We start from the raw sequence: 144,179 nt of genomic DNA, 5'->3' as shown, positions 1-144,179 counted from the left end.
TGAGACTACCACTTCACCTATTTATAGGCGTCTCTAATGTCGAAACAATGTAAATGTTTCGTTTTTAGCTTCTTCGATGTCGACTTTCTTTGGTTCTCTTCAGACGGACATCACTCCAGATTTCAGGAGTCAAGTCTGAGACAGCGTCAGATACCAGACGCTGCAATAAAAGTAAGGTGAACTAGAGCTAAACTCAAAACTTAATTGAATCAGCCCTTCCTTATATAGCTACGTTATTTTAGAGATAAGTGTGACAATAAATTTCGCACTTATCTCTAGTGTGAAATAATTGTTTAAATTAAGAGAAATATTTTCTCACAATATCCATCAGGAGGATTCACGTCTGGCCGGTGTACGCCTTCCAGTTGAACTTACACTGGGTACAGCAAAAAATTATCACCTACATGTGGGCAAACTTAAGGATACCCATCACTAACTACATATGTTGCTTTGTTAGAGTAAAAGTGTTGAACGATAGGTCTAGTATATTGCGAACTATAATTGGAGTGTGTGAAGCTCCCCTTTTGTTAAAAGCTGTTGCAAGCCTAAACGTGAAACGTGAGACAGTGTTGTCCCACTGGGTTTGACTCGAAGAGACTGGAGTAGAACTGGCTTCTCTCCTTTTTTCAAGGTGACCTGCTGAAATATGTTGTCCGCTATCCCTTCTCTTTGGATCTCAACTGGAGGCAGCCCTTATCCCTAACCTTACCTATCTTGAATGTCCGGAAGCAAGCGCAAAAGTCATTTTAGGGCTAAATTCAATGATAGGTTTCCTCAGCTTCTTGTTCTAAGTACAAAAAAGCATTCATAATCTTAATCATAGCAAGTGCTCTGAAACGCAATTAAAACTGACGATAGCTTTTAACACATGTTCTCTAATAGCTTAATTGGATAGAAAAAATGTAAAGGAAGTATTTAAATGTTAACTTAGGTACTGGAGTTATTTTTCGTTTATTTGTAATAAAAGGCTGCTCCCTTTGTTGGAGCCGGATCCTGCACAAAGGTGTGTCCCAATGTCAACCCGTTGGCAGGAACATTTTCGTAATCGACACGTGCCGAAAATTTATGGCGATAAGTTAATTTAATAATGTTGTGTCAAAGTTTTAGGTGATAAGATAATGACCGCGAGGGGCCGGCACAAATGTCACGGACACCTCTGATAACGGTTGGCGGGGCGGCGGCCACTGACGGCCGAGGGAAGTTGTTTGTTTGCCCCGGGACCGGTCTGTCTGCGGACGGCTCATGAATATGCAGCGGCGAGTGACTGTTCTATATTGACGGGACAATGATGACTGAGGTCTGTCGGGCTCTGTGACGGGACCACTTGAGACCCGTTACTGCACAGTTCCGCCTAATCAACTACATAAACGCGTCGGCCGCTACAATCAAAATAACTACCCCTACTTACAATACTTTAAATGTTCTCTCTTTCTGATATAGACAAGATGGAAGTACGCCACGCCACGTGTCGCGTAACAGGCTTCGCTGAGGTTGCATGCTAATTTTCAGATCTCCAGCTCATTTTATTCTCGAGATATTCTGTGGTCAGATAGACAGACATACAGAATATAAATTTACACAAACGTTATGCTCAGCCGCATTCAATGGTTAAACATGCACCATTATAGAATAAATTCTCATCTGTCTAGAAAGGAAGTTTCGTTACAAAATTAAATTATACGGATGTAATTTTCTCGGAGTATCTTGCCACATGATATATTTCATATTTCTGTTCATTAAGTTAATTTCCATAGCAGTGTTAAAACAACAAAGGTGTCTGTAGCTAGGGAGAACACTACAACGCAGAAATGAACTGAACTAAAACTTTCGATTTCTTGTTAAAAATTTTTGTCATCATTTTTCAATATCGCTACCACCTTTATTTCATATAGAACACCATACATTTTGTTCAAATTTTACACAAACACACAATACAGTTTTTAAACGTTTGCATTCGGTTAAATACCATCGTTTAGGCCATTAAAAGAGTAAAAAGTGATTGGCGTTATTGTAAAGTGAATTTGTTATTGTAATAAATCGCCTACATTAGAATAATAATGTGGGTTATCTACATGTACATGAGTACTAAGGAAATAATGTACACCATAGCAGACAAACAAGTCAGGTCATTATATCCTTTGTTTATCCATGTTTATACTGACTAGCCTTATCATGTAGGCGATTTATTAGTTACACTAAGGTTTTATTACTGATATTGAACATTATAATAATAGTTCATTTAATAACAACGTCATTCGCTCTTTTATTACGTTTGAAATTAATTACACAATGGTGCAAAATGTCAAAACGTGTAATTAAAAAAAATATTTCAATAGCCTGTAGTTTATGAACGAATAAGTTAAAAAGGAAATTGCTAAAACTGAATCGTTCTCAAATACTATTTCATATTCGAAATTGTAAGTGAAAATATAGGAAAGTACCATAAGAAATTTGGTAAATAAAAAAGTTGACCGCCATATTTTGTAGACAAATATTTTGTGTTATTCGAAAGAATGGATTTTATATTTTGGTTCGTATTGTTCTGAAATTATTTACATTTAAAGAAATTACATAGTGTTTATATTTTTAATACTGTTCCTTAATGGAAAAACCTTAATATAGTACTAACTGATGGTAATAAATGTTTTAATGTATTGTTTATCTAGATATGTAAGACTAATAGGTAAGAGATAATGTAGATATATAACCATGTAAGAAATTATTCGATTGTACTGTATAATCACTCGCAGTCTGAGTGTTTGGATTTCATAATAATCTCTTGTCCCTTATGACCATAACTGCATATACTTAAATTGAGAAAATATTATGCAACAATTTTAAACGTTCTATTTAATACCAGAAATAAACTTCAAAAATAGCATTTATTGTTTTATCGTGAAGGTAGGTTTACTCCGTATTACTAAGTACCGTTGTTATGTATTTAGTATTACATATTTACGATTGTCTCAATAGTCCAATAGTTTTTTGTTATTAGAAAGGTTATTGCTTGTTAGATTAAGCATATTACTGTAAGTTAAAGTAAGTATAGTTAAATCACACAGTTATCAATTCGTTTAGTGGATGCAACCAAAAACCACAAATAGATTGTGAAGAATCAAAATGAAAGCGTTTATTCTTCCGTTTTACACACCTGTCTATGCCAAGTCAGAAACATCTAAGGAGACATTCCGTTGATAAAATAATGCAAAACCCAGTGTAGAAATATGAGTTATGTATGAGTTAATTATACTTTTCTGTGATCAGATAGCTCAGGAACGTGACGTGGAGGACTGGGCACAGTCGGATAGTCACTGATCCTTGAAAATGTCACATTGTCGAGGAAGACATTCGTTGTCATCGATGTTGACATTTATGGCATCGGATGATAGTTTATATTCAAGGAGGCTTGGCAGAAGCCATCGTGCACCAGGCCGTATTACCTTCTCCTCACGAGCATGACATGTCCCAACAGCCGTATCGATGTCTCTCAGGATGTTTGTTTATGTAAGATACGTCGTTGACCTCTCCATTGAAGGTGAGCTCACGAGATTTGTTTAGTATTTACTTGTCGTGATTCGTCTGTTCTTCTATTTACATGAAATTATGAATTACATTCCACTGGATTTCTCGATTTGATACAAGAGGAGTAGGGGGAGATATCGGCTATTATTTTTTTATTGTGTGTACGACAAGGAGAAAACTGCACTCAGGTTTTTGCAAACCATGGTTACGGAGAGGTATACGTTTTAAGAGGTTCTTTCTACACTAGTCGAATTTTAATTAGTACACCAAACTTACGTCTATTCCATTAAATATGTGTTACTAAGTTGAACCGCTTTTTGAGAAATGGGTTACTATTGTATAGACAGATGTGCCACCACACTAATGAGTTATATTGTATGTAGATGGTCTAATTTAAGAAACTTGTACTGTACTTTATTTACTTTGACTATAAAATTAAACAGTAACACTTGTAATTGTGTAACATGACGGCGTTTAACCTTTGTTCTTATCAGGGTCTAAGATATTGTAAAATATTTGTATACTGTATAATGAATATTTTATCATTCCTTCGTCTAATTACTTGTAGTTAATTATTTATCATGTTAATGTTGCACTATATTTGATTAAAAATCTTAAGAAATTATGTCATACGTTTTTTTAAATAAATGTGAAGATAGAAATGCTACATAAAAATATGAATAAGTCCATACATGAAAAGATCAGTCTATATTTAATATAGAAATACTTATATTTTTAACAACTCATTAAAAGGGAAGAGGAAGCTCCACCACAAGTCCGTGAAAAGTTTAATCACAAGAACAGGTTTATATTAATTGAAAGAACAACAATGATGTGTAAATTAAAGAACAATTGCAACCATATATTTTAAGTTTAATACATTTTAACGGTTAAGACTAAATTTAAATACGTAAGTTTCAAATTTAATACAGAGACAGATTATCTTATCAATTACGGAAATCTTGAAAACATGAGATAATTTGTGTTAAAACTGTAAAAAATATAATTCAGACATACTGATACTGTAGTTTAATCACTTTAATCAAAGAGACGCACGAGAAAAATGTAACCATTAACGATAGTATGTATAGAAATTTATGTTTATTAAGTTATTAACAAGTATAGTTATAATTTTTTACAGTTTACGCCATTTAACGTCTTTGAATGGAAGTCAGACCTCACCAACTCAGTCTGCTGTATTTTAATTGTATTCACTATCCAAGCATCTTAAGAGGTAAAGTTCTATTTGTGGTGAATTACATTTTAATTACAAAATTAAATTCATAAATTTGTCTGAGGACGACCGTATCCTAATTGTTATGTAAAAATTAATATTATAAGGATAGAATATCAGTTTTTTACGGTAAGAATGATAGGATCTTTACCTTTATATAACTGCTCGTAGTACATTCTAAACGCTTAGGTCAAATTTTACCTTTAACCTTCAGTTAATTTTGAGATACTATAATAAAAATATCCAGTAATTATGGATCTTCCTTTAAGCCAACACCTCTTGTATAAAATCAGCACTAGCAATAATGGCTGAATATTAGCCAAGCCTATCACGCGAGGGCTTGGAAAAATTGTATATGTTTCTCGCAATATATTCCCTGTCCCTGACTGTTGCATAAAAATTTAATTTTTAATAGGCAAGTCAGTTCGAAGCTGATGCAAGTTTTCTTATGCGATTTGACTGAGATCATTGAAATCTATCACTGAGAAGCTGGTATAGGTTCTCTTCTGCCCCTTTTGTTAAAACACTTTTTCTGTTAAAACATTGTATGTCCGCATCTCGAGAATGATAGACGGTAGAAGTGAATTTTTGCATGCAACTTCATGCAACTTTGAGCAATATTTTGTGTGACATTATTATCTTATTCATTCGTATAAAATATTAATAGTCCAAAAATAGTCTTTGTCGTCAGGGGATTTAATTGTTGCTCAGCACTAATTGTTTATCCAACTTCCCACTTTTCTACAAATTATGTTCTACCCAAACATAAGACTGCAAGATAGATAAAACCACCTTTTAAGAGACTGAATATGATCAATAAACCCGACAAGAAAGTATGTCACTAATTATTGTGCAACATGAAACACATAAATCATAACTTTTATCATAGATATCATAAATATGTCGGTATCCACACCTACCACTGAAGTAAAATTAAACTAGTTCGAAATTCCGATAACGAAGCTTGGTTGCGAGGCATGAAAAGGATGAATATACTTTTTATTAAAGATAAAGACATTTCATAAAACATTTGACTAACTCTATAAAGTGAATTTTATTAGTTATAATTTAAATGTATTACTATATCGAAGGACTCTAAAAGTGTACTAGATGCTAACCTTGATAACACCGAGTTCTATAAGAGTAGTTTCCCTTTACCTTGCTCAGAAATGTGAGCCACTCCCATAATGAGACGAGTGATCGAAACAGGCGTAAAAATAATTGTTCCATATCGGGAGTGTAGTGTCCGACCTGAAATCGATTTATAAGTCTCACAAGGCTACTTAAATGACGAGAGTGGCCTGCGGGTCTGATGGTCTGGGTGGTTCCTACCGCGCACTTCTGAGGACTCGCCACACCCATCTACAACTGCTGGCAGATACGTGCTTCTCGGTTACCGCTCTTGTTGTGTAATTGTTTCCTAATCAGCCTCCAGTTGACCTTTGACTTACTCTTAATGAAAATGATTTAATTGAATGTGTCACTTTTGTTTTTTAAGAACCTATAATTACATTGTTTGTCCCGCTCTGTAATTATAAAACAACCTAGTTTAAAATGTTGAAGTTGCATTAGTGTATCGGAGATTTATATTATCTAACCGAGCTCGCTGTATGAAAAATTATTTAATTCTTCAAGGGAGTTCAGGTAAGGAAAATCCAATACCCAACACAAAACATTTGGGGAGCACGAGGGCAAAAACTGAAAAAAAAATATTTTTAAAAATAATTCTACAACTTATAACGATTAATTTGATATATAACACATTATATAACGTTTTAAAGTGTACATAGTTAATTTTTGAAATCATTTGTGCAGTGCTTAAATACGCAAAATTTGCTATGTGTGATTTGATACAGTATGCAGTTTATTTCTAAGCTGCTTTGGTTTTAGTTTTTGTAGTCCTGATCATAAAATATCTAAACTGGAATGTCTGGGACATGTCCAGAAAAGAATGGGCTCAAGATTGAGAAGACTAAAATCAGAAAACAAACGTATTATTTTGTCTGACGGTAAAGGCTTAGGTGGCAAGAATAGGCTATCTCAAGCTATCATTGATCAACTCCAGACCTACTGTGGTTTAGGAATAAGAAGGAACACAGACAGTCTCGACAACATGGTGAAAGACATTTGGGCTTTGTACTTCCACAAGATTTCAAGTGACAATAACCCACACCACGGTTTGTGTCCGAAAGGCGAGACAAGTTGGTGCGGATACCAAAAGGCAAATGGTAATGGTGAGACTTACAGCCACAAAAATAGTATTCCTGTGGCTGTAATGGAATTTATAAAACCAGTTTTTAAAAGTCTATCTGACAAAGAACTGTTGCGGAAATGTTTATACGGCAAGACACAAAATCCAAACGAAAGTGTGAACGCAGTTATTTGGTCTAGGCTACCCAAAACCGGCTTTGTTGGACTGAAAACACTACATTTCGGAGTGTATGAAGCTGGCTGTGTCAGTGCTCAATAGTGGTAATGTAACTAAATACAAGTTGTTCCAAAAACTAGAGATGAACATTGGAAAGTTTACTGTTCGTAGCATGAAACAAATGGACCAACACCGCATCGGAGCGTAACTCTTCAGATTTCAAAAAGCAAGTGAAGCAAAAGAAAAGACAAGTGAAGAGAAAGCTGGAAGATAAGGAAGAAGACCCTGATGACCCAAGCTATGGAGCTGGCCAGTTTTAGGTACTTTAAACTAATGTTTTATCTTACAATTTTATGTATTCATCATTTTTTGCTGTTTCCCGTAAAACAGGTTTTTTAAGATTCCTCAGGAACTACTGCATTTATTTCAACCAAATTTTTACCACAATTCATCAACATACTAATGCACACTTTAACACAGGAAAATATAGATATCTCTATTAATTAAAAAAAGTATATATAGTTTTGTAATATTAAACAAATTAATAAAAAAATATTAATACATATTCTTTTAAATCCATGTGTTAAAGTGTACTTTAACATGTCTAGAATACCTGGTAAAAATTTGGTACAATTATCTTTATTGTGTCTGAGAAAGCTGTGCTCAAAATATGCAAAATTAACATGGGAAAGATACAACACGCGTGCTCCCCCCTTAACGTACAACCTGAGTTTTATGAAACCCATTACAGATTGTTCCCTTAGAAAGAAATCGATTGACAGCAGCGTTTTTTAATTTAACTTTTTTTACGAAGGATCAATTAGGACGGTGTCACATTGTAGATGGAGTGTAGGGAGTAAACAGCTTCAAATGTCTCACATTGGTCTGATAATTCAAGCTCACATATTGAAAGTTGGTTACTTAAATCCAAAATTTCCCCATGAGATGGTCCGTTGAAGACGAAATAAATTGGTTCTCTGTAAATAACTTAGCTGAGAAAAGCACAAAGAAGTGAGCCAAAGCCGAAACAGGTAACAAAAATGTATGTCAAAAGTGCAAGCTGAAGAATAAGTTAGCAAAAATGCGTTATTTAACAAATTCACGAATAACGGATCCCTGATGAGTAATAATTGTTATTGTTTTGTAAATGGCACGAAAATACATTATTTGAACTAACCACACTTCCAGTTTTGGATTTCATCTTAGCTTTTGTGTTTAGAGAATGTCGTTGTAAGTCTTCTAAGTCTTTTAAGTTCCATGCCACTTCATCTCACTTTGATTTCCGAAAAGAACTAAAAAGAAACACTGTTCTACGACGAGAAAATCATTTTTTTAAGACGGCATTTCAAGTAAATTTGTTCTTTTAGCGTTATTGATATTGGTTTGTTACTTGTTTCGACTTCGGGTCACCTATTCAAATACGTTGTTGTGTAGAATAACATATATCAGCTTGAAGTATTTTTATTATCTTTATTAAAATGTTTAAAAACAATATAATGTGTTTAACTTATAATGTTACATATACCTGTACTACAGTAGAAAAATAATAAGCATAAAACATCTGTCAACTATTTCTTTCAGTAATGTATACAACATTAGTAGATTTAAGTTTTGTTTCAATTGATAGCTACGGCTTTTCAACGATCCATCAGCGAAAACTATTAAGTATTGACTCTGTACATCGCTGGGTAACCACTTAGCGTACACGATCTCCCCTCGTCACTCGTTATCAGCGTCTCATCTTTATTCGAATCTAAAAGCAATAATAACAGTATTTACAGTTATCAAGGACGATCAGATCTCTCCACATTCCGCGTAGCTTTTACTGCAAACACCCGGTTATTTACGCTCGGCCGGAAAACAAATGGGGTAGTAATCACCAAAATTAAATCCCAATTTCGTGCGGATCGTGTAAAGGTTGTGTCCAGCAAGATTTACTGTACCTAGGATCACGGTAATTTTGGTAAACAAACACCTTGAAAGCGAAAAGTGTAAGCGCAGCCGCGGGAATAATAGCGTTACCTCAAGCCGGGGCGTGGATCCCTCTGGGCTTCGAATCTGTGACTGAGGTCAATAAGGTAATCGGATCCGGGATGTCTTTGAATTGAGTGGTTAAAATAGACTTAATAATACCTTACATATGTCTATCCTTTTAATATTTTAAAGAATGGATTTTATTTAATATTTAACTTTTTTTAATCGTATCGTTGTCTATCTGTCCGTTAGTCAAACTGTCTGTAAGATAACTCTTGATAGAAGGTGCTTGGAATTTAAAACTGAGTAACTATATACTCTCTGTCCCATGAAGAATAATTGATTTTGGGTTGAAAGCTATTCTAACATTTTTACGTAAGTCATAGGGATAGGCTAACCATGACCGCAATGGGAAAACGAAGAATAAACATTAGTAACCAAACAAAATATTCTTTTATTCTGTAATCATATTGATTTTTCGAAAACTTTTTATGCCATGTTATGAATCTCCTTTTTACACATAATGGCGAAAAAATGCAAAGTTTGATTTGAACTTCTCTGTAACCTACTTGTTTGTAATCTCTTCAGACTGACATGACTCTACTAACATTTGCATTGAATCTAATTTGTTTGGAATGTTTGTTTTTATATAGATTGAATGTTATGACTTAAAATACAATGTCATTATGTCCTGTTGGGACTTCGATACTCCAATGTATCGGTTTATTTATTGTTGTATAGTTATTTTTGTTTGATAAAAAATAATTGGATTAAAACATGTTCTGGATAAATAATTTAAGTAGATTTTACAACTAGCGGTCAAAAATGATTTAAACCCATATATATTTTTTATCAGCATTCCATTTTGGGTGATATTAAAGAAATCCTTTCAAAAAAAAATACAAAGTTAATCCGACTCACAGGTAAAATTACAGAATACTTCTTACTTATACAATACAAGATTTACTGCAAGGTAAGATACATGGTTTTATAATTGGAATAAAGAAAAGTAACAAGATACTATAAAATAAAATATTTGGAAGTATTTCAACGTACCACACATTTCCGTCACTTTCAAACAAAAATACACGCAATGTTCTGCTACTTCATCTATTATTCTAGTGACTTCTTCTTCAACTAAAACATGGTAGGAGATTGCTTATTAACTGTATCTAGTCTCTAAACATACACAAGAAATGAATATTTGAATAGTACATTTCACTAACAGTTGTTATGAAAATATGCAGTGAATTAAAACATAGGTTATTTAATCCTTTATCAAACAAATTTACATTAATATCTCTGTATCTGTTCGACCCCAAGTCATTCCTTGATTTGTAATTCAGCGGGATAATAAGTGATATCAAAGCTAAACAGAGGGCGTAAGCTCGATATTCGATTGTAGATCAATTGGCCCATTAAATTACCATTACCAAATATCATGTCTGCGCCATGATTCAATCAATGCCGCGATTATCTGACCGTTGCCGCTAGCAGAGGGCGTGCCTGTGTCCTGTCAAATCCCCGCCAAGGTCTCCGGCGTTCAAGGTCCACTGGACATCGGTGTAGCATCGCCTTCCTTATGCGTGGTCGTATACTGCATTGGTGCTTTATTGCTAATTTCAGACGAGATATTTACAGACACATTTACATTAATTGCACTTGTGTAATTTATAGCATTCACGTTCTATAAATGTTTGTCATTAAAACCGATACTTTTAATTGGTATTATAGCCATAAGTTATTCAAACAGGACTAGTTTATTTTTTTGGTAATATATTACGATGTCAGTGTAGTACTTTTTTACATGGTGCATTTGTGAAGTTTCAGAGCTATTACTCTTAATGGTTTGTCCATGCATTCATTATTCACATGGGTTCCTTTCGAGATAGTCATTTGAATCAGTAAATAAACTCCGTTGTAGTAAAAATTGCTTTGTTGTATTTTTCTCTCAACACGTGCTTCAGATAAATTTTAACAATGTTTGGTTCTTACAAAAGTGTATTAGTAATAATTATAGATAAATGTTAATAATTTGTTAATTTTCATTTTTTAATCGTAAAGAGTCTTCCAGTGGATATTTTTAACCAGATAAAGACACCAATTATGATTTTTAAGTTTGAGTATTTATGGTATTTTATAAGGGAAATTTGGAAATGTTATTTTTACTCTGTAATAGATTGTGGTGTTTTGTGTTGTAAAAATCTGCTCACGTGCTTAATAAGCTTTTGGCTGGCCCTGAATGTGTACACTTGCTTTGTAGAGAGCTTGCCGTAACACTGTTGATCGTGACTGACGTAGAGCACGCGGATCCCCAAGTTGCATCAGTGTCACCTGCCAACCAGCATCTTGAGTGACACTGGTGACTTCCTACATCTCAGGCTCCCGCACTATGTCAAGACAGAAGTGAATAAAACAGATGTAAGGAACAGTTGCGGATTCATTATGCATTCCAATTTTGAATTTGTAAAACCATTTTTATATTAGTGAATTATAAACCGGCATGATAGGTTCCTTATGAAGCCAATGCACTATAAATACAGGTAGAGAAATGGAAAAAGTCAATCAAAAATTAAACTGTTACAGAGATAGCCAATAGATCTTTGCTGACATTTTGTGTTAGTGCGTAGATTTCACACATATGTCAAAGTATATATATATATATATATATATATATATATGTATGTATCTTCACGCTTATGCTCTTGATTCTTAACACATCTATACGAAATTCGTTGTTAAGACCAATCGGTCAGAAGGGGCGGAGTTCCAGGGTCAAAACAGTTTGCTGGACAATTGCTGCAGACACCTTATCGGTTTTAGTACAGTTCAGGAGCTCCTTGAGCAACATCATACCTTACAGGGGTCGATGGCATCAGGAAGCCACGAGCTGCCAAAGTAAATGAGCTCCTAAACGACGTAGATTCCCAATGGTCAAAATCTCTCCAAGGCTAAAATTCCTAGAGAATTCAGCTGTCTGGAATGGTCTAGCTGCATGTATCTTCCAAACAGCAGAATCCTTACAGAGTCGACGAAAATGGAAGCTAACACAGTTGTTTAAGTCCAAGAGGCCGGAAGTTTAAGAGATCAAGATTCTAGATTCTCAAAACTCCCTGTCACCGAACGAAATCTGTAGAGCGAAGACTTCAAGTGGTACAGAGGAGGTTCTAGGCAAGATTCCAAGAGGCTGCGCCTAGATATATGATATGTTAATCAATAATTACCAAATCCACATACTGAAATTCTCCTCTAAACTTAGAAATTACTGGGTAATCTTAATAACCAATATATAGATTTTTATAAATTAGATTTTTTAGAACCACAGTTTAAGATTTTTTTAGAGGTGATCTCATGTACATTCTAGAAGCTTTCAGGAGCATCATACGCTAGTATTCGTAAGTTTAAAACTGCCATTCCATTATTTATTCCATGCATTCCAACAATAACGCCCAATAAAGCGAAATAATTTATCAAGAGGTTGACCTTGTGTGAATTGTTAGGCTACAAAAAGGCCTTGGCAAATCCATTTCAATTAAATTTAAATGTGTACTGATCAACCGGTTCAAAAGAATATTAGAATATTCAAAGTACTATACTCTTGTTTCATACTTAATATTTTCTGAGCCGTTTTATCGTAAGCCACATTGGCATGTTTATCAAGCATTACACAAATGCAAACTGTAGCACAATAACAATCAAAAAATACCCAAAGAAAAGAGTAAGCAAGGGAATATATTCAATTACTATGTGTTTGGTCCCTGTAAAGTTGCAAGGTTATAAATTCATCATTGCTGACAAACAACCATCCCACCTCGCACAGCCGCGAGCTCTGTTGTTCCCCAAGAACTGTAAGTGACTAAACGCCACGTCGTCCACTCCCAACAGAATCTTGGTGTTATTTACGGGTGCCACATATCACTTTCTGACGACAGGGTTGATGACGGTAATGGAGAAAGGGCAAGTGATTTGCTACGCATGTATGAAAACATAACTCTTGGAGATTGAAAAGAGCAGCGCTAGAAGTACAAATGGGACATACTTTCCCACTCGGTCGTTGCTTAGCTTAAACTAGTAAACCTAGAGCGGTTTCTTACACTAAAGCACGAGTTACAAATCCATTGCTACTATCTTTATATTGTCAAATTTATTAAAAATGTCTAATATCGTTAAGTTATCATAAAACAAAACTGACACATTCGTTATTTATTCCTGTGTACTGTGCTGAGATTACGTGTATACTCTTAAAATAAATAACAGAAGGTTCGTGCAATGCCTGTAAACATCTCTCTTGTATTATACTAAGCTGAGTTATAAGTTTGCGAGATATACCATCATAAAACCATTAAAAATATTTTATTACAATAGAAGCTTCAATAACCAATCCACGCAGTCATTCGAATAACAAAATGTAAAAGTATGAGTATAAATAACATAATATGACTTCTGATATATATGATTCTAAAGTTGTACAATCTAATCACTTATTAATTTAGGGAACCCATGTACATACAACTCACTCATATGCACTGTATTTTCATCATGTTTTAAATTAAACTAGTAAAAGTTTTTTTTTTATTTGTAGACCAAGAAAAGAGTAACGCGTTATATATTTTTAACATATAAGTAACTATACCCTAGCATAATTCGGTACTAGACTTGTCAAATTTGGGGAACGACCTATTTTGATTTAGGCATGGAAGCAAATTCAAAAAGGTTCTAGTGAATTAAGAAAGCTAGAGCCACGTATTAAAAGACATAAGACTAGTCTAAACTATAAGTAAGGGTGCTTCAACCGAAGGCTCTGCAACCAATGGACTTGGCAACGGTATTACCGTACCGGATAGACCTTTATAAGTGTGGCGCTGCAATAGGAACCTCCTTTCTTTCCACATCCTATTTTCTTCCATCATTGAATATAAATTAAGAATAATACAATATAAAATCCTAATTTATTTTAAACATAAAACCATTTTAACGTTATTTTGTATCCTTGAACCATTTGCACGTTTATATATTTCTAACAATTGATGGACTTACAGTGGAAGGTGGTAGAACCAAGGGAATAAGAATTCCCCAGGATTCCCCAGGAGGGTACACTTCTAGAGATTAATACTCATCAGTTTATCCCACACAGGGTACAGCAAAAACTTACGTGACCTTTATACTTGGATGTGGTACATAACTAACTACCAAAGTCGAGATATTAGGATTAAAGGGTTGAGTGATAGATCTGTCTACTGCGGGGAATTACCGTTGGAGTGGATTAAACTCCCTCATTGGTAAAGGTAGATGTTAACCAGGACATGAGGGAGTGACACTTGTACGCTTGCTGGAGGAACTATGAGGAGGCGGGCGCTACCCTCAACCTTACCCATCCTGAAAATCCTGTCACCTCAGAAGGAAGCGCAAAGATCCTTTTAGGACAGAGTGTAATAACAGGTTTCCTAGCTTTATACAGGATATGAGAGCACTGTGTCTGTGCTGGTTCCAGTTGCTCTAAATTTAAAATGCCTTTGAAAAAGTGATGTACTAATTTATTTAAAAAGTTGTAAAAGTTATTACAATGGGCTACAAGTCATTATGTAGCTCATTGTAAACACTGTCTAGAAATACTGTTCATCGTTAATTATTTATATTTTGGGCTTTGAAGTAAGCTTTTACTCCCTTCATTTGTTTCTACAAATTTAAATAGGCAGCTGGTAAAGTTTTACTACTAATTAGTTTTAATAGTTTTATTATTTATTTATAAGGCAATACACCATTTCATGTACGCTTCTTATATTAATCCAACTAAGAAGAAGGCAATTAGGAAAACTATAAATGACGACAAAATAACAATAAAAATTTGTTGAAAGTGAAATGATTATTTAGTCTATTTTGGCACTGAACATTACTTGTTGATCTCGATGTGGAGCTTAAGTTATTTGCGTACAGTTTAGGTATAATCCTTACATTCCGTGATGAATAAATTAGCATATTGTAGACTTACCTTACTGGTTCACTTCTGCGAAGGTCTTGCTGTTATTGAACCATTTGCATATGAAACGAAAAACTGGTCCAATAATATACATCAACAGATGAAGTCACCATGGAAGGAACCCATCCAGAGCTCTTTACAAAGGTTAAACAGTTATTTGAATTCTGTTCGTAAAAGTGGTATATGTAGCATTATACGTACTTTATTTTTATTAGAAATTACGCAATCATAGTAATAATTTTTATTAGTGCAATAGTAAAACAAGGTTGTACCGTTTCACTTTATAGTTTATGTTATGTTATATGAGTAAGAAACACAACAACTTTGTTATAATCAAGGAATTGTCTGAGACTGAATTAAACTAAAACTATTGATTTTTGTAAAGTATCAATCGTTATAATTATTGCTTTTTATAGTCAATTTAAATTTAAACCATTAACAGCAATTGCATCGTCACTTCTAATTAATAAATACACATCAGTGTTTTAACATTTTTTTTCAATGGTAGTAAACCGCCACAGAGAAATAAGCTGATATAAAATAGGTCAGTTGATATAACAAATCAGCTAAAATTACCATCGTTAGTAGATTGAGAATAACTGTCTTGCTAACAAATGATTTTGTTTTAGTATTCAAATGTTTTAAAACCAAAACATTACTCTCCTAAGAGTACCATTAGATTGAAGCCTATTAGTTTGAGACCTATAGCCGTATCTACTTAATTAAAATACACAAAAGACGCATCTAAAAGTAAGAGCTTTCGATTAATATCATATCTAAATTTAAAATAATGGTTTATATACATAATATCACCTTTAAAATATGAATAACTTCTAATTGGATGATCATTAGTGAAGCCTATCACTCGTCCGATGGGCTAAAAATTTAAATTTATGTATGTCTGCACAATATCTCGAAAACGAAGTGGCATATAGAGATAGAATTTTGCTTGAAGCTTCAATTTTATAAGAGGAAAATCGAGTTAGACAATGACGCATGTCACGCCATGGACTTTGGCTGAGCATTAGAAAATTTTTGCATTGATTTTATGGGTAAACTTGATGGTAACGAGAAAATCAATAGTCATCCGCAAATGTTTGAAAGATAACTTTACAGTCTTATGACACTTGTTATAATGGCGGGTAAGTCTTTCGTTAAATTCTATCGGATTCTTTGATACTTCGTTTATTTAGATAGAATTCGATTATGGTGCATTTCTCTCCGTGGGATATACCTGAAAATTGGTGAAGCCTGTAACCCAGTTTGAAGTCTCGACAGTTAACTGAGTTATAAACCATGACTGTTCTTTTTTTTACTATCACTAAGAGTTCTGACAAAATTCCTCTTTTTAACTATTTATTTGCCTGTGAGTCTGTTTTCCACTAAATATCTCAATAACGAATTAATCTATAGACGAAACTTTCCATCTATACTCATTAATACTCAGGCAGTATTGAACGATGGGCAAGTTCCTCTATAGAATTTGGTTGAGCATAAAGAATACATAGCATAAAGAATCCGCAGGAAGTTCCAAATACATATATTATTGTAGACTCTATAAATTTTACATGTAACTTCATTTTTGCATAGACAAGAATGAGTTCAAAATGTAAAGGTTAATATTTCCAAAATTCCTCGACATAATGTTAAGGCAAATGTAATGACAATTATAATGGCTGGAAGAGTATTGTATACATTTAAATCTTATATATAAAAAATGTAAAACGCGTTTTACTCAACATTAATAAACAGCAGTTGTGAAGGTGATACCACTCAGCAGTGGAAGGTTGTGAATGGGTTAACAGGTGTTGGAGGTAACAAAACGTATCTTTAGTACTGGAAGATAGTACAGTCATCGACGACCTGCAGATGATTTCAAATGGAATGAATTCTTATATGGTTGATGTTTATAGTGTTACTGATAACATTATCAGCAACAACCTTAAATTGAATGTAAGCCTTACCACCCAAATACTTTTTCCAACCAAACATTTTTCATTTCTCCATTTGACAAAGCAGAATTAGACAATATTAATAAACTAAAAAACAAAAAATCCACAGGATAGGACTACTAAGTTTTTTCAAATATAACAGAAAAATGTATGAAGTCAAGATTGATAATTTGTGTAATTACAAATTTTTAATTTAAACACTAGTTTGGTTTTACTGCAGAAATAGGGACGGAAGATGCTTTGGTGCAATTCGCTGACTCAATTTATAGTAACATAAATAGAAACGAAAAAACATCTGGAGTGTTTGTAGATTTTTAAAAGGCATACGACCTACAGGCAAAAAATGGAAGCAGCTGGAATCAGAGGCGTAGTTCTCCAGTGGTTTAAAAGCTTTTTAATCGCCCGAGTCCAGCAGTGAGAGTGGACAATCACTTGAGTGCGTCCCTAGTAGAGGTCGGAGTCCCGCAAGGCTCAGTTATCTCAGCTAACTTATTTATTATTTTGATTAATGATTTCGTAAAACAAAATTTTATTGGCACAATCAGTGCCATTGCTTATGAAGTTGCTTATCTATATTCAGATAAGTGTAGGTATAACTTATTGGAAAAATAAATAATGACCTGAGACTATTAAGATTCTGGTCTATGAAGAATAAAATGTTAATAAATATAAATTAGAATAAGCTTATCAATTTTGATTTTAAGAGTTTTATTTTTAATGTACCTGTGAAGTATCACAAAGAAACTTGTACAGACTTTATTACATGTAACTGTATTGAACTAGAAAAGGTTAATTGAAAAAAATATTTAGTAGTATATTTTGGTCAAAAAATCAATTGGTAAAACATATCCTTCGCCCAAAATCAAATTAGAAGTAAAGGCAGAAAATTTATTTTAAGAAATTTTTATGAGCTGTTAAGTACTGTTAAGTGTATTATGCACTAATATTTTAAAGATTGTAGTATGGTATTACATGCTGAGCAGCAGCAGCTCCAAAAACAAAAGTAAACGATATTACAGAAACGCAGAATACTTTTATACATTTAATTTTAAGGGAAAAAAGCACACTCTCTCGTCTTACCCTCTTTATCAACAATAAAAAATTTTCCCCGTACAATATATTTCTATTTATAAATTATTAACATTATTCTTTATAATAAGTAGAAATGGAAATAATATTGGACAATAAAAACAGTACATCACAAGAAGTTTGTAAAGAGGTCTTATCCAAAACCCCAAAGTTAATAAACTAGCTTTCAGGGCTACTGTTTCCTACACAGCCCACATGTATTTAAACAAATTGCAAGGAAAATTTACAAAATTTAAAACCTTAAACTCTTTTTGCAAGTATATAACTAATTGGCTACTTAGTCAAACTGAACAAATATATCATACACAAAAAATTAGTTTAATATATTCTTAATTGGATTCTTTCTTTTTCTTATTAAATTTGTAAACTTAAATTCGTCCCCATTATAAAAAATTATTTTCTATTAATATACTTCTCCTTTAAATAGCAGACAAGCACACCATTAAATTTTATAGAATCTTAAATACTATTTGATTGGTCTAAAATGTCTAGATATATTGTCATTATAAAAATTGTACTTGTAAAATAAATTATTCAAATCTTCAATGTATTAGAGTTTCATATATTGTATGTTTAACATTAACTAGTAAGAAAATTTTAGATTAACAACAGTTTAAGTTGTTTGAGTTATACTCTTACCATAGAGTAATGATTTTTCTCCAAAATACAATTTTAGTTAAATGTAGTAAGAAACGATTAATATTACCGCAGTGATCTTATCAGGGAAGACAGGACGGTATCAGACCTTTGTTTTTCTACTTTTTAGTTTGTCTAACACGGACATTATTAATGTGGTTACATTATATTCCATAATAAACTTGTTTGTAAATTTTGTATATTTTCGGAATAAATTTCATTGTTTCAGTTCGATGAAGGTGCATTTCTATCTATGGGATTTGACTGAGCGTCTATCACACAATAGGTTGGTAAATTTGCTCTTTTGTCTGCCTCGGGGTTGTAAAAATGTCTTTTCTGTCGATCGCCTGCCTGCCTTCAGGCCTTCTCGAGAATAAACTGAGCTGTATACTTGACATATTGCATGTAACCTCAGCAAAAACCTGTTGCGTGACTTTTGGTGTAGCATATTCTTACCTCGTAAATAATATAGAAAAGTGTAAACCATCATAAAGAAGTAAGCTTAGGTTAACCTGGTTAGTGGATTGATAATAAGTGCCTGAGTAACACAGCTTTAGTAATCAGGTATATTAAACTAAATAAAAATACTCACATTTAATTAACATTGGGACTTTGGATGCGCGTGGGACAGAGCCCAATAGTAGAATTTATTTCAAAAGCAAAAAAAGACACATCTTAAATGTAGAAGCTTTCGACAGCTTATATGGAGCTTTATGGTATTAATAACATATATGTTTATATAATCATAGTTTTAGATACTTAAACTAACCGTTCAAATATGAAAATTTTTTTATAGTTTAACCTAGTTTTATAATTTAGTCATCACCTTTTAACCTATTTTATTTTAATCACAACTTTCAAATGAAAGCTGTGTTGTATTGACTGTCTTTAGTGACTGACTGATGTCTTTTGTACTATCATTTAAAAAGAGTTATAAAGCAATCACAAAGCCATATTCCTCCTTTATTTTGGTCATGGATATTTGGCGATAGTGGTCACGCCACTTTGCTCTGGGAGGATAATACTGATTGAATCGACTATCAAGTCTGGATTTATGATGACTACAGTCATTCTGACATTGACTCCACCCATCAACCATTAACCTTTAGAATGTTCACATCAATGTGTCATTCTTTGCCCTATCACTTACAGTGTATGGAGTAAATCGTTTTCACTTCTAACCAGATCGTATCACTTATCCGATCATAGAAAACCCAGAGTCAGGTATAGCTCTTATCTAATGTTCCTATATTCATTCAACCTCATTTTTTGTTTTATCAAGCATTTGATTCGAACTTCCAATAGAATCTCCATCACTGTATTGTGTTACAGTATTCTATAATACCTTCCCACATCGCATCATCGAATTTGTAGAACTTTAGCTGCTTGTATAAGCTATTAAAGATATACATTTAACCTCGATGTTTCATGTTATATAACAAACTTCTCCATGTCATTTAGAATGATCTGGAAAGTAATGATTTGTGTTGCATACATTATAATTTGTAATTCGTTTGATTCAAAGTCTAACGCCTATACCACTTTAAATAGGTGTATTCTTGAATTAAGTCACCATACAATTGTGTATTTAATAAAACTCAATAGTATGTTTAATTGTATTTATCAAAGAGTAAGATACCGGTCTGTATTTTATCAGTGATCATCCTAAAAACATATCATCAGTAAATTTGGTAAAAAATGAACTAAGATATTCAAAATAAGATAAACATACGAAACTAATATGTTGTACTGGATTTGTCGTAGGTACCAATTATAAGTAGTAAAAATAGACTATGGCAACAGTAAGCGCTTTGAATAATGGCAGTTACCACATCCTACAGTCTATTAGCAGTTTGTACTAGCTATTATGACAGGTAACACCACCATAGAAGAATTTAACACCACCTATACCTAAAATGGCAGTTAACACCACTTATAGTATCACCTATAGGAACAGTTAACATCACCTAGAGTAACAGTTAACACCACATATAATAGCAGTTAACACTATAGGAACAGATTAACATCACCTAGAGTAACAGTTAACACCACCTTTATTAGAAGTTAACACCATCTAGTGTCAGTATTATGATATAAATTAACACAGAATTTTATATTTGTTTGTCTAAGTACAACTTTCAGTTCATTTTCGCTGAATCTTTGGTTGTTTTTTTGCTTTAATTTTTGAAAAAAAATGTTACAAATATTTCTTGAACTTAAAGCTCAAACTTTTTTACTGATTATACGCTCTGCAATACTTTGATAAAGGTGTGCAGTGCTATTTCAATGTATATATATATATATATTCAAATTTTTCTGAATTTTTTATCATTTACACTATCACCATTCAATTTTCATTCAAATTATTTTCCTTTAAATTTCACTGTATGTAAAGAAGTTTTGAAAAGGGTAATGCCATGCATAACTTGGAAGTATCACAATTTTATAACAATATTTTAATATCGAAAATGTAATAAAAGAGGAATTGGCTACATAGACCTTTTTAGTTTACAATGCTTAGATATATTGTGTGAGAGTTTTTTTAACTCTGATGATAACTTAAATTATGTGTTTTCACGTACGTCATATTTGGAAAATGTACGTTATGTACAGTGAATATAATAACTTTAGAACATTTTATGATTATACTTATTATGAATGAGGCTTTAATAAATATTGATGCTCTATTTTAAATAATAGTACAAAAAAATTTAATTTATGCGTTATAACTTTAATCTAACACAAAAGGTTTGGTGATTTTAAAAGACGTCTAGTGATAAAGTAATATTTGTGACATGTTTAGAAAGGACGTAAGCATGCGTGAATATGTGTACCACCGCGGCTATATTGTGTACGACGGTTCAAAACAAGATTATCTATAAGTGGACTGGAAAGCGAGTGGTGTCGGATATACTGAGGTAGACACCAGAGCTGACGTGTCTGGTTTGTTGTCTTGTTAACTCTTCTCACACGTGCTAGCTGTCCTCTTGCATTCCTGCAGGAAAGTGACTAGTGATAGATATAATCAGGTGAATACCAGAACGGACGTGTCTAGTTTGTTGTCTTGTTAACTCTTATTACACGTGCTGTATTCTTGCATTTCTGCAGGAAAGTGATCAGTGTTGGATACACTGAGGTGAACACCAGAGCTAACGTGTCTGGTTTGTTGTCTTGTTAACTATTCTCACACGTGCTGTCCTCTTGCATTTCTGCAGGAAAGTGATCAGTGTTGGATACACTGAGGTGAACACCAGAGCTGACGTGTCTGGTTTGTTGTCTTGTTAACTATTCTCACACGTGCTGTCCTCTTGCATTTCTGCAGGAAAGTAATCAGTGTTGGATATACTGAGGTGAACACCAAAGCTGACGTGTCTGGTTTGTTGTCTTGTTAACTATCCTCACACGTGCTGTCCTCTTGCATTTCTGCAGGAAAGTGATCAGTGTTGGATTTACTGAGGTGAACACCAGAGCTGACGTGTCTGGTTTGTTGTCTTGTTAACTATTCTCACACTTGCTGTCCTCTTGCATTTCTGCAGGAAAGCGATCAGTGTTGGATATACTGAGGTGAACACCAGAGCTGACGTGTCTGGTTTGTTGTCTTGTTAACTATTCTCACACTTGCTGTCCTCTTGCATTTCTGCAGGAAAGCGATCAGTGTTGGATTTACTGAGGTGAACACCAGAGCTGACGTGTCTGGTTTGTTGTCTTGTTAACTATTCTCACACTTGCTGTCCTCTTGCATTTCTGCAGGAAAGCGATCAGTGTTGGATATACTGAGGTGAACACCAGAGCTGACGTGTCTGGTTTGTTGTCTTGTTAACTATTCTCACACTTGCTGTCCTCTTGCATTTCTGCAGGAAAGTGATCAGTGTTGGATTTACTGAGGTGAACACCAGAGCTGACGTGTCTGGTTTGTTGTCTTGTTAACTATTCTCACACGTGCTGTCCTCTTGCATTTCTGCAGGAAAGTGATCAGTGTTGGATATACTGAGGTGAACACCAGAGCTGACGTGTCTGGTTTGTTGTCTTGTTAACTATTCTCACACTTGCTGTCCTCTTGCATTTCTGCAGGAAAGAGAGCAGTGTTAGATATAATGAGGTGAACACCAGAACGGACGTATCTGGTTTGCTGTCTTGTTAACTCTTCTCTCACGTGGTGTATCTTTGCATTCCTGCATGTACTTGAGCTAAACATCACGCTCTCATATACACTGACGATGATTTTGGCCGTAATATGTCCTTTTTTCGATCAAGTTTAACTCACTAAACAGGCACTTTTATCTCTGATAGTTCATTAAAATTCTTTAATGCTAGATACGTAATGGTCTGATGTTTTATCATTACTATCATTACTCCCAAGTGGGAGAGTATTTGTATATCAAAAATATTAAATACTACTTAAAAACTTTTATTTTTTCTTCTAGCATTTCCTTTAATGTGTAAATTAAAATTTATTTCAACCACGTTTTGATGTACAATCATATTTTACGTGATGAATTGGTGGAGAGCATATTTTATGAGATACAATTTTTTTATCTCCAAGCCAGAATGATTGGAACGAAACTTTCAAAAGACATGATTAGTCTCTGGTGTTTAAACAATTAAATAATACTAACCAGGTAATTTTATTATGTACTGCGTAATGTAATTAGGAAGAACGCAATCAATTTATAGTTGACTCGTCAGTAAAAAATGTAATATACGATTTAAATAGTACGATGTTTATATGTTACGTTTAGTAACAATAATAAATAGCAGTATTTTTTTTTTTTTTTTAAGGAGAGACATCTGTCTCATACTTTTTAAGCCTTATTTTGTCCATCCTCTTAGGTCACTGGCCTGTGTGAGGTTCAGAGAAGAATAAGGTGAAAAGTCGATAGAGATGAAGGTGGATGGTTCTAATAAAAAGTTCTACGGTCACAGACAGGACTTGAACTTGCTCTATCTCTATTTCGGGTTCAAAATCTTAAACCATTCGATCATCAGCTCTACCTATGACAGTTGTATCAAATTGTAACAAAGTAATTGAAATGTGACATTTTCAGTACTTGTATGGAACGTATCAAATATCTTATATATGACTAAAATGCAACACTGTTGTCCAACCATGCATAACGGCACTGAACACTCAGAAGCCAACCAATGCAATAGAAAGGTTGGATGTCAACATCTCAATCATGTAAAATAATAAACCATCAAAGTCAGTACTTGTAAATAATTTTCACCCTTTCTTGGGTCAATTATACATTTTGGTACAGAATAATGAAAGTGAAGAAGATTATACAACTAAAACTATTTTAATGAACGGAGGACATGATTTGTCATTAATTTATTGTTCTCATATCTTTACCCCGTTATATTAGGATTTAGGACTGTGCCAGTAAATCGAGTACTTTAAATATTGATCATGTCCACACCAGAATGGGAAATAATAAAAACACGTTGGAAACTGTACATTTTTACACACTTTTTATTATGAAAATGGGCGAGATGACAATGAAGATATGGCAATGTGGTGGAAAGATGAGATGACATGATGAGGACGAGGTGGGTGTGAGGTTCAGTATTTATGGCTGCCGAACTTCCTCGGCGTGAGTCCTTGGCCCACCACCTTCTTGGGGTAGACTGACTTTTTGCTCCAATCTTCCTTTGTGAGGCCGTAGTATTCGCTCCTGGAGCCACCCTTGCCCGTCACGTCGTAGCTACCTTTGCCGCTGGAGTAGTCCACCTTGGAGTAGGTCTGAGTGGGGTTCTGGGTCTGGGCTTGAGGCGTGGAGCTCAGGGCTTGAGGGGTAGAGCTCAGGGCTTGAGGAAGCACCGAGCTGGCCGGCGCTGCCTGAGTGCTAAACACCTGCATCGACAGACAGAGTGTATGCACGGAGTGGAATATGGCCTAATAGTCACTTCTCCCAAGACAAAAACAATATACATAGGCAAATAAATATATTTACATAAATTAACCTAAATGTTAGAGTAGATTAAATAAATAAATAAATGTTTAGTATACAAATTCATCTTTAAATGCGTTAATACAAATATTGATTTAAAATTAATTTTAGATCAATTACACGGCTAAGCAATTTACACCATATATTTAGACTTGTACATTTAGACAATATATCTTGTTATTATTTCAGTGAGTAATATAGTATTGTTTACTTAACATGAATGAGACATATTGACGTGAATTCCAAATTCTTAAGCACTGGACTAGTATATTAAAAACGTGTTTAAAAAATTAAACACGGTATAATTAAAAATTATTGTATTTAATAATGTCTGCAAAAGTATTTATATTTTTCTTATATTATTTTGTACTATTAAAAACGGTTTAAACTAAATGTCTATCTAAGGTTGTTAATTTATACAGAAAGAAAATAGGTATCTTATTACTTGAAATATCTTGACTGGCATTCATACTCTTGACTAAACGTAATCAAATCTAACAACAGTTACTTTATTGGTATCTATTACCTGTTGTCATATAAACAAAATATACCTCATGTTGCTGTTGTTGCGTTGGTTGTACGTTGTATTGGTTGTTATTTTGGTTGTTGTACTCATTGGTACTCCGGCTGTATTGGTTATTGTTGCTGACCTGGTTGTTGGCTTGGTTGTTGTACTGATTATACTGGCCGTTGTTCTGGTTGTACTGATCCTTGACTTGATTATCTTGGTTGTTGACATAGTTGTTTTGTTGATTCCAATCCGATTGGCGGGCGGGGAAGTACAGCTGCTGCTTGAAGGGCTTGTAGCCGATATTTTTGCCCAGAGTCTGTCCGTAGAATTTCTGTCGTGGTTCGTAATCAATGTGATTCGACACACCGTTAAAGTTGGGGAACCTCAAGGGTACCTAGAAAAACAAGAATAACCGCTTATTTAAGTTTTATTCCATATAATATTTTCGATGGTGTAAGTGACATAACCGAAAGCAATTCTATGAGACGTGAGACGTCTGAAAGACAAAACTAACTGTCGTGCTAATAAAAACGTGAAGCTTAACGTGAAGGTAAAAATGCAGAAAAATGGACATCCAATTGGATTCATTGAGTACCTAGTAACTAGCTCTAGGCCCCCCCTGGAGCTAGTTACTAGGTACCCCCCCCCCACGGGTATTGTTAAAGGAGACAATATATTTCATGAATAAAATACAATAATAAACCGGGTGCTATTCACAGAAATAAATTACAAACAAGTTTGTATCCTAAAATGGTAGGAAGAGAAGACTGAAATCAGTTGTGCATAATTAATCTGAATAGTGGAAATAAAAATTTATTTTGAAAAATGTTCTTTTAAAGACGTTATTAAAAAGAATAAGGGATAGCATTTTAATCTGTGGCTAAAAGAAAATTATATTCGTAATGTCAGTTACTTCAAGTAATTTAATAAAACGTCTGAATTAAAGTATTAGCATAACTAATAATTCACTTTTTAATGCGCCTTATAAACATTGCTGTCCTGAACAATCATTGCATTATGTACCATGTATAACTGTACATAAAACTCACATAGTAGACATGGTGCTTGGCGAGAGTGTCAAAGTAGTCATATCTGACTGGGACGTAGCTGGGGTCAAGAGGTGGAGGCTCGGGATGGTCCTGGGAGTACTCGACCACCGCGGCGGGCTGGGCCGGGGCGTGGGGGTTTACATAGCGTGGGGTCGGCTTGGCGGGGGTGATGGGGGTCAGCTTGCCTGACGGCACCGAAATGCTAGAGACCAGGGGCACCAGCCATACTAACTGTAACAAATAACAGGGAAATATTATTAAAAGTTCTATTAGTGTATTAAACTAAATTAAACTAAATTAGACTATACAAATGTATAGTTAGAGATTTATCTAGTAAAAGATTCCATTCAGTAAACGTGCATGTTACAAAGATTCAGGTGAGAACGAGGATAATTTGATGGCAACATAAGAATAAGTAATAGTGCTAAAGGTTTTAAGTTAGAATAGAGTTTTTAATTTTTAAAGAAAATTTAGTCACAGCCCTATAAGATACCATTTCCGAAGACGGACAAATAAAAATATGTTTTTATTACCCTACGAGTAGTGGTAGAATTGATACTGAATTACTGGATATCTTACTATCAGTCGCTAATAAATACAGTTTAGTATAAGGTTGCGAATTGTTTACACAATGTACACACGAAATATGTCTGGAGGAAATGACATTTATTTTTATTTATAAAATGTCTAATTCCCTAAGAATATTTTTTAAACTGGTAATTATCTGAAATAACTGTTTTTAATTAAAAATATAATTTCGTTATATCATAAATGTATAAAAACATGCCAATGTCTGAAGCTTGTATAACTGATATACATAATATAGTAAAAATAACTCACAATTTTAACACAAGCCGTTATTTGTTTCCTGGTTACAAACTTGTCATACGTTAAATGATTGTAACTCGTGGAGTGAACTTTTTAATAGTGTCTATGGCTTCAGAAAATTAAGTTTGTCCATGAATTTAATTTCACAACCAAAATTCAATTGCGCTATCTTAATCTAAGCCAAAATATTAACACCGATGTTAAACTCTTTCAATTATTCACCAATACATAATATTCAAATGTTAAAAATTAAATACTTTACGGTCTGACATCAGTGAATAATGTAAGTTTCCTTTTATACAGAAATGGTCGGCAAACCCTGATTATTTTTTCCAACCTGCAACGTTTGTTTTCTCTAAACAATTTTTCTTAATAGCTGTCAAATTATATAATGAAATCTTGGAGAATTAAAGTATTTTCGTCATATTTTTTTCTTTTTTCTATTATTTTGTTGATTCACTCACGTTTATTAAAATGGCTGTTCTGCAAGAGGCAGTAGACTCAGTTAGTTTCACGTTTATCTGATAGAGCGCAGCACGCGCCGCCGCTTTACCGGCGACGTTGTGAAACAGAAGATGCACGGCTCTCGGACCCGTATCGTACCAGCTGTGGCACATACAGGTGAAAGGTGTGTTCGCGTACCTATTTGATCGTATCACTATTGAATCTGATTCTAATTTTAACCATATTCCTTGAAAGGAATGTTGTTGTCAGATTCTATCAAATAGTAAGTGAATTCTCCGTTTTATTTCAAAAGAATTGAGTACATTACGTGTTCAATTTTACTAGAAAATAGTTCCATATCACTATTAAAAATACATTTATTAGTTATATAATAGTATAAAACTGTAATTTTCACGATATGCAACCCTTCACGTTTATTTAATAAGCAGCTACAAAATGTTTTCTTGTTTTGTACCAATAGAATTTCGCACTTCAAAGTTGTGGTAGGGGATAGAAGTGTATGAAGTGTGAAGAGAGTGTATCTATGTAGACTTCTGACTAGAATCCATTACGAGATTATGAGTAGCTGTAACAGATCGTTTATTTAAAAGGAACCATAGTGACAATAGCACTTAGGCGGTACCAGAACGTACTGGTATTTGTTTAACTCAGATTACGCTCAACTCCTGATACTTATTAAGTATGAGGCTGGCTGTTTCTAATTTCAGTTTTTTTACATTTTACAGCACATATGTAAACATTAATTTTAAAATTTAAGGTAATATAATTTGTTTTTACTTTTTCATTGACACAGTGTTTTTCAGAATGAGAAGTTATTATTTATCGGTAGTTTTTTAGCATAATGAACTGTTCACACATACACAACACACTAATTTACATATAATTTTATGCATCGTTTTATAAAAATTGGGGTATTAAAATAATTACTAAAACAAAAGGATCATGTGCGTTGCAACATGATGAATTATATTTTTATAGTGCATCCTCTTTTGATATTTTCTAACCTGTTTATTTCAATTTTATCCTATTCTTTCTAGCTGATATTCAATTACGTTAGTACTTATAAAGCTTAAAATGAAACTACTTTTACTACTTAATTTTAATATTGTTTCCTACACAAACAATATTAAAATATGGAAATAGATATGGATAAATATATGGAAATGAAGTAATGTTTAAATAGACCTACACGAGAAGCCATTATTGTTTTTAATAATTTTTGGAATAAAAACTAATTCACTTATTTAAAAAAAATAATAAATTTTTAGCTAATTCAACATAACATTCAGACTACGTATTATTTTTTGTGAGTTCTGTAGCTTCACGTTATACATTTCCATCAGAAAATTTGTTAAAGTTGTTTATAATAATTATAAGTTTAGAAACGTTTACAATAGGTCAATAAAGTTATGACAACTGCCTTTTCGTTAAACTACAAAAACTGGCTGCCAAAACTGATTAAAGTGTATTTGTTTTGTTTTTTTTTTTACAGTTAAACCGTTAAGTGTAAGTTTTAAATAATTATGGAGTTTCCAACAGTTTTTCATTTCAATTCTCAGAGAACTTTGGTACAACATATCACATTCCCACAAATATATCTTGTACCGGAGAAACATAGAGTAACCAAATTTTGAAAAAAAGTTGCAGTTTCATCTACCGCAGTAATTAAAGGCGAATATAATAGTTTGATGCAATTGAAAGCACATATGGTAATGCCTTGGCTATTAAACGTAAGGAATGCTTCAACGATTTCATAAACATCTAGTAATCGACAGGAAACAAACGACAAACTGGAATAACTTACGAGTCGATCGCAATCACTACGATGCTAATGAGTGAACTAGTTGACAACATCCCAGGTAATGTAACGTATTATGACAATGAGATGTTTATTAATAACAAATGATGCTACAAGAGTGGAGCAGCACTGTGCTGAGGCCTGCTGAATTATACATTGGTATGTTTAATGGATGCGCGTGACCTTGGTCAGCAGTCTCAAGGTGGGCAGCTGTGAACTGTTCCATCCAATCAGACCCATCACAAGGACGTTACATATTTGGGATGATGTATTTATGGACCAAAATAGGGCACACCTTTCACATTTCATTGTGCCTATTACACTTCAAGTGGTCAAGCAAAGCTGAATATGTACTTAAATTGAAGATTATACACATTTTAGATTTAACTTTATAATGTTTACACTGGTTTTTAAGTTTTGTGTGTACTAAGACAAAAACTGTAATAAGTAAGACTAAAACTTCTAAGATATATAGCTAGTACATTATGCACAATTTATTGAATAATTAAATAACATTATTATTAAGGTTTCGAAAAATGGTGGCAAATGTCAGAAATCCTATTATCACTCCAAACGAGTTATAATGCCATAACAAATTTGTCAATGACTAGGAAACCCCGTATATATTCTTCCGGCAAAGGAAAATTGAAAATTATTCCCCAATAACAGCTCTTAATGTTATAAGATATATTGCTAGTAAATTTTGCACAATTTATTGAATAATTAAATAACATTATTATTAAGATTTCGAAAAATGGTAAACTTAATTTTATTTGTAGTTAATGAAAAACATTTCTTTTTCAAAGATTTTCCCCTTTAATTAAAGCCATTGAAAAAAAGTTTGATAGTTTTTTTTAATTTTTATTTAACACTGGAGATGTTCCTATATTCTCCGTATTGATAAATGGATTGGGTAAAATTTACACTTTATTAACGTTCACTGAAGTTTTAGCGCCACAACTTTAATTTTTGTTCATGCTTAATGTATTTGCAACACCTAAAGTAGAGTATGGATTCCAATCCTCGAAACGTAATGTACTATTCTTGTACCATATAACGATGGCAAATGTCAGAAATCCTATTATCTCTACAAACGAGTTATATAATACAATAGAAAATTTGTCAATGACTAGGAAAACCCGTATATATTCTTCCGGCAAAAGAAAATTGAAAATTATTGCCCAATAACAGCTCTCAATACCCTAATATATCAGTAGCCGCGGAAACCACTAATCTAGACGAGATTTATTGCCCAAAGTCTGTCTATTCTATGTAAATCCGTGGAGTCCACAGCCTCGAACCGAGAATTTATAAATCAACGGGAACGAGGCGATACAAATCGAGCCTTGTTGTGGACCAATCAGTTGATCATTTCTGCTCGGCAATCTAACATCTGGCCTGCGGTCAGCTGACTGTGGACAAACTGCCGACCTTGCTGCCGCGTCATCAGCTGCTGACCGAGGACGACGCCTAATCTCCGACACGATGGTGCTGAATGCCAATCTCTAATCAGCAACTCAACTTTGATATTCTTCATAAACCTTCACATGTTGCAATACGCGGTTGAGCAAGAATCCCCTGTTTAAGTTAATGGTTTCAGTTGGGCAATTCCAAGCTCTAGGGAGATTTTGTGTAATTTCTCGGAACACCAAATGGCAATTCGGAAAGCCTACCTAGTAAAACACATTAAATTTATCGTTAAAAGCTTCACTGAATCATTCTCGTGAAATTGGTCAAATTTTTATGAGAAAAAGATAAGATTAGTTTAAATCTGACAGAGTTAAAAGGTTTTAAAACATTAGAATTGTTCAATGCTATTTAAAATTGTATATTGGCTAATATATTGAGACTGTTACAAATATTGATCGAACCTTTTGAAAAAGTCCTATCAAGTTCTATCTAACAATTAAGTAGTAACATTTCTAAGAATCTGACTGCTTATTTTACACGAAGTGTAGTTTAATTGTAAGCTTTCCTATTTAATAAATACTAATATTAATTAAAGTATGTTTAAATTGTCTCACTTATGCCATCGTAGCGCACCTATCAATAATTTAAATAAAAAAATATTTAAAGACTTTATCATGAATAACCCCCTCTTCTCCGCTTTTTCAAGTTCATCCCTAAAAGTTAAATGCATTACTAACATAGTAGAGTTTTCGTACAATTAGCACAACATTCCAACACTGAAAGCTTTAATATATTTTATTTAAAATTGTATTTGAAATCACAAAAAGAAAATCGTTCTTCTGGTTCCTCACGTCCAATTATTCCATTGCTGTATTCTCAGTAGATCATTAGTAATATCGCTTGCATCAGCCTTCGCAGATTTGTTATTGTGTTATCCTGCAGCTACTGGCACCGAACACAGGGTCCCAGCTGGCCTTGGCCGTGCCGGTCGCGGCTATCGACCCAACCAACGACCGCAGGCGCCCAACGACCGGCGACCACAGCACCACACGGAATTGGCTCGGTAATGGCTAGGCGCTACGACCTTCCTGGCCAAGTGGGCACTTCCTCCGGCTATTGTCGGGACTGCATAGTTACCATGCTCGTGGACAAAGGGAAGATTCAGTGTTACTTGCCTCTTAATTTTCCAAGGCTCGAAATCTAAAACGTTAACTGAATAATATTCCTTCTGAAGCACACTTCCACTCCATAGTTATAATATGAGGAAAATTGATTACGATGAGTGTTCAAAATTTTCAACAAGCAATTTTTTAACCAAATTGACCGTTATTATACATACACCGAATATTCATATAACACTTTGGAACGTAATGTACAAGCAAAATGCAATGAAATTACAACAAAATTACTGCACCGCAAATGTTACTATGCCACATGTTTGTGCTCAGTTTGTTTACAATGTTATTTATTTAGCGATTTTATCATCGAAATCATGGTTACTCATACCTCTACGTAACAATTTTAAAATTGTTTTACCTTTAATTTTGACCTTTTGAACCCAAAATCAATAGAGTTCTTTCTGAAATCAATAGAAACCTATGTGCCAGGTTTAAAGTATCTAGGACCTTTATATCAAAAGTTATTGTAGGACAGACAGACAACGGCAAAATTTTGCAATGTCTGGTCCTTTTTATTTATTTATTTTTGTATTTTTACTAGTATCCAAACATTGAAATATACTTAGAAAAAACTTACATTATATAAAGGTAGTATATTGAATTTTAAAAAACGCATTAAATGTTTGTATTCAATGTGTGAAGGATTCAAAAAATCATTTATAAACACTTATGGAAACCTATACGAAACACTGCTGAAACTATATCAAGTACAACTGACCTGAGGCTGAGGGAAGCGAGGAGGCGACAAGCTCCCCCTGCCTGACCTTGTACTACTTGTAAATGCGATTGTTCCCGAGCGTAAACAGCTTAATTACCCGGACCATTACAGCTACTACCGCAGATCAACAAGGTTTCCTCCGCGTTTGTAGAACTCGGGGGAATTTTGTGGTTTTCAGCAGTTCGACGAGTTGAATAATGTTTGAATAACTTAAACAATAAATCATTACACACCGGTCAATGTTATAGATTGTCAGATTTCACAAATTTAAACATAAATCAACCGTCATTGGGTCATACAATTTTAGAACTTAGTGAATAAAACAATTAATTTGAATCAAAATTATTGTGTGATTCATATATATAAAGGGCAAGTTTTCTCTCATTTGAATAATTGAGCATAGGAGAAATTTGCACTGCATCCTTTATTGCTAGAATTGACAGTAGGAGATTCTCCTGAGTAGACGCCAATGTATAATAAAAATGTAAAAACTAAACAAAAACATTTGTTTAAATTTACTGTTTTTTTGTTCAATTGAACAAACATTTTTGTTTTAAATGAGTATATATACATTCTTGAAGCTCTTGTCTTATTGGAAATTATATATTAATTTAAACAAACTCTTCAATAATATAAGTTTTTATTTTTGTGAGTCCGAAGATGTACTCATTGAGTACGAAAGGTCTCACAAAAATAAAAACTATATTATTGTAGAATTTGTTTAAATTAATGAGTATATATAATTTAAAAGAATTCTAGGAGTTGTGGAACAATAGTTCCGTTGTAGTATTCCAAATATTCTAATCGGTTTAAAAGTAGAGTGCTCTATAATAAAGTATTAATGTAATAATCTCCCCCAGGAGGCTTCACTTCTGGCTGGTTTATACTTTCCGATTAAACTTACACAGTGCACAGCAAAACCAATAGCTAGCCCTGGGCCCTGGGGTGTCCGGGAACGTGACAAACATACTGTAAATTTCAAGATATTACAAACTGTCAACCGTAAAATGACAAGAGTAAAATGGCCTAATCGATATGTCTAGTCTACTGCGGAGGATTAATCTTGGATTGTTAAAAGCTCTTGCTAGCCTAAAGGGGGAGTACCCGCTTTGACTGAGATACAGTGCTCGCTGTCCCTGCTAATGAAATAATGACAGAAGACAGTCCAATATTAACCATTCTGGATACCCTATCACTCTGTACTGAGCAAAAGAAACAAAAACTAATCCAAACGGGATAGTATGAATACTTATTACTAAATTTTACTCTAAATACATATAGTTCTACTAAAACATTTATGGAGGAATTATCTCATATATAATATAATTAATTTAATTTGAAAGTGAAACCAGCCAAAAATTGTACCTAATTATGGGTGTATATTGTGAACAGTGACAAAAAATGCAAAGGTAAATGTTATAGCAGTATTTCGTTGAAATGATGACTTAACAAGGTCTTCTTAAAACAAAGGATTTAGTTGTTTATATTCGCTTGAAATTACCTTGAAGAAAGATGTAAGTGCTAAAAGGTAATAGAGGAAACTTTGTTCTCTAGCATTCTCACTTGGCATTGGCACACATGAGTCTCCTAAAATGGTAATTCTGGCACATTCCCGCACGACGAGTGTCAGGAAGTCCATAGAGAAACGGTTAAACGAAGAGTTTTACTTTAGCCATTTGTAAACATGGATTTTGCTGTGCCTTGTCGTTTTCTGCAGTGGAATTTACTATTGACTAGACTTCATCCAATAAAAAGCTCCAAGGTTTATCTTTATTTCAAAAAATGGCACAATCCGGTAGTCTTGTCAGTTTTCCTGAGACTTTATATACATTTGTACCTCAAATAATTCATTTACTTAGTAAAACACAGCTAATTGTTCAGATATGTGATATATATATATATAAAAGCAGGTAACAAAACTATTTAAATTCATTAACTTTTAATTATCATATTGTGCAATATTGCAGGCGCACAATTTCTTATTAGATATTTGGCTTTCCAGTTAGTTAAAAACAAACAACACAATTATTTTATTTCTATTCCACAAAACATTCTAAGGGTTGTTTTATTTTCTAATTCAAGATGTCTTAGATATTGTATTTTGCTAGTAGACAAGCCCAAGAACACGAGTAGACAAATTTTAATTAAATCTAAAAGTTTGTATTTTACATAGGGTTTAAAATATAGTATTTTAAAAATAAGAAGTGTGATATATATTCCGCCTTGTATTGCTATCAAACCAAACCAAACTATAAGGAATAAGGAAACTTGGGAGAATTAGGCATTTTCCTTGTCTATTTTCTCTTTGCTATAGCTCCAAAAGAGGGAAAGTGATCTTTTTGATCGCATTAAACACACAATTAATAACAATGAGTTAGACCGCCATAAAGTATTTAAGAGGATTGAAATGTGAGGGTTTCCTTTTGTTAGGACTCTATAGGGGGTAAAGACAGACCACAGCACAAGTCGCGGGCGGTTAGGTGGGCGGAACCTTGCTGAATCATCGCCCGAAGGCGGTTTTTTGTTTATCACCTGTGCCGTCTGGCACCTTGTTCTTCTGCTCCCAAATTTGAACACCTCAAGGTCATTGAGACCGCAGAGGACAAAAGACTTGGCGTAACAATGTAAGTAAAGCGTATTAGCAGATAAAAAAAACTTTATTGCCACACATGTTTAACTTCTATACTTAGATTGAACGAAATTGTTAGATAACGAAGTTATTTTATGCCCCGTTTATTAAGATGTATTTCTATGGGATTTCATCAGAATATTGATTGCTTTTATAAGTATGCAATACAATAGTGTTAAGTTGTATTTAAATATAATTAGATCCTTTAATTGTAAAATGAAATTTAAAAATAATCTCATCCCTTTCTAAATAACGATCAACGTAAGTTATTAAACTTGATTTACTGAAATCTATAAAGGTTACAAAGATATTATAAGCTTGCTAAAGATTTTGTAATAGACTGATATGAAAATTAGACGCACAAATTCTTAATATTTAAGATTTTGAAAAATATACAAGATTGCATGTAATGTTTAAATTATGTTCAATAGATTCTTTTAACTTGAGAGTACGTAATAATTTTAAAGTATAAGAGAACACCTTTCAAAGTCTACAAACACATTTATACACAGCTAAATGCTTGTATGTGCTAAAATGCTTGAAAAATGCTAAATGTCTGTCAGTTAGAAAAATGTACTAATTTTTGCTATTGATAGTGTAATTATACGAAATAGTTTCAGTAATTAATTGGATTTGTGTGACAGTACGTACAAAGAGAACGAACAGAAATTCGAAAAAAATCTGTTACAAGATGAAAAGTTAGTTACGATGTCTTTCGACGGGAAACAAGTTCACTTAATTCCAACAAACTTATTCTATTACTAACAAACATTCAACCGGTACATGATTTTATCAAGATCTGAGTCAGTTGAACAATTCAGTCACGTAGGTGTAGAGTGAACATAAAAAAGCAACAAAGACCACCTGAGGCAGAGTTACTCAGCCGTCTTAGGAAAGGCATCTGAAAGCGAACTCCACTGTTGTGGGTGTGTGTCACTTCCCGAATGGGACTGGAATGTTAGCGTGGTAAATACGCTTAAACGCTGCCCGGTCTGTGAGATTATGTCCAGTAAACAGCGATGTTAAACCCGGGTCGGCCCCAGGCCAGTCGTAACATCCAGTTAATGTAGTGAGCGGCTGGGGGCCTAGAGAGTGAGGCTGTGAGGTAATGTAGAGCTGATTTTGAAACTTTGTGACCGCCCCCGCCGCGCGGTCACAGGCTCACTTCCACTGCACCCGTCATTATATACTAACATGAACGAAACAGTAAAAGAAACACTGTGTTCTTGCTTTCCGTGACTCTAATGTGCCATTATACCCAGGGTTTATGTGATTACTTGGCAGGTCAACTTTCTCTACCCAACTTGTTCATTCGAATAGACATTATTCAAGTATACTAAAATGTGGTGCACCGCACTTCCGTTCAACATTTAACTCTTAATATGTTTTAGAAACATCTAACTTGCAACTAATTGTTCTCAGTTAATTTTATTATGAAAATATAGAAATAGCGAATAAACAAAAATTTAAATTTTGCTTTTCAAATAAAAACTATTCAATACAGATCGGTAGTTTACTGTCATTTTAGTTTGAAAGAAGAAAAATAACTTTAGATGTAATGGTAACCGGAATATCCAGGAATCAGGATAGCTTGGTAAAGACGTTAGAGGACAAAATCCCTTGCTGAGATATCGGTTAAAATAATTAAAAAAACGCAGGTAAGAAGCACATATACCGAAACTTCCTGAAACTATCAATTATTCATTAAGGACGATTTCTGAATAGCCTCATTTGGAATGTTTTTTTGCAAGATATTAACTAGCAGCTTGGTTACTAACGGCTACAAAAGGTGTGTATGTTTCCATGTAGCATTCAAAATATGAGGATTTTGATCTTTTTATTGTTATTTGCTAAAATCTCAAATCCCAAACTTCGTTTCATCATTAGCTAAAGGTAACAGGGATATTCTTTCAAGATTTAATATGGCTAGAGGTTAGTACGAACTTCTAATAAAAAGTAACAGTATCGGGTACTTAAGGATTTGATTCATCTGTTTCAATTCACCATGGCCTCAAATCATTATAAAAACTTGCTTCATTATCATAGGACTCAGAAGCGAAATATGGCAGGTTCTGGTGGACTGTACTCACAAATTAGGCGCTGATATTCTTATAAAATTATCTTACTCGCCGCTGTAAAAGTGACCATATTTACTTATTATGGTTGTTATCAGTCCTAAAACAATATACTAATCACTCACACCCACTCCTTGGATCGTAAAACAAAAAGAATATTTCCATCGAATCATTGATTTTATTCAATTTAATGCTAAAACGCGGTTTTAAATCAATTTAATGAACAAGAAAGAACTTACTTCTATATAATTAGAAGGAAGGTTTGTATTTACTAACTATTTGGTGTGCTTTTTATAAACTATAATGTTTACAAAAAGTGGTCATTTTATGATTAAACGTTAAATCATATGAAATGTTTCCATTTTGCATCTATTTTCACATTAAAAATATACTCAATACTGCATCGTAAACTAGTCGTAATAAAATATACTGCTACTGATGTAAAAGCGATAGTTAAGTAAATCACGATTAGATACATTCACTCCCTGCGCCACCTCCGTGGAATCCACGATATATTAGGAATCCGAAACGCTTTCCAAGCCACCGACGTGCAACAAGGAATATTAAGTGATTATAAACATTGTCGATGGCCCATAATTTCCCGAAACAAGCCGTACAAATCGTTGAGTCGTCGCCTAACTCAGCAAACAGGTCCAGGCGCCTAGTCGTAAAATCATGCAAATGGTCGATTTTGGGGAACAATTGACTGTTAAAGGCTGTTGCCAAACGAAAGTTGGGCAAGCGCGCGTGGCACTAAACCAGGGACATTAGCACAATCTCGGTGTAGAACTTGTCGGTCGTAAACTGACTTGTCGTAGCGGCTTGTACAGATAAGGCGACACCATCAGCTCCAGCTTCATACATTTCACTTGCCTTTCAGCACTCGTTGCGATTAAATTTACTTATAACAAGATGGACTTGCTCCAAAGCCTTTGGTATTCCAACTTGCTGTTGAATATAACCAGTTGAAATGCCAGAAGTTAGAATGGTAGTAAAGCTAACTACTAGCTCTAAAAGGCGAGTATGGGCTTCAAAGCACAATAACTTTGGAATTACTTAGTTAACAACCTTGCAAGAAACTTATAGTAATTTTGTCTATAAATATGATGAGAGGTCTAACAGAAAAACCGGATAAAGCAGTATACACACCATGTCTGTCAATAACCTACTGTCCCAATAATATAATTTATTAGGTACTGTAAACTTGACCCAAACGCATAAGAAAATTGTTTTCCTCATGCTGTAATTCAAGAACTGTTTAAACCGTAAGCCTAGTGTATCAATAACGAAACACAGTACAAATAGTAGTCGTATTAAGGACTCTACAGTACCTTATCCAGATCATGCCATTATCTGTTCGTCTGTCTATCTGTATGATAATTCTTGATTTAAAGATCTTGAAAATTTACATGGATATTATCTCTTTTGGGAGAAAATCTATTTGGGTTAAAAAGGTCAAAGAGCAGTCCGTCAGCCCGTCTGTGTAATACATTTTAATAGAAAGGTCCTACAGACTTGAAAATTTGGTTCGTATTAGTAAACAAAGCAAATCAACTATGTTATTGGGCTTGAGGTATTAAAGGTCAGTCGGTTCGTCTGTGTTTTCAGTGCGATAACTCTTTTCTTGCATCTTGCCGGCTCCTTTTGTAAGTAATCCGCTTTTCCGCTTTAATACTTTATTGTTAAATAATAAAAATAAAGCTGTTTCGTGTAGATAACTTCAATAGATATGAACACTATTATATCTTTTACGATAAATTTAAAAAAAAATATTTTCTTTTCTTAATGGCAATAGTCATCTATTACAGTATGTACAATAAAATTCTATCTATACTCAAACTATGACAGATTGTTATAGATTTTAAAATTTTGAAAACGTTTTGACAATATTTGACATCAGAAATTTGATTTTCATCTAAGAGAATAATTGCGAAGACTTGGAGCCTGATTCACTCTTGTTAACAGAAAGGGATTAGTATGGGAAGCACGAACACACCGTATCAATAGAGAGATTTCGCGGTGTCGCGCGCGGGCAGTAAGTATTAATTTAAATTTGAATACAGGCTGGGCGGGGCGGGGCCACTGCGGAGGATTATGATAATAGACGGTGTGCGGCTGTGTGGACTAAAACCAGTGTCTTACCGGCATTGAACTTGAGCGGCGCGGCGCGGGGACTTGCGCAGCGGGCGCGGCCACAAGGTCGTGGCAAGGAGGACCACCGTGCCACACCGAACTCGGCTGTGCTGTAAGAAGATGGTGAGACCTCGAGTCTCCTGAGAAAAACACACGTATGGGCGGTTGTAAGCTGTCAGGAATATACGTGTTTTCCTGTCTCTTTCACTTTCGGTTCAGATTTAAGGACGGGTTATTTGAAGGAGAATTCGTGTTGACTTGATAATACTTGTTTTTATGGTATATGTATCCCTAATAATTTTTTATACTACTATATGCAACGCCTTGGGATGATGAGGCATTACCTACTATGGCATTACATCTTGGTCCAAAAATTCCAAAATCTTCGAAAATTTAATTTATGGAAGTTAATACAAGTTTATGTGTATTAATAGATCAGTGTGTAGAACCCAGAGCTCAAAAATAAACCATAACAGGAACTATTCTCTGAATTATCCATCTGTAGGAAACCAGAAAGACGCAAATTAAAATAATTATTTTTCATAAAAGACTTATGTTTAAATGATAATAACAAAATTTTTTGAAATATTGGATACATTATATAACTCAAGGTATTGAATTTTTTTATTAGTTTATTATTTCCATTGAATATATTAATATATATATAATTTGTAATTTTTTTTTCACAGAATAAACGATTTTGATTTGATTTTTTTTTTATTTAATAAATAGTTTTTACAAAACATAAAATATTTTCATCTTGTTCTAATCTTTAATTTTTTAATAAAGGGAAAAGATTACGTAAACAATTTTCAGATACGCTCAGTTACATTTTGTGTTATTGGCTAACATCAATATGATATTTATGTAACCAAACAGAAATTTATTAAAATGTAGCTAGTATGTTTTGAAACATATACTGTACTAACATTTCGTACATTCAGAGTTGTTTTCATGTACTAGTAATTAATTAAAGTTGCAATTGATTATTGGATAAACATCTCTCTAAGTATACTTACACCTACATTATCCCTGAACTAAAATTATATAAATCTTTTATGTGAATTAAATGCTCTGGAGTATACTAATTGTTGTTCTACAATGAAAAAGGCTTTTGTGCGTAAATCCTGAATATGTTTGGGCTCTATTACCAAGAAAATGCAATCCTGTGTATGATGTGCGGCTATAATTTCACGTGTATTAATCTTTAAAACGGTCAACTAAATAACCATGTTAATTTGGGAAATGCTCAAGAATGTATAGCATTCCAACTACACTTATATTTGACTGTAATATACAAGCTATGATGGTATTTCCTGTAGTAAGACTACCGTCATGCCTCAGTATCAATCGCCTTTGTGTCGAGTTGGATACAGATTAATGATACGACTACCAGCAACCACAGAACACCCGCAGTCTCTTGACCTATAATCTGTCAGTACCCGTACAGTATGTAAATTTATCAACTAGTGAAAACTATAACCTTTCTGATGACTCAACTTGTCATTAACCTATTCTAGTTTGGACCAATTCACATAAAGGAAATTTATTTTACCTCAAACTGTGTGTAATGACGACCTTTCATACGTACAAGGTTCGTTACATTGTACCAAAATAAAGGAGGGGATACTTTAAAATAAATTAAATGAATAAAAATGTTACTAAAATGGTGAGTTCGGCATGTTAGATTTTCCGTCAGTGCATAAAAACTGTGGAATTGCGCAACGTTTTCAAATAGCTGCCATTTTGAAACGGTTTGAAATATTTCTTTCGTTTTTAGTCCCAAATCAGTTTTTCTTAGGATAAAATGTATAATGCTGTAACTCAAAACCTTAGCTCAAAGAGTTATGTATTTCAAAGTACAAGAACACACAAGAAAATACATAAAACCAAGCACACGCAAACATATTTATAGGAACGTTTTACTTATTTAGGTGTAAGAAATCGTCTTCTGAAGTTTGACATGAAAGAAATATGAAGGATCATTTGATAGTTTTATATTTCAAAGACTATGTAATTGTAGGATTTGTTAGGAGATTACCCAAGAGAACATACCTTGTGGATTTAATTTGATTTTACAACCCTTATTTCAAAACATTCTCTTGTTCAACGACAGTATAATTTCTGTACAAATATCCAGAAATGGACGACCATTACCCTTACTTGCGCCATTTACTGCTGTAGGCGAGCCGTTGTATAGAAATAAAGAAATCAACTAAGTGTAACTGTGGGTTATTACGGACGTCAGCATCATTATCAATGCTCGTGTAATGGCTGAGACAGACAGCAAGCCTCGGGCTCTACGTGTTTACATAGCCTCTCAGTGTAAACTATACACTGCAACAGTTCATGTTGTCTCCCCCGGTATGTGTTTTCTTTAAAATCAGGCTTAAGAGTAGTTTCAAATCACTGGAAATAGTCAACAGAGATTTCTAATTAGGATTACGTCCACAAAATAATGTATAAATTCTAATTGTTTGTAAATTTAAGGAACTGGACTCAGTAATATTTCAGAATGATAAATATTTTTTTGAACATTTCTATGTTGTTCTACAAAATTCAGTTCTAGTAATTTTAACAACCGCTTGAGTTTTCTATGGTGTACAATGCTTGAATTGCAAGCTTTCAAACCGCTTTAATGTCAAATTTATTATTGGTTAAACTGGCAAACAATTTTATAATAAAGAGCTAAATTATGTAATAAGATTTGCATAAACCCATATTATTACAATACTGAAGTTCCCCAGGCAACATGTCGCGTAACAGGCTTCACTGAAGTTACATGCTAAATCTTAAGTCTGTTGATGAAATCTTTCTCAAGATATCTGCTAAGGTTACACGTGCTACAGTCACATTTTAAAACGTCACATAATCATACTAAGTTTGCTTACAAATCTATTTTTTCTGTAATTTGCTCGTTGCTTTCATGGTTACCCATAACAACAATGTAAAATGTTTGCAAACGCTAAGCCAAAACCCATGGGGTAACGTGCATCAATATTGAACTTGATTTTGCTTGTATAGCAGTGAGGATATAAGCAAATGTCGAGTCTATAGATTAGTTCATTCTCGAGAGATCATTCAAACAGACAGACAGAAACGAAGTTTTCATTTTTTGTTTCCTTCGTTAGCGCTCAGCCATTACTAACTAAAAAGGAAATACTACTGGAGTAGTGAGTGGCATTGTGCTATTATTCTGTTTATATAATATAGCGTACTATTTTATTAAAGGTAATTTTTTCAAGTTTTATATATTCGATAAACGACTTACACGACATTATTTTTAATATTAGTACAGTTATTAGTTAAATTAATAATAACTTTCAACATACCGTACATTTTTAGTTTTTTTAAGAAATAAATGGTGATTATATTTTAATTTAAACTATGTTTTCATTGTTTATGCTAGTTTATTTTCTCTTTTTTACTTGCTCTTAAATAACGAATAAAGATTTTTTAAATTAGAATAATTTAAAAACATTTATTTGTTAATTTTAGACTATATTAGTCTAATAATATTGAAATTAATATTCTTAAATTTAATCTATCTATAATAAATTGTTCCAATGTGATACAAACAAATTTCACCGCACCAACCAAGCAAACGGATAATTTGGAGACTTAAACGCGAGCTTGGACTGTATGCGCCATCGGCTCCATCTCTCCTCAGGCTAGTACTGATGCTTGCTCGCAGTAATCATACCCAGCGCATTTACGAGTTTTATATGACGGGCTGAGTCGTTTTTAACTACCATGGTACTACTCTCATAAGTCCTGAATAATTGTCTGAGTTCATACTTCTGAGGTGCAATTATTTTTATCGTCGAGTTCTCAGAAAAACGAAACATAGCTAAGGTGGTTTGTCTACCAAACGTACACATTGGCAAACAAAAATATTTATGTACATTATTATTTATATATACTAAACAATACATTCGTATGTTACCATATAAGTTTTATTTTATTTTAATTTTTATTAGAACTTATACATTACAATTATAATTTACAATTACATTATATTCATCCATCGGCCCATAGACCATCGGAAATGTCCCTTTATATTTTGAAGTGTTGTATGGTCCAGCGTTAATGACTACTTCACGAATTCCACACAAAATATTGAATACACTGAGTAATCCACCTAAAGCCTTCTTTTCAACAAGCCGTCACGACCGTCATGCACTTTATGTCTGGCGGTGTGCGGTCTCAGTAGTGTCCGGGCGTGATCTTCCCCACCTTTGTGTCGTCTTCCTATTGACAAATCTCCATTAGGACACGACTGGGGAACACGATATGAAGTCGTGAGCGAGGACTTCCTCCTATTCCACATAAACTGTGGGTCCGGAGACACCGCTCGGTTCCGGCCCGTCGCTTCCAGTCGATACTATCGCTACGCGGTGATATCCAAAACCCGAACCGTGCTCGTTAACTTATCTCTATACTTCCTTATGCGTGAGATGCTATATCTTGCAGAACACGAGCCTCCCTTGACTGCCAACCGGTGTTGGGTTACGCTTTTATCTTAATTACCCAGACAAATGAGTATCACTTCCTCATTGAAACAACCCAACCTCCGTGCCAGCGCTGCCCTACAAAGATAATAAAAGAGTGTAAGAGTCTACACGGGTCTGTTGCTAATCTACCCCATGATCCAATTATAATCTCATAACGAGCTAGCAGCGATCTTCATATCGCAGAAATAGCTAAGTAACAGACTGCATCACCGTTGGTAGATTGTAATTGGATAGAATGTTTGCTGAGTTTTAGCTCCAGTTCAACGTCTGGAATCTGACGCTGTTACTGTCTTGACTTCTGGAATTCAATTAGAATACCTCTTCACCTAGATTACACTATACGTTGTAGTCTAGGTGTCTCTGATGTCGAAACTACGTAAAGAGTTCATTTTGAGCTTTTTCGTCGCCGACTTTTTTTAATCTCTTCAGACGAACCTAACAGCCATTCCGAGAGGTAAGTCTGTGACAGCATCAGATTCCAGACGCTGCACTGAGAGGAAGATGAACTAAACTCAACATTCAAACTGAATCAACCCTTCCTATCATAGCTATGTTTTGTGAATGCCTTTTCTGTTCTGTGTTCTGATGTAACGTTAAATATATTCCTCATATACATTTTAACTATATATTTTAAAACATTTTCTACAATAATCACCCATTAGTGAGATTTTAGCTCTTTTCAACGAACTAATTGACTTCTCTTTTACCGTTGTTATTTCTTGTAAAGTCTACATAAAGTATAAACATATGACTATTAAGGTCCAACGTATTGTATTGATGACTCATTTATTTCAAGACAGTATAAAAGTCAAGTTCTGTATAAATGCTATCATACAAACGAATCTGGCCATGAGAGCGACAAAAAGAAATATCTAGTTGTCTGCCCCATCCAAGTGGACGGTCCAAACGTTATCGGACAGCCGAATGTCATCGCTGTCAGGACGACCGGGTCATGTCGCAACTCGCCCTACCCAAGCAGGCACAGGCCCAGGCCGGGCGGGTCGGGTGTGTCGTCGTCGTCCTGGTTTCGCACATCAAGGGCGCTCTCTTTTTGTGTGTCCAAATGTCGCCCGACTTCTTCATTCCGCCTGTGACGTCAATATTAAAGGTTACTGAATTTGGGTCGAGACAGGTTCTCTAGATGACCACCGGTTGTCGATGGTGCTGTGACCACTTTGTAATTTAGATTCTCCCCCCGATACGGGTTTGTTTTAAAATATATTGGCTTCACGATATTAATGGTTTCCGTAATGTGGTTGCCAACCTGCATCTGTACCTGTCATCCATTTTCATACGCGTTTAGATATCTTTTGATTATACTTTCATGAACTCTGATATTACGTTACCACATGTTAAAAGAGCAAAGTAACCCTGCAAAGGTATATTTCCTGATACTTTCCAAATTGTTTCATCTTCGTTATCACATTTTATGTGGTTTCGGATCTAGTGGTATAGTGTTGTAAGTCAGTAGCTAGCAGGCAATGTCAGACCAAGGATTAGCGGCATTACTTAATTTAACACAAGTTCTAACACGTAACTAGTAATCACAGACTGATTGCAGAGATTTTACTCTGGGATCGGGAATCGCAACACAACCGAATTTAACGTCTATCAATTAATCAATAAAATTAGGAACCAATGTAACTCAGAGCCCAAGTTAACTGGTTAAACCTTCAGTTTCTTTGCTTAATAGGCTACTTTTCAACCTTTCTACATTGATTTGAAATAGTAAAAGCCAAATTAAGCACAAAACTCTTTCCATACATAATTCTATTCGTGTACAACACAAAAAAACAACAAAATACCCTCCCCCCCTTGAGAACAATAAAATATTAATGGTGGTAAAGTATAAGAAGCTTGATGTTTATACATTGATCATTAATTTTAAAAGTAAGGCAAATGGGCGACAGAGTTACAAATAAATTACAAGGTCAAATTTCTTTGTTGTGGACAATTAAACCGCAGGGGATGAAATTGAGAGACAAACTCGTTTCCAACTCAACTCTTGCACGTTCTTGCATATTAATTTTCTTATCTGGATAAACACTGTGCTCAGTAGTGGTTGCAGAGAAGATTGAAATAAGAAATAAGAAGGGTACTATCAAGCTTACTCTGTGCTATAACGAATACAATTTTTTTTTAATGTTAAGTGGTAGTGTAATTAATAAACATATGGTTGTGACAATAATCCTACCATCCATTTCTTATTAGACTCTTCCAATTAATTAATAATGCTCGCATATGTTTACAGCAATGCATTTTTCGTGTAAATTTTCGCAACTTAAAAATGGGCCAGTGGGGCGGAGTCCTGATCTCAGAGAGAAAACTCCTTCCTTAGTGGCCCTCTAGAACACAATATAAACCTATGTACCAATTTATATCTCTCTATCTTTCATAGTTTTTTGCAATGACTGACTACATATATATATATATATATATATATATATATATATAGGGTGAGTGGCTCTTGGTGTGACAAAATTTTTTGGGTTTATAACGCAATGTAAATGTGATACAATGGCGGTTATAAAAAAGTCTAACTCCAAAAATTAGGTCTGAAATGAATTATTTTCAGTTTTTCTAAAAAACACCCGTGTTTTTGTACGTAAATCTGATATTTCTCAGCAACGTAATAGACATATGTGAGCAAACTACATAATTTTTAGGTTCTCCGTTAAATTTTCAATTTGAAAAAGTTATCGGTTAAAACGGTAAGAAAAGAAAATTAAGCTTCAGGTCGATTCAAATGTCAAAGTTGCTAAGTTTTCAGAAAAACTGAAACATCATTGAGCCCCATCTTTTTACCACACCCTGTACACAAGAATGAGTCAAGTGATATTAAAAACTTTTTCCATTTAATAGGCTTTTAAAATGATATGCCATATGACCATAGTTAAGTATTCGGTTTACCAACTTTTATTGGTTTGAATATTAAAAAACATGCAAGCTAAAAAAAGATTTTAACAATTTAATAACAACTGCACTTAATTTTTATGTTTTATAAAACTGCCTCATAAAACAAGGTATGCCATAACAACTATTTAGGTGTTTTTCCATTTCAAAAAATCAGTATAGGTTAAAGGTTAACACTGAGTAGTCGTAAGAAGGTATAACAAACATAATTTTTGAGCATTAGTAAAGATATTTAATAATGGAACTTTAATCAATTATCAATAAGGTAAATGAAAATTAGAATACATCATGAACACAAAACATTAAAAGTAAAATCATTGCAGTTCATTCTCAAAATGGCGACCTTCTTTTCTCACACAAGCTCTTGCTCGCTTTCTCATTGCTCCTACGGTCATTTTAAAAGACAGTTTTTCCTGAAGCCTTTGAGCAGCCAGACCAATTCTGCCTCGTAATTCTTCTTCTGAGTTTACTGGAGTGGAATAAACTTCCTGCTTAAAAACCCTCACACAAAAAAGTTCATAGGTGTAAGGTCGGGAGATCGGGCAGGCCATGCGACAGTTCCCCCACGTCCAATCCACTCGGGATAGTTTTCGGTCAGCCATTGACGTACTGATGCATTAAAAATGTGGAGGGGCTCCATCCTGCTGGTAATATAAGCTCGTCTCTTTGAACATTTTTCAAACCATCTAGAAGGTTAGGTAAGTCCGTATTGCAAAAAATCTAAGTAGTTTGTTCCATTTACAGTTCCATCAAATATGTGAGGGCCAATCAATTGGGTCGCCTAAGACTCTACACCAAACATTAATACTAAAAACGCGTTTGAAAGGATTGTTCCCTTGCCCGGTGGTGGGTGATTTGTACTCTAGGAGCATAATCAGTTGCTTTCAGACCTTGAACAGGCGTACAATGTTATGGATGGAACTTATTCTTATGCAAAATGTCCAAAACCTTACATTGTGATACACCTACGTCTCTAGCAAGTTGACTACTACTACTATCATTCCGAACTGAATTTAGAACTACTTCATCTAATCCTACAATCATGAACAATGTGTCCTTCTTCGTTAGGTCTTTTGTGAACTGTACCTCCCTCCACAAGACGTTGATGGTGTCTTGAGAACACAGAATGACTGGGAAGTCGGCGATCAGGGTAGCGAGCTTGATACTCTCTTTAGGCAGCACGCGCATTTTCCATCACAAAACCCGTAAATAAAGTGCATTTCAGCGTATTCTCGAGTAGTGAACTCCATGGCAGCCTACACTTGACTAAATTGAACAGAAAAATAGTTTTATTGGAGGTAGAAGTAATTCATTTGGACACTGGTCTTATAAAACAAGATAAGGAATGAATGTACAATAATACTCGTGAAAGTGATAAGATAAGAAATTAAAACATTGATAAAGGATGTGACCATTAATCCGTAACTAGCATCCACAAATTATTTTAAACTGCTTTACTTTTTTAAAATCTTTAATTCCTTGTTTTATGAGGCATTTTCATAAAAGATAAAAATTAAGTACAGTTGTTATTAAATTGTTTTAATCTTTTTTGTAGCTTGCATGTTTTTTAATATTCAAACCGATAAAAGTATGTAACAGAATACTTAACTATGGTCATATGGCAGATTTACGTACAAAAACACGGGTTTTTTTTAGAAAAACTGAAAATAATTCATTTCAGACCTAATTTTTTGGAGTTAGACTTTTTTTATAACCGCCATTGTATCACATTTACATTGCGTTATAACCCAAAAAATTTTGTCACACCAAGAGCCACTCACCCCTGTATATATATATATATATATATATATATATATATATATATATATATAATTATTATAACCCCCCCCCACAATCAATCACCTTGAGTTTGCCCCCTCACAAGAACAATGTTATTCTTCACACGCTTTGACACTTTTGTTTTTGGTCATAAATTTACTGCAGTGGTACCATATGATTAATACGGATCCAAAGTTTTAGTTTTTATTTTAAATGGTATAATTTTTTAATATTTTAATGGAGATGTACAAAACTGTTTGAGATTTTTCTGAGAAGAAAAGAAAAGAAAAATCACTCATAAGCCGCGCTTGGCCAATAAAGGAATTTCTTATAGAAAATTTAATTCTAAGATAACGTCAAAACGCTTGCTGTCCCACTGTACCCACCATAAATTTTTCAAAGTTGTTCAATTAAGTAAGAAGCAATATACGTATCGATAATCGTAGGCAGTTTATTACTTTGATAAATTGCCTGTTGTGCCGTGTAGTTTTTTATTGTAAAATATATATCTGAAATACTTCATGATCCAGGTCATGATCTAATAACTGTAATATCTGCTTAATGTAACCTTTTATTGTGGAATTTGATAATTATTGTAGAGCATTTCAATATATGGAAAGTTGTTGTATATTCCCGTATGTGTACCTATTATAGAACAATAATGCCATATTTGGAAAACTGTTGGGAACAATGATGCCATAAATATAATAAGTATGAATTACCTGTCAGTATAATTGTTCAAAACAACCTTCGATAACTCGAAATTATATTAAGCTGATTCCAGTAATTTATGATACAAGAGAGTTTTTATTGCTACGTAGCATAGTAGGTATAATTATTATAATGCCCATAAATTACATTCTCGAGAGGGGAGTGAATATAGAACAAATGGATAAAATGATCGGTCTCTCCACATGTCTTCAGTAACTAGTGCAGTCAAACTGTAGAGATTGTTTACAAGAATTCAACAATAAATTATCGTAATTCATTAGCCTGGATGTGATTTTCAATATCAAATTTTGAGTAAACATAAAAAAACAAGTAACTTGTCTATTTTTTCACAACCCTTACGTTCAGTTTCCTTACAAAAAACTTACAAAATACTACTGAAGATTCGAGTGAAAGTAGACATGAAGTCGTCTCATCATTTTAATCGACTTCTTATTAATTTCTTAGTTCCTGATCTTTAAAAATAAAAAGAGTATGTTAAAAGGACTCATTCCTAAAAATAAAACTTGACGATAATTAATATGATTTGGAAATAAAGCACTCGCTTGAATAAATCATTCTAACATTACTTATAAATAATTTCATGTTCTTAACAAAGACAACTTAAGTGCACTGAAATTATAAAGTACTTCTCGTACTAGTATTAGTTTTATGATAGAGTAAAAAAAACTTGCGTCCAGGAATAGTTTTATGAACATAATTAATTAAGTACAGCATCCTTAGTACCAGATATTTCTCTTTTAAGGGGCTCCAATAATTGAATTATAATAATTGTGATATTACTTAACATTTTAAAATGTTAAGTGATATCCGAGAATCGAATCCATGAGCTCTCGTGTGCAAAGCGGCATTTTATCCCTGCTCTACCGTAAAAGTAGTAGGGCTTAAACTTTATTTGGGAGTTAAATTTATTTGACAAGTTGTTATTCTATTTACCAGTTCATACTGGATAAACAGATTTAGTTGACGTGTTGTTACTGAATGTTTAGAGTGCTAGCAGGTACGTTTATAGGTACATGTTTCCGTAATTATTTAATAGTAGTGCAAATTTGCATTAGCAACAAGTTAACAGTCATTCTTTGACACGAGTAAAAGCCTTTTAACGTTACACTTAATTATCTTTGAACCACTTTGATTCAAATGAGATTTCTTACATCTATATTCGTGTAAAAATTGATCAAAATCAATTATTTGCTCTCAACATGCTGGACGTTGTTTTATGTCTCTATTCACTGTATACGATGACTGTGAATTAAATTTTTCACTCCTAATGAAGTAATTGTGGGTCGTCAACAAGCCCGACTCATTCTCTTCTGCAACAGATCATCGGTTAATCGGATTAAACGTAATGAAAGAAACCGGTTTGGGGTGTCGATGCGGGTGAAGTGGGACACGCCAGCTGAAGAGGAGCCCCGGCCCACAAGCCTATTGCGCCAGGGTGAGAGGACCTTAGCCGGGAGTCGCACTACACTAAGGTGAACGGGTTCCGGCCAGGATTAACTCCGATGCTTCTCTGCTCTGAATGTCAACTTGTTACAGTAATGTGTGTTTTAATTGCGGACCACTCAGTCACCGAAGTATTGCTTCAGCCTTCCTACAAACTCTTGATTGCTACGACTAAGAGCATAGATGTAATGTTTCGCAACACTACTCTTAGATCTTTTTTATCAATTTTGATGCAAATGGGATTTTTTATCTCTAGAGATTTATTAATTAGGATGTGCAAAATCATGGGAATGAACATAAAAAAATCTACTAAGAAGGTGATTTTCACCCTGGCATGGTTTGATCACTTGCGTGTTTGTTTTATAGTTCCTTGACAGTCAAGATTACAGAAAAGATAGCCTCGCTAGAACAATTTCACAACTCGATCTGACTGCCAGACCTAGAAACTACATGGTGCATCGCGAACGAGTTATGTTAACTGATCCTCGTTAGTGAGCCTAGGGTTTGATTGCGTATGGTCAAATAAATAGCTCATGTTACATATAAATCAGTGTAATTATTCCATAAATTATTGCATAAAACTCCATCTGATTATTTTCTCAGGTCGACTGATGAATTAATAAATGTTATATAAAGTAATTCACTTAGTTTGCCATCTGAGTGTTAGTTCTAATAATACAATCTTTAAATCTGTATAAAATTAATGTAACAAGTTTTTCAAAATTCTTTCTCAAATAAAATCTTCTAAAGAAGAACTTTTGAACAGTTACAAAAGGACTTGTTATAAAAATTAATAACAATAATAAAACCTGACTTATGTTTTTAGATGAACACTTTAAGACTAAATTTATCGCTAAGAACTAGTAACGGAGTATTAGATTAATGTTTTGGTGAGCAATATTAATCATGCGCATAAACACACCAATGATGTTATTAACGGTGTTCACTTGCTTATTTGTAAAAAGCTAGTTATTAATTTAAACAGCTGAAATTACAAAATTAGTGTTTGGAAAATCAGTTGGTGAAGTTTTATAAAGAAAAAATAATTGCAAAGGTAAAAGTTAGTACCCTTGTAATTGTTAGTTGTTTTAATAAAGGGGTAGTCAAAATAAGCTAATGAATCAACTTTTCCAAGAAACCTGGCATCGTTATAACCAACTAGGATTCTTTTATACCTTTTACAATATACTAGTGATTGTATATATTTGGCAATGAGTTGTTTAGTTTCGTGTCTAAAAGAAAATATCTACCTTGATGCATAACAAGATAAGTGCATAAAAATGCAAAGCCTCTGCACAGTGAAATGTTGAGGTAGGTGCCGGACTTACACTACCAATGTAACGCGTTTACATAACTCAACATACAAAAAAAATCTTTCAATCTGTATATTTACTTAAATTTTTTGTTTATATCATAACAGAGCTGCGTTTATCACATAGACTCCCTATCTATACACTACATTAAATTTTGTTTCCATTATACAAAATGTTGAGGCATAATATTGTAGTAGTCTTCACTTCGCTACCACGTTTCTAAGGCAGCGCCTTCAACAGCAAATGAGCAATGTAGATACAGAACGTTACGTATTGTATACACACTATTGTGACAGTAATTTAAACGATATTTATTGTACATTAACAGCATTAGTTAAAAATTTGACATCCTATTCTGAACTATACTGATTAAATTTCCAAAATTATGGAAACAAATATAACGTTATAACAAATGTTCTGACTTATAAACTATGTAACGTGAGATATATATGTTACAGTGATGTGGTAGTACCTTCACGAAGGCATGAACAATATCAGTGGGAAACATTTTAATTCTCTATAATTGGAATACTTGTAGACTGTTCAACAGATTAAAAAACTTAAATTAACATGTTCTTCAAATAATACCGTGCAATATACACCATTTTTGTCTTACACCGAGTGTTCCAAATTTTATGCACCTTGAAGGGATCTTGGTAATTATAAGGGATATAGCAAAAATGAAATGGATAAAATTGTTCGTAATAGAAAGACAAATGAGATTTAATTATTGGTTGCATCCAATACTTCCAAAACAGGTTTCGGTCAGAATTGTCAAACCTCCACAGCTCTTTTATAATTGAACGTTTTTTAAATCAAATCTGCATTGAATTTCTTCTAGGTTTTAATTATTATTATATCAAACTTTCAAGGCCAGCATCCATTAGTTGTAGGGTTCGAGTCAATATTTTAACGGGACGACTCAGTTTTTACTTAATCAAAGGAAAACAGATGTGTTAATAATTTAAAAAATATAGTATACTTGTTTACATTTTCGTGGGTTTCTTCCAAAAATTCATAAAGCCGGTTTTTGGAATTGTTGTTTCAAGAAAAATTCGGATGGCTGGTAAGCTAACTGGTATTTCACTGCACATATTGTTGTAATCAGATGTTTAGTGAAACATGCATTATCTGAAAAGTTCAGTCTAAAAACTACTCGTACTGATATTTTTGTGACTGATTAGCACAATAGCAAGTTGGTTTGAAATGTATTATAGTTTATAATAATATGCAGATTTTACATTAAAAAACGTTCCATTATAGGTACTAGGAAGAGTGCTGTTTCAGTTTGAATATTTCGATCAAAAACAGTTTTAGAACACAGCAAGTGAACGACGCAACTAATAATTAACTTAATCACAATAATTTGCTTGCCTTGTTATTAAACACAACTTTGTCCATTTAATGTTTGCTGTATCTTAGCAGCTTACAAGATAACTTCAGTATGTATCTCAGAATATAAACTTTACTTATTTTTTTGCGTACTTATCAACGTAAAAAGAACATTCAGTATAGAAACAAGAATCCTTTGTTTTCAAATTACGCATAAAAAGTTTCAGTTATCATTCATTATCTCGGCCGTGTTATATCGCAGTGATCTAGACGACCTCAACACGAGCCAACACTAATCTGCCTGATGACACCAGCGACCTTGGACTGGTGTGGCAGCGGCAAGGCTCCTGTATTATGTCGGATTGCTCTATCTCTCACTTTGCACTGATTCTGACAGCACATTCACTCTCACTAATGTTCAGAGCTCAGCTGTCCGTCCTAGCATCCTGTTGCGTTCCATCGACATCCTGTTAGCAAAGTGTTTACTTCCCTTGTAAACAATGTTCTCAAGCAGTGGCAATAATCAAATCTTCGTAGAATCAATTGTAAGGTCTCATTTCTTCAAAACCATGATTATAAAGTTACAAGAGCTTAATTATGCACGTTGAAAATGGTTAGTTTACTTCTCAAAATGGTTGGCTTTAGTATTACTATAATATGTATTAGTAAAAGGTTTTTTTCTTTTACATAATTTTTCTATAGTATAATCCAGTCTCTACCTTAATTTTTTACAAAAAAATCCAATTATTTCATTTTATATAAATACAAATTGGTTTAACACAAGAATCCACGTTTAGTAGATAAAAACATTTTATAAGCCACATGGAACATTTTTATCATTTTACTAGTTTGTGTTAGAGTACAGTGTATTATATAATAAACAAGGTTTGCAGAAAAACTATTGTCCAGCATAAAAAAATTAGGATAAAACTTAATTTGAGGAGACATTATAATTGATTTAAATTTTCCAGAGCTCTCAACTAGCGAATGAGTTAACAATGGATTTTATGAGGGGATGCCTTCTCTTATGTTATTGCTTGACACTTGAGCAATGTTTAAATAGCCCATGAAGATCGATTTTGTCATCTTATACAGTTTTCAACATATTTACCCACTTAGTACAAAGGATTTGTTCTCATCCTGATATCAACGCTTCTTGCTAAACCGTGCGAACCAACTATGGTATTGAACTTGCTTGAAGTTAGTACTCTCTGCAGGTCTTGTTACCTTTATTAAGGAAACGACAGGTCATTTTTAAAATCGTTTCACTGTCTATCCATCTGTGCACAATTCTTGATAGAAAAGACCCTGAGACGTAAGACTTGAGTGTTCCTCTTGATCCAAGGAAGACCTCTATGATTTTTTGTCAAATGATCAAAGGGCACATTCTGTGGGATCCTTGGATACTCCTTTGTATCGGTTAATGTTCCTTAATAAACTCTCCTTCTTATTCCAATGGCCTTTTTCAGCCTTCTAATGTTTGTACTTGTTCACCTTCTCATTCTTCTCTTACGTATTTTTATTAGCAACCTCTAATCACCTTCTCCAACTGCGGCTTGCAATATCACTAAATGACATTTTACTCATGACCAAAATGTTACTAAACATATTATACTGGAATGTGAGTAATAAAATTATAGGACCCAACAGTAAACAAAATAAGGTTTATGTTTTGTTAGACGAAAGGCCTCTGAGTAGGAACCGGTTTTTTATTACCACCAACACTCAAGAGAGAGTGCACTCCGACCTATCTTTAGTCAAAACCTGTCCGTGAGGGCTGTCTTTCCTCAAATTGTTCCCGCAAAATATTACATACCGCGCTTACGTAAAACATATGTAATGATAAAAGTCAGGTGCAATATCAATAAACAAAATATTCGTGACTCTTTCGAATCAATTCGCTTTAAACTTATTATAAAATGCTAATTCATTAATTAAGCCAGCTTGCATTGGACCGTCAATTTCAGTGTCACAAAATCAGTGGGTAGCATTGGCAGTGGGCCAGCCGAAAGATTGAAAGTTGATTGCTTAAATTTCTTCCTGCGAGTATTGTTTAGCTGTGACATAAACAATAAACACCTTTTTGTAATAGAAATCAATTAACAGATTGTGACATCAGCCGAGTGTTGAGTATTGCCAAAACACATTATTGTATTGTTTCAAAGCAATCTCCGGTCTATATCTTGCTCGCGTTATAACTCTACTGAGAGATTTTCGTCGAACGTAAAACTTCGCCCAATGCGGTGCAGTAGTTACAACTTATACATTTATGCTAAAGGAACGTAAAGCTTAAATTATAAATAAACCAAACTCTGTTATATGGATCCTTACACAAAGTATTGTAAATCCAGATAGTAATGTAAAATTACTATTTTATTTCAAATGTACCACTAGCGGTATCTCAAAAATGACTACATTTACAGGAATGTTTAAATGGTTACTAAACCTTTACTTCATGTTCTAGTTCATTTGAATTAAAAGTATCAATTTCCAAATTTAACCACCATTTTACAACAAATTTGGAACACGAATTTGAATTTTCGATAAAAACAACATAATAAACTAATTAAAACGATTTCATTAAAAAAGCTAATGGCGTTATTCTTAAGCGAACTATTACTCTGGTATCTAGGTTCAGTAACAAAACCTTACTGTAATTAATAAATTGCCAACATGAGTATAAAAAGTTATGAGTACAAAAGACTATGAAAGTAATGGCCACAGTTAATAGCTGACAAAGTCAGCTCTAATGGGCTCGGATTTATATTATTCTAAACAGCATTACAACTTTACACACCAATAATTTACATAAACATAATTTTCCTGTACGATCCTTGCAGTACCTATATCCAATTTATATTTTCGGGGTTCTAATAATTTATAAATTTAAAGGAATGACAACAAATTCACGTGTGAAAATTTAAACCTTTGCAATTTTGTGTAGATCGAATCGTTTGAGAATTTAGGAGTTATTAAATTCTGAATTAATATTTTTAACTCCTTCAAAAAGTTAATGACGTCTCCCATTTAAGCTTTCCTATAAAATTAGCCGTTTTGAGATACCGATGGTGGCATAGTTAAATTGACACCCTGTACTCACATACATATATTTATGAATCAGTGCTAGCTGAATCTTGCCTAGCTTGATAAAGGAAATATTGCGGAAGCTTGAGAAAAGTAAATAGACTAATGCACTGTTATATACGTGCAAGTCCAATACCTATAAACCATTAACATTACTACAAGGCTTTCCTTGGCAATTAATTTAGTTTTAAGAGCTTTAAACTTGTAATGGCTTGTAGGTTAGTTCCCACAGTAAGCTAGGCAGACTCATTGCGTCACAAGTCTTGTAATCAACACGTACTTAAAGCAATTAATGGGCTAAACTGAGCTGCTAGAAGTTTTATTGGTTTACTTTATAAAAGCAATTTAGCATAATAGTACCTTTATTTACAGTTCATTTCTAATGCTGGAACGTTATTAATATTACTATTTTTTTGTCTTATGACAGTTATATATTGGACGTGTAATAACCGCATCGTAATGAACGTTATGTTTTCAGTTTGTAAAAGTTTTTATTTTTTTATGTGTCATTTTGTTTTGTGCTGTGTGTTATCCATTTTAACTTATAATGAAATGGTAATTCGTGAATATCTGAAGTGTTGACTGAACGCGATGTACGTCTCCTTAGCCACACTAAATGAATGCCAGAAGATGAATTTAAAATTTAGTAATACTACTTTTTACTACAGCAAAGTATTGAATCTAGGTGTTTAAAATACTAATTAGAATATAAAAAAAACATTAGACAATATTGTGAAGAATACGTTTGCCAGCCGCTTAATTCAGTTCTGTATTTGGATATAAATTTTGTGGAAATTATACCAAGAGACAATCTAAACCAGAAAGGAAGTTGGTTCAAAAATATAATATCAGCGGATCTAACTGAAAAAGTGAAAGATTCTTATTAGGATAGAAAGTCAATCAATTCTGGAAACGGAATCAAAGATGCTACACCATATTATATTTTTAGCGTATTTGATAAATATTCACAGCGACATCAAAAAGAGACATCAAATACTTTATATACCTTAAAGTTACAGTTAAATATTATGCAACTATATTTATTCACGTAATAGCTGAGATAGGATGGGGAAACCCCATAAAATGTACTACAAAATAATTGTGAGTAGAGATTGATGATATCCAATCTTACCATTGTGAAACAGGGTTTTTCGTAAAGCAAGATAAACTTTCAAATGTTAATGACTCACAGCATTATTAAGTAAAATTTCCGCAAAAAGTATATATATATATATATATATATATATATATATATATATATATATATATATATATATATAATATAATGTAATATATATATAATTATTATACATATTATACATACATATATATATATATAATCATAGTTTTAAAACGTACAAACCGCAACTAAAAGAAATATGTTGTGTATATGTTATATATATAAAAGACATATATGTATTTCCAAACATAGCATCACTAAAAAGTTGAAGTGGACATTTAATACCAATTTCAATATAAATTTGTACTTTTATTACTTTGATTTCAACCAAAAGAAATTCAGTTTTACTCATTATTCACGGTACCGGTATTGTATTACTTAAAAATGCAAGATGTTTAAAAATAATAATTTAAACAAGTGTTCCCATAGGACAATTTTGAAAATTATTAATTTAAAATACTTAAAACGTTTTGGAAATAAATAGAAAATTATCCATTTTCAGAATTATAGAAAATATGTAATATCCTTATTGATTACTAACGACGCAAGATCACTGTAGCTTTTAACTGTTAACTTTATTTCATCGCAACATTGAAAACAATATCCAATGGTGTAAATTGTATAAAAATTATTCCTAATTTATTTTTTAATAATAATTTAACACGTCAACACCGAATATGGATATGAAAATAATTGCTTACCTAATGAATAGGCAAGGACGCAATAGCCTACTGGATCCCATGATTTATGGTCATGCGTTAAAATTCCTTTGTGAGTAATTTAAGAATTGTATTCTCGAAAATATTTTAAACGCACGAAAACAGTCGGATGACACTTGAGGCGATGTAGCCACATCGCTGACAACAACAATCTGTTCCCGCTAGGACCTGGCTGTATTCTCGAACTATCTACTTCATTTCCATGTTTGCTTTCGAAACAAATTAGTGAAACCAACTTATACATATATGTTTAACGTAACAAACTGATGACTTTTTTTATTATTACAGCAAAGTGTTTGGTGCGATCAGTAATTTTCCATATTATACAACTGGCCACAGTATTGGATACGGTTTTTAGAGGGGGGGAGGGGATTCAGAGTCACCAGCCACCATCGGCTATTTTCGTGCTGCCTGCTATAGTATAATCTATCAGCTGTCTCCACGAGCTAATACCGCACTGTGGCTAGAGGGAGGCGTCAGGAACAAGGTCCTCTGTGGTATTCTACAAGTACAGTGTGACATCGAGACATGAAATCTAAACTTTTGGTTTTAGATTTCATTGTATAATGAGTAAAACAACATTTGTAATATATCAATACAACCTATGAGTAGTCAATAGAATGAAAGAGTGACGCAAGCAATTTGTACTCACTTTGAAATGATAATTTACTGCCTCTTATTGACTGATGCCAACTTTAAATACATAAATAATTTTAAATAGGCTTTTCATGGTTATCCAGAACGAGTTTCATAACCATAACTCTTAGATTTAAGTGGCAGGTGCCATGTTTGTGTTGTAGGTTACCTAACATTGAAGTTTAAAGATAAATATGTGTTAGGAGATGGCTCGACATAGCGAGGTCGAAATATCTTAAAATTCGAATTATTTTGACGCAAAATTTAGACGTGGTGTCAACTGGAAACAAAAGATAGTATTTTGAATTTCTGAAATATATGTTTAAAATACGTAGAATAAATGAAATTCTACTATTTAAATTGGAGTAGTAGCATAATCTCGTTTTGGGAATACACAGATTAATATGATCCATCCATACTATATAGATGAGGTTTAATATTTTAGAGATTTTTCAATGATAGTATCTATTAATAATGATTTATAAGGTTTATAATGAAACAACAATGGGAATATCGGTTGAAAATTAATATACATATCAATTACTATGTAATACATATAATACAAAAAAGTATCATATAAAAATCAATTATCATAAAATAAAACGCAATGTCAAATGATAATTTATACCGAGACTAAAAAAGTAGGAAGAGAGGATGGTTTGTTCCTTAATGCAAATCCTCAGAATTCCTGCCAGCGGTATTACAACCAGAAATGAAATTGTGTTACCGCGTCCCAAAAACCACACAATATCAACCTGGTAAAGTGGATATTACTGCAAAAAATCCTAATTTGCATTATTAAAATTCCCCTTGTGACGCTGTCTTGAGTTTTAATTATTTTAGAAGAGCAGACAGTTTATACCCGCACACTCGGGTAGGCGCCTCTTCTACAGATTGTAGGGCTGCTAGATTACCTCGACTGATGGACCAGGAACCCTCAGTCCGGGCGAACGCGACGTGACGTGCCGCACCGGTTTCCTTATAAGTGCAGGCCTCGAAAAGCCCAATTAAAAAGCATTATTTACAGAGCTGACCAGGAATGAAGGATATTCTACAAGAGGAGTTAAAGACAATCACTCGCTGATTACCTGCTACTGCAGTAATCACAGCTCTGTAACTGGCGGCAAGAAACGTGATGGTAACAAGGTCGTTTGCCCCATCATTGTCTTTGGTCTTTGTTCACATATTGATTGAACCAATCAATCACCAAAATCTACATATCAACTTTCAAATCCGGTTCAATCCAAGAGCGAGCAAAATCAAAACTTCTATGTAAAGGTAAACAAGATCCCTCATAAACATTAATTTAAAAGAAACTTTTAAAATTTTCTAATTCTAATGAACCTACAAAATGTTTGTCCACAATATAAAGAGTGTTCTATAATATAATATATATATGATAATATTTTGGGATTTTGTTAAATAGGTGAAAATAAACAACGAATTTGCTCTAGCGATATGGTCTATTTTTCGTTCAGCGATTGACCGTCTGTCTGTATATGTCTGTCTGTATCTCATACCTTAGAAATGGTTTAAGTTGCGGTGTTATAATTGTGCAACTTTATATGTCTCTGAATAGGATGTAACTTTTATTTATAAGTTAAAATAAAGGTTTGGACGTTAAATTTGTATATTAAAAATTTGTTGTAGCCAAGTGTTCTTAAAAATAAAAATCTAACCTTTCAGGATTCATACAAATTTACGATTCCACTAAATCGAAAGTACTTCATTTGGATATACATTAAATAAATAAGTTTTGTATGACTGCAATATAATATTTTAAATTGAGAATACCTTCGTATCGTTTTAAAAGTTCTGAATAGACAATTTCGTTTGTATATTAAAACATGTAAAACACAAGTAATCATAATCACAATCTTGCAAGTAGAATATATGCAATCTTAAAAACAAATTTTAGGTAATAAGTAACTACGACGTTTATTAATGCATAGCGTTGTGCTAGCTTTTTCCTAAAAACGTCTTAAAAATTACTTAATCGATCCATGTTTTTGCCTTTATACAAATAATTAAACTTGTTAAAAAAATAAGATTTGAGCTTGGTTTTATTTCTTAAGTAAAGGAGGAAATAATAAAACTATAAAACAGCCTTAAAAATTAAAAAGAAAAGAGTCTATCATTAAAAAAGACATAGTATATAGTCCTACTCGTATGTTGACTGTTTCAGGGAGTTGGAAATGCTGACTAGCTATAAGTACGATAAGCAGTCCTGGTTTTTATATTGATTAGTAAACTCATTTATATATTATATTCGTGTGACGATATCGACTTACCTGAAACACTAAACAAAAGTCGTACGTTTAAAATTACAATATTTAATAAGTACAGTGATAATTTCTTGAATAATACAGGAACCAAAATGACCAGAAAAACCGTTATAACAGGAAGTAAGTAAGAATAATCTCAAAAGTTGTAAAGAGTATAATGAACCATTGGAACAATAAATAGGAAAAAACTCGTAAATAATAAAAAACCTTATATCTGTAACTATGTTTGTTCCTGGCTTTACGTGCTATAATACAATAGTAATGAGGGTGTCACATCTCATTTAGTTTCACAATACACATCAGTTATGCATACATCAACTCAATTATGACTCTTTGGTATTGTTTCATTTAAACCTAATATCCGGTTCCCTCTATCAACCTCAATTTGTGATACTTTCGTTTTTGTGCATTACACTCGTCTATTTCCAACATCACTCAAAGACTTCCAAGCTTTTCTTCCCTGTTACATTTTTCAAGAATCCATATAAAACAAGCCTCACACAAACATGTCCTGTGCAAATCTGAACTGTACTAAAAAAATTCATAGTTCGTGTGGTTTCTGAAAAACATACATGAGTCACAATATTTCGTAGTCCACAATTGGAACCTTCGAAGAAAGTGTTCTTGGGTAGGTTTTAACTAAAATTATATTCACCATTACCTACCTTTATTTTTGCATCTAAACACGAACATTTTTGCTCCTCTCACAAAATTGAGTTTCCGCAAATTTTACATACTGGGGTTTTTGGCACTAGTCTAAAATCTAGAAGCAAATAAAAAATGCGTTTTATAATCTTTTAACGCATTTTTATTATGTTTTCTAAAGTTAACTATAATTTAATTACAAATAAGTCACTTATTAAACAAAACGCATATTTCTTTTTCAATCTGAAAATGTGTGAAAATATTTATTGTTCCACGAATAACCGTATCTATAGCAGACAACCCACATGAACAGCTGAGGATTAAGATATGAATTATTTACGTTTTTTAAATTAATATTTTAGTGACGTGCACATATCAAGTGTATACTACTTATCAAGTGTAGACGAGTGAAATAAAAGTATAATAACACTTACTATCAATCAGTTATATCGTCACCGTTATTTACATATAAAATATCAGTAAAACATTATATGGCGTATATAAAAGGAGCTATATAACCTTAATCGAAGATAAAAATGCAATTTTTAAAAGAAATACTTAATTTAAAACATGTAATTTCCACAAATTATATTTAATTAAAGAGTGAAACTATAATTTGTCATATCATAAATCGTTAAAACACGTTATTGCCTGAAGTAATAATTTTTAAACGTACTGACAACAAATTCACATCCTTATTTTTTGTAAATCGTTTTTTCATGGTTTACAAATTGTCCGAAATTCTTACTTTAAATTCCTCGTCTAGTATAGAATTTTTTTCTATTTTTTCCTGATCTTTGAAACAAATTATAAAATGGCTGTAACTCCGAAATTATAAAATTACCAAACCAACTAATTAGTAAATATTCCACAATATTTACTCATCAGATTCCAGTACACCTAACTAACATTTAAGCTATTACAAAATTAATTTGAAAATGGTTTTCAGATTCAGAAATTGTAGATGACAACGTGATATTGCTAGTTTATATGCATCGTTTGTGTTTGACATTAATTTTGAAGACTTCACATTTGTGGGAAAATATGGATTATGGTAAAAATATATATGGCTAAATGGAGAAAGAAACAAACCATCATTCTTATAGTAATCTGCAGGGCGTTACCCTATCGCTTCTCCTTGTTTACGCAACCAATCTTCAGTAGATATCAATATACTTTATACGCAGATTGAACACTTTCACATTAGTTGTTTATTTCCTTCTTCATAGTAAAAGAATGAACCTTTTATTAAATGCTCTAGTTTGAAAACATCAGCATCCACGTGGGCTGTTAGTTCACATTATTTTAAGTACGTAGTTTTAACTTTTAAAGTTACCGCTTTTCCCAAAATAAAACTAAATATGTGAATTACATTTCAATAGATAAATTTAAAATAAGACATTTCCCCCTTTCTCGTAAGTGTTCATTTCCCTACATTAGATGGCTTGCAAGATTATTAAAAATAATTAAGTAGAGGTAATTTATTTTATACACATCTATATACAAGGTATCATCCTTGTTTAAAAAGTATGTGGATTCCCGTAATAAAATTACACAGTAATTATTTCCACATTTATTTCCGTTTGATATAATTACAAATTGATAATGATTATACAATGTTTTTTTTATTTATTTCAGAACAAATTTTTTCTAGTGACACAATAAAACTGAAGATTAAACAATATAGAAAAACTTTTCCATTTCGAAGATTAAATAATTCTTTACGCATCAGATATTCTTACATATCACTTTACATATATGGACCAAGTAAAATAAATGTACAATGAAACTTGATTTTATCAGTAAACTTTATTGTCGGTCATGCCATGAATAGAGGTTCTTTAATTGAAACTGGCCAGAGGAAATATTTGAAACTAATATTTACAAAAGCAGGAATAAATATCTTTTAAATCACAGTAATTAAATTTTTACAAACTTCTTTCTTATAATATTTTTGTAATTAGAAATATTATAACATTTTTAATATAAAATGTTTTAAGCTTTTTTCTGAAAACCTCCGTGAGGTTATACATTGCCATTTTGGATTTGCTTATGACTTTCAATGAGAAGCGTTATTTCCAAAATCCGAACGAGATAGTAAGTCAATACTTTTTATACTTCTAAAACATAACGTATCAAAGACCATGAAGAGCAGTAACTCACCAGAGAGGCGGCGGCGGCGGCAGAGTTGCTCCTCGAGACGCGCATAGCTGTCCACTGCCTTCTGTAACAAAAACGGCAGAGCATCACTAGGTGACCTTGATATCGAGGAGGCCGCTCCGCCGCGCCAACCAGTCAGCTTTGATGCTTTATTTTGGCGCACCGAGGAGAATTTATTGTCCACGTTCCTTGCTTAATAGGATCGCCGTAGGCATTTGCGTCTTTGTGCGAGCTGAAAAAGTGTCAAAATTACATGTCATCCTTTCATGTTAGTCATCAAAGACATACCAATCAAGGAGGTATTCATTTAACTTTTAATTTATAATTCATTATTCTTACTAGGTAGATTAGGCAGGATGAAGCCGATTCAAGACCGCTACTAAAGCTTAATAACTTACCGTACTTTGTTCATCTATCAACTCGAATTGGAACATACCTTATCTAACGTTAGTTATGGAGAACGTGTCACTCCACAGCTCCAGATGACAAGCCTACACAGTAGTGTTGACACAGTTTTTACTATGGTTGTTTCCCGCACAATCCACTGCACGCTGTGCCACCCTGCTGTGATGTCGTGTAGGAAGCTTCACAGGACTGTTCGTAACGTTATAATCGCAGCTATTGCCGTCTGATTTACCGCCCCTCTCTCGCGTTCAATGCAAATATAAAACGGATGCCTACATTCTAAGCAAGTAAACAAATGTAAAGTTTTCATTTGCATCTTAAACAGGAAAACAATTAATTAGGGATAGACAAACTGTACCTTCACTCAGGAAGCTATAGACTGTACAAAGGTATTGCTGGTATCGCTAACAAAGAGTTTGTTCGTCGGCAACAAAAAGAAGGTTGCATATTTCGTGGGCCACAAAATTGATGTGAGTCATGAGGAAAGGACAAGGTTTACTGGCTTGAATCATCGACAATCATTCGGGAACGTCCGGAGTTAGACACAGTTTCGATTGTGGACTTTGGTTTTGTATCTGATTTAAGCCTTGGTAATATTGTATATTATCTAACATTACCTAAGACATAATTTGACCGCATGAAGACTTGCTTGTTTACATTTACATAACTGATGTTTGCTTCATGCTGCGTATGTGGTAAGATAGAGTTTTAGGTATTAGCTATTATTTTACATTGCCATGTAAACGGAAACATATGTGGAAAGTATAGGCTGATCGAAAAAGGAGCCTATCATTGAAGGGGCTGAAAAACTAAATTCTGTCTGTCTATCCACACAGTATCTGGAAATCAATTGAGATTCGAACATACAATTTTGCATAAAATTTTATTGCCAACGTCCATATAAAAGGACGTTTCGAAAACTGCCGAAAAATACTGACGTCCCTATATGCGGACGTTCGTGAGGAAAAAATCTATGCCGCGATAGTTCATTAACGAAATATAAATGTATTGGTATATAAACAATCAGAATGAAACAAATTACAAGAGAAGACATGTATAGCAATTTTTTAGGATTAATCAGCTGTTTAGTTTTACATTTAGTGTAAAACAACACAAAAAGGGAAAATATAGATTCGAAAACAAACTACATAACTTTTACAATTTTTAAAATATGAATCAAACATTGTTGTAATCAGTTAAGTTTCAGTTGGTATTATGTTTTATAGTGGAATATATTTTTCAAATTGTTATTTCACTCGTATCATGTGAAAACTGGCAAAACTATACACTGTAAATAAATACTTGTATTCTAGAAATACATTGCATTTCAAAGTGAGACTTGTTTATAAAATCCTTATAGAGGAAATTTATTGTTACACTCACTATTAAAAAATCAGAAAAATATCTCAAAATTTGTAATTTTAGCAATGTCTTTATTGGAACACTGCCAAACGGCTGCAATAGGCCTGTCATCCTACGGTAGCATTCTCGAAGATGAATTTTAATTTTTTAAACTGGCACTAAAAATGTAAATATAGATATCTATAAAATGAATTTAACTATAGATTTGAAACTCTGCATAACATTTTATCACTCACTGGGCTGACGACATTTTATTTTTAGTCCGTATACCTGTATATTTGTTTTCCACAGGATATATCTGTGAAATTAATTGTGTATGTAGAAAGTTATAACCTAAATTAGGAGAAAATTCATGTCTACATAGACAAGATCTTGTTCGGTGATGTTGCATTTATCTTCACGTCAACTGCCAATTAATTAGTCAGAAAGCTTAGCTACAAAACCGACTTGAAACTTTGAATTAACACCTACTTCAATTAAAGAGATCTATGCGTCTATGTTTCTCTTCGCTGGTAGTGAGGTCAAGGCAGCTGTTCGGACAACAGGATGAACCATATCACGCCAGTTGTCGCTTAGATAACCCACACAGACTGAAAACTTAGTGAAGCCTGTTACGCAACATGTGGTCTGGCGTACATGTAACAATACGAGATAAAAGTGATGATAGGAAAGACGCTGATACCCATGATGACGTTTTTTAATTCACGCAGTCATCACACTAAACCACTACCTTACCCCATACAGAACCCGCATTTTTTAATTTTCCGTATTTTTGTCATCTATCAGGACTTCTAATACATCTAAACTATGGAACTAAACTGAGGTGTCTTGGGTAGTGAAATAGGTTTTGGCTTTTTTATTCATAAACAATATTTTGGTTAGAACTTCAAAATAACTTTTTTAAGACAGGAAACATATACAATATTTTATCATTAACAGGAATAATAGGCACTATTTGAAGCAGAATGTAGAGCATTTTATAATCAGGATCAAAGAAAAACTGTTTAAGAAAAGTATTAGATAGTTTACAGTATGTACACGAAAGAAAGACACAGACGCATGTGTTTTTTTTATTCACATATGTAGTAAATGTCATTATTTATTTAACGAAATAGATGACATTTTTTCAAGAACAATTTTATTGAAAAAGGTTAATTTTCATAAACAATAATTAAAAATATAAATTCCATAAGTCATTATTATCAAGAAACATGTCATCACTTGAACCTATAACTCATGTACAAAGTGTAACAATTTCACATTTCTATATGTAGCTGTTCTTATTTGGGACTGTATTCCAATTCGGAAATGCTTTTTCTGTCTCCAGAAGTTTTTCAAAAGGGCGTTTTAGAACAAAATTTATTTCATCCAAACGTTGATTACACATCTTTTGTTTCTTTATTTTCCTATTTCCATAGGTTATGATCGAAAGAACCTAAATCCTGCAATAGGTAAGAATGTTATGGTCACAATCCAACAATATAACTTTATAATTAGCTGATTAAAGCGGCTAAAATGAAAACAGCTGATTGTCGTCACTAGCAGTACAGTCACATAATGACACTGATATTGTTGTTTAAAAGCCAACTATCCTCATTATTTAATAGCGGATTTTCTTAAACTCGTTGTATTATATTTATGATACAATTGTAAACAATAAATTATTTTATTTCGATATTTTGATAACTTGTTTAGAAAAATCCTCAAACTGTTTTGTAGTTCATCGTTTGAACAATAACAAATAAAATTTTGAAAAAAATCCTAAAAATCATTTGTATACGTATTAATCATGTCTTTTAAATTATACATATCACACAACAATACGAGAAAGAAATAAGGTTGTACAAGTGCATTAAGTTTAACATTGTTCTCATAAAGGAAGCTCAAGGTCCGTTTCACTAAAGCCGGATATTAACTGGTTACTTTTACTGTTATGAAACTACTACGATTTGTTACAGTAAACTCACTTAGTCTTAAACGATAAAATCTACATACAGGAAAAATTCCGTTCTCTGTAAACTTCCAGTTTCTACGGTGAGAGGGGGTAGAAATGTATCTATATGCATGCAAATATTTAAACCTGCTTGATGATTATTTCCAAGTTTTAACAGTTTGCATCGTTGGTGTAGTATCACGCATCCTGCTAGCAGACTGGTTGTATACTTATTCCTAACTGTTATGGAAATGGGCATTTACAGTATTCTACTTGCTCTATATATTATTCAATGGACTAATATATTTACATGATTATTTAATAATCTATACTTATGTTAATTTTAATTTCTAGATCCACAATTTAAAAAAGTATTATAAATCAACGACAATGAGCACAAGAGAGAACGGCGCGTAAAGAAGTTTTTAATACCTGCTACTTGTTTTACTTGAGCAAATGTGTTGAAAATGAACATAAAATTAGTAGAACTAATATTTTATGATAATAACCAAATAATAACGTATTGTAGATAATAATTTATAGATTTAACACGCATATTATCTCAGAATATCAGAGCCGACGAATAACGTTTATAAAACGAATTTAACTAAAAATCTGAGTCGGTTTACCGGATTGATAAGGGGAGATGAACTTTGGAGTTGCCATTATTATACCGTTTTTGAGGGTTTCTGTTCGTAATCACATATTCCACTGACACCAAGCTGCTAGTAAACGAGGGAGAATTAAGATAACACTAAACGCTCGTCTAACTGCATTGTTCATTGCCTTGCTGCGCATTAAACTATAAGGTGTACACGTGTGCCACGTGTCGCGGAACAGAGTTCGCTAAGGCTGCATGTAAAATTTTTAAGTCTAAAGCTTGTTTCATTCTCGAGATTTCATACGAAAAGGCAGGTAGACGTACAATCAAACAGAAAGTACATTTTTACATCCCCCAAGTAGACAACAAAACTATATCAGCGTACTGAGTGTTAGACTTCATCAATGACGCTCCATAGAAACGTGATGGATAGTCATGTACCATTATAAAAACTATTGTTCTCTATATGCAAATTAAATTTTATGAAAAATTTCGTTATAAATTATTTACAAATATATCTTTAGAATAGATATGCTACATGTGTTACATGTTGAAATATCGTACTATTGTACTCGAATAATCCAAAAATTTATTTTGAAATTTATATATGAAATTTTCTAGTTTCGATCATGGTTACCCATAAGACCAAAAATGTAAGACGTATAAATGTTCTTTACCGCTCATCCAAATCCCATGAATTGATTCCCCGCCTTCTTTTAACTCGGTGTCGTCTAAACAGAAATGAAGCTTCAAGCAAAATCTCAAATCTGTAATTTAGTTTGTTCTCGAGATATCGTGCGGAGAGGCAGACTGAAATCGGACAGCGCTTCGTGTGATAAGCTTCGGTAAAACTCATCCAAGAAAAGTAGCGGATTCTTATTTGTTTTAACTGACTTTTTTTGTTCAGTAAAATTGTGTTATTGTTATCTTTCATAGCTGACAAGTTGTCTTCTCAATCCAAAACCCTGGTTTAGGCAAGGCCTTTTATTTTCGTAAGTTTAGTTAAAGGGGACTAAGTACATTTGATAAATAGATGTCAGAAGAAGGTTAATCCATATTAATTGAAATATAAATACGTCAAAACGTTGGCTAAGTGCTACAGGAGTGGTTTGTGACAGTAATCTAGTAAAGAAAAAAATATTTACAAGGAGTGTAATATTCTTGGTACGCTAAAAAATATTTTACTTACCCACACCATTTCTGTTTAGATTGTAAATTTTACTAGATTAATAATTTGGATCAAAACTTGAATAAACATCTACTTCTGAAAACTGTATTCACAACTTAGTTTGCTTATAATAGATTTATTTTTGAAAATTGTAATGGATAATAGCACCTCAGGACCTCAGGATGTAATGTCAAGTGGTTATCAATGTTTGGCTTAACATATGAAACGCTATAATCCAAATCTCTGACTATATTAGAATTTACATATAACATGTAATATTTCATCTACGATAGTTTTATATCGGCTTTGATTATGCCTCCATAAACTTAGACCGTCTGTTAAATAACAGTTTATTCGCGAGATTTACATGTGTATAACACGGGTTACAAACAGCTGTCTATTTGCCTTCACCTTTTCTTAACCTTTATTTACTAATACTTTTATTCAGATAGTTCTTTAAATAACAAGTATAATACTATCGTAGATAACCAAAGTACGCATTAACACGCTATACACCAGAGCGTACCTGTTTCAGTTTATTACAATCATCAAAGCTTCTACAGTAAATCTCCGCAACCTCGTGTGTTATAGCGATCATAATATAACATCTGCTTTATTGAATTATATCATTAATTTGATAACAACTGTTGAAATATGTTTAATTTTTGAGCAAAGTGACATATTTATGTCGAATAATTACAAATATATTACAGTAATATAATAAAGGGTTTTCAAAGTAGCCAATTTTGTTGTGAATACCTTTGATCTATTACATTCTACTATCTTTATTGCTATACCAGACTGTCTAATTTTAAAACTATATAATCTGACTAGGAGTCAGAAACCTGAAAGCTATTATAAAATGACTCTTGGATGTGAGGAATGTTGTTTGTTGGAATCGTATTTAATTCATTTATATATGTGAATCAGTTTTTTTAAGAAGTCATGCTATTAATATGTTGTTTCGATTATGTTTTATTTATATCATAATTAAAATTTTACTTTTAAGAAAGTTTGGTATGTTTCGTCGTATCCATGTGAAAATAGTCATATGTGTGACTCGTTTACTTGAAAACTAAAACTTTTCTGCGAATTATCTTTAAAACTTCCTTAGAAGAGATTTTTTTATTTCCTTTGTGAATCATAGGAACAGTATGAAAACATTTACCATTTCCTGAACAGTTCTAGTTATATTAAGTAGAATTTAGGGGCATGTTATAACCAGACCTAAAAAAGTGTTGTGATATTAAATTATACTGTACAGTATGTGCTCGTATATTAAAAATGGCTGGAAGGATTCACATATTTTGTATTTAAAAACATAAATTTTGTTAACAAAAGCTTTGTTGAAAACACGTCACTTTCTTGAAATATATTTCTTTAGTAATTGCAGATTTCCTGACTCATAAATTATTAATAAATTGTCAATCTTTGAACCTATGTCATTAATGCACATTATGTAAAAAAATTGACAAATTTTATTTCTACCGGTTTTTTGGGCCTAATTAAAAAATTGCTTAAAGTTTCTACTTTAAATATCCGCAGTTCCTAGTGGGACGTTAAAAATATATCTCAAAGGGCTACGACTTTAAAATTCAAACTTTATTCCAGCCAAACACCGAGTGGACCTACTTAACGTTACTTTGGAGCAGATGAGATTTAAATTTCTAAAATCTCGAGCACGACAGCATCCAGCTGTGTGAGAAAGTGAGAAGCCCATATCTTTATCTGATCGTCCCTAATCCTAATCGTGAGAGGCCTCTCTTGTCCAGAAGTCCCAGCAAATGAAGCCGTCGTGGGCAAGCGGACGCGGACTGTTGGCTGCCCAGTGTCGCGGAACCAACTACTGTTGATGTGCGCCGCGCCGCCGCCCCCGCGGCCCCTGCGGCCACCACCGCTGTCTGCTGATACTTAATATGCACCAGAGGACCTGTGTTCGTGACTCACAGCGGGCCCAATTATCTCTGTACGCCTTGTTCTTGGTAGCAGAGAAAAATAATATACTGTGTTTTGACTCAGTTTATAAACAGCTTTCCGGTCTTGATAAGGAATCTGAATGTATACTGAACGTTATATCCAGTTGTTCTTGTTGTCCTTGGTTAGCGCCAAGAAGTATCCAACCTATTCAGTAATTCAAAAGTATTCTATAATTCACATAAGGAACGAAATATAAAATGCAATACTAAAATGACTATCGGCAGTATATCTTAACGTTTAACGTGCTACGAACGCTGGATTGTATTTAAATTTGGGATAACAAGGGGTTTGTTGGTTTGTTAGAAGATTGATTTATAACAACCGATAATACCCTCCAGAGTATCCACCAAAACGATGTAAAAAAATAACTGAAGGAAATGTGATAAATCCACTTTTCTCAGTCTGCTTTTTAAACAGTTAACTAAACGTCAACCAAACACACAAAAACTTTTTTGTTAAAAATATTAACGGTTTGTCGTTCATTGATGGTGGGTTTTAAGTGAGTGAACGTATATAAAATGTTTGGAGAGTATTGTATCTTTTCATACGTTTAAACTTTTCTATTTGGTGCTATGGCGTTTCAGTGATGTGTGAGGCTTTAATAATACTCTTGAAGGAATTGATGACTTTTTAATGTGTTTCTCCACGTATATCACAAATAACGTAAACTCTACGACGAAATAGGCAATGGAGCTTTTTTATACTCAACTTTACCATTCAACTCCCACCAAAACTAACGGAGCTGACGACGAAGAAGAGATGATCTGTCTATCCATTTCCTTTGTGTTTATACAATGTAAATCGGCTCCTAAACTACAGCAAGAATTATTTTCGCATCCTTATTTGTTACTTTATACAATGGCTCTGTAGAAATAGTTTAAAAACAATATCATTGTTTTATGTTTTGGTAGTTAATGGTACGGCAGTTACCATTTGAAGAGCCATCACTGGTAATTACCAGCGAGACAATACGTGCCCAATGAAATAGACAAGCCTCGGTCTGAGACAATGGATAGCCAGCTGCCAACTGTTAGCCAACTGAGGCAGCGTGAGTCATCGTTGTGTCATCTACTTACTTAGCCAAAACATAACCTGCAATAACCTCACATACTCTGTTCTGTGTCATCGCTTACATCATTCCATAACGACGATCTCGGTAGATACAATGATGTGTGAAAACACTTACGCGACATAACAAAAATAGAAACAGTGGTTACTATAAAAACTATTTTTGGAGGATAAGGTCTTAGTAACGCTCCTATATCCTATGGTGTCATGGTAAAGTAAATTAATATGATTATGTTAATGAATCTCTTGTCCTAGTTTCCTTTTTCCTTCCATTTCCTAACTACTTTGTTTTTTTGCGGTTTCCTGATCGTAGCATGCAAGGAATACTTTTCTGATTATACCTGCTATAGCTATGGAATGATTTTAAATGTGGAAGGTAGGAGTACTCTATCGTGTACAGATATCAGAGTAACAGGTATCGCTAAAAATATATGCAACATCACAAGTCTATAGCTGCATACGTTACTACTTCATATGATTGTACTCAGTTTCTGTTCAATTAAGTATTCTGTGGTTTTCTCGTTGAAATCATGTTTACCCATGGGACCGATGTAAAAGTCTTCACTAACTCTCGGCCAAATCTCATGGAATGACATGCACTATCATCGAATTTGATTTTCTTGAAGCTTTATGCAAGATTTTAAGTATATACGCCAAGTTATTCTTGTGATATCGTGCGGACAAACAGACAGAAATAAGGCTTTTCCAGCCCCTCGAGTGATAGGCTTAACAGTTTATTGACAAATAGGTATGATATGAAACAAATCGGTTATCGAAACATATGGCTTCTACTGCTTTTTCTTTTAGGATTTAACCGATCTAATAATATTTCACTGTTGAAGGTCAGTGTTACGTTTAGACCATGGGTTAGCTCCAACAGAAAATACAACAATAGTTTGAGTAAAAACACATGTGACATTATATTGAATACAAACCAAAATATTAGTTCCGGGTACTCTCCTCGTTAAATATAATAATGAGCATATTTTCACGAACTATCGAAATAAGTAGTGGATGTAATTAATATAAACTAATATGATTAGTTTTAAATTATACATACATCCCTTAAAAATACGAAACTCAGAATGTTTCTATATAATAACTGTTTCCATCACAATCGGACGGCTAAACCTTATTTTACCATTGACAGGGCTTATCGCAACAATATCGTACTCTGTCCAGAAGTCCTCCATGTTTTGATGGGCTTAAAACCGTATATGTAAGTTTTTAAATAACAAATGTTATGCAAATGCAAGTAACATCTGTCAATAAACTGTATTTTAAAAAGTCTAATTTAACTAGTTAATTCGTTCAAAGAATTGCTTTGAACAGTAACAATTTTTAATACCTCTTTGCACATGTGTATCTCCTTCCACTCTTAACTCCCAGCATAGTAAAATAGTAAATCCCTTCTTATTTAGTAATACTTATTTTGACCGGTTTTTGACACTGTTTTAATACATTAGTGGACAAAATCCTTTAGTTCTCTCTTCGATTCTGCGGAGATTTAGGGAATCTGGTTGTAAACAATAATAATTGTAAAGTTGGCAAAGAAGTAAATAAGGATGAATTTACGGATAAAAATATAAAAACGGATGAATAAGGATGAAAATACAAATCGGTTTTTGAGCTTAGAAGACTTATAATGTGTTGAAGTAGTGTACTAACATACTAGTTGTTGACAGATTACTTCTCTTAACATGGAACATGTTATATGGTATGTGGTAAACCGGGTTTATAGATAGGGACAGTGTTAAACTTCAAAGAACTGTACAGTGTAATTTTTATTGTAAAATTATAGAACATGTATCATAAAAAAATGTAAAACATCCTACTTCTCAGTTTTATTGTATATTTTCTTTAAAAACAATAAAACGATACGGTAATAAAGTATGACTTTTCTATGAATAAGAAATAAAATATAAAAAATCTAAAATACGCGAGATGTATTGAACATATCTTTACGGTATATGATGAGCCATATACCGTAATTATACGACTACAAATAAAGTCATTAAGTGTTGAAAGCGTAACATTGATCGCATAGGACCAAAATCAAGATGGCCGCCAGTATTGCCCACTCAGTAAACGTAGTAACGTTACAATTGGCATTGATGATTTTTCGGGTACCCGTGTTGAAATAGTTCCGTCAGGCAAACACGGTATGTAGTATAGAATTGACCTATTGAGAAAATCAATCTTGGCAGGAATGCGATTCCGGATCAGATCGACACTAAAGAGCCGAGTCCATCAGAGTCTCAAAGAGCTGCTGATTGAAGACACGTGACGTAAGCGCGAGCGCAATCGCTAAACGGACACAACAGTTGTGGGGGGGGAGGGGGGCAGGAATGGGCTATCAGACATGTAATCAGAGACATCAGTGAGTAATAGTTACAAGTGAGCTGGACTGTTCCACAGGAGTGACAAGGTCTCGGGGAGGTCGCTCCAGGCCTCCGCAGGCATCTGTATCCTCCCCTGTGTTTATTCGCAATCAGTCACGCACCGTGGGACATGTAGCCTACAACGATCCATGTCGGACAGCTGGATACCCTTGCATGTGCTCCATTTATGTCTTTATTCGGGTTTTAAGTCAATGTAGTTTGTACTTTAATTTATTATACCGTTATATAGATAATAGTTGACATTATTAATCATGTTTTACAATACTAAAAATATGTCAGTTGCAGCTGATCTTCTTGTATGCTTAAAAAAGTGGTATGTTTTGTTATAACTTATGTAATTTAAATTTTACACTTTTTTGTAATCAATTATATTTTGTATTTATATTTTTTTCCTTGGGAGAGGGATCATTTCCAGGTTCCTAAATAGTTTCCTATTTATGCTAATCAATTCAAAGTAAGCCTTGACATTTAATTGTAAAATCTTAACAATACAGTTTTAATTCAAAGATATACCTTTTAATACAACCAAGTTACGCTAGTACGTAACTGCAAGTCACGTAACTGACTTCGCTAATGATAGTATGAGAAATATCTCATGAACATCCACTATTTTCAAACTCGTTCTTGGCGTTATAAAATTGAATTTTCATGCAAAATTTCATGTCTCCAGCTTAATTTCATGTCGAAAATTCTGCCAAACGGAAGAGAAACTAACATAATACAGTTTATAACAGTGTCTTCGATAACGGTCAGCCAAAAATATGTTATTCGATATCCCACACTGGTGTCGAAGTAATTATATCAGATGATAAGATTCATATAATAGCTACCTTTTTTTATTTTTTAATTAATTGGATTTTTTCATTAATTGAAGAAGTAGGTGAAAACATATCAATTCTTCGCGTCGGGTCTTATTTCAATAATGGAGTAAACCAGTACATATCGCTGTAAGCCAGTACAAAGCCAGTAAAATTGAGAGATCTAGAGAAGTCTCTTAAATGTCACTTAAATGAGAAAACTGCCAATCCGGACCAATCTGGGACGGTATTTTCTGAATGAAAAGAACACTGAAAGTAAACTACTTGTAATGACTTGTGGGGGGGGGGAGGGGGACTGATTGTATGCAGTGACTGGACTGTGACGGGAACAGATGATAAGCGAGAAGAACGAGAAGAGAGGATGTACAATTTGTTCCGGCACTCCAGCCCAAGGTTGGTTGCCAATGTCAGCTCCACATCCTTGCTGGATCATGACTCGTCCTACCGTGTACCGTGCACATTACTTAGTGCACGCTAACCGTGACACGAGTGTAACAGGTACGGCAGGAGCGGGATAACGTAATGCTACTCTTTCCCACGTTAAGGATCAATCTATTGAGTAATAACAGGATTATCGCGCGAGATATCAATATTCTTGTTCTAATCATACAATGTGTCTAGTAATTAGTAGACAAATTTTCAGACTGGGGGCATTAAATAAATAACAAGTTTGTAATATACTAACATATCGTTTCATTTCGTTTTTGTATACGTTACTTAAATGTAAAAGCAGTTTATTTTGCGCAATTAACATTTTGCACTAAATCGTTAGGATTTAATAATTTTTTTGAACCAATATTTTAATTAGTTTTTAAATTGCACACCAATAAAAGTTTGTAAAGCCCATAATTTCAGAATGATTACTGAAGCAGTAATAATATGGAGGTTTGTTTTATTTTAATTAAATAATATATTACTAATGTGTGTGTTATGTAGTAATTGAACAAACACACATCTTATGCATGGTTATATAAGTATACGTTTGTCCTGTGTCCCAACTCACCTAATACTGTTAATTTCTACCTAATCTAAAAATTTAAGGTAACAATTTTGTCTTTTAATAAGATATATTACTTATATTTCATACCTTTTTTGTAGAAGTCCATAGAAAAGATTGTTATTTAAGCAGTTTGGAAACATGGAAGTTTTTTACACTTTTTCTCTACATAACAACTATTTATGGACAACTAAATACTACTTGATAAATTGACAAGTTTTTTATTGATAACACATAATACTGTTAGACCCGGTTTGTTCATTTCTAAATTAATAATGATTTTATACAGTAATGATCACTTTTATAACAAAGTAGTATAGAGATGAAAAATAAAATATTATAACGAAATAATGTACATTTAATTTAGTACGTGTAGCATATTATCCCTAAGTCATGTGGACACCGTAGGAAGATGTGCACAGGTCGTTGTATTGTTTGTTGCGGTGAAGGTCACTTGAAGGTCACCGCCAGTAACATCCACGTCAGCTGGACGCGCTTAATTACACTTCCTTATTGTTCTACATATGTTATTTTTCCTACAAAATATAACAATGGAAGCTATCTGGGTCTCCAAAGCCCTAATCTACAGATTAAATAGATTTTGATTAAATAATCCAAACTTCGTTTGATGAAATAAATAGTTTTTTCCCCTTCGTTTATTTAAATCTGGTGTTTACCAAAATAGAAAAGTACGGACTTTAAATTAAAAAACACTTAAAACTTCAGTTTGTGCATACAATAACAAAACAATAATTTCGAGGATTTGTACATATTGTTTTTTTATAATGAAAAAATGTACATAGAAAAAGAAACCAATAGAAAATGTAAAAAAAGAAACAAACAGAAAATGAAACAACAATTTGATGAGCAAAAAGATGACATACAATCCAATCATGACAATTTCAAATGACATTATTAGCGGTCAGTTTTATGAGCACGACCCACTATCAGCCATGGTAGATAATTTTATACTTTAATATTGCAAGGTAGCTAACAGATTAATCTTAACGTTCACAAATCGACTTGCACTCCTGTATTGGTTTAGTATTCATAGAGTTATCTAAATAAATCAGAGGGCTTCAGTAACACGTATACACTGCGATATGTAGGCGAATGTCATTACGATTGACGACTTTATGAACATTAAACAATACCTACACAACAGATAGCACTGCACAGAAAAAATAAAAACCAGCACAGTTACTTAGTAACTTTGCTATTGTTAGTATTATGAACGTGCTATAGATTGTATAGTATAATCTATAGCACAATAGATTATCTTATGGTTAATAAAGATCAACATAATGGATTAGGAACTGAACACATAATCATCATGAATAGAATCCATCGAAACAGAAGATGCATTGAATATAAAACACACATATATCTGATTTATACTGTACATTGGAATAAATAGCAAGTTTTAATTTAATTACCCGAATTCGTGCAATTACAACTCAATTTCACGAATATTTAAATAAAGGTATCAGATTTCACCATTATAAAACTATGGTTCAATATTATGTTATTATATAATATTGAGTTATTATATACAGTGCCGCATTTCCCTATAGGCCCACTAGGCCCAGGCCTAGGGCGCAAAATTTTAGGGGGCGCATAAATTTTAAAGTACACAAAAGAAAAAAGTTGCGGCGGCGGGTGGTGTTGGCGCTCGGCGGGGCGGGTGGCCAAGGTCAACTAGGTCCGGGGTGCGACGTTGACTCATTCATTGGTTTATTGCTTTTATTTATTCAAAACACTCCTATATATACTATTTTAATTATCTTTCATCAAAATTACGTAATTAGGAAATTTACTGGATTTCTACGTCAGTGTAATCAGAGTCCTCTGGGGGGGGGGGGGGGGGCGCTCTTTGGTCTGTAGGCCTAGGGGCGCCGAATTTGTAAATGCGGCCCTGATTATATAATATTGAGTATCTAAGTTTCTGCCTTGTCAAGCTGCTAGACTTTTAAATACGAGCAGTGTTATGTTTCCTAGGAAAATATGCAGTTATCGGTCAAGAGGTATATAAAATAAATCATTCCTCTATAAAACATGAAATTACTGTTTTTATAAAAATTTTACTGTTGAAAGTGAGGAATGTAACCTGTAAGAGTACAAGTATTTTAAAAAGTAAAACTATCCGGTGAGTAAGGGGTGTGGTCACTGAAAAGAGACCATTCATATAATTTTCCGCAAATACCGAAATCTTTGAATGTATTTAATAGTTCCCAAACTTCATCAATGCGTATTTTGTAACAGTATTATTTATATTTACGTCACAGGGATAGTAAGTTTATATATAAGCACCCGATAAATTACTTAAAAAGAAACTGCTTAAATACAAACTATGAAACATGCAGACACTAGGTTGTTGTCTATCAAATTATGACAAGCTGTATTTATCTGAATATGATCAAGAGAATATTTATTGTTTCAATTCGCAGCTAAATGTACATTACAAGAGGCCTATTTTATGTGAGGTTAAAGAATAAATTTGTTATAAGCTTATGACAAGGTAATGCGAGGTGCTTACAATTTTGACTACATATTAAGTGCGACCATGTTGACTTCCATACACGGTGGTGGTAAGCGTGGTGCATTCGACGAATCGGTGAAGTAATTCATTATCATATTTCACGATCTTTTAGTACGAGATTGTTAATAACCCGACCTATTATTAGGCTACATTGTTAAGTGACTCATATATAATAACTTTCGTGATCTAAGTTAATCCGGCACTTATAGAATAATATTATACAGTTAGAATTAAAGGACACGTTGCAGAGAGAAGGAACGCTTGTACGCTAGAAATGCGGGAACAGGAACAGGAGTATTTGGGCATGGGAATGGAGTGAGTGACTGTACAAACCCGTGAGAACACAATTAGAGATAACGAACTAACGCGGGTGCTTTCTGCCATTGCGTAAACACGAAATTGGAAAGTAAACGTTCTATACTGATAATTAATTAACTGGAAGAGGTGGCATCATCTATAGTTTACTTTAAAACCTTGGCGTATAACCGATTGAAACTGAGTTCGTTTTTTATCATTTAACCTGTCAAATACCGTATTACTGATACAAAGAGGGATCCAACTCTATATCTCTACAGTTACCTTAGTCACAGCCCCTCCCTACGACCAAACATTACAAAGGAGTATTATCCATTCTCGTAATTACACTGTAGTATTCCGAAACTCAATGAGAACTAAAAGTAAAACACTCACGCAATTTATACATCTGTTGAATCTGATTACAGGGTTATTATCCCACAATACCCTCCTTCAATTCCTATAATTCCTCGTGACGATAAAAACATATTTAAAACGTTTTCTTTTAAAAATGGCTACGAGTTAAAAATATTAAAAATTTTATTGTTGTTGATGATTTGTATATTATATGAAGGCTGCTTGTTTTATTACATTTAAATTTTCTATATACCTTAATAACCTTAAAGCCTAATTCCAGAAAACACTATTTTTGCAGTTTTACATCTTCATTTCAAAATTACGGCTTTCAAGATATTTAAGCGAAAATATCTTTAAAACGACATATAATATAAAATATCACAGGTATTACATACAGTATAGTTAGAGAATTTAATTTCAAATCCAACGATACCTAGTTGATAAGAAAATTGGTTGATAAATAAGGTGGAATAGGAAGGTGGATAAGTACTGAACAATATTAACTGTTATTATGTGACAACACTGCTTTTGAGCCCCAACCATCAGCTTTTTTGATATTTTTTATACATAAGTAAAATGTATAATGACCACTGAGGAAATTAACTACAATTTAATTAATCCTTTTCGTATAATATTTTCACTGAAACTGAAATATTTTATATTCAACGCAAACATTATTTAAGATTATAATTTTTTTTTTTTTTTTTTGTTGCTACCTATACGAATAACCCATTAAAGATTTGCAATGTTGACACAGCCATTACGTTTCAAATGCTTTTAGGCATAAAACCGACGCAGTGCGAATCGAGTCTATCACAATAACGTTTGTTCCGGAGGATGAAGAGACGGAAAAGATCAGAGGAGGGAAGTGAATAAATGTCAATTTGAAACTGAGCCTAACATTTCGGTGAAAGTGAATTGTTTGATGGAAGTAAGATAAGATCCGATCTCGGCCTTGAGCGGTGTCGGTCGATGGCTATTAAATATTATCGATAGAAAGTGAGACTGAGAGGTTCGAGGGCGCATCATTCAGCCGTTATGTTCGCCTCTCACACCAACACGGCACGGTGACTTTAACGCCGGTGGGACAGAAGCTGGCGTGCTCCTAAATGGATGCATAATGTGTCCACTGCCGCTGCCGCCCTGGGTAGATTGATGGGAACAGGTCGTCAGTCAAGCTAATGATACAGATAAGTACACTTTATGAATGGTAACAAGAGTTTAGTTGCTACAGTAAATCTAAAACGTCGCTACCACCCGGCATTACATCTAGCTGGTAGAGCCCTGCTGTTATCTAATTAATGTCACAAGTATCTTAACTTATAGTTCTTAACAAGTAATTTCTACCTTCGGAATAACTGAATATGCGCATTAAAAATTCTACTGTACTTTTTGCTCTTATTCTTATTGGAATATTTTTTTAATAAATAAAACTCATGATTCCACATTTTGGTTGAGATATTTATTGCATATGTTTTTATAAAGGAATATGCGTTTTTTAAATATTCTAACACTACTTAGATGAAGCAATTTAATTATGGGTTATTAACTTAATATTAAATGTATTGTTTACAGATGGTAACTATGCTAATTCTGTAGGAAGCTATTGCATCATAGATTTATTTCAGTTCGATAATCAACGTTTGTTATGTTAATATTACCCTAACCATATAACCCTAACTAAATCATTACTGATATTTCAACTACTTATTCACTATTAAATTATAAATTAGACGACTTGATACTTTATTTTGTTGTTAACACAAAAACTTAGTTTTAATTTAGCAATTTTACTGCCAGTTACTTAAGTTGTAATCATTAAATTAACATCATAATTCTTCATTCTACCTGACTAAAAACAAAAAAGATTTGAAATACAAAAAATCTCTTTTATAGAAAGTACGTAATAAAACCACTAACAATTCACGATAATAGCCTACGACGCTATATGAGGTATCAACTAAAAGTAAGAAAGCATATCAGACTTTGGATCTTTAAAAGTGCCAACTGTCTTCAGAAAACAGGATTCTGTAAATTGCCACGATAAGACCTTTTTCAGTTTCAAATGAGCTGAGAAGTTGTCTCATATGACACGTATCCTTGCGTTCCGTTACTGTCTATGGAATTTTACTTCAGTAACAATCCCTATATAAATGTTAAACCCTGCAGCCGTTTAAACTCTTGAAGACTGACATTGTACCTTGGGCGATGATTTCAAAGGCTCATAATTGAACTGAAATGAAAACACACATCCGGCCTGTCAGTGGACCATGAACTTCTGTTGTTTGTGTTCTCTTTGCCTCGACTCCGTTATCCATCACAACAGCAATCACTGACATTTACTGTCGTTTAGCAACAAGGCTTAAGTGCTCCAATTACTTGGACAGATCGTTTCCCCTTTAGATTCCTTCGAACAAAGAAATATTGCTTTTGTCGGTAGAGACACAAGGTGACAGACTTAACAGGGCCTTAATCCGTTTCCGTCCCATTTGCTGGTTATAGACTGAAATATTCTTTTGAATTGATTGCCTCTTATCACACTGTTTATTTTCTGGTTTCTTTTGCCACGCCTAAGCTTTATGGAAATGAGCAATAGATGTTAAACGTCAATGCACTAGGATTGCTTTTTTATACAACATAAAGTCCTTCAATATTTGTAGTATAAATAAGTGCACTGACTGGAAGGTGACAAGCAATTTTATGACTGTAAATTTGGTCAAATAAGAATGGAAAGAAGTGGAAGAACTTGGTCCGACGGAAAATAAGAAAGCTCGTACTGAATAAATGAAAACGTTTGGGCACAAAGAAAGGCCAAATCATGAAAACAGCCCGTTGACTGTTCTTCTCTTGGTAGGTCAGATCCATACGGGAACTAAATAAAACAACAAAGAACCATATTGATTGCTAACATTATGTAGTTCAAAGTGAATGTCCAGTGGATATCGCATTCAGGTCATTTCCCTACAATCAAGGAGTGGCGACGGAGTCAATTCACAATAGATGTGAAAGGGTAATGAGAAGTGAACTTGTAATGACTTCACGGCGGCTGTGGCTGATTGCCGTTATACAATGGGAGATGAGAGTAGAGCAAGCGACCGGGTCTGAAGACTAGCAGGATGGTCGGTGGGTCGCGACAGCACACTTCGGCCCACCCAAGCCCACCTCTCTTATCACGAGCCATCGCGACATGCTCAGCCGCGAGAGCCAAACCTTTCAATTATGTGTGATTCCAATCTGATAGTTTACGACATGTTAATCTGCCTGTGAGAAACCATTAATTTCTGCAGATTTATTTTCCTTCCTTGTACATTTCTATGCCATAAAATGAGCTCCTTTGCTCGATGCTCATTCAAATGGGAATCCACATGGAAAACAGGCAAAGACCTTGTCTGACAGTAGTTTTAAAATTAAAGGATGTTCATTATATCTACGATCGAATCTTATGCTGACTTCATAGAATTTTAACCAAAATATTGAATTTGATTCTAAATGTTTTATTATTCGATAAAATAGAAGTCAAATTATCTAATTTTATTTTTTTCACACGAGGCCTTTCGACATTAAAGATGCCAGCCAATGTCAGTTGTTTATTTGAAAATAGTGTTTTCCAATAAGAAGAGCTCCTCTTCCAATCGATTCTAAATATTTTTACGTTTCTCTTCTTTTCACTTACACTTACAGTCCGTATGGCAGTTTTGAATTTCAATAAATGTGTTTTACTGTACATACAATATACACTTTTTCGTGTACATCACATTTTAAAGTAAATTCCTTGGTGTAGTGTACAATTCTTCTCTGTTCCCTTGAAGAAATACACCTTCCTAGCTTTAATGATTTCTCTTCTCGTATGGGGACTCGTTAGGTATAGTCCTCGTTAGTCACATTAGCAAAGTGCTGGTTTGATTGTGGCCTAGTCCTTCATCTAGTGTTACTTTCTCAAGTTGAATGCTATTTCTGTCATAAAAAGATAAAGAACATTAATCACCGAGGTATTTTAGTGCAAAGAAAAGCCTTTACCAGGTTGTTGGCCAATGGTGTGGTCACAGAGTGTGGAACAATCCATCACAATCAGCTGGTGTTGTGTGAGTGGGAACCAATCAGCGCCGTATGTCAAGCATTATTGTCAGACAACCCACGAGCTCGGATGGCAATTTGTCGGGTCAGAGAACTCCCTTCTTCTCGGTCCACCGAAAATCACCCACGTGGTATAGGAATTCATCAAATTAATAGGGAAAAGCGTTAGAGAAAATTACAATTTTCACCGTTTAAAAAAAATAAGTATTCAAGATTATGACAGACTCAACTAACAATATAAGAAAACTTTGATACGTACTGTATGCACAAAATGAGTACTATAAAAAATTCATGATGATACAATATTTGCAAAACCACATCAATGAGTGAAATAATTAAAACAATCCAATTAGGAAAATTGTTGAAGAAGAATAGTTTTAAATTAGAGATAAGAATGAAATTTATTATTTTGTATGATGATCGTCTGCCCTATATCATTCACTTGTTTTAACTCGCCGTTACTTATATTCATTAACTCTACAAACATACACGCTCGCACATAATTATAAATGAACATACACTACTACTCACATTACACATGCGAACACGCACATCACACTCTTGAACTTCACTTGAATATCCTCATTCATACTCAAAATTCAAACTCACTGTAATAACATTTTACTTTTTTAATTATTATTGATATCACATATTTTCATGTTATAAAAAACTATTCTCTAATATTGTTTTTTGTTGTTAAAAGGCTCTGTTATATAATTGTCATATTGCTTATTATATCTTATTTATACGACTTATATTCATCTAAGAAACCCGTAAGAATAAAGCATTGTTAAACTTGCAACCATTATGTATTGGCTATGCCGTTAATAATAAATGACAAACAGAATAACATAAGTATTATAATATATGTGTTGGTCAGGAGGTATTAATATAAATATATAATTAAATAAATTAAACATTTTCTGTTGAAACAAGATTGTAGGATTACGAAAATCTTAAAAAAGGTACGAAAACATACGGAGGTATAGAATGTACTATAATGTGAGGTCTACATATGAAAAGTATCCTAAACGGCTGTGCTTAAACATTTGTCACGCAATTAATTAATACGGGTTGTAATATCACCACATTTACTCATGACAAGGATACAGATTTTTCTTTTACCTTAATTATAAAATTATTTTAATGGCAGATATCTAATAAGTTTCTCAGAGCAACAAATGATGTTTTGTACAGAGGGTTGCATATTGAATTAAGACCCATTGTTATAGTATTGGATCCGCGAGCGAATTAATTTGTATTGTATAAGAACATCACCTAACTTTTCGTGAAGTTTTTAAAGAAAATTTCTACACAAAAAATATACATCCACCCCATTTATATAGGTTGAAATGGGAAGGTAGAGAAAGGTTAAAAACGTCAAATATTTTCTCAAATCATATTATTTTTAGCTTGACACACTTAAAGGAGCCGTAAGCTACGTAAATATTGTTTATTCCACCATCAGCCAACTAATATAAGAGACCGAAAGTAGCCAAATTAGCCAAATTTAGCCAAATTGACTTACCCTGATTTATATTTTATTTATATGTCGGTCTGTTGGTTTTAAGTGAGTCACGTTCACAAAATATGTTCCGAGGAAAAATCATCGATGCATATGTTCCTTTTGAAACCTTTTTTCATTACAACCCCAACCAAAACTAGCGTCCTATCGACTTTTTTTAGGGGATATGTCTATCTACTTCACGATATACTGATTTGGGTTATCATACAATGCAACTGCAATTCCACTGAGGGTCGGTTGGAAAGTTATACGGTGATATTTAGATTTATGACACAAATTTTATGCTCAGTCTCCTAAGTACGAGTGGAAATGTTACTGTTAAAACGGCATATGTCATGACAGCTATATGTAAAATGTCAAGAAGGAATATTCTGTAACGTTTTATTAGATTATTATTCCTTTATGCAGTATTTTATAACCCACACCCATGCATTATTAACAAATAACGGTATTTTTAAGACGAAACATTTTCAATGTTACATTTGTATCACTATACACGAACCGTTATTTTCCCACTTTATAAGTTATGACTTCACTAATTAACCTTGAAACATTCTCGTCTATTTCCGTTTTTCTCGCTTGTATTGCAACTATTGTGTCGCGTTGCACACATCTCTGAGCGTGCTTGTCTTGACTCTATATGGCAGTGGAGTATGCAGTATGCACACTTCCAATTGCCTAACAGTGCTCTGTATGCCTCTATCACACCACAGGTAATGAGTGTCCCAGTTGGCTATGACCGCAGCACCTGTCCGGTGGTCTGTATGAAGCAACATACAGGAGGCCTGAGAATGTTAATGTCCATGTCAGGAGATGGCGTAGTCCAGTTCACGTGTCAGGACCACTAAGGAATTCCAGTAAATAATCCTTATTTCTTCATTCTTCACAAAGCGTCGAACAATGGCCAAAAATCCAAACATAAACATTTTCTTTTATTTCATTTAACTGTATAGTTATAAGATTTCGGACATTTGCAAATCGTTATACGTTACTAACTATATGACGCTAGGTTTCGAGATCTGCAATCTGATCTCTTCCTCAGGCGAATAAATAACGTAACACATAACTACAATTTAGGTTAAAATAAACAACCGGAGCTGCTTGGAGTTCACTCCAGGCGTTGTCACTACACAGGATACAAGTCGCGAGCACAAGTCACGAGCAACCAAAGTCACAATCACACATCACACCAGCACAGGTAAATGTTTCGCAAATGTCCGAAAACCTATTATCCTTTCAAACCTTCCATCGTCAATAAGAAACTTTAAACAAAGAAGTATATAGTTATATTTTAAAGTAGAACTAAGGAGTGCATAAGTATTTTAGAATATATGTGTTTAATAAAACTGGCTCCGAAATATTGACATAATAAATCATAAAATACTATGTGCAATCTTATTATTTTCCGGATGTTTGTAAAAAGCTACGAAATTACCCTTTTAATTAAAAACATTACTACTGTACTTTAAAATAAAAAATACTAGTAAAACTATTTTTATCCATACTTTCCATTACTTCAGCGCACTGTACGCTGTGCTATAGCTACAATGTGATCTTATGAAAATTGAAAGAAAAATTGTTACTACGTTTAACTTAAGATGGTTTATAAATTCCGCATAAGGAAATAACTGCTTAGAAATACGACGACCATTAAAAAAATGTTTCATATTTCTCTGAATTTTGTGTTTTATACGATCCAATATTCATTTAATATTCAGCTGGGCTCGATATTTAAACTACAAGAATTTTCTAGCTTTAATATGGTAATGACGCTACTTACAATTTTCAACTGGTTACAAAAACCACTGCATATGAGCATATACTCTTATTAAAAAATTATATTTCACGCCCATGAGTGAAATCTTATGACAGAACGGTCAGACCATAAACGTAAATACTTTGGTGTAGAAAATCTTTGAATGAGTTTAAGCTTTTAATAAATTTGAAGTATATTTTTATTTATATAACATAGCGATCAAATTAAAGGCAGAACTATAATATAAATGTCAAGTTAGAATTATTACCTGCGAATTAAGTCCATTAAGTCGCGGAAGCACTTACGTTCAATAAAACTAGGAATGCCAGCTGTCTGAGGCCAACAACACATACTTGTATCTATAATTATAGCGGCTACGTTAGAGAATTCTAACGTTAGTGTACAAATTGGTTTTACGTTGTAGTCCAAGTTAGTTAGTGACTGTTTCTTTGCTATTTAGTTCTAATATAGACGGTGGTTTTGTATGTATTACTGAACAAGGTATCTCGTAGTAATTTTTATTACGCATACGTATGAGTGAATTCTTTCTTTATTGCGTTCATTTAGTATGGTTAACCTAGGTTAAATTATAGAGATTGCTAACTGTAACTTCTTGTTAATGTGCTGCTATATAATAAGAATACCTACAATAGTTAAAATGTATTAAACAAAAATACATTTTTTTATTAGCTACGGCTTTGTGGCTTTAGAATCGTTCCCGTTGCTTGTTCTTCAATTTTGAAGTTAAATATCCTTCACGGTGATACAAGGAAAAGTAAACGAATAAAGTTAAATAGTTCTGAAAAGTAATTCAACTGTCTACAGCTACTTTGTAGCTCTAAACAAATATATAGCATTGCATTTAAAAGTTGCAATAATGGGTATAGGGATACATTTTGAAAACAAAAGAAAATGGCATAGTAGAAAAGCAGACTTCATAATTTAATCACTACAAAAAACATTTGAAAACTGTGTTTTAATAATCTTGTTGCATTTTAGTGAATCCACAGTAATATACAGTACAATAAATAAATTAATATAAATAAAAGTTCGGCGAGTTTTGCATTAACAAGAACTTTGTTAAATGTATATCATTTGTATGCGAAAAATATATATTTGTGCTTTTTAGAATTGAATGTGTATATGTTATATAAATTGTAAAACCGACATTTAATGATTATTGATTAATATATGCATGGCTTATGAATAAAAATATTTTGGCGTACAGGTTATATGAAATTGAGGACATTTTTAAACCCAACAACCCATGTAGAGATCACAAATTTCTTTCGACTATCAAAATTGACACCATTAACACCTGGAAAATCTTGCTATTTGAGTAAGGATACTGGATGAAATCCATCTGAAGGATATATTCCGTTGGAATTACAGTATCTAATCGCGAATGGTATGACAAAGGCATCCTTCCTAATATGGGCATGATAACGTTAATCTTTCAGATGCATCCAGGTATCTTGAAATGCAGGTCAGATTTCTCAGTAACGTCCCTGTTAAAAACTAAAAGCTAGGATCGGCGTATCTTTATTTTAAAGGAGGTAGCTTCATAAGTCAGAATAGACTTTATGCGGATTGTTGGCCAACAAGATGAACCCCGGCCTAGAGGCACCACGAAATCAGGTTTTCACAGGTTGTAAACAGAAAAACAGTCCTAAGAATCTTCTTACATAGTTTTATTAATTTCGAATTAAATTAGTTTGCTATTAAACACAACAGAACTGTCATGTTGGTAGTGAGAGAGGTAACATTAATCTCAAACCACACCACCCTGATCCGCACTGTAACTGCCGCCACTTCGCTGCCGGCACTACCGTATCTTCCATCTTCGAGTGCGAGAGAGCCACTTGCTACACATGCTCGGTCATCTGATACAGGCGCAGAAATAATGGTTTTATTTGATAATTAATGTGTTGATTTACCAATCTGGCTTCGAAAGCTTGTTGCAATCAAGACAAGTTGTTGCTTTTGCCTTATCGGTATGGTAGCATCTACTATTGCACCAGTGCAGCGCAGATAAACAGATATAACGAAGTATGGTAGGTCTCGACAGAGCCTATGAGCAAAACGAATGAGAACGAGCAGACCGACGGACAGACATTTGACCTTTTGATCCCAACATTAATGGCGATCTTCCTCGAATCAAGAGAAACCAATAACAAACTAATGATGACCTAATTAAAAATTTTAACTATGCAATTGTTATAAGGTAACAAATGAGATAATGTTTCTAATTCAAATTTTGCTTCAATATTAAGATTTCTTGAGCACAATGATGGTTTACTACAGTTTATCACCGTGTATATGGTTGCACGTCTGATTAGAATTAGATGAATATGAAATTGCAATGCGCATCTCATACATTATATGAAAATATTCATGAAATTCATGAGTATATAATTATTTTTAGATGTAATAATCATACGCAGAGAGTTTCCCATGGCCTTGGGGGTGAATGAATGCAGTTGCGAATGCGCGTGACGTCGCGCCGTGTCTCTCCGGAAACGGATACATGATTCCCAAGATCGAACGACCTTTGACTTCAATGTTATGCAATAATAGCTTTCATTTTATTGCGAGCCTTGCCATTTGAACTTGACCGCCCTGAGTAACTGCCGCGTGAGAAGTGTTCGCCAAGTGAGAATGCCGGGCTGGGGCTCTTCTTCAACATCATTTACCGGTAAATGTTTAAGCTCACTGGTTACACTACAGGCATAGCTTACGTTTAATGCTAGTGACCGTTTAAATTTTTTTTTTTAATTTATAGAATTTCCCTGCTAATTTATAGAATAAGAAGGAAAAACAAAACGTTCTGGTGGTGTAACGGTGTTGACGCAGATGAATACGTCGTTACGATTGTTTGAAAACACATTGAATGTTTATATTGGTTAATTTATTACGTTGGTGTGGTGTAAAGCCCTTTATTAACCAGTTATGACTTGATGTTGTTGAAACATTTCGTTGTTATACTTCATTACAGAGTGCTTCACTGAGATTGCGTTGTTCCTTTAACTGTCTTCTGAGTATAAATCAAGTCAGTGATAGCACAACAATCATGAGTCATCTGTGTATTGGTCGTAATATCGGAACAGGTGTAATCATAGAACTACTAAGAGAAAACGGTAAGCCATTCCTAGCCTCAGTGTAACACAATGGGGTATTATTGTAACTAGCTATCGTAATCGACATGTCGTGGTTACTGTGTTGTGGGTCAAGGTCAACAGACATCTGTTGGAAGACCATTCATCTTGTGATAGTTCGAGCTTACGGAATTCCATTGAACTCTCATATGTAATTGTACATGTGACGTCATGCTTCAGTAATTTAAGTGCTTGTTGCGTTCATTATCTCATTAAAAGTAATCAGTATCTTTATAATTAACATGTAATTACAAATTATACTAGATGGAACATTTATAAGCTTACATTATGCATGATGTTGGAACTAGTCTTTGATACTCTCATAAAAAATCAAATAATAAATATTGCAAACAATAGTATGAAGTAAAATCCATCTGAAAAGAGATATCAAAATATCATTATCTCCAGAATATACCAGTTTGTTTCAGAATCAATTAAAAACAATTTTTTTGGAATTATTTAAATAGGCGAATTGTATTGACATCGATCAAAGTAATACAATTGGGTAGTACCAATGTAATTATTATTATAAACTAGGTAAATATACAAACTACTATTACTAGTGTTTTAACTAATTACAAAGCGTTAAAATGTAATTGCTGAGTGAAAGTAGAAAATAATATGATCATAAGCTTTAAAAATTGAGAGATAAAAGAGACATACTCGTATATCATTATAAAATTATTTTTATATAATCATTATACAAATTAGGGTTATGTATACTTATTTATAGAACGTAAATCGTACGGATGAGTCGAAAGAACAAAAATGAAACTAGATATAACTTGTAAAATGGTTCATTCAAATTTTATACGTGAGGAAAATTGATATTGATTAGTTTCTTGAATATTCCAGACATTACCTTATACGGTAATGATTCGTAATACTACACAATATATAATGAGTATATGTAAGATTTCTACAGACTACCAACTAACATGCAATGTTAAAGGTCAACTATAAACGCAGACTGGGGTGTTGTCGGTGATCACTCCATTGCGCAGTCTTGTTCAATCGAGAATTACTAGACCACGAAAAGTATTATCCTCTTAAAATTACAAAATAGTATGGTCATTAACACCTCGGAGCCGTTAAGTTTTACGAGTATTGACCACCAGCTGACACTGAGAGACCGAACATATGATTAGTGGGATCTGGCAGTTATCTCGGATAATCCCCCTCCCCCCACAGCAATTGAGTATTGAGTTATTGACCACCAGCTAGGAGTCTACAAGGCCGGAGACTCTTGCCATTATTGCTATCTGCCGATAGATCTTAGTTTTAACCATTTATAAGACATAGGACACTTAATAGGTAGTTTGTAATCTTGTTGTGGCACTTTCACCTCTGGCATTTTCGTTATTTATCAAACTTGTGTTGTTTTTAGGCTGTTTGACGTAAACACTGCTCTCGAAATGTCATGGCTTGTTTTTAACCCAAACAAAAACTTATTTCCTTGATATTTCAGAGCTTTTTTGATAAATACAAACCGAAGGCTATTTAGGTCAAAGGAATGAGAAACGTGACATTCCTTCAATGATGATTAATTGACAGTAATATTAGAAAACAAGATATATTATATTTTTACTTCTTTAATAAATCCAGAATAATAAAAAAAACAATAAATTTAGAAAACAGTTTAAAGTTAAGCAAATGGGTTTTTTGGGATATTTTACTTCAAGTCATGATCCTATAAATAACATCCTAAAAAAACCACAAAGGAAGACATTGTTCATTCAAGTACATGCGTTTAAAGTAGAAAATATTGATACTTTCTTTCCATCAGCAATTAAAATCGGCTAAATATAAAAATATGATTTTCTACACCATGTATAGCTTTAGGGTGTGACAATTTTTAATGACTCATTAAACCTTATTTAAGAAACTAGAATGTTCTTTAATATTTTGTATCTAAGTAAATTAAACATTTTTATTGATGTGTTATTCTCTCCAGACATCATATATATATATATATATATATATATATATATATATATATATATATATATATATATATATATATATATACATTAAATTGTATAAATGGCAATAGCCTTATTTTATTTTCAATAAACATTGAATCGCAAAAAGTACTTGCTCCGCCGGGACTCGAACCCGGATCTCTCACTTGCCGGGTGAATGTGCTACCATTACACCACAGAGCGCTTACTTTTTCCGATTCAATTATTTTGTATTTGGCCGTATCTGTCACATATGTGTTTAAATAAGCAAACAAACATATGATCGGAAGACCAAATACCTGTCAAACGACTTTTATTTACATTCATTAAATTTGTATAAATGGCAATAGCCTAATTTTATTTTCAATAAACATTGAATCGCAAAAAGTACTTGCTCCGCCGGGACTCGAACCCGGATCTCTCACTTGCCGGGTGAATGTGCTACCATTACACCACAGAGCGCTTTTTCCGATTCAATTATTTTGTATTTGGCCGTATCTGTCACATATGTGTTTAAATATATACATATATATATACGTATTGTAAAAATTCCAAAACCTTTTCCCAATCCTCATTCTTTGGACCCGATTGTAAGATACCTCCAAACTCTGGTTTAAATGCCTAGACTGCGCATGGAATCACCAAAAAAGCATTATTATATTTTTCTGTTTAGAAAAATTGACTTGAAAAATATCTTAAAGAGCTATGACCAGTATTGTTTTAACAAAATTGCACTGACTTAAAAGTATATGCTCTGACGCACTGCTCTCCACAATCAGGAAATGAATGGTGCCGAAGGTAAACTGGCGAAGATCGATGAATGAATCTAATGTCAACTTTAATAATCCTCAATGGATGTTATAAAACCGGTGGCCGGATGGTGTCACTGTGGCCGAGTTACGTGAAGGCGGACGGTCTGAAAGGTTACCGGTAACCGGTGAGACACCGTGGACCGGTTACCCGGCCAATAATTGGAGGATCTTCTGCCGCCCGGAGAGCTTTCTATCTCGTCGCAACATCTCTGGAGGGAAGGTCCCAGACTGCAAATCATATCGGTTGCTCAAGCAATGCACGCTCGCGCCCGCCTGTCTTCCCACATAACTTCTCCGAATCTGCAAGACTTCGTAACGACTGGGGAACGTAAACAGCTAGGAAACCTATCGGATTTATGGCGATACTTTTAAGGACGATTTGGATTTCATTTTTATTCATGAAATAATTTTATATATCCTCTTTCCACAACATTTCCACAGCCTGAATCTAAAGACAAATTCTTCTAAATTGACTTGTATTAGTGCTTTATACAAGTCAAGAGGTAGCTGTACCGTCAAATAAAATGCCAGCAAAAATAGTGTTTTTCGTAACATTAACTGAGTGTAACCTTAAAAAAAAAAAAAAAAACAAATTTCATCAGTACGAGACTAGAGGTAAGGAGCATCCAACAGCACAGAAGGACGGTTTTAGAAGACTTACTAACACAAATGGGGTCAAGCCACTCAATTCGCTTCCTGAAGAAATCAGACAAATCAAAGCTATTTTTCTCTGTTTGACACCACTAGAGCTAAGATCATGGCTAACCAGACATTAATACTCCAACTCCCTTTCTGATATCCAGAGTTATATGAAGTAAATGAAATAGCTATGCAAATTGATTACTCAATAAAATAATATTATTGCATTCATAAACTAAACCATTAGTTTAACGTTTTCAATAATTTTATTGTTAATTGCGAAAATGTAATAAATTAATAATATAATACTTATTAGCACTACCGTTCAACAAGTATTGTTACCAACATGACTCAACTGAAAGCTAATTTACCTGCTGCTGTTTTCCTCCATTTTCCCTTAAAACAAGTATGTTATTAGTTCAGTGCAGTTATATTACTTAATATTAAATAATCTTAAAGACAGACGTAATTAAATTTTAGAAAAACTCCAGGTTATGAATATTGGTGCCTTTAAAACCCCCTTTTCATGGACAACAATAATATAATGCACCAGTAATAACTTATTAGTTGGATTATACTCGTACGGAGAGATATTTCTCAATTAAAGTATGTAAACATTAGCACAAATGTTCTTTTAGGACTACGTTCCAAGGAAACCGTCTCTTTTCCTCGAGAATAAAAGAAATTTAATATTAATTCAACTTATTTATTATGAAGATATTTTGCGTCCTTACCGACAAGAGTGTATGTTGGTAAGGTGAAAGTAATGGTAACAATGTTTTATCTTTTAATACATTTAATAGTATTTTAATAATTATTGTGTGTGTATGTCTCGGCTTATTAGGCTAGTTTGTATAATAGATCAAGTTAATTTTTCTAGAAGGTAAATCACATAAAATAATTCAAGGGGCTTCGGATTAAATTGTATAATCGTGAATAGATTTCATTATATTTTATCTCAAAGTTTATTAAATGTTTTATGTGCGTGAATGAGCTCATTACATTAAATGGAAAGACCAAATGGTAGATGCAGTAAAATGCTTCTTGATACGAATTGCTTCTAATTTTTATTCACATTAAGTTTATATTTTATGTGAAGTATCCGGTATAACATTATACAAGAGGTCTCTGTGCGATAGTACGGTTAATTGGTTATTCCGATGGTCAATCAGTTAAAAACCAGCTGCAGCATTCTGATATTATTTAACGACTAAGTAACCGGTCGAATACAGCCGGAAGGTTAACCAATTGACCCCTGCCGATTTGTCAAGAGCCAATCGCGGACCAAATTTAGCCCGATCCTCACATCTCACGAGCGGTGTCGGACTACGCAGCGTGGCGCGGCGGCTACGCTTAGTGTAAGGCATCGTTAACTAAGGTCAGAGTAAATCTTGCTTTGTGTCAATGACATAAAATCACTGACGCACGGGGAAATCGTGTAGAATGCTGATGATACGACTCTTTGTTTCAATGAAACTACGAAATCAGTTTTGGAACAAAACGCGTTTGTTGGAATTAACAATTATGTTCAACATTTCCACAGCCTGAATCTAAAGACAAATTCTTCTAAATTTGACCTTTGAATTTCGCTTTAAACTCAGTAGACTTCGAGTATGTTCCTAGCATCATGTTAGCGGATACTTTACCAGAAGAAATCTTCTCCTCGAAATTCCTTGGAATTGATCTTGATCAAGGTTTGCTCAAAATTACCCTCAGGCATTTATGTTCTGAGATCTTTAGCAAAATACAGCCCGTGTCAAGTTCTGATAACGGCGTATTATGGCTTCATTTATCCTCACTTTACTTACGGATTAGTGTTCTGGAGTGCCTATGCAAATAATACATTTTCAAGAGTGTTCGAATTTCAGAAGCAAGCGATCCGCACCATTGCAAAATCAAACTTAGAGAGTCGTGCAGGCCAACTTTCAAAAGGTTGCAACTAATAACTATGCTTAACCTCTACATTTTGGAAACAATTTTTAATTGTATGCCTAAATATACCTTGACTACGTGCCAAGACATTCATTCATACGAGACTAGAGGCAGAGACAATTACCGAACGGAGACAAAGGGCGGTGGTTTATGAACGCTTTCCTTCACAGGCAGGGGTTCATTTTATTAAAACTCTGTCTAATGAATTAAGAAATGCCTCTACGCCCAAGGTGATCAAAACTCGTCTGAAACGCTCTTTAGCGCCAAATGCATGTAAACGATTTTCTGGCGTATGACTGAGAGACCTCACAATAACAAGACTGACTATCGAACACAATGGGAAGCATTGGTGATGAATGAATGTGGAACAAGAGGTAAAACGTACTAGTATGTCTAAATGAGAGCTCAATGTGGTATATATGTCTAAATTTTAGCATGTTTTACGTCAGTAAATTATTGACTATTGACTAAATCTGACCGAATGCGACGTCGCACTTGCAGCCCCGTCCTCACATCTCACGTCCAGTGTCAAGCCACGAGGCGTGGCGCTGCAGTGATGGTCACTATTAGGCAGTATTAGCTGGTGGCAGAGCCAATCTGACCTAATGTGACGTTTGCACGAACAGTCTGATCGTTACATCTCACGTCCAGTGTCAAGCCACGAGGCGTGGCGCTGCAGTGATGGTCACTATTAGGCAGTATTAGCTGGTGGCAGAGCCAATCTGACCTAATGTGACGTTTGCACGAACAGTTTGGTCGTTACATCTCACGTCCGGTGTCAAACCACGCGGCGTGGCGCGGCGGCGACGCTCGCTATTAGGCAGGATTAGCTAAGGTCAAAGAAGACCACGGGCCGCGGGGACTTTCACAGGCGCGGGGCGGCGAAAGCGGCCAAGTACCGTTTATTGCGTAACGTGTCGTAACAACGTAACGACTGTAACCTAGGCCTAGTGGCGCGTCGGTATACGCGTCTCAGCTGTCACTGTGCCATCATTGCACTTGAGTGGTACTTGTTACCTCGGACATCTTACCCACTAAACTACATGTCACGTTAATATTGCTGTAGTCTGCAAGTCAAGTGATCTTCATAACTTGTCTACTCTGCTCGCGTTCTTGGCACAAAAGAATCATTCGAGTCTTGTAGATTGGTCTTTTTGCACTTGTTTAAACACTTCAGAGCCTGATTGATTTAGTTAAGAAGACTTTTTCCTATGAATATCCTACCGATGATTCTAGAGCAATTAGGAATAATTTTTAACTAGTTGTAGTTCACATTCCCAATACTAGTGTTAAAAACATACAATTAAAATACTGTTCTAAAAATTTATAAATGAAGATAACTAATTTTAATGCCCTAACTATTTTGATATTATAAGTATAAACAATTTCAATGTTAAGTAATTATAGTACCTATAGTAGTATAGTTTTGATAATGTTATTAGTCATAAATACAGTGTTTATCTTGTCTTAAAAAGAATATATATATATATATATTTCAATTTAAATTATACATTATTTTTTTAAAGTAAGGATTAAAAAATTACCATTTTCTGAGTAATATATGAAAAAAATCAATCAAGATCTATTTTGGTGGAAGAGAGAGCACTGCATCTAGTGGTCTTTAATAATTGTTTCTAAATTGTCAATTTACTAATTTAAAGAATATATTCGTTTGACAGCGTAAAAATGTTAATAAAGCATAATAATGTTTTTAATTCTTTTCAATTATAATTATACACAATAAAGTTACTTAATAAAATGAATAATCAATGAGATGTTATGTGTCTACTACTACAATTACCATTGTCATCGACTATTCTTGACCAACATCGTCCAAGCGGTGCTAAATGATGAGCTAAGACATTTTGTCACTACATTTTAGCGAAGAAAACGCGTTTCACAAAATAATTGTTTCCTGAGTATCGCCACCAATACAAACTATTATGCCTCTCTTAGTTCATCTCCGTTATAAAAGATTAATTTTTCCCAGGCCAACAAAAGCATTGTTATTCTTCCCTCGCCGCTAAACCGCGGTTTGTATAGACCTTTTGTCACTGTCACCGTTACTCAAGCTTTCTCCATGAAATATGTCAAATAGGGTAAACATTATTTATGTTGCAACCAAGAGAAGGCACCAGACACGATGACTTAACGTTCATTTGTTTGAAAAACAATATAAATTAGTGAAGTACACATTTTATGAAGGGAAGAGGACTTTATTCCAAACATTTGCCTCATTCAGTGATACTATCTCGAAACGTAGTGTTACTGATTGTATTGCATAACTGAACGATGGCAAATGTCCGGAGAAAAATACTGTTTCCTTCATAATCCTTCCATCTTCAAAAGCAAACTTCAAACAAAGAATACATTTTCTATTGACAAATACCTAAATATAGTTATTTCCCGAAGTCCTTCTAATAAAGAACAAACAATGAACGAGTCACATGATCCCCTCCCTCGTTTTAGCGCGCGTGTTAAAACCTGTACAACTTCTACAGTTGGGCCTGCAAGGATCCTTTTTATTTACTCTTCCACACTCGATACCTTACCACAATTTATATCCACTGTTATATTAAATGTTGGTTTTATTCTTCAGCTTAGCGCATCTTAAAAGTTATATTTTTATTTATCTCGAACTTCTCAACACGCTCTACTCCTTCATAACAGTTATAATTGTAATCCTTGTCTGTTTAACTGAGCTTTAGCGAAGCCTACACTCGTGGTGTTGGAAAAGTTTAATTTATGTCTGTATGTCTATTTGTAGATCCGCACAATATCTCGAAAATTAACTGATCTATAGACGACATTGTACACGTAGCTTCATTTCTGTATAAGAAACACTGAGTTCGATGATGGAGCATGTCACTCCATGGAATCTGGCTGAGTGTTAGCTAATATTTGTACACTGTCCTTATAGTTACTATGATGACTAGGAGAAAATAGCAGATTAAATTAAATAAACAATCTCAAGATACATGTATAGAGATTCAAACATATTAACACGTGTTGCCTAACTGTCCCAACATATACAGCATCATTTTATAGTGACATGATGCGGATATTTTTATTATTTAAACACTGTTTAAATAATAAAACGTAACGAGGTGTGTTGAGAAAGACTTCATATGTAGATTTTAAATTCTGCATCCAACCTGAGCGAAGCCTTATTTTATATGTGAGAAAGTGATTGATAATAGTACGCTTTAAATATTGTACAGCGTGTCTGATCCAAATTTGTCTGCATATGTATGTGCGATCGGTGTTTAAGTAACATATTTAAGTTACTATACTAAACTTTAGGTTCAGACAAAAATTGCTAGTTGCATTTCTGGGATTTGTATCCCTAATGAAGTTTGGAACACCGGGTTCAAGACATATCCATGCAGGGTGACAAGATGTAATGTATAAATCAGTGTGTTTCGAAAATATTATGAGAATATTTAATATTGTCCTCCTTTTTGCTTTAATGTCCTTTTTCACCACCAAAAGGCCTCCTTTTAGGAATTTGCGACTGGTCAAATAATCCTTGCGACCCCTAAGGTTACAGGAGAGGCAATCCATCAAAATTGACTAATTTCCAAACGAATTGTATTTTATTATGATTAAGTTAATATATCTATATCAGAAATAATCTCTCAGCCAAACACATATGTTTATTAATTTGACCATTACCTCCGCTCAGATTATGTAAGAATGACACATCCTCTTACTGAGACCTAAAGAGGAATCACTATTTTCATTCCGTTTGCCAATCTGATTATCAATCAATCAGTGGGTAGACTTTCACCCTCTCACTCACGACAGGTGTGTCTACTTACCGTGTAGATGCGTGATGTATGGATTCTCTAGGTCTGTTCCTGCAACAACAACAACACGTTAGCTTCGACATAACTTATACAAAAACATTTTATGGCCTCGTAAAACTTAAACACCACCACAGTTAAAATTCTGATCTTGGATTCCCTTTATATTATAAATCACTATTCACACGATTGGAACGTTTCTAACATATAATTCGAAAATAGGAAATTTAGTTAGATCTCCTACTTATCTATACCTCATTTGTAAATGGTCCAACTGCTTTAACTGCACATAAATAATTAAGTTAATAAAAACCATTTTAATACACTCCTACAATGGATTATGATGGAAAAAAACAATTTCTATTACATTCAAAGAAATGTATGATCCCATTCAGTTCTGTGAAAGAGTATTAAACTTCAAGATATGAATTTGATAGAAAAATTGGATCTTTGTATAGTTATTTGAATTCATATAACCCATAAATTTTAAATAAATTTCCTTAGTTGAAGGCAAAAAAGAGATTAAGTGAATTTTAAAACAATTATATTCGTTTCAACTGTATACATCGATATACTCGTGTATGGCAGTTTGCTCATATTAAATAATCCATTTATATTAAAAAAAAAAACGTTTTCACTATGTAATTATATTCCAGAATATATCTTTTGATATAGGTAAAGTACATATTAAATCAAACATCCTAAGAAAGTTTCAACGAATTAATATTTAAAGGTACTCGGAATATTTGTTATATACATTTTTTACTTATTTCAGTACATTTTTAAATAAAAATATATGTTTTGTAGCAAGGGCCAGTTCAATAAATATTTCTCATCTTGAGGCACACCAAATTAAGGAACACAGAATATAAAATCGAGCTCCACTCTCAAAATTATTTTAAGTTATCACACTATACAATATGGTGGACACTGAACATTGAAGCGTATTGTTCACGTTCTTAGTCAAGTAAGTCTATTTAGATTTATTTTAAAATCTCCCCTTTCCCCAAATTAAATATTGAATAATAAAAACAGAATCTAAGTTTTCTTGTAAAAATTGTTTCACTGGTCCAGTTAAATATTGATCAGTTATTAAAAATTGTGTATTATTGATTGTGATTTTGGAAACAAGCAGGAGCTTTTTTCTGAGAAATTTACTTTTTAACACTAAAAATAACCTTTATTAGTATAGTGATCATTTCAGACGCATGTTATTTAATTTTTAATATTGATTACTTGGAAGGAATTCCATGTAGTTATAATTTGAATCCATAAACGGTCACCATTTTGCATAATACGACATTTTAGGTTATTTTTTTAATACTGGGATGTATTTAGTTTCGTTCATTGTCCATAAATTGTGTTACAAGGAAATATTAATAAGACGATAGGCACTAACCTATTCTCATTTTGAGAAAAAGTACAAGATAAAATAAAATACTAATATATAATCTGTAAAAACTTCTTAAGTATTTTGACCTCTTTTCATTCTAAAAACATAAATAGAAAGGGTAATTTAATTGTTACTGTGCATCAAATTCTCATAAAAAGACGATTGTTTGTTTTAAGAACGAAAAGAAAAAGGCAAGCTAAATGTCCTTGATGATTTGATTTACGAGGAGTTTCGAAACGTGTACAATTTGTGATGCCTATATAAGTTTCACCACTAGGACGTTTCATCTAGAGCCAGCTATTGCTTGTTCCACAGACCTAATGCCTGAGGCTAGGTCTAGGATGGATGCCAGCAACAGGTTCCAGTTAATTATAATCAGCTGGTGAATCACAAATCCATCACGCTTCACCTGCTTCAGGATTGAAAACGTTTTTGTCTCGTTTGAAATAACATTCCAGTTGCACAACCTCACCATGTACGGTTTAATGTATATTCTATTAAACATTCATTAATTTATTGATCATTCATGGAATTTTTGCTTAGTGTATAAATAAACATACAATTTAAATAAAACTATACAGACCATATTTCGTGAAATTTTCTTAATATTACGAGTGAGGATATTAAGAGTCAGAAACTTATAAACTTTGTAGGCTACATACGATTATTTTATAATAAATTTAATTGTAAAGATTACAGATGTACAAAAGTACACACATGTTTTATATGTCATGTTCAATCGCTCGTCAAACAAAGTATGCTTGTACCATTACATGGTACACGGTATACATTATATAACTGTATAAAATTTTTTTAAACTGTTGTGTATTTATGCGTGCACTATACTGAACGTGTTCATAAGCGTATTACGTATCATGTAAAATGTAAAACACAGGTAAAATTGACATATGTTTAGTTATATTGAATATTTTTAAACTTTGTTAATAATCATGCTCGCTCTACATCTAAAACTTTGTTTAATATGCAATAGAAAATAACTCTACATAACCTAAACAATTAAACTTTAAATAATTTTCAGTTCTTAGTTGAATTCACTTCTTTGCCCGGAACTTCTTCAGGAAACCAAAGTTCCCATTTAAAAACGGGTTAACAGAAAACTTTTTTTTTTTTAATGAAAACAGCGAGAGTCTCCCAAAGCTCCATTGTTTTCCAATCAGTGAGTGTGTGGCACTGCTTAAGGCATAACGCCATTATGTTATACATTCCATAATTTAGATATTCGTTTATCTCACAAAGCAGCATCCAAACTTAATTTTTAATTTTGTTTACACTATAGGATTTTTATCCGATTATTCAATTTAAAGCAATTAATATAAAATTATTATATAAAAGTAGATTAATATATTTGTAATATAAAACTTTGTATTACGTAATAACACAAGTTAAACTACTAATGTATATGGCATAGCAAATACATGGTTTGTATAAGAACATGATGTGCACTCTTTTACTTTATGTCAAACTTATCGTGTACATCTGAAATACATTAGTACCATGAATGAAAGTAATAAACCAAACATTGGCAATACTAAACGTTTCTACAACTGCATATTAGAACGTCGCGTTAAGTTAATTTACCATCGGCCGGTCAAGGGCCGCAAACCTCAAGGCTGACGTACTGTATAATACAGTTAAATATCTACATTAATACTTAGCCACAACCGTTCATTGCTAGACAAAGAATGTGCTATTTTATGTCTATGTATGTACAGGTAATAAAAACTATTCTATACTTATTGTATTATATTATTTATCTTATCTATATCTATTTACCTTAACTATTCTATATCTTATCTATAATTATTTCAAGGTTTGTTTTCTCCATCATAGAGTCTTTATAATTATCCATTGTGATTAGCCCATTGATCGATTGCACTAACTAAAATATAAGCTTTATATGCTACTGTCAATCCAATCCAATTTCATGTGGTCTTATGCAGACATGTTTCAAAGGTTAACCTTTATCGTTAGACCTTAGTAGCTATGGTGTTACATGGATTTGTCATAAAATTAAAATTAAACAACACAACACACATATGAATACATAAATAAACATCACTTGCACAAATATATCAAACACAATCACGCGCGATGTTGCATGGAAGCTGCAGCGCAACAGACGGACCAAATGTTTTACGTTTTGTGCAAATGGTATTTATTTATTTATATGAGTGTTGAGGTGTATCATTTTAATTTTATGACAAAGCCATCCATCACCATGTCTCAATAGACATGGACCTTAATAGGTCCAACGATGAAGATTAATGTCACCATAAGACCACATGAAATTGGATTGGATTGACGATGGATATAAAACCTATTATTTTAGGCAATACGACTTTATTCATTTAAGTACAAAAAAATAAGTGCTAAATATCTGTCTGCTACTCCCAGTACATTTAGCCTTTCCATGAGCAAGTACATAAAACATTTCACCGAATCCATTGCTGTAGAACGGAAATCATGCGATTGCTGCTGATCCATTGCTCTTTCACGACAAAGCTAGGACGTCGCCCTAGGTCGTGCTTTATCTATTACTCCCGGTTCTGACCAGGCCCTCTCTTGACCATTACACTGTTACGGACTCTTGACAATTGTAGAAAGGCAGAACAATCAAAAATAAGAACCCGCTCACTTTCAAGAAATTTCAAAATACCACTAAACCCAATAGTATAACAATGTGCACAGGCTGGTATGTCATTGCTATCTAGTGAAAACGTATAGTTTCAGAAACCACATCAATAGGATTTAAAAGTGTAGTTTAAAAATATGAAATCTCAAGAAATACACAACCAAATATTAATCGTTACTTCGGCATTAATCTTTCTGCATATATTAACAAGAAGAACGGAGTGTATTCCCTAGTGCAGGGTTCTTAAGGCATTCAACATCTCAAAAGGCTTATTAAAAGCAGGATGCCTCAGGTGCTCTTTTTATATTGTGATATGTGCGTGTAAAGCCACGCGTACTAAAAGTGTAGAAGGTTTTTATAATATTTAAACTGTCTAAAGAATCTTACATTGATCCCTTAATTATCCATTTTTTAAGCTTAGAGTGACATAAACAACTGAAATGACCACAAGGAGCATTATTAGTAAACTAGATAAAAATAATAGTCTATAATTATGGTAAACATTTTAAATCCCACATTAATTACTAAAAAACATTAAGATCCGTCTTTATTTATTGTGCTACAAACAATACATTTCTAATAAATACCTAGACGTTAATAAAACACACATAATAAGAAACGCCAAAAACATTCAAGTAAATTCAATTATTGGGTAATCTATACTAATATATAAAAATCTAAATTTTTACTCAATCACGTAAACATTACTGGACCGGTTGAACTGAATTTTGCATAGACATTATTGGGGTGCCTGGTTAACATATGGGCCTATTCGTAGTCTATTCCAAAAATCGGGTAATAGCTAGTATTCGTTATAAAACATTCCCAATTCAGAACAGAAATATGAGATCTAATTTTCACATAAGAAAGCGTCACGTTCTTGTAGTCAAATTGTGAACAACGACAAAATAATTGATTCCAAATTTTACAGACATTTGTTATATTTAATATTAATGCATTAAATTATTTTATCAAGTCGAACACAGTTGTCACGATGAAGGATTTTCGGTAAACACGCGTTTCAAGGTATACTGTAGTTAAATTTAGAGAGAAATGTAAAACCAAAGTGTTAAAATAAAACAATAACTTGTAAATAATGAGCTTATAGAACATTCCATATCGTGTGTAAACATTCCACTTACGCGATATTACGGAAAGTAAACAGCACAACCGGTTTGAGTTTCTTGAAAATGGCACAGTTATTGGCATCTCGCGTGCTATCCAAACGCACATAGACCGGTTTGTTAATTTTCATTCTAAAGGAGGGTTCTCCTGGAACTTATCCAGACAACTCCCCTATACAACTCAGCTAACTAAGCGGCAGCTAGAAAGTTGAAGGCGATGCCAAAGCGAGAGAGAACAATATACGTTGTTTATGGCATGAGCGAGCTAAATTTAAATACGATCGGCGCGGGCGAAAGTGTTATGAAAGCTGACTATCGACCGGGCGAGTGCATGTATTGACCGTGGAGTGATTTGACTGCTATGGAGTGTCGGTGTTCGCAGAAGCCTCTGAACCCTGGGACACGAGAGCTGGAGAGTTGTGTTCCCTTTCTCATGAGGAGAGCACATCTTAAATAAGGACAAGGTAAGAGTATGCCACACCACATGTCGCGTAACTGGCTTCGCAGAGGCTGCATGTAAAATTTCAAGCCTTACAGATACAAGTGTCACTATGCCATATGTTAACTTACATAATTCATAAAACTAATTTTAAAACTGTCACTAACGCTCAGCCAAATCCCATAGTGACATGTGCCATTATTGAACTTGAACTTTAAAGTTTTTTCTCGAGAAACGTGCAGACAGACAGGAAAATATTTTTCCAGAACATCAGTGTCAGGATTTGCTAACGCTCAGCCAATAACATGCACGTTTGCTAGCATCATAAAGGTATCTTGCTAGTGCAAAAGTTACGGTAGGCATACTGTATAACTGTTCTTTCAGTGGTATAAGATATGAATATACACAGTGTTAACACATTGAAAGTAGATCAAATAGAAGAAGATTTACTATTATTGTTATACCATCTTCTTTTCCGTACGTTGAAAGCTGATTAGTGAAATGATGTAATTCCATTTTAAAAATTCCTTCAGTAGAGCTTCGATAAAAAGTTAGAAAAGAGCGCAAATTTAAAAAAAATTGAAGTAAAATATATTATTATTTTATCTAACGTATATTTTAATAAATATTACATAGGTTACAATTTATAATCTATATAAAACACAGATGAGATTAAATAAAAATGAAAGATTTTATTTTCAGACATAAAGTTAGAACCTTGCTTAATACTTTTGCAATGTACTTATATAAATATAGTACAGATTATGTAATCAAAACTTTCATACAATTTCATAAAATTAGCATAGAAGGATTAAAGTTAAGTTACCATCGATATGTACTAAACATATTTCAAAAGTACCAAACAAACAAAGCTGTTTGTATTTACTGAAAGTTAGAATCTCTTAGCTCCTTTAACATCACGCAGATTCCTTACTTCTAACCCCCTCCATATTTTCCACATCCCACTGCTGCAAGTTTTTTGTCCAAATCACTCATATCAAAATCGGTACCGCAGAAATCTTCAGCTATCAAGCGACCAATCACTTTGATGATGACATCCTGAAGTACGATCAGCTGGTCTGGTGAGGCCACAACAATGCGCCGTCTCGGCAACAGGTGTTGTGAAACACCTGATTGGAATACTGTTCCTATACCAGCTGATGCACCTGGCCTTGACGAGGAGCCATCTGTGACATAATGCAGGATCGATGACGGTCTTTAAATTCTCGTAAATACCTTCCTATATGGTATGCGGTTCACGGAGAACCTGTCCTAGCCGTATGAGTGGGACAGGATTGTTCCGCGAGAGTGCAGGATGTCAATTTGGCCGTCATCCAGACTTCCAGTGCGCTATCTTGGCTTATACTGTACTTCATGTTACACATGGTGAGTAGACTATTTTTTACTATTGAAAACGGTTTGGTATTATATTTTATGATTTAAAGCAACGATTAATAGTTGACCGACCACCTTAGATGAACAAGTGACATCATCATCGATTCAAGAGTTGAAACGTTCTATTCCAAAGAAAATGTTTTAACTAACACTAAATGATATCATTTACAGATTTATTGTGAATCATACCAACAATGCTTGTTGATTTTCAATCCTTACTCACTGGGCAACAGCCAGAATTAATGCATTTAACGGGTTTCTAACAGCTAAAGCGTTGGAATACATTTTCTAAAACTGGAGATGTACAAGTTCCTTGGTTACCTTGAGTCTAATAAAGTAAGCGACGCTCCAGTTTCACACCAGTTTCTGTATCGGTAATGTTTATGATATAATTAAACGAATTTACATGTTTCATATATAAAATTAAACATCATTAGATGCAAATTTTGCAAAGAAAATATTTTTGAACATAATATTGAAATTTTGATATAGTTTTTTAATCAATATTAATTTCTATCTGTAAATTGTCAGTCTAACAAGCAGTCAATGTGGCCATCTGGTAGTGTGACCAACTGGCATTTCAATCTGCTAGGAGTGTGTCCTCCTAAGAAACTGTGAGTGTGTGTGATATAGCCCAGTGTTTTACGAGCTGAGAGTAACACCAACTGAAACTGTGACAAACTGACAGTGGGGTGTAATCAGCAAGTTTACAATGTAATCAGCCGAGAGTGCATTTAAACACAAAAATTCCAAATTTGAAAATCGTATAATGAATAAACACATGGTTATAAATAAATAATGTTTTGTATATTTTAAAGGCAAAACATTTTATTAATTTAAATTAAAGTGTAAAAGGGCACTATTACTCTTTTCTTACTACACTATTACAAGGCAAGAGTACATTACGTCACGGCATCGCTTCGGTTGCACGTAAGATTTCAAGTATATAGGTCATTTCATTCTCGAGATGTCCTGAGGACAGGCAGACAGTCGGACACTCGTACAGAAAGGGAATTATTGTGTCACCCAGCAAACAAAAGAGTAATTAATTGTGTCTGCCAACTGAGTGGTCCCATAGTTGGACATGCACGACTTTAGAACTCATTCTTGCTATATACATTTGAAGTTTTGCAAAATTTAAAGTCTGCAAATTAAATTCTTCTCAAGATATCATGTTGATAATAAAGCTACATGTGACTTGCTAAAATACCATATGATTTTACTCAATTTGTTTACAAACGTATTTATTCAGTGAGGTTCTCATTTCTATGATTTACCCATAATACCAATATAAAAATGTCCGCTAACGATCAACCAAATGCCATGGATTGCCTTTAACCTTCATCGAACTTGGTGTTTCCTTTGTAGAAGTGAATTTTCGTACAGAAATCTACAGGTGAGTTCGTCCTCATCATGGGGATGATATCATGTTGACATCCGGACAGCAGGAATGAAATTTGCTCAGTCTCTCGAGTGATAGGCATCGCTACCGCTAAGGCAGTAACTGTTGATTTGGCATGGCGTATAGCGTAAAAATGCACTTAACGATAACATGCCATCCGACCTTTAATAAGCTGTAAAAGTCAGGTTTTTGCGTTAAAAACAGGACATGACCTTATGACTCCCATTGCGCACTTGCTTAGAACATCCTGATGCATCCACCGCAATGAACGTCTTATAGTCACGCAGTAAAGCAAGTTTCCTAATAATTCAGTTACACTTTATATTGTGAAATTCTCAATTGGATGATGGTGCATGCTGAAGATAATGTGCACGTGTGACATGTATGTGTGATAATGTGTGTTCATCATTTTTCAGTGTTATAACTTATAGAATGTCGATGTAAATACCGTACTAATCCTCATTATAAACAGGTAGCAGTAGTCTATACCACATGTTGCTTAACAGGCTTCGCCGAGGTTGCATGTGAAACTTCAAGTTTATAGCTACATGTATTACCACATGTTTAAATGTCGTGATTTTACTCAGTTTGTTTCCACATTTATTTATTTTCTGGTTTTCTCGTAACCATCATGGTTATCCGTAAGACAAGCTTAAAAATGATCACTAACGTTAAGCTTAATCTTATGGAGTGACATGTACCACCATCGAACTCGATGTTGCCTATGTAGATATGAATCTTCTTGGAACATTTCAAATCAATATGTCATTCCATTCTTGATGGGATATCGTGCGGAAAACAAACAGAAAGAAATTTCATTTTCCCATCCCCTCGATTCGTTAAAACTCAACAATTGAAATACATCTAAAACACGAGGAAAAGTAATCGCTCAGATTAGCATTAAGGCCCAGATAGAGCCTTTATAAAGTCGTGTCGTAGTCAATCTGACCGTGATATAACTCTATATACCAAAGATAGTTTAAAATTGATATATAGGTTCCACAAGTCCAAGGATGAAGTCTATTGATTTTGGGGTCAAAAGGTAAAAACTAAAGGTGAAAAACATAATGTTATGACATGTTTACAATGATGTTATGAGTCGCCGTGATTGCAATAAGAAGATCTCAGAATAAATTTAGTATACAAACTGAGTAGAATCGTAGTAACGCATACGACGTATTGTTTGGTTAGTGCGATTGTTGTCAGGTCCTTCGATATTTTCGATATAACCCAGAGAAAATGTTATTAAAAATATAAAATTGAAATAATTTACTCGTTTTTCTCCGTGTAAATTTTTATTTCATATTTTTGTAGTACAATTAAATTACCATTTGAAATATTTCACACTTTAAAATATTAACGGGTTTTTATGACGTTTATTAAACACATAAATTTAATGTTTTAATTTATTTGTTTCAAATAACTGTATAGAACAAACACATGCGGTTTCTAATAGTATAACTTAATAACTAGGGAATCCATTGCCCACTTCGAAGATAAAGCTAAGCACCCTGTGTTGCTAGAAAAACTAGATTAGGTGTTATGAACATGTAAGATAAAGCGTTAAAAAGGATCTGGGATGACTCAACTCAGATCCACCAGCGAAACATGTAAATTTTGTATGTTACATTAATATAATGCCATAAGCCAATAATTTTGAAAACACAACTTTCCGTAGGCGGGTTCAATACTATAACCGATTTAGTTGTACGATTGAGGACGACGTTACCCAGATGAAGCGCTAGTTTAGAAAGCGAAGTCGAGGACACGACCTTACAGATGCGCCCGCAAGGTCACGTGACATCATAAACATGAACTAAACAACAACCGTGGTGTCAGACATCGGTATTCGATGCGTATAGTTTTATCAACATATAAAATCGTTGAATCCTAAGTGAATTATTTACTTACATTATGCATACATTATTTTACTTTGCAAGTAGCAACCGATTTCTAAAATTATATATCGTGGTACTGTAACCTCCTGAGGTCTGAGGAATATGGGATACTTCCCATAAGTCAGGTGAACCGAGGGAATAAAATTTTGAAAATAAAATGATATACCAACACAGGGATTTATGCATCTCTGAGTACAGAGGAAAGCAAACCGCATAACCCAAAAGTGTTCATTTTCACAGATAGGGATTCCAGAACACCGTCCCTCCTCAACTAATATCGTAAATATTTCATGAAGAAATTTAAAGAGAATATTTTAATTCATGTCTAAATTTGCTGTGAAGCAACAAGAATTCAGTAGTTTGAATAAATACTTCTAACGCTCAATTTTTTAATCTACCTTTTTACATTAAGGAACAAAAAAGTTATCATTAAATTGTTTTTGAACGCCTTGGGGTAACACTAAAGACAGCTGTATGTGTTAAGATAAGTATACCTATTATTTTCCTCCCACAAATGTATTTGGAAAATTTAACATTTGAATAACTGGCCTTATATTTGAATTGTTAATACACATAATCATACACACATAATACACATAAAGCAAATACCATTAAGCAGCATGTAACTGACAAATACTTAAATTAGTCTGCATAACAGAGAATAATGGATTGAGGTCATATTATTGGCCTAGTATGTAATAACCTACTTATGACAAGGCAATGATGAATCGGAAAAGGCGTTGGTGAATACTCAAAATGGCATAGACTGCATGTTCTGCACAAATGAATAATTAAAGCGACAAGTGACTCTCAGTTTTCTGCACCGTAATGTGTTGCGCTACGCTGGTTACCACACAGCTCTTTGACTCTAATTGATCATTTATTGTATTACCATATGTACTCGTATTCGTGAGATATGTAATCTAGAGCTCTTGACTACTGTAACAGGTGATCTACAACCCTCTTTTGGGAACTTATGTAGGTAATTTAATTAATTTCACGCCAAAAAGGGTTTATGTAAAAGCCTTCCTCGCCTTTCGCCAAATCATTCGACAGTCTAAAATCCATTATTTCCCCCTTTGGTCCGGTAATTTGGGTGCGGATTCCCTGAAACTCGGTTTCCCACGTTGAAAACGAAAGGGTCACTTAGCCCTGGAAGTCCATGTTGGGAGGAAGATTGCCCTATTACCTGCCGCTCCGTGATGGATGTTTTATGGTCCAACACTGACCTACATTCGGAGAGTGACCGATAGGTGGGCCGCAGACAAGTCCGCAGTACATCCAACTGGACACAGCACCTCTCACACTGAGTACCGTACTGAGTTAGTGTCAAGTAGCCTCGGATTTGATAAGACTTTCTGTACACCGTGATATACCGTTGTGTATTTTTAGGGAACTTTTAGTTTAGGAGATTATTTATATTAATAAGAGACCAAATGCTATACATAGTAGATAATATGGTATCGTAAAAACAGAATTATCCATTATAAGTTATAGTAGTAATTTCATTTTTCTTTTAGTATATTATATTATTTTCTGCATATATTACAATAATTTGGGAACTGATCACAGTAGAAATGAAGAAAATAGCAACAAAATAATCATGAAACATTATACTAAAACATGTACGTTTCACAAATGGTCAGAACTTCTACAATTGATTAATTAATAGTAATGCAACGATTTTATACATTGTTCAAGAACAAGCAAAGGATTAAAAAAACGTGTGTCATTCTACTTTTAGATATTCTGAAGAAGACCCGCTTTATCTCGGATTTACCTTCAGCACAAGCGATATTCTGGCTTTATTAGGTTAGGTTATGTCATGTTAGTTTATTTCATGTTGTTTTTTAACTTTCTAACTGTGATCTATTTGTCTTGATTACGTAATTTTAGGTTATGTTAGTTTTAGACACATTACATAGGTTACATTGTGTTAAATTACGGCATATTCTCTCTTCAAATTTTCAGATTTTAGTTTAAATACCATAAATCAGAATGTTAACGTATAGAAATTTACAGAACGCGTAGTAATAATCAATTCAATTCAATAATACATTCACGTAAAACTATAACAAATTTTAATTTTATTACTTTGCCGAAATTTATCAGGCAATGTAAATAATGTATAGGGAGAGTTCGTACACAATCAAAAAAATAGATAAATATTAAATGTATGTATTAATAAAATATGTACATAAAAGTGTTCATTTACATACTTCTTTAATGTCACAATTTCAAACATTATCATTGAAATAATCATCCTACGGTGTCTCCTGCGAAGATGACAATTGGAAACGGAATGTAATGTAATCATTTATATTGAGATGGGCAGGTTTATACATTTTACTGTTATTGCAATCGTTTTTTACTAAAACATTTTCATTTCATTGTTATTGCTTAGTTTTTTTTACATTTCACTACGTTATCTCAGGGGTTTTCTGGTTTGCCGTTGTATATACAAAATATATATGTAGTAATAAACGTATTTAATTTGGTTTGTTTTATTTGAAATTGCCATAGTTTCCCTCTTAACTTCGGATGGATTATAAACAAAGCTGAATTTAATTTATTATTTTATTTAAATTTATAATTTGACTGTAAATTATTGGCTTAGTTAAAAATTCGTTGAAGCATAAACTGATGAGATATCACTAAAAGTATGGTCGCCTCCCGTCTGTTTGTCAAGGCCAGGAAATGTTAATTGCTTCCTTGTGCTTAAGTTTATTACTCCGGCAATTGAGAAAGAGTTAAAAAAAGACTACTATTATTAATTTTTATGACATTGCTATGGGATGTGTATGAAGATTTTAAAAAGTCTTCACTTTTAATTTATCAATGATTGTGAATGTGTTAAAAGTAATAGTGTTGCTAATACAACTGTTCTAATCAATAATCGAATTCACTAATACAGAAACAAACATGTATTGCTTCATATCCGTACATTTACTCAAATGGATAAATTTAGTTAGTCCGATAGAGTTTTAAAAATCTCTTAAATGCCTTCAAAATTATAAAATAATGATTAGATTATATTATATTTTTATATTAATCAAGTAGTTTTTTGTTAAAACATTAAAATCATTTTTGTGAAATTCAAATGTGAACATTTTATCACCATAATGACCATTTTTGCCAATCATGTGTTGTTGTAAATGTAAACTGTTAATTAAATATTGCTAGGAGTTACAACACATAAAAATGATATGGTATAACATATAAATGTAATTATAAAAATATTAATGTAAGACTTATGAACATCTAACTATACATGACAACTGAGTATTTTTTCCTAATCTGTACCATCATTTTGAAGCTAAATTATACTGCATTAGATAATCTACAATATTGACGAAAAGCATATTATGGAAATTTATTGGTCATCTAAGTAACGTTTATAGTGCAGTCATTGAAGCGAAAAATACGGTCTTACCTCCGAATTTTTTTACTGTGAACCGATTTGCATGAAATTTTGGAATTAGGCTCATCTTATTACCCTTAACTTCAAAAGTGAAAATGATCTGAACTCCGCCTATTATTTTTAATGGGTGTAAACAACCCCTTAATGGGAAAATTGACATTGAGCCATTTTTATCGCTAGAAAAACATGTCTAATAGTAAGTGGTGAAAATGTAAAGTGTTTTCTAACACAATTACCTCATATTAAAATCATTTTTAAAACCCCCTTGAAAATCGTACAACCCTTGCAAACAACCCCTAAATTGAAAAAAATCACAAAACAATACTTTGGTACGACATAAAAAGATGTAAGTAATATTTTATATTCTCTATAATAATTATCAAATTTTTAACTCCCTTTCAACCCTTGAAAACTACCCCTTGATAAAAAATTGTTAAAAAAATTTTTTTATAAAATGAAAAGGATTTTAAATATTATTCCACACTCGAAAACGATTATCGTATTCTTAAGCTTTTCTACCCTTAAAACTACCCCTACATTAAAACCGTAAATATATAATATGATTACATATTATTTAAAAATAATTGAATTTAGAGTAAAAATTGCCATTTATTGAATAAAATATTTACAAATTATATGAAATTCACTCAAATGTGTTTTATACATACATATAAGAACGTTTGGTATGTATTCATGCCTACGTTTCCAAAATATATGAGCCATATTATGTATATATATAATATATATATATATATATATATATATATATATATATACACATTACAATAGTTTTGGGTCTCAATTTATACTGTGTACTTTCACAGTGCTCCAAAAATTCACACTCCAAAATTTTCAGTTACTAAGTAGAAAAAAATATGATAAGTTTTTGAACCATAACTCCTTCAATTTTCATCCTATCAAAATTTCTAAAAAACCATTGTAAAGTTAATTAAGAGAGCTACAACATCCTTTATTGCAATATATATAGTAAAAAAACCTTTTTCTCAAACGGTGAAGGGTTAAAGGGCTTAATAGAGGCTGTGATTGCGCTGCCACGCGCTCTTTAAACAATCATATCTCCGTCAATTTTTTGTTTGACAGAAAAAAAACAAATTGTCTTGCAGAAAAATACCTAAATTTTTCATCCTTACACTTTTAATACGTATCTGACCTCATTTTTGAGATATTATGAAAAAATGTGGTTTTTTTTTAATTTGAATTTTTTTTTAATCGTGATTTTTTTGAAAAATTTGTGTCCTGAAGCAGCGAAACTGATACAATCTATCAAACTCTTCATAATAAAGTTAATTCTAGGCGGAAAAACGATTAAATTTTAATTTTGGTGGAAATGGCACTTATGAAACCCATTGATTTAAAAGAAAAAACATTAGATGCTCCTCTTATTTGCAATACGGCGCACTTATTTTACGTGCAAAAGACTTTTAATAGTGCTCATTTTAAAGCTTATTTCAAGCACTACAAAACCCTTTTTAATTAGAATGCCTAAAATGCATCTGCTCTCCGCTAGATGGAATTGACCACAACGATTAAATTTCAGACAAAATAAAAAAACGGCTTTGATCTTTAATATCTAGCTTAATATTGCACTTAGAATACTTTATAAAAAAACCACATTATTAATTTTTTGCCTGCTATAATTTTGTTCGATACAAAATTTCCGATAAAACGTATATTTTTTGGAGATATTTACAAAAAACCGATGAAAAAAACGTGAAAAAATTGCGAATTTTTCAATTGCCAATAACTTGAAAAGCATTGGAATTTTTTCGAAAAACTTTATAGATGATTTTTTTGCTTAAAATTAGGCCTTCTATCGATATCCGAGGTTATTTTGAAAAACAAAAAATCACCCCCGAGAAGGGGTGGCAACCACCCCCAGGGTGGTTGCGGAGTACAAATAATTTTCACTTTTGAAGTTAAGGGTAAGATGAACCTAATTTTCCAAAAATTGTATGCAATTCGGTTTCACAGTAAACAAATTCGGAGCAATAATGCTTCAATGACTGCACTATTAGTGAATGGTTATTTTTCGTGGAGTCGGATAAATTTATTAATGAATGCTTCAAAACTCCGAACAGTGTCACTTCGTACCATTAAAATATGAAGATTAGTTTGTACAATATACATAGTGATTTTATCTCCTGTGGCACGATATGTATAAAGAGTAGTAGCAAAAGATAAGAGTGTATGACACAACTTTAAAGTTAAGAACAATTTTAGGTATATTAATATCTAATTATTAATAATTCAAAATAATACGTTCCACATGCTTTAAATATTGAAAGATACATTCTGCTGCCAAAGTGAATAAAATGGCCCCTGCCATTTACACCGAAATTGAAACACTATTCTAGTAATTGACCTCCTTCTATCACAGGCATTGTATCCATTTACACGAAATATGACATCAGCTTATAAATTTTGTTATGAATGAACATGGACTTCAGTAGTAACGGTCTCAGCATACTAATACATGAAAGAGCAATTATTTAAGTAACTGAAACCACGCCCATCTCCACGACAACTAATGACTGAGATCATCGGGATAACAGATGAATTAGGCCATGTTGGTTCCGACCAGCGACAAAGCTAAGCTTTCATAATAGATATTATGTATTATACCGTGGGCTTACATTACAAAGATCTATGATACAGCCAAGACTAAACTGATAAAAATATTCTTACGTGTTTTGTAAATCTCATCCAAAAGACTTTAGACACATGGGAATTGCTTAAAATTTCATGTACCTATATGTTAAAAGGAATCCTCCATGGCTTTCTTATAACATTGTTCTGAAGAATCGAAAAAAATTAGAATAGTTTTTTCATCGTGTGCATGAAGAGGGTTGAAAACTATAAAGGATACATTTTCTCGGTGTCGTGAGGTGGTAAATTGATAAGTAAATAATTTATTCTACAGTATATGTTTACAATGGTGAACTGAATCTAACATTGACCATATGTTTTTTATTAATAACAAAGATTAAAATGTAACATGTTAATTTGAGCCGAATATACTTAACCCTACAGACGGATAATATTTTCCTTGATGCATTCGTTAAATATCAAACGATTATATTTTTTCTGAGATTATATTTATAGTACCTTGTTACACTTAAAACCTATCGGCAGATACGTATATAAAAGTGAAACCAGAGTTAGTTCACCATATACAGACCCTTAAAGTGGTGATTTTCAGCCTCTTTATATAGTTTGTTGTCTGAAAGTTAATCTATTATTTATGTATTAGACATGTAGCCTCGAAAAGATAAGAAGAATACATCTTTTAACACTTTTATTATTATTTTATTATTTTTAGTTTTATTTGTACAATGTACATTTCGGATTGGAAGAATCAATCTTCAGGGACGTGTAGGTAGTTGAATGGTGGATTCTTTGAATCTAAAATGTACATTATATAGATAAAGAAACCTTCAAAAGTGTAAGCTATAAAGAATAAAATCTGAGATAAATATTATCATTTCAAATGTTTAACGCTCTCAATGCCCTCACATTCCGACCTCTACCAAAAATTAGCGTGCCTGACTTTCCATTTAATTTTGTAGAAAAATTCAAATATCGATTAAAAAAACTAAGCTTACACAGAGCATGGATCTCGGCTCCTAAGAATATATCTCAGACCTAAAGTTAGATGCCCATAACTAATAGTCTTTTCCATAGTTCAGTTATCGTTAATAATTAGTATTTATCAACATAAAATCATTGAAAGGTTATTTTCTACAATGTTTTTAATACTTTATTATTCTAAAACTAGTATGTACCCGACACTTAAGTAGAGTGAAATATGCACAATCCATAGGTGATAAAATGTCCATTGGGCAGGCGTTGTAGTTGATATTGCCGTGACATTAGGGGTCTGAGACTGCCGTGACGTACCAGTCTGTGCAAAGTGCCAGCTAGTTTATGGCGGTGCAGACCTTTCACAGAAATGTCAGGGAGGATCTTAAGAATCTTGATGTTGATGGCGGATAGGGTTATTGGTGCCGAGTACAAACCACCGTCACCCTGGAGTACTTCAATGTCATACTGCCTGCTATTCTGGGTTCTACACTTCGCGGTGTGTTACTAAAGGCATAGACGTCCTGTCAGGAAAGTAGGCGTTTCAGTAACCCGTTGACGTTGACGTTATGGTGCCTTGACATTATGCGTTACAAGCTCTGTAATGAAATGTCACCAGTTCTAAACGTAGGTGAACGTGCGCCCGGTTTAAGGGTAATATTGTAGGTAAACATGAACTGACCAGTCCGAGCAACCTAGGCAACCGTCGGCAGCACAAGCTTGGCGCTGTTGTTTACACAGTGTGACGTCACATTAACGGCCCGAGAATATGTCCGCGGAGATGTTCACAAGAACAGTTATGACGCCACATAGCTTCCTCACAAATGTCAAGAGACCGGAATATTGTAGGTAAGAATGAACTGACCAGTCCGTGCAACCTAGGCAACCATCGGCAGCACAAGCTTGGCGCTGTTGTTTACACAGCGTGACGTCACATTAACGGCCCGAGAGTATGTCCGCGGAGATGTTCACAAGAACAGTTATGACGCCACATAGTTTCACATAGCTTCCTCACAAATGTCAAGAGACCGGAATATTGTAGGTAAGCATGAACTGACCAGTCCGAGCAACCTAGGCAACCATCGGCAGCACAAGCTTAGCGCTGTTGTTTACCACAGCGTGACGTCACATTAACGGCCCGAGAATATGTCCGCGGAGATGTTCACAAGAACAGTTATGACGCCACATAGCTTCCTCACAAATGTCAAGAGACCGGAATGTTGATGACATCTCCAGTTACTTCAGAAGCCCATCACTAAAGAAGCGATTGCACAACGTGTGGGGTACTCCATCATCAACTTTACCTCCAGCTCACAACAAAGCAGAAGTAATTTTAAACCGGATGACTCCACCTAGGAATGAAAAGTTATAAAGACGTGGTTAACGTCCAGAAAGCCCACGAAGGGGATGGTCTGTACTAAGTTTCTTTCCACGTATAATTTTTATCCACGCCACACAAAACGTGGTATAATATGCGTAACTTTTTAGTATGATTCTTTATAATAGAAACATATAATTTTAAATAAAAGAGAACAAAGTCAAATTTAATGCATCAAATATTGGGTTATTTGTAACTAAATCGGTATCTCTTGGAGTTTAATTATTTATAAGCGACGTTTGGTGGGGGTTTGGATAGAAACAAATTTGCTCTAAGGCCATTGTAAAGAGCCTTAAGATCCCTCCAGAGATCTCGACAGCAAGTGATACCTATTACCAATCTAACTTATTCTGAAAAATGATTGATGAACTGATGAAATTGGTTGATAAATAATTGTAATCAAGCGCCAAGGTCATTTTAGGACTAATTGCAAAGAGGGGTTTATTCGTATAAGTGAACAAAATATAAAAGGGTATCACATTTCCCTAGATAAGAACCTAAACTACTATGTTTTGTGCATTACAGTGAATGTTTTAGGTATGTTTGAAACGCTACTTGTATAAGCAGTGGGAGCGCAAGTTGTTAAAAACCAGTACAGATGAGAACCGAATGAAATAACTGTGGATAGTACGTTCAATAAAGATAATATTTTATGTCAGTAGTTCAAAATCATATACGATTATTTGAAATTTCCCTGGACGTTAAATAATGTCCAGCGTTGCTTCATGTTAAGGAGAGAGCCGCAGCAAGCCAAATGTCGCTAGAGCAATGTGTCTTGTCGCTAATCCTGGAGACAGGGCGCCCTTGGATGTCGTCTGCTTACACTTCCTCTTACCTGCATCTTGCAGACATCACCTTAATTAACTCTTGGTGAAAGTTCACTGGAAAGTTTATCTTGAAACTTAATATAGTTTTCGTGTACTAACCGCGAATTGCTTGTCTAGGCGTTAGTTGCAAACCAGTCAGAACTCGTATTTAAATGGAAAGCTGATTGATCTTAATGTGGTTGGTCTTAACTTTATGTGCAAACGGTGTTCACGTCTTTATACATTATATATCTCCTGCTTTATCTCACTAATTGAAAAAGAAAAACTGAAGAAATACAATAATGCTTCCTAGTACTTATAATTTTCAACAAAATGCGATTTGGCTAGAATTTTACATTATAATGCAACATAGAGGGATGTGTCTACTATTTCGATACACAAACAGTTAGTTAGGTTCATTAAGATACGAACGTACACATTTGTAGATTTTACATTTGGCGATAAAAGCAAATAAACCCTTATACATATATATTAGATTTTAGTACTCAACAACACAAGGTAGTTACAATTTTTCAAATCGTGATCGTGGTGATCTCTAAAAGTTGAGCGAAGACCTTGCAACTTATTAACTCCTGCGTTACGTCATTAAATTATATGTCGCCCAATATTAAACGTTAATAGCCACGGGCCAATTTGATAATTGGCACGTAGGGATACTTAACAACAGCAATTATTTTTTAATTGTTTCTTCGCCACTTCCCGATCGCCGTGGCCTGTCCCTAGTCGTGAACAAAGGTGCTGGTATTATGATACTCGTGCCAGTTGTTACACCGATAAGTCACGTGTCACTCCTTAAATTTGTTAGCTTCGTTTTTAAAATACTTTTACGACACGTATATAATTATTTTGCTGTTGGTCATTGCAAACCTATTCATACAGATAATTAGGGCCATGTGAACATTTTAATAAATACTTGAATTTAGAGAAGTTAACCTCAACGTTGAAACTATTAACTAATTCAACCAAATAACTAGTTCATCACTTGGTGTTAAAAGGAAGTATTTTAACGGAAATATACCAATTGTTAAATCAATAAAGAACGTATAGACATACCAGAATTTGTAGAAGGTTTTATACAGTGCTTGATATCATATCTATGCTTGTTATATACAGTGATTAATCATTCATATGACGAGAAGTAGGATACTGATGTTTAGAGGATTAGCTCAGTTAGTTATGATGGCCGTCGTTAGCTAATGTAACGGCCACCTAACTTTGATTTGTACTATTTACAAATTCACTATCTGAGCCTCTTACTCCACAGAGAGCAATCCGAGCATTTACTTTTTCTGTGCCTTAATTTATAGCATTGGATGAGTTATATCTTATTCAACTGTGATAATCAAAGTTTTGGGGGTTCCTTAATCCTCTAATACAATTAAACGGAGATGGATTGAGGTGAATAAGACAATGGTAGTCGACATAGGATATAAAAGAAGGAATTCGGCCTCAGATTCTGTTCTTCGAAAGGTCTAGCAACCTCGGATATGAAGGTGTTAAACGTGTTTTTATGAAGAGTATAAGGAATAATAAAGTACAAATATCAAGCTGGTTGAAATGTTGTGGGAATATTACATAAATGATGTGTTAAAATGTTAATATACTTCCCTTTAATACCCTTGGCTTTAATACGAGTACATAGTATTCTGCATTATTTCCGCTCTTGACAGAATAACCGGTTATATTCACGATCTGGTTGGAACATGTATATGACGATATTTTATCATGACCATATTTTTGAGTTTCCAGGTGTGTTTGGCGCTCATAAAGTTTATTGCTTCGTGAATATTACGACAGTACACTCAACATTTGAATGTAACAGAACGCTAAGGTAGAAACTAAATGAATTTCCTACGAATGAGGACAACAATGGTGTTCACAACCCTTTATACTAAGGAATGACTTCGCAGATACCACTATCGATTGTAATAATCATCTCTAAATTCTTTCCAGTATGTTTTGGCTAAATGGTGCAAACTAGTGACATATATTTGTGGGGGAATAACCGTTGATTATTAGGAGCATGTATAGCTGTTTTAGAAATTCCTTTATAACGATCTCCTTCTAGCTTTTAGGTTATAGAAGCAATATGACGCAAGCATAAATAAACTAAAAACGTATTTAATTATATTTATCAAGGACCCGACATGGCCTTCTTAAAAATCGTGGCGTTTTCAAGCTCTCTGTACACAAGAGAAAAGGCAGTCTAATTCCAGCAAGTGGAGTTAAGGCTAAAAGCTCTCTGTGACACAACGTACGGGCCTACAGCTGAAAGGTGACTTTCGAACCATTACCAATGGCCGAAGGGTATTACATGTCAGTCTGTCCATCCATGCAATAACCGTTGATAGGAACTTGAAACATGGCTCATCTTGGTCCAATAAAAAATTATTTTGGGGTTAAAAGGTCAAAATTAAAGGTTAAAATAAAATATCAACCTTTTTAACATTAATGTGTCTGATGTGTAACATATCTGATGAAGTTACTTTGTTGAACTGGGTGATACGACTTTCGTTGCATTCTGTGGGATCGCTGGATAATCCGCTGTATTGGTTTATACGACATAAATTAATAATATTAATATTAAAAAATTAATAATAATAACATACGACAGAATATTAATTTAAATCGCAACAAGGGTCGGTAAAAGACCTTTTAGTAACCTAAAATAATGTAAATGTAAGTTTTATTTTGATATCTGACTTATTTGTATTCGATATCTCTACAATTTTAATAGGCTTGGAGTATTTTTATAATGGGCTCTAAACAGAAATGACTTTTACTTTACAGAGATAACGTGGCTAACCACACCAGTACCAGAACAAAGTGACAATACAATGTTCAACTGACCGAAATCAATGACGGGTTGACAACGGGCGTAAGTGTCATATGCCTCCAACGACCACGAAACACTCATAACTTTATTCACGACTACACTTCACCATTGTGTGCGGCAACATAGTGCCATGTTCCGCTCAGTTGCCTTCAGTTTCACAATGCAGAGACGTTAGTCCTTCCAGTTGTTGGTTTCTGCGAACGTGCAAGAGTCTATCTTTGCTAGACGCGTTGCGTAAGTACTTTACTGTCCGCCCCTTGACAAGCAATCTTGGTGATGGCACAATTCTAGAGATCCACGGCAAATTGGTCGGTTTTGCAAAGTTTATTGTTCTGAGTTGCACCAAGAGATAAATTTAATTTCTTCTAAACTAAACTGGCACGTATACAGCTCTAATAAAAATATCACTTTTTGACTTAAGTTCTTATTGTTACAAGGTAGGAGTAACCACGTGTCACGTGAGTCTACTGGCTTTGTTTACGAATTATTTACCCTGCAATTTTCTCGTTGCCATCACAGTTATTCATAGGATTAATGTGGAATTGTTCGCTATCGCTGAGCCATGGAGTGAAATGTATCATCATCAAACTCAATGTTACTTTTATAGAAATGAATTTTCATAAAAAGAATATCAAGTATATAAGTCAGTTCGCTCTCGAATGTGTGTGTGTGTGTGTGTGTGTGTGTGTGTGTGTGTGTGTGTGTGTGTGTGTGTGTGTGTGTTTCGTATCTAACAGAAACGAAATTTCTCCAGCCTTTCGAGTAATAGGCTTCGATAATACTCAGCTAATCAAATCAGTAGTTTTGTTATCATTTTTAGTTTTTTTTTATCAGAATATAATATCACAATCTTAGAATGTTAAATGTCATACCTTAAAGACCATCCTCTTAGAGGTCAAAAAGGCACCAGTGATCACGTATTATTAAGACCATCTTGTTGATTCTAGCTCAATGAATTTTTATCCAGGCTAAAGCCAACTCTACAGGTTGTAATACTTAGAATGTGAAGTTGAAAGTAAATTATATTCAGTATGTTATATTTTAAATGTTTTATTAAGGATTGGGAGTGATATTTCCTTATGCACTACTTTGTTGTTACCGGAATGGGTACTGAGATTTTTTTAACACAGTAAAATTGCTATTGGAAAACATTTAACTGACTTCAAAATATACTGAACATATATAACATATATATATATATTATATATATATATATATATATATATATATATATATATATATATATATATATATATATTGTTATAATCGATGCTAAAAACTGTTTGAATGCGATGTAAATTTGGATGATGTTATTCTGCGGTGCTGATAAGTCCTATCATAACTTAAATATAATAAGTGTTGAACAATTACGTAAACTGCTCAAACCTAAAAGTTTCGTGAAATTCGTGTTTGGTTTTACGTAGCTCTACTACTCTACTAATATTGGTAATATGGCCTATATATGTGCCTGTTCTGCACATTAATTAGGCAGTTACATAAATCACTACTTTACTGTACGCATTATCAGAAACTGCATGGCCAATGATTTACGGAAGAGATTGTATACTGATAAATTTTATACCTAAACTGATATGATTAATGGTTCTCCAATATCAGCTGTTATAGTCAACCATTTAAGAAAAATTCCCTAAATATAACTTGTTAATCTCCACTGGATATTTTTGAAATTGGCCGTATTTTGGTTAAAGAGTTGATTTATTGAAATATTCACATGTGCGCATTGTATATGAGGTAAATGTGTTGAATATTAGGTGTTATTGAGTTGTGTTTAGTAAATTACTATCATTGCAGGAACCTTGTTTTTTACTAAATTTATAACTAATGTAAAATCATCTTAAATATGTATTTTACAAATACGAAGCATAGCAGGTGTTATTCTAAATAATATTACAATCAACATGTTGATGTTATTTAACTATAAGGACCTTCAAAGAATTTGGTTTCAACATATTTTAAGTTGTAAAGTAAATAACTAATGCTTAAACATTTTCTAGCGATTAAAATAATTAAATAGCTTGAGTGAACGATAACTTTATTTTTCTATAATGTCATACCTAAACTGTATCCACTCAATGTGACATATCTGCAATAGACAAGCTTGGGCGTGAAATTATATTTAAAACAAATCATAAAAGAGAAATAAATATTTTATTAGGACACATAATTACTATAGCAACATAGTTGAAAATAAGGAATGAAAGACAGGAATTTTCTTAGTCACTTTGCAACAATTAGTATTGCGTCCACTTTTAAATTTAAATTACTATTCAAATTTCTTTAATTATACCCTAGGTATGAATATTTACCATATATTATATTAGAATTTAACACAATTGGTGGTGGAATCCTTTAACGAGGATCCTAAGAGAAGAATCCATGTTATATTTTTTTTAAATAGGAAAAACAAGAGAAGGGTAGGACGTTGAAAATTTTCTCAGACTTTAGAATCCAGACTCCGAAATTTTATTAGGGAAACATGTTTATACATTCTTATTGGTTTAAATTTTAATAGAAAATACTCAAAATGTTTTTAAATATTCGCAATTGGATGTGTTTAGTGAAACAACTTCGTGATTCCACCACCTAAAACCTCCATTTAAGCAAAAATTAATCAAAATAAAAAATAATATTTGACGTAAAGTATTTAAAACTATACAATCTTGGAATTTGTGGCACCAACATATCTTAAGTGCCAAAGATGTCGTAGTGCCTCAATAATTTTTTCATATATTTTAAAAATAACCACAGCAATTTAAAATTATGTGCGAATACAATCACTACTATATAACCTTAAGTTACCAAGCTAACTAAACATCAGGAGTGTCCTATGGATCTACAAATTATGTAAGATATCCATAGATTCCTCTCCATACTGATTAGGTTATTATTAAAATAACTCTTTGTATCTTAAACTAAAAAAGGAAAGCATTATGGAAATAATGTATGCAATTGTAAATTTTGTTAAAACGTTGCTGACAAGACTTTAATTTATGAGTTGAGTTTTCTTGGCAGCATCTTTAAGCACCACTTAAGTAACCTTATTGTAAAAATGCGGAACTGTCGAAAAGTGTTCATACTTTTGGCAATTAAATTAAGCATAACTATTCAGTTTCAGGTTCATAACAATTACCACTTTTCGGAGTCACTGAAAACGTACTTATAACTTTGCTTTCACAATAAGATTATTATAATATCACTCACAAAATAGGAACTCCACCTTATTATTGAATTGGATGGGTATCACATACTAAAATAATATATCACGCTACATACAGAGAGCTTAACATTTAATATAACAATTCATATTTAGAATAATTTAATGTTGAATGTTTAAATATTTCTTGGCTTTAAAAGACTTCCCTTTATTAAAAATGTATATTTTTAGTGTATTATTGTAATATACATTTCAAAATAATCCATAACTAGCTCCATCATAATGACTGTAGGCGCTCCCCTTCACGTATGGTGTGCGACACATGTGAATCTAGTGAGTACGCATATTGCCTATCAGCGCCTGCATCATACAGTTGACTAACTATTTTTTCTGTCATGCCAAAGGTTATATTATATTTTACAGGCTACGATAATCATCATTCGAAAATTATTTATACTTTTTATATTACGTTTATGAGGATAGGAATTGCTTAAAATGTACAAATAATTAAAAACCATTCAACGGATTTACTGCTTGAAGCATTTATACTTAATAAATTGAATTATTGCCCACTTGTGAGTTCAAACTGTTATATGTATTCACTTTGAATTTGTGCAGCGAAACCTAATCAAATTGAAAGATAGGCTGAATCAACACTTATCATCCTGCACACACGGCTATACATACAAGGCGTTTCGCACAAAGCAAGGCAACCACTGACCTTACAGTGGCAACATCAGATAACAATATCATAATTGTTGCATCAACGAAACTAATTACATCGATAAAAAATCTAATTCCACAACGATCAACTTACTATTGAGTTATCGTAATTATCTTAATGTGCGCGAGCTATTTGTTCAATTGTCCACTGAAATGTTTACAATTTTAATTGGTACAATTATGTGCTAGGTAAGGAAACCTGCTGATCACTTCTCTAACCAATTGAGTTGTATGATTGATTTATTGTTAACGTGTTTTATTTTTAAAATAATAGATCTAATTTGGTTGATTTAGTTGTACTAATAAAGATTATATTATAAGTCTTTAGCTGTACCTTGGAGTTTATATAAAAACATTTAATCACGAATTAGATTCATATATACATAATATACAATTAAATTAGTGTAGCATTAAATTTCACAATTTGTCAGATACTTATGTTTGGAATTTCTCTCATAAGGGCTGTCTGATTTTACTTTATAAAATAACATATTAAGTCGAGCATGAAAAATTTCAATTTAAAAGTTTTAATTTACAGATAAAATATACATACATTCACAGCTTGACTGTATGATAGAACGAGCTGTAATATCAATACTAATAAGAACACTAGTATTGCTTTATAAACACTATCAGTTGACTATCGCTTTATACAAAATTTTAAACTGTGCAGATTTAATCAACTTTAGCTAAAGAAACGATCCAACTATTGGTTATTCCTAATTTTTCGCCTTGTAAATAATTTCCTTTTAACGATTATTATTTCGTTTAGTTTACGGAAAAAACATCAAAGTGCCACTCTAAAGTAAGCTGATAGCATAAATCAATTGAGTTTTTGAAAACTCTGTCTTGTTATTTAAAATATTAAAACTTTCATTGCAATTTAATGTTTACTGTTTATCGCCAATTTGTTACAAAAATGAACACATTGCAGTGTTTTACGTGTGTATTATATTTATTGCCAAAACGTTACTCGAACAAAATATATAACGTTACTTCAAAATATTCTCTTTAATTTGTGTCACTACCTTAGCCAGACGGTGTTTATTTTGACTAATTAAAGTTTATTGCAAACCAAAAAAATAATTCGCACACGTCAATGATATACTTGGGTGGAAAAAACAGAAAGCACTGTTAACCAGTATTTATAACGTAAGCTATTCGGCTGCACAAATATTGATTTGAGATACTGTGTGGCGCGAGGTACGGAGAGTGCCGTAGCGAGTTACCTGAGTGTCGGCGGTGTCCGGATCTTCCGTACTATCACTTGCACGGGACACAACAGACTGACTGAACGCCGCCACACGGCACGGCTCGGCTGGGCTCGTCACTGACCGTCCGGGTCACGTGACCCGCTGGTCATCTCCGCCACCCGCCTTTTGTCATAACTCCTGCAGTAGGGATAGTCTAGGAGCCGAGAGCCATTTCATACTGTATAAGCACACAACATGGGTGTTCTTCAAGTCGATAGAGCAATGTTTCCTACGACATAATCGATCGTCAGCCATTCTAATTTTGGAGGTCGAAATGGGACGGCATCGAAAGGGTTAAAAATATGAAACGACAATTTTGGTCTCAGACTATATTTTTTCTACCTCGATGAACTTAAACCGACCGCAGACACATAACTAATAGTGATATCATCGCCCGATAAAGAGATTAAAAGTCGAAAGTTTAAGGGTACGTGTTTGGCTAGTTTACGCTCATTTAACATTTTTTTACGTACGAGGGTTGATTTTAAATGTGTCAAGTTTAAAAATATTATGATCTGAGGAAATTAACATTTCATATTTTTAAACGTTTTGATACCTTTTCATTTGACCTCCACCAAAATTGGTGCGGTTGACAAACGATTTCTTTCTTAAGGGAAATTTCTCTATCGATAAAAAAAAAAAAAAAAACAGGTTGTATACAATACAAATTGGACCCTGTCGCTTTCACTATTACACGCTGTGTTCCAAGCAAATGAACTTTATAATCGATATACTTTTTTACTCAAACCGTCGTGCCAAGGCTGGTTTGTTTGTCATTTGGGTGGTCAGTAGAAATGTGAAAAATATCATTGCCGTATATATGTGTCCCTTGAAATATTTCCAATCTACTAAACCACACAAATTGCTCTCAAAACTTACGCAAAATAACCACTTATAGTTAGCAATCGAGAACTATGGAATCCTAGGTGTAAAATTTTTCCATCAGCTAAACTAAATGTATGAAACTCAATATATGTACACTTAACATGAATTTGTAGGTCTTTTTTGTAAAAGTTCAAGTAAGTGTCGACTTACAATACAGTAATGGGACTTTTTTTACCTCATAGTATGAGTTACTTCGACTTACACTTAGAAAAACCAAAGCGTGGTTTATTTCATTTTTGATTCAGTAAGATTGCTTACGTTAAACTAATATACAATAACTGTTTAGCTGTAATACAAGTAATTACAGCAACTGAAAGTTAATAGCCAAGTCTGGAGGTAAATACCTTTCTAAGTTGTAGGAGAGAACAACAAGAATCGAATCTAATTCACCTTGAAAATTATTTCATAATATACACAAAAAGCATGAACGAGAACGTTAATTGTAATCAGAGTAAAATAAGAGTCGTAAACCGTACTGGGATATCGGTTGTTAAATAAGTAATTGTCGTAAATAAACGAAGACAAAGGTCGAAGAAGAAGCAACCCTTGTGTGTTTAAAATTAACGGAACGAGCAGGCTATAAACCACTGTATGGTGGTGATGGTCATCAGCGCAAATCTGCCGGTGTTCTGCAGCGCTGTTAAATTATGATTGCTGTAACTGACCCTGTCTACTTTTTATATCACAAATTGCCTGCCCTGCATCACATAAAATAGGCAGTGAAACTAAATAATTAAACAAACATAAACAGTCACTCCGCCGTGTAACTCCGGTAGCATTCACTTTCCCATCACGTAACTAGCGGAGATCTGTTTCACGTTTGGTCTTAAAGCTTTCATGAGAACACAAATTTCCATTATTTTGCAATCAGTATTCATGGTCCATGTTAATGTCAATTAAACGAAGTAAAATTGTGTAATTTATTTTGAAATGGTATTCCTCCTTGAATTTGAAAGCTTAAAAGTCTAAACAGTTACTCTACTTAGAATTAAATGCCCTATGGAATCCCCTAGGGATCAATTTTAGGACCAGTCCTATTTTTCATCTACGTCAAGAGATTAAGTTTATCAATATTGGTGGATGGAAAAATGGTTCAGTTGTCTGACGATACGATTTTCTGCATCATATCAAAAACGAAACCGGATCTTGAAATCATATAAAAAAAGAACCAAATGTATGCATTGGATTTTTTTTCAAAAATAAGTTTGAAAACAAATTAATACAAAATCAGCGTGATAAATTTCTAAAATGAAAATGAAATCCGACGAATGTGAGTGGTGGATGAATCCTTATTAGAAGAAGATAAATCTACCAATTTCTTAGGATGCACCTTGATCGAGGGCTGACGTTGAACGATCACATCTATAGAGTCTGCTCAAAGGTTGCCTCAGGCATATTTTTAAGCAATTTGGTCTAATGCTGATACTTGGATATTTTGAAGGCAGTATACTTTGGCTTAATACATATTAAGATTATGGTCTGAGATATTTGACAGTTATAGATACAAATGTAATAATGCATAACACGTAAAATAAATCTGTCAGTATCATTTACACATCAGGGAGCTTGGATTGCTTACTTTGCTTAGCTTCAATATTCTCGATGTCGTGCTGTACTGCTGATTCAGGTGTTTCTCGGTTCGAGGCAGCGCAGTCCACTAATACAAACTAGAGGCCAGGACAACTTTCGCATCTCACAGCACAGAACTACTGCTTTTGAATACTTTCCGTCTCAAATTGTAGTAGGGCTAATAAATAAGCTCCCTGAAGAGATCAATGTCAATGGCCTCACATAATTTAAATCTAGATTTTTTACTTTGTTGACGAGATTGCGATGGGCCGCTGGGCTAGTCTTCATTAACAATGAAACAATATATATCCAAAGAAAGCAAACGGCAGTCGAGATACCGACAACAGGTCGCACGTACCAGAATGTAATCATAACTTGATACTTACTTAGTTACTTTAAATTAAATTTTATGAGTTAATAGATTTAGGCCTTTAATTTTTTTAATAAGGCGTGCAATATAATAATTGTCTTGTGCGTGCGAATGGGCGTGTACGTGCGCGTGCGCTTGTGTATAGTTATTAATTAACCTAATAATTTTTCAGATTTAAAAATTTTTTATTTCTTTTGATATTTATCAAAAGAAATCTTTTCTTAATCTTTTCTCAAAGTTTGTATTAGTTCTATTAAAAAATACAGAAATAACTTACAAATGAAATTGAGCTAGTTGTTATTTGATAAATATAAACCTGCATTTAGTGCTTTCTTAATTACACAAAAACATTGCAAGTATAACATATGTTACGCTTATAATAATAAATAGCCCATATGGTTACTAGAATAGTACAATTTAGACTTTACAACTTTATGCTAACGATTAATAATACTTTTAGTATTAATTTATAAACCTCGCTCATTAGAAGCGTAACAAAAAAGCACATCCTGAATTTCTCTAAAACTTTTCTCTTGTCCAAAGTTACTACATTTTAATTTTCATTACTGCTTAGTTGAATTGAAAAATTAAAGTTCATTAAATTATTTTTTTTAAATTATTTTTGACTCCTTATTTTTTTAATATATAATTAATATATAATTAAAATATAATAAAAATTTATGGTTAAAATTATTAGATTTTCCAATAATCATTCTTGTGATTATTGTTATATACCTGAATGAGTACAAATAACTTGCTGTGTATTGGTATCAAGTTCTTTCAGGAAAGTGCCTTTAGAGATAGATAAAAAGATGAATCAAAACAGAAAATTATTTAATAAAGGTATAACGGAGTTCCAATACATCTTGAAATGATTTATTTGAGGACATAACAGCACTTAATGACTAGGTTATGCGTTATTGCATGTGTTTTATAGTTTTAGGGAATGGAAAGAACAAGCTTGGATAATTCGGCTTGATTTTGAGTAAAATTAATGGGTGATTATTTTTAAAAAAAGGTAACATTTTTAGTAGATCTTGAAGAATAAAGTTGTTGTAACACTCTAAGAAGCATTTACAGGATTACGGCTGGAGTCAGTTGTATTATAAGCTTTCCTGGATTGTGCCATGTCAATTGGAGATTGATTTTGATACGGATATATTGATTCCTCAGCTTCCAGTTACAACATTTAAGCATCTCGGAGTTTAGAGCGAAGGTCTTAAGTTTCGTGAGTTAACTAATAAGTCCTTTATAGTCGCTGTTAGTTTCCTTTTATTATTAAAACACATGTTTAACATATTTACAAAAATTAATATAACATTTGGCATGTTATATGAACTGAGCAATTACATAACATAATGCCAAAAGACACTAAATTCTGTAAAATTTGACGACAAAAAAGAATGAGCTTGGGGACTATTGTCTTACAATATCAGCGCTGGTTTTGCTGTAACAGTAACAGGACTTATATTGACAATAATAAGTCGCTAGTTTATAAAGTAGGAAGTGTACTATTATTTCCAATGATAATAGCATTCACTTTGCAATACCTAGGGCGCTAGTTTGTATAGTAGGAAGAACACTATTATTTACACATATAATAACATTAATTTTTATTACAACTAAGGCGCTGGTTTGTACAGCAAGAATAGTACTGGTTTTACAATACTAAAAGCATTGATTTTTACAATGATAAGGACGCTGATTTGCACCGTAAGAAGAGCACTAAATTTTCAACAATAAGAATATTGGTTACTTAACATAATAAAGGATTTGCATACCTGAGTATACTGACACCAGTTTTCGGTTGTTCAAACGTATTAATCTCTAATCGTTGTTTCGAAAATTATGAGAATACGTCGGTTAGTAGGGTTATAATAAAAATAAATTTTATTTATATTAATATTTTTTTAAATACTGGCCATTCTGCGTTTTCTCAGATTTTCTTTAAAATTTAGTGGATTTCCACGGAATTGCCAATGGACAATTGGGAGATAAACGGACCTAGTCTTGGCAAATGTTGGTGTGAGGCTAAGCAAGCATATAACATAATATAACGTAATTTATACGTTTTGTTCGTTTGTTTACCTGTGGAACCACAATTAGAAATAAACGAGCCATGCCATGTGTTAGAAGACAAGGCAAGGTTTTGTAAACTGATTTTGGGATTATGAGAAAAATTGTAACATGTCTCGGTTTAGTTAGAGCTTTCTAAAGATCCCTTTGACTTCTTCATGCTATACAGGTGCAGTATGAGATGATTATTCTTAGATGAGCAAATCTCAAATGACAATAACTACGCAAAGAGATATGACACAAGTTGACAATATGAAACCGCGGCACACCGCGCCGCGCCCTTCTCGACAATGTTTTGTATACATTTGTAAACGATGAGCCAGGTCTGTTTTCACGAGAGAAGAAAAAAATGTCCGCCTCCGTATTTGTGACCAAAGATGGTGTAGCGAAAGATTGGTTAAGAAGATGGAATCCGTTGTGAAAATCTTTCTAAAAAAACATGGCCATGTTTAAACCATGTGCTAATACAAAACAAAATTCAAAATAGAGTTCGTAGATAAGAATCTCTCCCAATACACAACTGATTTTGGTTTAGTTTAAAACATCTCGACATCCAAGTAAGACCTTCCGGTATATTTTAATTAGGCCTTATATTTTTCTTTGGTTTAATAACATTATTTAATACATATTTAATTGAGTAAAAGTTAGTTGCATATAACTCATCTGCGTTACACAATCCTTTTATAGACATAATTTGATTAATGTAGGCTTAAAGCAATAACTGCCGCCAATTGTAGCCCATATAATTTTACCTAATGAAATTGTTGAGACGAATCGTGCAAGTAATGAAAGTCATTAATATTTAAATTGCAAGTTGCGTAATTGCTTTTGCTTTCTTTCAAGATTAATTTATTTTGTTTTCCTTTCTAAACCGTTAAAGACTTTTCTTCATCATCCACAAAATTTTGAGTATTAATAGGTGCACACGGAATTTATCCTTTTTGTATAAAGTTATAATTATTTTCGTAAATACGTTATAACAATCCTTCTACATTCTGGTGAATCAGTACCAATGTTGAAATATGAATTATATTCCGAGTGGGATGAGTAAGCAATAAAATATCTATGATAGATTCATATTTAACCGAGGTTAAAAATGTTAACTGAGACACAACATAATATAACAGTCAAAATATAAGTTTAAATTTGGTTTGAGCTAAAATAAAATAGTATCAAATTTTAAATAATAAGCTTCTTACTTTAATGTTTTCAATGTACAATATTTTTATTTTACGGCATGTCGAATCTGCAAAAAGCCGCTAGCTACCGCTGCCTATAATCAGGTATAAAAGGCATTAAATAATTAAATATTTGCGTCCTCTCAGATATGTTACCAGATTTTGTGTACACAAACTTTTACTACAACAGATTGCAACATAAAGGATTATTTACTACATAATGAACTAACACTTTTACATTGTAATAAATACAAACGTTTAATTGTGCAAAATTGAAATTTTACTTGGACTTAATGTTATCGTTTAACTTACATATAAAATAAATAGCTTTGCTTTAAACCTTTATATCAATCAAAAGACAAATGTTTGAAGTATTTCATGTTCTAATCTACAGATAAAAAAAGAACTCGTATGTACTAGCTCAAATGTCAGGATTATGTTAATTTTCATTAGATGATTAATAGATGTCATTAAATATATATATTTTAAATTTTCTTATTCTAAACTAATTTATATGGAGACTGGATGTTTATAATATGCGTTTTAGAAATTATGTTTAGTACACAGTGTATATATTATTCCAATAAAATAAAGAGAAGGAAACAATGATGTATACTTTTTAAATTCTCATAGATTTAGACTATTCCTTTTTGGTACATTCTAAACACTTTTTCGTTCTCACACTTTTCATTCCACAGACCAAAATCATCAAGATTTTACTATCAATATTTTCTCGGCCTAATACATTATTTTTAAAACCTGTTTGTTATCTTTTTGTTTTAACCTTACAATAAATTAAAATCAAACAAATATGAAAGATGTGTATTACATTTTATTTCACTACGCATTTTTATGAGCTAATTGTAAATGTACTATACACACTCCTTTCCTGAATGATGTCGTGCAAAAAAAGATATGTATCTCTAAATTGGTGTAAAAATAGATAGTGGGACAGAAAGTCACAATAAAAATAGATCTCCAATGCCGAAACACTGTTCCAGCGAGCAAACCCATTCTCCAAGCCTGAAGGTCTGTGAATGTAACGAACCGGGGTTGCCAATGTATTTTCTACCAATAAATTACTTCGTTCGACGTCACTGCATGTGGTAAATCTGGTTTACTCCAACTCTATAGTTTATTTCACTAACGAATAGAATACTTGGGTCGGTACCAAGTAAATAAACACTAAGGTTATAATATTTATATGTCTTATTTATAATGTGGTAATTATTTTTATTGTATTATATTACGTCATGTGTCTTAGGTAAGTTATTAGTTTCGTTTTTGTATGAGTAATAATGTTTAGTTATTTTTTTAATAAACATTCATTTAAAAAAATTAAAAATAATATCTTGATTGTGCATATCGTTAAATACTATAGGTATTTTTTAAATGGGAAAGATGAACAACAAATGCTATTTATACACAAATGTCCTCAAATGGAAGGTAATGAGGTAAAACTAAGGTTATCAAGAATACAAACCATGGCCTCTCTATCTACAAGGTAACAGTACGCTATACCACGTGTCGCGCAACAGGCTTCGCTGAGGTTCAATTCAACAAATTTCAAATCTACAACTAATTTCATTCTCGAGATGTCCTGCGGTCTTCTAAACAGTCAGATATTATACAGAAAAGGCTTCTTATATCTCCTTGACAGACAAAAAAACAATATTTTCATTCTACTTTGACTAAAAACATGTTCAGCCAAAACCCATTACTAGACATGCAAAATAACAAAACTCTTACTTGTCTATGTAAAACTATAATTAATTACAAGACAAATACTTAAAGTCTGCATATAATCTTCGTCAAATATCTTCCCACATGATCCATTTACATGTTCGTTCATTGAGGTAGGTACTATAGAAGTGTTTATGTATTTTCGTTTTACTTTATGAATAATCTACATGTGTTAATATGTCACATGTTAAAATCTGATATAATTGCAATCGCTTTGTTTTCAAAATTATTTATTTTGTTATTTTCTCGTTGCCATCGTAGATACCCAAAGCGAATGTAAAACTATTTGTTTACGCTCAGCTAACTCTCACAGAGCGACATGTACCACAATCGAACTCAGTACTGCTTATATATAAATAAAGCTTCGCGCACAATTTCAAGTCTATATAGGTCAGTTCGTTTTCGGATATTGTGCAGCCAGACAGGCAGATCATGCCTATCTTCATTTCTAGGTTTTTTCAGCCACACGAGTAGTAAGGTTCACTAACGGTCAGCTAATATTGGAACTATGTTTATTAAGAACCTGAAAAGGCCTTCTTAAAATCGTATCTTGTCTATCATTCTGTGCAATACGATAAATCTTAATAGAAAAGTTATAGACTTGAAACTTGGTACGTAGGTTATTCTTATTCTAAAGGAGAATCCCAAGGTCCAAAGAGAGCTCATCTCTATGAATGTCTTTATTATCATATGTTAATAACTCTTTATAGAAAAGACATAGAGAATTGAATCTTCGTAGTAAATTAAATAGGCATGTATTGGATTAGGAGTTAGAGGTCAAAGTGCAGTCGGTTCTCTGTCTGTCCTGCGGTGTGAAAACCATCGACAGAAAGCAAATAACTTATACTCGCTACATAGGTTTCTCATGGCCAAAGGAAGAACCGTAATGATTTTCGTTTTGTATTACCTGCTTTTGGTCCATTGCCTTTAAGGATTAATTAAAATCCGTAATTTGGATATGATAAACAGAAACATTACTTTCGCTATTGTTAACTTTATTTCTTTACGACCACATTTTATTAGCGCTGTTTCAGATACTTAATTCCACCGAAATGTACTTATTTACCGATATATTCACAAAGTATACTCACGCTAACCTTCTTTTGAAAGACGATAAGGTGAATATCTGACGGAAGTAGGAAGAATGACTATTCTTTATCAGTAACCCTGGAATACCTAGCATTAATCAGCAAGGCTGGCACTCCGTTCGCCACACAGCGCCGATTGCACTCTTCTGCTCGCTTTGCTCGATAAGGGCCAATGACTCCGCATATCCAACCCAGCTGGGATTATTGCCGCCAAATTGTCTATTGTGTCCTAATTGGATCACTGTATTGTTTCGTCAGTCAATGGCATTGCTTCGAATCATAATAAACTCCTCCTTTGTATCTGACTACCGCTGTGTAAAGAGATTTCTTAATAATGATCACTGTTATGGCACTACCACTCAATCTTTACTTGTGTTGTAAAACCTTATTTATTTAGACAATATCAACGTTATGGGTAAAAAATAACAAACTTGGTAATAAACCCAGAACTAGCTAATACAAATTTTACATTAATTGATATGGAAGCAACCATAATTCAAATTCAAACACATTTTAATTGCAACACAGTATTCACGTTGCATAGTAATTATTACTTTATTAGTGATAAAATTGTAGAAAAATCGTTCTTAAAATGCATTACTTACAATATTCTTAGTTCTTAGGCATACACGGCCGATGTCATAAAAACAACATCTTCCTACTCACGCAGCGTCCGTGCACAGTTCATTCTTAACATATTTCGGCCTCAATGTGAAAATTGAAACTTACATTGATGGAAAACTGATGTTAATTATATTATAATTTCATTCAAGCACAAAACTTACTTCTTTTTTTTCACAATTAGCAAACCAACCGTAGCTAGTGAATTAATGTATTGTCCCCATCGGCTAGTCATGAACGTCTATAGGAAATAAATAATGTTTAGACTCAAGAAGTGTTATTAATCGCGCTTTGGAATGATTCTTGTTTTGCAGTTGCTTTATGTCACTAGGAAACCAGTTAGTTAGATAACACCTACACGTGAATAGATATTCTCAAAGACAGTTGTTCGATGTTGGTGAACCCTAAAATTATTCCTAGTTGTAGTAATGTACCCGTAGACATTCTTGCAAGAGGCAATATATATATATATATATATATATATATATATATATATATATATATATATATATTTATTTACAGATTTTCCACAAGAAGAGATTCACAAAAAGCTTCAACCATTCGGTAACTCAAGAGAGATATCTTGCACTTAGTGTACATCTATACAACAATGCTATCAGACTAATTGCTCAGATTTGGTGTATGTCAAGGTGCTGTCCATACTCTTACCTTATCGGACGAGGAGAAGGGATGAAAGTAAGCGAAAGTCACGGAGGCCTACATCGATACAGGAGTGATTAGTTCTTGTCACTCCAGGTAGTGTTGCAGAAGTGAAGTGTGTGATTTGTGTTTATGTTGGCAGCCTCATCTACATAGCAAGCGACGAGAAGATTATCGTAGTTGAGTTCGCGCTTCTGAATTACCGTATTTGTGTAATTTATAATCTTATGGCTTCCTTGTTTTGCATCACCGCCAAATTTGATGGTGAGATTTTTATAATAGTAATAGGGTCAACTGTACTAAATCAATTTTAGCGAGCGATAAACAGCTGTAAGGAAACCGGGTGGGTCATTAATAAATTAAACGTATTCACATAATTTCTAATTTGTCAATTATTATGTTCCCCTTAAATTCTGGTTATAGCTGGGAATTTACTCAGATTTATGTTATTTATTCCATTAACTTAATTCCAAAATTTAATTTACTTACAGAGGCGTGGTTCTGACTCAACTAGAGATTCGTTCCGCCTTCGAATTTACCATTTTGTTTGTTCATTTCTTACGAAGTCACAAATCGTTATTGTTAATTTACCTACATTTTTTGTTTAATTCTCAATAAAAATAACTTACATTTGTTTTTTCATTAAATTTAAATAGTGCCTATTTAAATTCACCATTTTAGTGCTACCATGTGCGTGTTTTCCAATTATTTTTGCTATTCGTAAGCGGGCACTTTTGTATAAATCTATTTTAATGTATTTGTATGTAACTTAATGTATATCAAAATAATGTTTAACGGGTGAATTTAGTTTTTTAAATTAAATCAAACTATGGCATATTTAGTTCAATTAACATCTAAATTTTCCGGTTTGCATCACTTTTAACTTAGATTTTAAGTTAAAACAATTTGACAGTGATAAAAAAACAACTACAATTAAAACTCAAGTACAGTTCGTTCCAAAAGTAAATATTTACATTGTATTGCAGCAATGACTATTGCATTTCATGAAATGAACAATAAGTTACTTCTATTATTGTCACTTGTTAAGCTTACGTGGCTGGTGTATATCTAACATCAAAGTCTTCCGGGTTACACAAACGTCAAAACATAGTTTAAAATTACATTCCTAAAATAGTTCGGCCTCGATTGTAAAGAGTCATCTTCAGCAATCAAATATTAAAGAGTTTTGGTTTTGTTGCTTAACTCTAAGCCATCTACTGAGATTTGGATATCTAGGATTTTTCAATACAGAATCTACATATCCTTTCTTAACAAAACAGTAATACTTCCACTTCCTTAAGTCTCTTTTTCTATTCAAGGGAATGATACGTGTTAAAGCTTTATAAACTGTTACCAGGTTTACTATGAAGTTCAACTTTTGGTCCCTAGAGATTCAGAAAATGCATTTTATAATAAGTACAGTATCCGTTTTCTTAAGCTAAAGGTTTACACGGGAACACAGAAAGAACAGTTTGAGAAACATTGACCCTAAAACAGTTAGTTGTGTGCATAAAGAATGGCAATATTTCTTCAACCTTCGGACTTCAAATGCTGTATTAGACATGTTGACGTAACGTATATTACTCACGGAACTCTTACTTTTATACAATATCGTATACTTTGGCTCCAACCCATATTTTACTAAGCAAAAACTTCTTCATCAATACAGAAATACTTTCGTGTTCATTTATACATTATAAAACCAGGTAAACTAGGAACATTACAACATTTATAAACTACAAAAACACACAAAACTTCAAATGTTACTAAGTTTGTAACTATAACACTACGCAGATTGCCGGAAGTAATAAATATGAATATGAATGTACTCGTTTAAACAGCAACCAAATTATTTCGTTCTACATTCCGAAAAGTTGCTGACTGGAAGGAAGAGAGAAAGTAACCAAATAAGACAACTTCACAATGACCTAATATATTCATAACTTGGTTAAATGATTCCCAGGTGTGTCATCAGAAGTGCACTGTGCACTTTGCAGATACCAGTTTGCTGCTGGAGTTTCGTAAATTCCTCCAAAGTGTGTCAAACATAAGCAGTAAGATTATTGAATGCAGACAGACAGGGATGTGTCGGAACGGGTGTGCTCTGAAATTAAATAATCCGTATGCCATTTAAGTGCAGCTACTGACGGCTACAAACGGTTCGTTGAAACTGAACTGGTTCAGGTCGGCTGGAAATGGTAAGTCCAACCATGTCTCCCGCAGTTCAGGTTTAATAACAAACCAAGTTGTACCAGTCAATTTCAAAATTGGCAATAACTCAACTTTTTCAGTATTTTTGACAGTTTTTCCAGAATGATTCATTTGTGTTTTTATCCGTTATTTGATGTTAAATATAACTCGCCAGGCAAGCACGTCCATGCTGTACGCTTGTCCCATCCACGTGACCGCTGCAATGATGCCATCTTGTGCCAAGGCTCTCCAACACACATTCTCTGTTCGAACAAGGCATAAATTGACCTTGGTTGAGTACCATAACTTAAGGATTCTCCCTTCTATCTGATGGTACTTTGCATGTTCTTTATAAAACAAGTTTTCTGAGCTAGCTGTGAAGTCACTGTCATGTGTGTGCTATTGCAGCCAGTATTACGAACTCTGTCATCACAATTAATGGACTGTTGAGACCCGGATATTACATCCACATGCAAAGTACTTTATATTCAACGGTAAATCACGACTATTTACTGAATTTAAAATCTCCCAAATTTACTGTACAGTTTTTAATACTCCTAGTATTCATTGATTTATATAAGTGAAAAATATACATCAAACTATTGAATTAACTCTACTTTATTTTTACACTAAAAGAAGGAAAGACCAAGAATCTGTGGTTCAAAACGCAATGGTTATTTCTAATCTACCTGTTGTAGTGAGTTTTTGTAAATAAATCTCTATTTGTATAACATCTCGATTACGGTAGCACGTTCTTATGGATCAAAGCGAACGTTGGCATAGGCGTTCTTTACGTAAATGGCAAGGTAAGTTAATTGTTGGAGCTAGTCAACATGGAGCACAGTCCCAGAACTAAAATTGTTTTCTACACGACTATTCTAGACACCTAAAGTAATGGATTATAACCAAAATCTGTTTGTATTTAGATTTGAGGCCAAAACTAATTTATGTACAACAACTTGAATGATGTCTACTAACCTATGAGTTTTAACCAAAACTATAATAAACATAAAGTGAAATAAATATTGACCCACTAGGACAAAGGAAACAAACCCTTTGATGCAAAATTGTTTCACATTAATCTCAATATCACGGATTTCAATCAAGATTGGCATAGAAATTCTTTCAAATAAATTAACAAACCAGGTTAGATACTCTCAGTGCCAATCCAAGGAGCAGAACTCAAGAGACTTGGCTATTTAATGCGAAACTACCCTGCACATATAATTAGATGAATGAATAAAAAAGGAATATATCGTTTTGTATGGAATACGTTGTATGGTACATAGTTGTAAGCTTTGAAACCGAGAAGGTACAGTCCCAGGACCAAATTCATATCTTCCACAACAACACTTGATGACTATTGCAGAATATTGCACAGTTGCAGAATAGTTGGTCATCGTCAAATCAGACAAGGAGCGAAATTCAAGGATCTAATCGTCTTTTATTCAGGTTCCCTGAAACACTTAAAAGTACACTAATTTTAATTCAGTAATGAGTTCAATGAAGTACATTTAAACCGAGAATAGTCCAGAATTTTTCGGAACCAAGGGTATAAACCCCAGAGTACTACAATATTTCAAAACAACAAGTTTTATGTATCCGTGCATTTAAACGAAAATGTATAAAAAATGTCAACGTAAATAACCAAGTACAGTTATTCAGTACCTTTTGAGCGAAGAAGGTTGAGGAAAAGCTATTTCCACTCAAATATTCTGAATAACTTATGGAAGAATTTATTTGAATTAGAGGTGGCATGCACAAAAAGTTTCAGTGGTAAGGGTTACCAGCAGCCGAAAGCTAAAAGGATAGAGTCTAGAAACTTAGAGATTAAAACATTACTACTAATCTCAGTAGCTTCCACAGATCATAATAGTCCAGGGTATGTTTTCCAAACAACACTAAAACTTTTAAAAGTCCATGGATTACAACAAAAATTTACATTTACAATCTTTTGAATAAATGTCAACAAAAAACCATTCAGTGTTCTCTGTACCTCAGACTTAATTAGTCAGTGACCGTTAGATCACGTATTGCGGATATACATTTCCATGGCCAATGATGAATCACGAAAATCCCAAATTAACGACTGTGACATTTGGGCTATTCCTCACGATTGAGTGTTCAAGGACGGAAACACTAGGAGCAGAACGCTACCGTGTTAGATGTTGCAGATTGGGCCAGAAACGTGTTATTGACCATTGTTCACCGGCAACAGTATCATAACACAGCCGGTTGTGAGTGAGAACTTACACGTGTAGGATCCGCCCTCCACAGTCCTTGATTTGTAAAATTACTCCGTTATCTGTTTCACCGTGGAGTATACACTTTATGGACATTTAGCTCCCTCCAAATCCTTTTCGTCAAAGGTTTTTGCGTTCCCTTTGCATTTCGTTTGTTCAACCTTGCATTCACAAACGTGACCGCGTGCAAATCGTAATTCTGTGTGAGGATTCCACAACTGTGATCGTACTTGCCGTTACCATAAGTTGTTCGAACTGAATTTTAAATCTGTTTAAAAAAAATAGTCCATATGCATAACGTAAAAAATATACTGACATATAATTAATACCAAATATTACTTTATTTTATGTCCCACTTTTGACTGCTATCTGACAGAACGCATTCAAAAACATATCACTGAATGAGTATTTCTTTTTAGAGTCTGTATATTATTATACTTTATGTATTATTTTTATCACTGACATTAGCTATTGAATTAATTGATATCATTACATATAGGCATCCCGAAAATCTTCAGAATATGTATGTAACAAGATATATAAAATGTTTTAATTGTTTTATATTATTTATATGTGCCTCTTGTACACTTACCCAGTCCAACTTGGGAAACCCAAACAAACCGTAAAGAGTGTGGTTTCAGGCCTGATCACAGTGGACCAGTCGTGGTCTCCCTTGCATAACTGTGACGTCAGAGCTAATAACAGATGATGGACCTCCAATTAAACAATAATTGAAGCGTAGTCGTGCGGTGGACCGGCACGTCCCCAAGATGAGCTCTGGGCCGTCTTGTACTATACACCGTAAATACATATTGGTTTTACAAGAAGTTGTCTACGCTCGCTTTCCTGCGTAGCTGTCATAATCTTCAACTGATCTCTGTTTTAATGTGACTGCTGCAATATTCTGCTGCATTTAGCAGGAATGTTTCAAATGTTAATTACAACTGATCATAATGAAACTAACAGACAAATCACTGTCAACCTAGTGAATTTATGCCACTTTGGTTATAAATATTAAAAAAAGAATTGACTATCAACTCAACATCTCTATAACAACCTCAAATAGCTCAGAAAATAAAATTCGGAAACACTTCGAGCCGAATTGTCAGTCCCTCCCAACCATCGCCATCTTGTTATTTTTTCAGAAGTAACGTAACGGAATGTACCGATATTGATTTTTTCGTCAGCCACTCACCATTTGTGGTGCGGATAGCATGTTATTTGTTCTGCGCTTGTATTTTGCAGTCCATGGTTTGTGGTTTTCCATGCATCTACGAATATCAGGTGCATGATTGAATTTTTCGACCTATAACTGTTTTCAAATGCATTCGTTTTGGCGAGTTCATCGCAATGTATTTATTTCTAATTGCACCTACGTATTATCGTTTTATACATGGAGAAAAATATAGATTCGAAACGAACTGTTTTATACTACTTTATGATAATGTAACGAATAAAAACTAGTTTAAGTTCAAAAAATACATGCAGTTACATTCATTCCAATAAAACAAAAGTATTTCTTATAATTAATTAACGCAACTGATTCTACCGTTTCAGGAAAATACTCAATCAGTCTAATAATATTTTTCTTCGTGAATAACCTAGGTTTGTGGCTTGAAGTAAAATAATTATGAAAGAGAACGTAGCCCGGCAGCACTGTTTTATGAATGGTTGTGAATAACTTTGAAGGAGAAGTGGAGGCCGTGATTGCCTCATTGTAGAGCGAGCCACTCTCTGTAAACAACCTGTGCCTCGGCTCGCCAAGAGGCTCTTCACCTTCATGGGCCCGGACGGTAGAGGGCGTGACTCTCGACTGCCGAGTGGTCAGCTGTCCGGAGTTACAGGTGCTGGATCTTCGGTTGTGTAAGTGGCCGTAACTCTCTAAATGTCAAATCTGGACCTGTACATTCTACAGACAGATTCGCTGTTGAGAAATGTCGTCGGTTCGACGCAGCTACAATGGAACGCCAGTATCTCGCGCTAAAGACATCAGCGAAAAAAACTGGGAAAGAAAGAACGATACGAGGTATTGTCTGAGAGGCCATAAATCTGTTAAATCCTAATTCAATTATTTAACTACCCGCCTTTTAAGGTGGCAAAACCAGTGTATGTTTTTAGGTCCCAAAAAATGGACCGGTTGATTATTTCAAGTCCGTAGTACCTTTGTGACAGATGCGGTTCATTATGCTGTTCTTCTCTGAACTGGTTTTTCTTACATTGCCTAATGAT

At 33.5% G+C, this 144,179-nt stretch overlaps 1 protein-coding gene across 2 annotated transcripts; it reads right to left on the bottom strand.

The window, feature by feature from the left end:
• Positions 1 to 24,199: 24,199 nt before the first annotated feature.
• Positions 24,200 to 127,433, bottom strand: LOC124357554 (GATA zinc finger domain-containing protein 14-like). 2 transcript variants are annotated; one of them, XM_046809460.1, is made up of 6 exons: positions 127,304 to 127,433; positions 99,826 to 99,864; positions 64,233 to 64,293; positions 26,261 to 26,491; positions 25,252 to 25,605; positions 24,200 to 24,603 (listed from the first exon to the last, which is right to left on the bottom strand). In XM_046809460.1, exons 3-6 carry the CDS (start codon positions 64,275 to 64,277, stop codon positions 24,313 to 24,315), a joined length of 921 nt encoding a protein of 306 aa, XP_046665416.1. In that variant the 5' UTR covers positions 64,278 to 64,293; positions 99,826 to 99,864; positions 127,304 to 127,433; the 3' UTR covers positions 24,200 to 24,312. The 2 variants fall into 2 exon arrangements, with proteins under 2 accessions (XP_046665416.1, XP_046665419.1); XM_046809463.1 differs by having other exon boundaries at positions 64,233 to 64,290.
• Positions 127,434 to 144,179: the final 16,746 nt, after the last annotated feature.

The sequence above is a fragment of the Homalodisca vitripennis genome, chromosome 3 (genome assembly GCF_021130785.1).
Source record: "Homalodisca vitripennis isolate AUS2020 chromosome 3, UT_GWSS_2.1, whole genome shotgun sequence".
Lineage (NCBI taxonomy): Eukaryota > Metazoa > Arthropoda > Insecta > Hemiptera > Cicadellidae > Homalodisca > Homalodisca vitripennis.
Note: the sequence above shows the minus strand (reverse complement) of the source record. Positions and strands in the feature narration are given on the sequence as shown.

What these genes read in the sequence shown, in the direction of transcription:
- LOC124357554 (XM_046809460.1), bottom strand. Translation starts at nt 64,277, where the DNA reads ATGCGCGTCTCGAGGAGCAACTCTGCCGCCGCCGCCGCCTCTCTG. An exon ending in CCGCCGCCGCCGCCTCTCTG is followed by an intron (nt 26,492 to 64,232) that starts GTGAGTTACTGC and finishes TATTTGTTACAG; the next exon opens with TTAGTATGGCTGGTGCCCCT. An exon ending in CCAAGCACCATGTCTACTAT is followed by an intron (nt 25,606 to 26,260) that starts GTGAGTTTTATG and finishes TTGTTTTTCTAG; the next exon opens with GTACCCTTGAGGTTCCCCAA.